Source organism: Zingiber officinale, chromosome 7A (genome assembly GCF_018446385.1).
Source record: "Zingiber officinale cultivar Zhangliang chromosome 7A, Zo_v1.1, whole genome shotgun sequence".
Taxonomy (NCBI): Eukaryota; Viridiplantae; Streptophyta; class Magnoliopsida; order Zingiberales; family Zingiberaceae; genus Zingiber; species Zingiber officinale.
This window is the reverse complement of record NC_055998.1, coordinates 99,446,103-99,590,281: the sequence shown is the minus strand read 5'-3', so window position 1 is coordinate 99,590,281 and position 144,179 is coordinate 99,446,103. Positions and strand designations below refer to the sequence as shown.

Sequence of the window (144,179 nt, the reverse complement as noted above, 5' to 3'; positions counted from 1 at the left end):
CAAGGGTTGTTGTTGATTAAGAACTAGCTAAGTTCGTAAAGTAAGTTATCTAAAAAGTTGAGTTTGTGTGTGGGATTGAGAGATTGAAGGAGGAAGAGAGAGAGGGAGTAGAGAGAAAGACAAAAAGGTTTGAGAGAGAGCCTAGAGCAGAGGTGGTCAAGGGAAGGCAAGTGGTAAAAAAAAAAGTTGGAATTGAGGAGAATGATTCTAGAACTTTGATTTCACCACAAGAATTATAAACACTTAATCTATGTTTGGTTTTCTATCTTCAATGGTTATTTATGTAAGTAGACTATCCTATAATATCTGATGTGATCTTTTGGGACTACACCGATGTATCCATTCCAATTCGTCATCTATTTTCAGAGTGACAGAACTGAGGGATTGCTTTCTTAATAAGATCCCTATCACATAATCCCACAATCCCCAAATTGCCTTCTCCTACTATGTAGCGATGAATTGGAACCAATCCATTAAGATTTATAATAACTTATTGCTCCTCATGGCATGCTGATCTACTTTCGTAGACAACTCTCCACGTCTCATGTTTCTATAGGTCAGAGGATTGGATTCTCCTTTCGGTTCATCCCACATCTCATGAGATACAAATCTTATGCTTTTGGCATCAATATCGTGTGTATATAGTAGGCCCGGACCATAAATATACATGTCATTGAATAAGAAACATGCAAGCTCAATATATTTAACAAATAGTGTTTACAATCACAAGGGCTAATCTCTAATCCTAGAATCTAAAAATCTAAGAGACAAAGAAAATAACAATTTACAATTCAATACACAAGATAGAGAGAAGATAATGCTTAATAATACATTGTTAGTTTTTTCAGATAAAATCCTTGCTCCCGAGGTTGATAGATTATCGAGATGGATGAAGATGGTTGCTCTAGGGTTTCCCCTAGAGAGGAAAACCCTCTCCAAAGGCGGAGCCCTCTAATTGGAGATGATCTCAAGAAGGATTTCCTTTACCATTTTATATCTCCCCCAAGCTGTCCAAATACGCAGATTTGTTAGGCTCCGCCAAAATGAGTTTACCAACCCTTAAACTAGTTTACTCAAGTTGAACTTTGAATCAAAGTTTTAGATCTTGAAATTATCTAACATTTGATAGGTTAGACGACCTGTCGATCAAACTGAGCTAAAAGTTATGGTCATTCAAAATTTGGTCAACAGTGTAGTCTAGGATACTGACATGGCCATGGGCACTGGCATGTCCTACCGTGTTCATCTTTGGAAAATATTCAGATTTGACATGGTCATGTCCGCTGGCACGACCAGGCCATATTGGAGGATGTTGGCTCCATTTTAGTATTGTTTTACGCTCGATTTCTTTCGTACGAATACACTCGTATCATGGGGCATGGTCGAAGCATGTTCCTTGATTAAAACTTCATTTTAATGGTCTTTTGAATCCATTTTTCTTCCTGAATGCTTCATGTGTTGTCTCAAAGATGAGGCATGACTAGTCAGTGTTGAGCCTTTTTTCACTTTATTCTTTATTTTCTTGGCCATAGGAGCACGCCCATGTCATGGGACATGAGACATGGTCAAAGCATGCTCTTGCTCTAATTTCATGTCGAAGGGATTTATGCTCCATTTTTACTTTGAAATTATGTTTTATTAATAAAATAAGCAAAGAAAAGTTATCCAAACTAAAAGAGTAAAAGAAACGAAATCATATAGAAATAGGATGTGTGAATGCAAATCATGCTTATAAAATACTACTAGATATATGCTAAATGATACTTAAAAATAAATATAATCTACATATATCAACCCACGAGAGTGAGTCCTATATAGAAGTACTCCTGACAAAATGTCATATCAATATTAAAGAATGTGTCATATCGAAGGGGTCAGAGGGTCATGTTGTCCATGTCTTATACTATAGGAAATCTAGTGGGATCACGCTACGTCAACCAAGTTATTCCACATGCTACGGTACCATATGTTATCCCATGTGCTATTGACCAGCTGGGATTTTGACAATCCATGTGTCATCCCACGTGATGTTTATGATAGCTGAGTATGAAAGACGAGGATATAACTAGACAAGCATCGGCTCGGTCGAGAAGAATGGCAAGTCAGCTTGGTAGGAATGACGAGTGGGTCGGCTTAATCAAGATGACTAGTGAGTCAGTTCGGTTGGAATGACTAGCGAGTCAGTTCGACTAGAATGACTAGCAGATCGGCTCAGCCAGTATGACTGGCTGGTGTATCTGTGATAATTTTTATCTCCAGCGTCAATATATATTAAATTGATGAATGTATTTTATTTTAGTTATAATTGCTTGTGATGTGCTAACAATTCTATAACTTTCATCAGTAATTGAGCCTGATCATTTGGTTAAATCCTTTTGAGTCCATTAATATAATTAATCTAATCAATTGTCTAGTTTTGGGTCGCAATTAATCTAATCAATTTTGTTTAACTGATAAAAAGGCCCTTTTATACACGATTATTGACGCTGTAAATATAGAGTTAGCTTCCTCATTGGTCTCTGCCTGTTTCAAGCTCGCTAGGGATGCTTCATGAAGATGGCCAACTCTGGAGCTTCATCTCCTTCCACTGCTCTGATTATCAACCAAGTCGAAGCTCCAAATCCAACTCCTCCCCGCCTTCTTTGCTAACGCCGTCACTGCACAAGGTTGACTCCGACGACCTCCTTCCAGCTCCGGAGAAGTAACTCGGAGGCGAAGCCAAGGCGATCGGGTAGAGGAGAAACACACCTCCGGGCGCCACTAACTCTGGCTGCGGCTGTGTCGGTATCACCACTGAGTAAGGCGGTGAGGCAGTGGCCGCAGACGGGCACGACTCCGGCCTCTGCCGGCGGAGCAGAGCGCGATCGCGCCGGTGCACGTTCATGTGCCCGCCTAGTGCCTGCGCCGACTTGAACCCGCGCCGGCAGAACGCGCACGGGTAAGAGCGGGGCGGCCACGTGGTGGCCTCCAGCAAGTTGATTCCTTCCCCCTCCGGCGAGGAGATGGTGCAACTGGAATACGATCCACTTTTCATGTTGCAAATTAAGCTAGCTGAAATGTACGTGCAATAGCAACAGCCTTTATATAGCAATCTGTGGATTGCTCTGCTGCAGAGCAGCAGCGGACAAAAGAAGGCCACATCATGCAATACATCACCAACCATGGCTGCTACGTTAATGGAGCTATTAGTTAAGCTTAATTCAATTGTGGATCATTTACAAGTGTAACACATGAAGCCAAACACAATGCATTGTCTTTGCCAACTTCATGGAGCATGGATTCCCTTGTTTGCACCGCTGCCTGCACTATCAAACACAGACAAGCTTTTCTCAGCTACTTCGACTGCCAGAACCTAGCTGTTAAGATGTATAAAGTATTTAACTGAAGTATATATAATTTATGGTTTCTCAGATAAAGTGCAGGGTATATTAGTTTGTTCTTGTTGTCGTCGTTGTTTCTATAATGTTTTGGAAAAACTTTTTTATTTCTGTGTTGCAGACTATTTTATCCTGTATTCAATGTGGTTAATTTAGTGTTCACGGTACCATTTAAAAATGTTGAATCATTGTTGTCGAATAGGTATACTTAGTGTTCATCTAGTTTATTCGAGGTATTGTCAATTGAGTGAAGGAATGTTGGTATAAAAAGCATACGATCGAATTTGAATTTTAATGTTGGTAAAGATTCAAAATTAAGTCATGTTGTATTCTAATGAGTTCACTAAATGTGTAGGAAGTTAGTCAAAAGGAAAGCCTTACTATGTGAAGCTGATCGGATGTCAGGTAGCTGAAAGTCCTAGTAGGTTAGCTGGACGACTACTAGATAAGAAAATATTGACAGACCAAGAACACCATACAAAAGTCTAGATGAGTAAGTGGATCGGAAGTCTACCAGGACGGTGGGTCAGCCAAGACCATCGAAGGAAGTTCTGAGATAATCAGATCGAAAGTTGAGCAAAACTCCAAACAAATCAGGAGGAACGAATGCTTGACATCAAGTAAGCTCTTCTGAGTGGAAAGACTCTTCTAAAAAGAAGAATATGTAAGGATGAGTTCTCTTTAAGAGAACAATCAATTAAAAATTTTCACTAGTTGAGATTGAATAGTTATAATATTCTCTAACTTAATTATACTATTATTGTGCTAACTCTGTGGTGCAGATACCTAAAATCAGAAGGTTAGTTAGAGTTAGTTGACTCTGGGCGACTGAATCGATCGACATAGTCAGATCGGATGACGCCGAGCTGGGGCAGCGGGGGGCTAGCCTAGGCACCCTAAGAGACTATAAAAAGTCTATCGAACTGAAACTTTGGAACTAACTTTCTGATCATAATCTTCCAATGTCTTCATAATCATGCCTTGCTCCAAAACTTTATTGCGATGCTAAACTGTTGCTCTGACAATCACACTCAACTCTGGATCATTATTCTCGATATAATTGTATTTAGTTTTCACTTATCATCTTTTCGTACCCGATTTTTGGAAAGGAATGGTAAACTTGTTACTGTTCCTTATATTTTGTAAAAAGATGAATCTCCGTCTCTGAGTTATTATTTAGATAAATAGATTTATTAATTAATTACTCATCAAAAACGGTCAACTACTGCATGCCTTGGACTAACAACCAGTTGTTTTTAGACTAACAACCACTTGTTGTGAACCAAGTAAAAAAGAAAGACGTTTTGTGCTTGAATCTTCTTTGGATTTTCCGCTACTTACTTCCAAAAGATAAAATGAGTTTTAAAAAATATGAAAAAATAGCACATGCTATTCACCCCTCTTCTAGTGTACTTTTAACGATCATAATTTCTAGTTGACTAGACCGTTATTAGATAAACATTTATAAAAACTCTTGAAAAGTTTTGAGTGCAAGAGGTTTCATGAATAATTCTTTTACTTCTATATTATTATGCTACAATGCTCAAAAGTTTTTAAGGGTATGATAAGGTTGAAGGCATCAACTCAAATTTTTTTTATTAACATTGGGTTAATCTTGGTTAACTATTAATAATCACAGTTTATTCCATAAAAACTTATTATCATAAAATATTTTAACGCACTTATGGAAAAAATAAGAATGATAGTGTCAAAATCACCAAATTAAAACAGAGTTTTTGGATTAACATTAGCTTTTCAGCGTTCCCAATTAAATAAAACTAGGTACTTAACTAAAAGAAAACAAGAAAATTATGCAATCATATTATCCAAAAGATTTAGATGTAAACTATATTGTTCAAGGCGAACCTCTATGGTTAGAAGTAAACATGTTCTTAGTTAATTTTAAAAATGCTCTTCATTATTTGCTAGCTTTCCAAAACGCCATCCAAATTACTCTCTAGAAAATATTTTGACAATAAAATAGAAACCTTAGGATGCTTTAACATTGATAAATTTCAAGAATATTTTTTAAAAGTTTCTCCTAGATTGACTTTGACTTTAATGTCTACCAATCTGCAAGCACAAAGACTTCCAACCATGGAAAAATCAATGCGCCGAGTCTTCCTTCCAAGGCAAGTCAACGGCTGCTCAGTTTGACTCGTCTAAGAAAGGGACTCGAGGTTGAAAAATTCTTGCTGGAAAACCAGGTCTTCTTCCATGGCGAAGGAGATCTCCACAGTCCATACACTAGATCTTGTCGTCCAAATAATAAAGATTTACCAGGGTTATCGAGCAAAAAGGCACCAAGAACAAGAACAACTGAAAAATTTGTGGTAATGGAGGAGGTATCCAGACACAGTGTGTGCCACTGGTCGCATAAGCTTCCACTCACCTTTTCTTCTTCTTCCTCTTCTCCTCTGTTGCATGGCGCTGCGTTCTGCACCACATGAAGGTGAAGTTGTCTTCCCTTTCTTAACACGAAGCTTACGAAACTGAAGAACAGATATTGGCAAACATAACAGAGTATTAAAATTTAGTTTTTGGATTATATTACACCTGCTCCATCTAAAGTAACTGCAACTCAACATTAATGGTGAATTGGTGATCCGATTATTCGTCTTCTCTGTTTTCTTGGAGTTGTCGTTCCCAGCGCCGGCCTCTCCTGTCGAGAAGCACTGGGTGCTGAGAATTTGGAAAAGGTCCATGTGTGGGAGGTTAGAATCCCAGCATTAGGCTTCCAAAGGGAGCTCGGTGGGGAATGCCCTTCCGTCTCTTGGCGCTCGACGGCGGCGGAGTCGACGGGGAGAAGCTGTGGGTGGCGTTGCTTGTCTCGCTGCTGATCGATCGCTCCGAGTCCGATCCTCCTCTCGATTTGTTCTTGTCGTCGTCATTGTCGGAGGTGCAAGCGAGCTGGAACGCACATTTCATCGAACAGTTGGTGGGGGGTTTTGGTGGAAAAGAGGAAAAACAATGGAGATTCGTGGGGGAGATTGGAGGAGGACCTTGCATCCGAGGGAGCAGAAACGGAAGGAATCGACGAGGCTGCGGTAGCAGACCTCGCAGGTTCTGGCGACGCCCTTGCTGGGCCGCGGCTGGGGGCGCTGGTTGAGGAAGACGACGCGGGCGCTGTTGATGATGTATGTTTGCACGCCGGTGATGTCGAGCACCTTTTGGATCTCCGACACTCTGATCACGTCGTGGTACGACGACCGCCTTATCTGCACGCGGAGCAACCATTTCATCACCATCGGAATGAATCAAACTCGAAGCCTTTTGCGAACCGATCGGTACTTGAACGGCGTGGTGGTCGCGGTGAGCGAGAACGCAGAGAGGGCAAAGCGCGCCGTTCGTGCAGTCGAGGCAGTACATGTTGCACTCTCTCCGGTGAGAATGAGCTGCGTGCTGCTTGCATTGCACGAAGAAGCTCGTCGACAGTAGCGGCCGCAACCACATCGGCCACTGGTGCTCCTCCCGCCTTTCGCCGCCGTCACCGACCTGTTCCACGACCGATCAATCTCTCTCCTCGCATAGGAAAAGAAAAAATAACAGAGTGGAAAATTCACCATGACTCCTCTGTTCTTGATCTCAAGCTATCTGAACGGATAATCTTGTTACGACCACCTAAATCATCGAGACGAGAGGAGAAGAGTGGAAGCAAGCCGTTTAAAGATGAGGTCGAGAGGCGTTAAAGATGTGTTGCAGGCAAGGCCGCCTCCCTTTTCCTCGCCGTCCGTCGCGTCGCCATCGCCATGTCGTTTTCTTCCATTCTCGCCCTCTACTTTTTTTGTCTACCTTCATTTTTTTTTCACGAAGATTTTGAGAATCAAAAGGGAAAACGTTGCCTCCATTTTGGACTTCCTCTGCAAGCTGACAATGAGCATTTGATCAAAGCACAGACACAGGCTAATGGCGGAGACCTCGTCGACGACTTTGATTAATCTTTCCTCCATTAGCCAACAAACCTGCTCACCCGGGGGCGCCCTGCAGTTTTGTAAACATTAATGGTTTGATTTTCAATTTCTACACGCTGCTGGATATTTTTTCTTGTATAATAAATTTGGGATGTTGGAATATTACCAGTACTCCAGGATTTAGCTTATGATAGGTGAAATCATCATTTCCTAATTAATTGGGGACCGGATAGATGATGTTAATTTTTTAAAAAAATTAAAAAAGACATTATAAAGAGGGTGTTAAATCGCAAAGAAATTGTTCTATCCAGTCGCTGCTCTTGGATGACCTTGTCATCCGTCCGAATTAAATATGCTGTGGCGTTGACGATGAACAGTTTGGTTGTGGATGGAGAAAATGGCGCAAACCAACAGAATATATGAAAATATTAATATTTACATTCGAACTTGAAATATATATATATAATATTTAAAAATCAATTCAAAACTTAAAATTATAAATAATTTTGACTACACTTATTCAAATAATCCTTTTACAATATTAGGGCATTCACAATGCTATAATATTATAACACTCACTATCTCATCAAAAAACATGAGATCCACTACCACATACTCATTATAACAACATCCTTCTTTCACCCGCATCCCTTTTAACATTAACACTCATTATTTATGGGTCCCACAATCCACTCAACCATCTTAAAATTATATCATATTAAATAAATATATTTTAAATATGTTTTAAAATATTTAAATTATTATTATTATTTTTAATAATAACATTACTTTTAAAAATATAATTTTATTATTTTTCAAAAAAAAATATTATTTTTTTAAATATATTTATTAAATAAAATAGATGATTGTGATGAAACGAAATTACAATGTTATAAAAACGAAATTATAAAGTTGGGAAAACAAAATTACAATTGAGCGCCTAAAATTATAAAGTTGGGAAAATGAAATTACAACTGAGCGACTAAATTTACAAAGTTGGGAAAACAAAATTTATTTTAAATTACCATGTAATCATGAAATTGAAATATAACAATCACTTAAATAAACCATACAATTATGAAATTAAAAATAATATATGAAATACTAATTCACAGATTGTTGTTGTATTGCCCCCAGATATGCTCAACTAAGTCGGCGCGAAGTTGGTGATGAACTTGAGTGTCACGTAGCTCAGAATTTGTTCGAAGATAATCCTGAAATCCTCGGTTTGAGCCATGGATAGGTTGTGCGGGTTCGTCACCTTTATCGTTGTACCAATTTATCATGTGACCTCCCTCGTCCTCAACAATCATATTATGCAAAATAATGCATACTAGCATGATTTGTTTTAACTTTTTCCTATACCAATAATGAGCTGGACCTCTGACAATTGCCCATCGAGATTGAAGCACCCCAAATGCCCATTCAACATCTTTTCTTGTAGACTCCTGTCTTTCCTTAAACAACTTCCTCTTGGGATCCTCCGGGCAAGGAAAAGTCTTAACAAAAGTAGCCCACTCGGGATATATTCCATCTGTTAGATAATAGCCCTTCGTATATGTAGTGTCGTTCACCGTGAAATTAATCTCCAGCATATTTCCTTGCAAGACGTTGTTGAATATGGGATATTCATATAACACGATAATATCGTTACGTGAACTGGCGACCCCAAAAAATACATGTCATATCCACAAGTCATGAGACACGACCACTTCAAGTACGATTGTTGGTGACCCATGTCCCCTTATAAATTGACCTTTCCAAGCAACTGGACAATTTTTCCATTTCTAGTGCATACAATCAAGGCTATCTAACATGCCAGGGAAGTCATGTCTTTCATCATGCATTTGAAGAAGACGTTGAACATCATCAGCATTTTGCCTTCTCAAGTACCTATCACCAAATATTTCAACCACATATTCGCGAAACTTGAAAATACACCTGATGGCAGTTGATTCACTCATACGTAGGTACTCGTCAAGATGATAGGCAGGGACTTCGTAAGCAGTTGACGAATCGCGGCGGTGCATTTTTATAGTGGTGACAACCCTTTTCTTCGTACAGCATCGTCCCTATGTTGAAAAAATGATGAATGATTCTCTAATGCATTCACTATGCGGAGGAATAACTCTCTTCGCATTCGAAATCGTCTTCGAAATATTTCATCATGATACACCGAGGTTATAGAGAAATAATCATTGACGAGCCTCTCATGCCCGACTTCACGATTTCTTTGGACGAACCTTCTTCTGCGCATGCCCCTCCTTTGATATGCTTCCATAAGTTGTTGGTGTTGTTGAAGAACCAATAACATCAATTCTTCACCCGAATCATAAGCTTGCTCATCGATTTCAACATGGACTTCGTCTTCGCTTGTCGAGCTGGAACTTGAGCTAGAGCTGCTTGTAGAATAAAACATTTTTGGAGGAAACATGTTTTAGTATATGTGTTTAAGAAATGGTATGATAGTCGAATGAAAATCTTGTAGCACAATGTATATATTGTTTTTCTCATGCAACGGCTAGTTTGCAATGACTAATTTGCAACAGTTAGTTTGCAACGGTAAGTTTGCAACGGCTAATTTGTAATGGTTAGTTTGCAACGGTAAGTTTGTAACTCCTAGTTTCCAACGGCTAGTTGTAATAGCTAGTTTCCAAGGCTTGTTTATAACGACTATTTTGTAAAATTATAATAATTAAAAATCACATTAATCGAAATGAGAAATACAATAATTAAAAATTACAATCACTCGAAAATATAATAATACTAGAAAATGAACGTTGAGTAAATAATTTAGATATTCCATCTCGACCTAATATCCTGGCATAGGCATTCATGTATGATAAGCTGCTCCTTTGTCATCTGCGAGGTGTCTTTGTTCAATATTTCATACTCTTTCAACTTCAAGCGACGATTCTTAGCTTCAGATTTGGACAATGCAACTTTTGCCTTAATCTCCTCTACTTTGAGTTGTTTTTGTTTCAAATCGACTTCGGACTTCTTCACGCTTGTGTACTCAGTGAACTTTGTGATAATATTGTTGTAGTTTACTGTCAAATCCTCCATGGTCTATTTTAATTTGTCTTTTCTCTTTCTTTTTGCTGTCTTTTGTCCCATTGGACGAGTATCTTCATAATCCAGGTCTATACTCACATCTTGGTTGGAGGAGGTGTTGCTTGCTCCCGACTCTGAGGTCCTCGTCTTCTTTGTGGCCACAAAGTGATCAGCGAAGTATGGAGTAAATATTGGACGGTCTTTGACAATTCTCCACACATGTTCGAGATTGAATGCAACACTATTGTTTTCGGATCGATATTTTTCATACGCAAACCTCAATATATTTTCATCACTGTGACCACTTCGATATGAACTATAAACACTATTGTAATTTGCGTTGAATCGATATACCTTCTTTTGGATTGTATTGTGCCAATGTGACCGTATAACATTTGCACTTCTGGTGTTTGAACCTAGGGGAAGATTCTCATTGTAGTAGTTTGCAACCCGTCCCCAAAAAGCATCCACCTTTTGATCATTGCAGATTATTGGATCATCACTGATAGTGACAAAACTTCTCGCTAAGACCTCGTCTTCAACCTTTGTCCAACTTGAACGCTTTCTTATACCCTCAGTATTTGAAACCGCCTTTTCTAAATTAACCACCTCAATTGGGGATTCACGGTCGGAAAGTTGAGTCTCCGAGACAAAAGTCGGAGTTGCAGGTTCATTCGACATCAAAGGAGTAAAAGACATACCAGTTATGTGTGGGGTACCATATCCATGAATAACCGACGACATGAAATACGGATGGCTCATGTTTTGCCAATATTCGGCTGGAAGCGGTTGATATGGACCTCGAGGGGCATAATTCAGATGATTCATAGAATTTCCAAAACCTTGGAAATTTTGAAGATTTTGTGGAGGAAACGACATATTGGGAAATGGATGTGAGTATTGATAATTTGGTGGAATTTATGGATTTTGGGAAGATGAATATTCTTGCGAGTTGTTTGTAGAATTCAAGAAATTTATAAAAAATGCCCTATTATTTTCATCCATTTCGAATAGAAAATAAGATTGTAGGAACTTGAAAAAAATAGATGGGGAGAGAATTTAGAGAGTAGAATTGGAAGAGTAATGAGTTGGAATGAAAATATGTGCACATATGAGTGGATATTTATAGATAAAATTTTGAACTAGCCGTTAAAAAATAGTCGTTAAAAAACTAATCGTTTTATTTAATTTTTAATTTTATAATTTACATTTATACACATGGGGTGGGCCAGGGCTGTCCCACCCCATGCAAAGTTTGAATGCGTTCAAAACCTTGAATGCGTTCAAGCAATTTAATATTAACACCGCATCTGCAACGCGACGTTAATTAAACAATGGTGTTATAATGCGGCATTAACACCGCGTTGGATATGCTCCTCATGATTAGATTTATTATTAATTTAGATAAGACCATCGGATTTATTAATATTTATACTAATTAATTTTTTTTTCTGTTGATTTGATATTGTTGTATCGTTATATAATCTCTCGAACACAAGCAATTAAATGATTTAATTAAATAATTAACTTTTCCGTAGAAATTGCCAATGGATGGATGTCATGCCTCACCTCTTAAATGCTCCCTAATTTCTTCCACTAACTTGCGAGTGTGTTTCTTTGTTTGGAAGCTTCTAATTTGTTGTCTTTTATGACATTTTATTTTCGGAAGCTTCGCATATTATCTTGGCCTCTTTTAGATTTAGAATCTCAATTATTTTATTTCAATATTTAGGTGATGAGTAATTAGAGAAGGAATAATCGATTCTAAAGAATAATTTAATTTATTAAAAAAACTTTATTCGACTTCTATTAAATATGATTAATGATATCCGAATTATTTTCTGAGTGGTTGGTTTCAATTCTCGATCGCCAAATCTTTTTCCTGAACACTCTCAACTCGTTGTTGTTTTTCCCCAAGCACTTAAACATTTAGACTTGGGAAGTTAACTCGGGAGCGGCATTCTCGACCACTAAAGATCGATCTACCTGAGCATTGAATGTAATATTTGTTGGTGCAATATTCCTTAGATCAATATTGACCTGGTTAACTAAGCTTGAGTTGACTTAAGCTTAAGTCTTGATGTTTGAATTTCGATGTTTGACAATACATTGAGACAATATATGGAGACCGACAGGTCGTGGAGATTGCAGGTGCAATCGTCCGTATGGGAAGTCTTGGTGAGTGAAGCCAGGCAGATGAAAATCCTAGTGAGTGAAGCTAGGTGCAAGTCCCGGTGAGTGAAGCCGGGCAGTTGAGAAATCCTAGTGAGTGAAGCTAGGTGAAAGTCCCGATGAGTAAAGCCGGGCAGTTGGGAAAGTCCTGGTGAGTGAAGCCAAGCAGGTAGAAGTCCTGGTGAGTGAAGCCAGGCAAGTGAAAGTCCTGGTGAGTGAAGCCAGGCAAGTGAAAGTCCCGGTGAGTGAAGCTGGACAATGGAAAGACCTAGTGAGTGAAGCTAGACACGAGGAAATCCAGATGGGTCAAGGGTGACCGGACATCTGGTAGAAGGAAGTCCAAGTGGGTCATGGAGGACCGGACATTTGGCACGAGATGATAAGTCCAAGTGGGTCAAGGTTGACCAAACACTTGACACAAGGAGAAAGTCTAGATGGGTCAAAAGTTGATCGAACTCTTAGCGGTCGTAAGTCCAATAGGGAGTTGGCATGAAATTAGGAAGTTCGGACGTAGTGAACTTCCGAAGGCCATAACTTTTGACTCGGATATCAGAATGAGGTGATCTCGGATGCGAAACGAAGCTAATTTCAAGCTCTATCCAGTTTTCTGCTTTCCAATAGATTGGGGGGGTTCAATCGATTGGTCAATCGATTGGGCGACGTGATTTTGTGCAGAAATGGGTTGAATCGATTGGGTAATCGATTGAAACTTCCCCAATCGATCTGTCAATCGATTGGGAGAGTTTTTGAGCGAACAGTGAGCTTCTGAATCGATCAGTTGATTGATTGAAACCTCCAATCGATCGGTCGATTGATTGGAGCGCTGGAAATCGCTCGAGAAGCCTTGAATCAATCGGGTAATCAATTCAGAGCGATTCCAAGAGCACAGAGGCGCTCTGGATTGATCAACCGATCGATTCAAAGCCTCCCCAATCGATTGGGAGCAATCCAATCGATTGGGATTCGACCGTTGGCGCGGATAAAGCCGTTGGCGAGCGTTTTTCTGCGCACTTCTTCCTCTCTTCTATACAGGCGATCACAGAACTTCTCCACAGCGATCTTTTCTTCCTCACCGCCAGTTCTTGAAGGTTCTTGGTGGCTCATCCAAGTCAAGAGGTGAGTTGCAACAACAAGAAGAAGAAGTTAGGGTTTTCATTGTAATTTTGTAAGATTCATTTGTATTTTGCTTCTTTCTTTCTCATTGTTGTATTGTGAGGTTGTAAGGCTTCTCCGCCTTCGGTAGTTATCGAGAAGGAGTGTTTTTATAGTGGAGGGTGTGTGAGTGTGTGGATCCTTGGACTAGTCACCTCTTCTTGAGGTGGATACCAAGTAAATCCTAGAGTTAGCGTTGTGTGTTTGTTTCTTTGTATTTTCCGCTGCATATCTTTGAAGAAACAAGCAACGACGAGCACGAGATTGCGCCGAGCTATTCACCCCCCCTCTAGCTCCATTTTCGGTCCCAACAAGTGGTATCAGAGCGAGGTCGCTCTTCACCGGAATCATCGCCGGAAGGGGCAAAAAACTAGAGGGTGAAGAGGTTGGAGCAATTCTACAAGTCGAAAACTTCATCAAAAAGGCTCAACTTCAAGATGGAATTCCGAGATGGACTCGGATTCGACACAAGGGTGCCTCCACCATATGTATCCACGAGTTTCGATTCTTGGAAATCAAGAATTGAAAATTTTCTTATGATGGAGATAGAGAAATGGTTTGCTCTAATGGAAGACTTCGAAGCTTCAAAGAATTCAAAGGGAAAAATTCTCAAGAGGAGTAAGTGGAGCCAAGAACAAATCCAAAGGTGTGAGGCCAATGACAAAGTGACCAAGCTTTTGGTCAATCTATTGCTGAGCAACATCTTGGAGAAAATTGGAGAATTTGAAGATGCCAAAGAGCTATGGAGCAAATTGGCAAAACTTCATGAAGAACCCTCCACTGTACCAATCCAAGAAAATTCAAATGAGGGTGATTCATTGAATCAAGACAAAAAAGAAGAAGAAGAGGACTCCGAGGTTGAGAGGTGCTCAACGCCGGAGGAAGAAGAAGAAAGTCCATCCTCAATAGAGCACGAAGGTAAAGACAAAGGAGTTTACTCCTTATTTCATGTGCATGACGATTCGGAAGTTGAGAGATGTTCAACATCCAAGGATGAAAAGGAAGAAGCCTCCACCTCTAGGATTGAGGGGGAGCGTGGATCATTATTGTCGGATCAAGAAGAAGCCTCTACATCCGGATCAAAAGGAGAAGATATCATCCCTACACATGAAGGTATAAATGTTTCAATTAAGAATAAAAATCATATTATATGTTTTGAGTGTAGGGAACATGCGCACTACAAGAGCAAGTGCCCCAAATTGGCCAAGAAGAAGGGTCAAGTGGTACTAAAGGGCAAGGTGAAGCCCAAGGAAACCATCCCCACAACAAAGAAGAGCAAGGAGCACATTGTGTGCTTCTCTTGCAATCAAAAAGGACATTACCGGAGCCAATGTTCTAAGGGGAAGAAAGCGGTCAAAGCTAAAGGAGGAAGCATGGATCAAGGGGGAGCCTCCAAGGTAAAACGAAAGGTATCATTTATTGAGTCTATCCCCTTAAATAATGGTAAAATGTATGCTAATTCCAATTTTTATCATTTTAATGCTATTTACCATAAAAATAGGAAACATGATAGCATTAAGGAAAAATATGTAACTTTTCATACTAAAACTACCACACCTAGGTCTAGGAAGGTAGATAAAAATTTAGACAAGAATTCTAAAGATTTTAGTTACAAGCCTAAAAATAAAAATGCTCAAGGATTAAATGAAAAACTAAAAACTAAGGATTTAATGAGAGAAAATCAAGTCTTGAGGTCAAGACTTGATAAATTAGAAAAGACCCTAAAAAGGATGGAAAATATCCTAAAAGGGCAAAATGAGCAAAATCTAGGTTTAGGACAACAAGGGTCATCCAAGGGTAATAGAGGTTTGAGATACAAACCTAAAATCAAAAAGGATGTGTCTTCTTATCATAGGGTTCCATATAGCTATGGAATTAACCCTAGGCCTAGTGGTCAAGTCAAAAATACAAGGAAAGTTATCCCTAAGAGTATTTTTGCAACAAATGTGACTAAGACTTTTAAGAAGTCTAAGAAAGTCACTAAGAAGGTCACAAAGGAAGAAATCCTTAGAGTTGACCTAGAAAAGGTGACCAAGGCTTCTAAGAAGACAAACAAGGTCACTAGGAAGGTGTCTAGAGAAGTTATCCCTAGTGAGTACCTAGAGCATCCAAGGAGCGCCAATAGATTTTGGGTTCCTAGGAGCATTTTCTCTACCCCTTAGATGGGTTAGAGAGTGTCAACTCAAATTGGGAGGGTAGTTAACCCAACTTTGATGAAGTTGACACTCGGAAAACATTTTCAAGGTTATTATCAACTTTTGAAAATGAAGTGGAGTTTCATTTACTCTTTGGAAGAGTAAATGTGCCATAATTTGAAATGTCAATTTTAAATTAAATCGGCACAATTGAGAAAATCATAAAGAACTACCAAGTTGGGATTTTGGTATGTTCTTAAGGAGTAAGGGCAAAAATTTAGAACTTGATCTCGATGATTACTCCTTGAAGGAGAAAATTGTGCCAAAATTTGAGGAATATGCTTAATTTGAATTGACACAAATTAAGAAAAGCAAAAGAAATGTCAAAATTAGACTTTGGCATTCTCTTGGGAAATAGTGGGTAATCTAGGGTTCAAATTTGTTAAAATTAGCTAAGGTTAAAGATACTTAGATAGGTAATCTAGGTATTGTATGTGTGCTAATTTGTCATGTCTTGTTTGCCCATCATATGTCATGACATCATATTTATTTATTTATTTATTTTTGCATTCATTTTTTATTATGAAAAATATAAAAATACCATGTCATGTCATACATACATCATGTAGTTATAGGAAATTTTCTTTTGAAAATTATTCATCTTTGATGTATGCCATAACATTTTCATGCATCAGATTATTTCTTATAATTAAGGACTAATGACATTCACTAACAAGTAACATCCTGGGTGGATGTTCATAGTTTCAAAAATGCCTAGGTAGATATGTATAATCCCTAGTTTAGGGCAAAATCAAGATTTTACATCTCACCAAAGAACTATAAGGTGACTTGTATGTGGTTTCGTACATATTAAATACAAGTGAGATGTTAGAATGATGAACAAAACTCAAGATGTTGGTTTAGTGCATTCTTTTGAGTTTTAAGTTCATCAAAACACATAGTTATGTGTTTTCCAATCATTAGGAAAACTAATGTGCAAGTCATGTGCTTTAAGCCCAAAGAACATGGTTGGATATTGGTTTTGAAAATCATTTTAAAATGCTTTTAGAAAACCTTGATGGAGAATATCTTTTGATAGTAATTATCATTGAAATGTTAGACACAAACTAGAAGAAAACACTAAAGTTATTACACGTTTTCAAGTTTATGTCAATCTTAGAAAATAGAAAGTATTTTCACAGAAAACTATTTTTCCTTGATAATATATCCCTTAAGTAGTGTCTACATGAATTTTCATGATTTTTAGAATTTCGTAGAATTTTTGGGGAGTTTCTGAAGTTGACTGAAATGAAATTTCAGCAATTTCAGAGCTTCAATAGATCACCTGATCGATTGGAGTGCCTCAATCGATCAAGCGATCGATTGAGAAGGCATTTCTCGCGAGCAGAAGCTCGCTAGATCGATCCACCGATTGATCTACACTAGCTGAATCGATCAGTGGATTGATTCAGGCAGATTCAATCGATTAGGACCCAACTCTAATCAATTGGGGATGCTGATTTTGGCTGGAAAAGCTTATTTTCAGTATTCTAAACCATTTTTAGTCTATAAAACCACTCCTAACCCCTCAAAACACATTTGTATATATTTAGGGGGAGTTTTCATGATGAAAACAAGGATGGATTAGTTAAGGAAGACTAAGTAGAGGTTTAGGTTGAGGTTTGGTTTCAATATTGAATTTTTGAACCTCAAAACTTCTAAATTTGGATTTTCTATATGTTTAGGGATTCCAAGTCATTGTTGGTGCAATGATAGAAGTTACGTGCATGTCTTTAGGGGGAGTTACTCTTTAAGGACATAAAAATTTATTTTTCATACACCTTGGAAGGTGGTTAACCTTCTTTCGGAAAAGCTCAAGGTTGGGCATTTGAATACAATGAAGAGTGGATATCTTCATTATTCAAGTGGTATATGCTCAAGGATGAGCATTTGATGAAAATGAAGGGTATGAGACCTTTATTTGAATCGTGTGTGAACATACCAAGTGGTATATGCTCAAGGATGAGCATTAAGAGTAATGAAGGGTATGTGACCTTCATTATTGAGTTGTGAACAACGTTGGGTAACTCTTCAGGGGGAGAGTTTTTGATGTATGCCAATAGGGGGAGAATGTGTGATTAAGTTAGACCTTCATTACCTAAAGAGGAAGTTTGTGCCCTCTAGGAAAGGGGAAGAATGAAGGGAACCCTCATTCATACATTGGCATGAGATTAGCCTAACTTAAAGGTATTGTCAAACATCAAAAAGGGGGAGATTGTTGGTGTAATATTCGCTAGATCAAGGTTGACCTGGTTGACTAAGCTTGAGTTGGCTTAAGCTTAAGTCTTGATGTTTGGGTTTCGATGTTTGACAATACATTGGGATAATACATGGAGACTGACAGGTCGTGGAGATTGCAGGTGCAATCGTCCATGTGGGAAGTCCTGGTGAGTGAAGCCAGGCAGATGAAAATCCTAGTGAGTGAAGCTAGATGCAAGTCCCGGTGAGTGAAACCGGGCAGTTGAGAAATCCTAGTGAGTAAAGTTAGGTGAAAGACCTGATGGGTAAAGCCGGGCAGTTGGGAAAGTCCTGGTGAGTGAAGCCAGGCAAGTAGAAGTCCTGGTGAGTGAAGCCAGGCAAGTGAAAGTCCTGGTGAGTGAAGCCAGGCAGGGGAAAGTCCCGATGAGTGAAGTTGGGCAATGGAAAGACCTGGTGAGTGAAGCTAGACACGAGGAAATCCAGATGGGTCAAGGGTGACCGGACATCTGGTAGAAGGAAGTCCAAGTGGATCATGGAGGACCAGACATTTAACACGAGATGATAAGTCCAAGTGGGTCAAGGTTGACCGAACACTTGACACAAGGAGAAAGTCTAGATGGGTCAAAAGTTGATCGAACTCTTAGCGGTCGTAAGTCCAATAGGGAGTTGGCATGGAACTAGGAAGTTCGGACGTAGTGAGCTTCCGAAGGCCATAACTTTTGACTCGGATATCAGAATGAGGTGATCTCAGATGTGAAACGAAGCTAATTTCAAGCTCTATCAATTTTTTTGCTTTCCAATCGATTGGCCAATCGATTGGGGGGGGGGGTTCAATCGATTGGTCAATCGATTGGGCGACATGATTTTGTGCAGAAATGGGTTGAATCGATTGGGTAATCGATTGAAACTTCCCCAATTGATCGGTCAATCGATTGGGAGAGTTTTTGAGAAAATAGTGAGCTTCTGAATCGATCAGTTGATCGATTGAAATCTCCAATCGATCGGCCGATCGATTGGAGCGCTGGAAATCGCTCGAGAAGCCTTGAATCGATCGGGTAATCGATTCAGAGCGATTCCAAGAGCATAGAGGCACTCTGGATCGATCAACCGATCGATCCAAAGCCTCCCCAATCGATTGGGAGCAATCCAATCGATTGGGATTCAACCGTTGGCGCGGATAAAGCCGTTGGCGAGCATTTTTCTGCGCACTTCTTCCTCTCTTCTATACAGGCGATCACAGAACTTCTCCACAGCGATCTTTTCTTCCTCACCGCCAGTTCTTGAAGGTTCTTGGTGGCTCATCCAAGTCAAGAGACGAGTTGCAACAAGAAGAAGAAGAAGTTAGGGTTTTCATTGTAATTTTGTAAGATTCATTTGTATTTTGCTTCTTTCTTTCTCATTGTTGTATTGTGAGGTTGTAAGGCTTCTTCGCCTTCGGTAGTTACCGAGAAGGAGTATTTTTATAGTGGAGGGTGCGTGAGTGTTTGGATCCTTGGACTAGTCACCTCTTCTTGAGGTGGATACCAAGTAAATCCTAGAGTTAGCGTTGTGTGTTTGTTTCTTTGTATTTTCCGCTGCATATCTTTGAAGAAACAAGCAACGACGAGCACGAGATTGTGGCGAGCTATTCACCCCCCCCCTCTAGCTCCATTTTCGGTCTCGACAATCTTAAGATCAACCACCCCAAGCACTAAATATCCGTCTCCAATCTCTTTCCCCCAGCACTAAATGTCCATCTCCAATCTCCTTCCCCAAGCACTTAATCGCCACTTGGGATTTGATCCTAAATGTCCATCTCCAGTCTCCTTCCCCGAGCACTTAATCGTCACTTGGGATTTGATCCTAAGTTCTCTACGTCCTCAAGAGTTCAACATTGTCCAATGAAGACTCATTCACACTTGGGAATGCATCCTGAAATTATGTGCTTGGCCAAACAGAAACTCGACTTCAATTTCCGACGGTTTAACGTGCATGCGTTATCCACGTGGAAATTCTCTTCAATGCCTATGCCCTAAGCCTCTCAGGGCTAATGATTGTCCCTTAACATCCTCTCAGAACTACGATTATACCCTAATAGTCTCTCAAGAGAACAGTTGGTGGACACGTGGCATCGTACTTGGAGTTCAATCAGAGTACAGTCCAACGACTATTCCCTAACAACCTATTAGGGTTAACTGTTGTCTCTTAACAATCTCTCAGGACTAACTGTTGTCCCCTAGCCTTACAGGGAATGACTGCCAGTCAACCACTGACTTTCTTTGCTCCGCAGGCCCTCGGATCTCTGATAGTTAGGAGACAAATGTAATTTTCACTCAAAAGGAGTTTGAGAGAGGCACAGGTGGAGTCAAGTTAACGCCTACCCGGACTCTAGCTTGATGGCTCAATGGCCGTGAGTAAAAGAGAGTCATTCACTAGACCAAGATTGACTGGATCAAGTCACATGATCAAATCAAATTAGTATTAGGATTTAATCATTATTAAAATAATTCTTTTATAATTATTAGAATAATTCTATTATTTATTAATTGATAAATTGACCAACTATTTCTTATACATTATATATTGTACCATCCTTAGGACAAATATCAATGAGCAATAAGATTTATTATTATTCTCATATTCTTTCCTGCTCTCTTCCTATTCTTCTTCTTTCATGGTGGCAGAGCCAAAACTCTTCTTCTTTTGAGACACTCATCGAAGCCTTTGTAGGGATCTTTTGCATAAAATAACACATATATGTAGTGGAAAAATGATCCCTCCAAAGATTTAAGCTAATACAATATACACATTTTTCTACTCTATCAAAAATAGAATACTTACCTTTGTTGTGTGAACGGTACAATTCTAACAACAACTTTGATTCAGTAGATCTCAGCATGATTAGAATGGCGACATCCATATGAGCACGTTCCTGTGAATTGTCTCACAAACACCAGAATTGGAGAATCTCACCCTCCTCCTTTCTTGCTACTCACTAATTCAAGAAGAAGAAGGAGGAGGAGGAGGAGGAGGAGGAGGAGGAGGGAGGGGGGGGGGGGGACAAAGAGACTCACACACCTTCTCATCTTGCTGAGATGATTACTTAAGGTGGCAACGAATAGACAACCCAACTGTTCACCTTCTCCTTCTTAAAGACTCTCTTTAAGAGATGACTATTAAGGTGTCATATAGAAACCACTAACTCTTCATCTTCTCTACCATCTAAGAAGAGATGACTATTAGTGTTTCTCTTGTTAGGCTCTTAGTTGGGGTGGACTTTAAGGTTTGAACTCATTTCGGGCTTAAGGTTCAAACCCATACTATTTTAGTCAAACTGAAATAAATCAATCTCCAAGTTCACATGCTATTTGTGTGTGATCCAATAGGTTATCGTAACTTTTGCAATGTTTCTAAAATAATATTTTAGATACATAAGGAATGAATGACATCTAGAAATGCATCATTGTTGCCCAAGTGACGAAAATGTTGAGATCTGATCTAACCTTTCTGTGTCTATTATCTTGTATGACTTGGTCATTTTATCTGCGATATCTAGATTGATCGATGAGACATAAATCGTGTTATTCTCTTATCAATTTTTGTATTTCTAGATCTCTAAGTAGACTCACTTAACCAAATGAGTTCAATATTTTATATTAACTTATTTAAGCAAAACCATACATTTTAGTAGTCTTATTTAATTAAGGGGCCCACGGATATCATTTCCATCATATGGAAGGGATAGATCTTATCTACATCACTTACATACCTCCACATAACTTATTGCATACACAATGATTGATTTTATAGTTCATCTTGTTATGGGTGACATTTGCCGATATCAAAGTACACAACTCCTTGTGTAGGGAATCTTAGTGATTTCAAGTCTAAGGATTATTTATACCAATAGTTATTATGAAAATATTTATGACACTCATATAAGATTCATAAAATATTCTCATGGCGGGCCAATTCACTACATATTCTCTAATATATATCCATGTGTCAACTTAATTTTTTATATCCATGACTTGTGAGATTAAGTCATCAATTGACCTACATTCTAGTCTCAACACATTAATATTGCCCTTGTATATTAATGTTTGACTACACACATACACTATTAATTCAACCAATTGATATGTTATAGACTAGAACCTACTACCCTAGGATATTATTATACTTATTCATCTGACACATATCTGAAGTAAATATAATATCCATAATCTTTCTCTTTTATTAATGAAATATGATACAAAAGTTTCCTTGTCAATTCTCTCATAATTGGCTCTAAGGGATAATACTAACAACCTTTTCTATTGGTTTTTTCATGTTCTGCAAATCTCGCACACATGAATTGTTGAAATTTTAAATTTCTTGAAACGGTTTAAACTTTAGTTGTTGCAGTTTGCTTCATTACTAAAATTTGTCGCCACCTTCTCTCTCTCTCTCTCAACCTCCTTCACTCAGTTGTCGCCCAGATACCCATGGTTTGATTCCTAGCTACAGCGTATTTATACGATTTTTTTCTTTAAATGAGACTTGCAATTAAGGGATGCTAGACTTTTGAACTGCCCGCCGCATGTGCTTCCTGATTTACCCTGGTAGTTAGTGGGAAACTTCCGTGAGGTCAAACCGATAACCCTAAGCTCTACGTTACCTACTCTGATTAATCATTTTTTTACCAGCTAAGTTATCCCTCTTTCTCTTTTTTTAATAGCTCCATATTCCCTTCTTTCCTTCTTCCACCTTGTCGTCAAAACCCATTATTGTAGAACCCCACTATCCTAACCCCTTTTCTTTTTCTTTATTTTTCGAAAAATCATTTTCTTTTTCTTTTTTTACTTTTTTTTCCCGCAAGTAAAAAAAAAATCTCTTCATTTTCTTTTTCTTTTCGCTTCCTTTTCCAACAAGCAAAAATCTTTTTTCCCTCTTCATTTTTTTCTTTTTTTTTCTTTCTTTTCCAAAAAAAAAAATATTTTCTCCCTCTTCGTTTTCTTTTCCTTTTTTGCTTTCTTTTTCAACAAGTAAAAAAAAATCCCACTCTTTATTTTCCTATTCTTTTTTTCTTTCTTTTCTAGTTAAAAAAAACTAAGGAAGACTTCATCTTTTTAATCTCATCTCAAAATCGTCCCTTTCCTCCGCTAGATGCGCTCATTCCCACGCCTTTGTTTATTTTCTTATTTTATTTACGATGTTAAATAATCAACAACATTATGGCCAAAGGCAAAGTTCAGAACAATATCAAATATGTCATATCATTGGACATACTAGAAATCAATGCTCTAGAAGATTTGATTGGTAATATACTCGAAGTAAATGCCAAATTTGTATCGGAATTGGACATATTGATATTCAATGTCTTAGACGATTTTACTAAAATTTCAATGGTGGTCATGCAACTTCAAGACAATGAACTACTTCATAAGTCTATTCCAAAGTTCTCTCGTCTGTGCATACTCATGGTAAACTCTTAGAGTTTTCATCTAAGGAATGATATATTGACACTAGAGCAATACATCACGCCACATCAGATTATAATATCCTTATAGATGTAATATTATATTATGGCTCAGATACGGTTCAAGTAGGTAATGATTCAGGCATATAAATTGCTAATCTTGGAAACACATACATTCATTTATCTAATCATACTTTTCACATGCGCAACATTTTTCATGTTCCATCTATTACTAAAAATTTACTTTTCACACATCAATTTTATTTTGATAATAATGTCGTGTTTGAATTTCATCACAATCATTATTTTATAAAAGATATAGGAATACATACTATCTTATTTCATAGTGGTATAAAAAATGGTCTATACTATCTTCAAAGTTTTCCCATCAAAGTTTTTATTGGTGAACACACAAATAAACCAGATTGACATGATCAACTTGGTCATCCTTTTCTTCGCATTATTCAGATGATCATCAATAAATATGATTTACCTATTTTCTTCACCCCCTCTCTATTTCATTCATGTAGGAGATGCATGAAAACTAAAAGTCATAATTTACCTTTTTATTCTTCCCATCATGTTTCTAGTTTTCTACTTGAAATAATTTGTTATTATATTTGGGGCCCTACACCTATCTTGTCTAACCAAGGTTTCTTTTATTATGTTTCCTTCATCGATCATTTTAGTAAATATACTTGGCTTTATCCTATGGGAAGAAAATATGTTTTATTTGACATATTTTGTTATTTTCAAAAATAAGTTGAAAGGTGTTTTAATTATAAGATAATTTTTTTTCATTCTGATCGGAAGGCAAATATCAAGTTCTCTATCGTTATTTTGTCTCTTATGGAATTGTTCATCAAATCTCTTATCCTTACACTCTGAAACTAAATGGCTATGTTAAGAGAAAACATAGATATATAGTTGAGACTGCTTTAGCACTTGTCCATCATGCATCAATTCTGTATAAATTTTAGGATGAAGATGTTAGCACTACCGTATATCTTATAAATCGATTTCCTATTACATTGCTCAATCATAAGTGTTCTCTTGAAAAACTTTATAATCAAACTCATGATTATACTTTACTTCAAATTTTTTGTTGCATATGTTATCCGTGGTTACGCCTTTACTCTAAACATAAACTTAACTCTCGTTCAGTGAGAAGGAGATTTACGGTGGGAGAAAGGGAAAAAAGCGAGGGAAAGAGGAAGGTAGCCCAGGATGATAATATCGATGTTGGCATTCAAGGCCCACATCCTAAGATTAGCCCGGATAAATCATTTGGGTTGACTTCGCCATTGGAGAGAGGAGCCCAAACAAAAGGAAAAGGACCAAAATCAATAATATTTAATAATAAATTATTATTTAAAGATTATAATTGAAAGAAATAGAATAATTAAATTGAGCTAACTTAGCAAGTTAGTTGGTTTAGATTAGTCGATTAAGTTGGGTGGCTAATTCAAGCTAGATGAGTTTAGGTGGATTGGATGGATTAAATTAGTCGAGTTGTATAAATTGATGTGAGTTATTTTTAAATGATTTTCTAATATTTTTAAATTTAACTTATTTATATTTTAAAATTTGGAAGAGGTTATCAATTTTTTAGTCATGATAATTTTTTTAACATTATAAATTCTCAAACTTATGTTATTGTATATATGTCTTATCAGGTGATAAATGGTTGAGTTAAAATTTATATTTTAGAAATTAATTTCGCTTCAGATTTTTAGACAACTAATAAAATTAAAATAAATTTAATAAATATTAAAGTAGTTTTAATTAACATAAAAATAATTTTTACTAAAATTATTTAGAACAATTTAGGATTTGTATATTATAATATTTTAATCAAAATTACTATAATACTTAGATATATATATTTGTAAATAAAAAATAAATTATTTTTAATATAATAGAAAAAATAATAAATTTTTTTTTAATATAGAGCACACTTTTGGTATAACGATAAAAAAAAAATAAAAAGTCGTTTCTACTTTTCCGAAGTATTATTTTATGTGTGTTTTTGTTAGTTTCATTCAAAGCTTAACCTTTAAACAATCGGTAATTTATCAAAACACATAGGTGATTTTTTTTCCATTTCAATACCCTAGTTTTAGAATTGTTCAAATAACATAGTCTCGTAGAATTTATTTTTCAAAATTTAAGTTAACAATAAATTATAGCTAATTTTTTAAAATTAGTAACACTATATTATTGATTTCTAAAAATTAATAACACAACACTAATTTTCAAAAATCAACAGCCCTGTGTTGTTGATTTTTGAAAATCAGCAACATAGTATTGTTGATTTAAAGTTTAAGAGATAATAATTTTTTATTGGAATTAAATCACGGGACACATAATAAATCAAATCGAAGATCACTCTGAGATTTTCTATTTGATATATTGTATTATCTCATAGTTCAATTCGAGTCAAAAGTTACTGTATCTCAAAATTTTAGTCAGTTACATGTTGTTGCTGATTTTATGCTGCTGAAAAATTAGCAACACAATATATTGTATTGTTTGTTTTACTATTGATATTTAAAATACTAACTTTTGATTGAGATTAAACCACGGGATATATAATATATCAAATCGAAGCTCATTCAGAGATTTTCAATTTGATATATTATGTATCTCGTGATTCAATCTCAGTTAAAAGTTATGGTCTCTTAAAGTTTAAGTCAACAACAACTGCTGCTGGTCTTTTGAAGATTAGTAACACATTGTAGCAGGTATGAATCAAATTGAAGATCTCTGAACGAACTTTAATTTGATATATTATACTTCCCATGGTTTAATTTTAGTCAAAAGTTATGGTTTTAGAATATCAATAATAAAATCAACAACATAATATATTGTATTACTGATTTTTCGAAATCACCAACACAACATAACTTTTTACTGAGATTGAAACATGAGATCATAATATATCAAATCGAAGATCTCTAAATAAGCTTTGATTTGATATATTGTATATCCCGTGATTTAATCTTAGTCAAAAGTTATGATCTTTTAAAGATAAATAGTAAAATCATCAACACAATGTTGTGTTGCTGATTTTAAAAAATTAGCAACACAATGTATTGCATTATTGATTTCAGAAAATTAGCAACACAATATATTGTGTCGCTAATTTTACTGTTGAAAAATCAACAACACAATATTTTGTGTTGCTGATTTTATGCTGTTGAAAAATCAGTAACATAATATATCGTGTTGTTGATTTTTCTAAATCAGCAACACAACATTCTGCCACTGATGTTTGAACAACACAATGCTAATCTTCAAAAAATCATAATTTTTTAATGAGATTAAACCATAGGATGGACAATATATAAAATCAAAACCTGTTTATAGATCTTTGATTTGATATATTATATATCTCGTGATTCAATCAGAGTCAAAAGTTATGATATCCCAAAGTTTAAGTCAGTAACACGTTGCTGATTTCAAAAAATCAGCAACACAAATATTGTGTTGTTGATTTTACTGCTGATATTTAAAAGATCATAACTTTTGACTAGGATTAAATCACGGGGCACAAAATCATCAAATCGAAGCTTGTTCAAAGATCTTTGATTTGATATATTATACGGTTTATGATTTAATCTTAGTCAAAAGTTATGTTTTCTCAAATTTTAAATGAGCAACAATGTTGTGGCTAATCTTTCAAAGATCAATAACACGTTGTAGCAGCTATAAAATCATAGCTACTATAATTAAGAAATTATAACTGTTACAACTACAAGTTATAATGTTGAGATAATATAACATTTGATTCAGAATGAACTAGATGACGCATAATATATCAAATCGAAACTCATTTAAAAATCTTTAATTGTTTCTATAACTTTTTTGAATATCAAATTATTTTATACTATTAATTATTACTTTGTCTAAATTATTGTACTCTTCTTGTGTATTATTGTTGTAAAACTCAATAAAGCTATTATTTTAATTTTATGGTATGACCGTCAAACATCACCTTTAATTGTTCAGAGATCTTCGATTTGATATATTATATATCAAATGATTTATGCATCTAATGGTTAAGTCAGCAATAATGTGTTGTTGATCTTCATAGGACCAAAAACTCTTCGTGTTATTGATCTTAATAAACCAGCAACACATTGTGGCAACAATGAAATTATAGCTGCTATAACTATAAGATATAATTTTGTGAGACCATAACTTTTGATTTGGGTTAAAATACGAGACCCACAATATATGAAATCGAATATCATTCAAAGATCTATGATTTGATATAATGTGCATCTAATGGTTTAATCTGAATCAAAAGTTATTTCCTCTTAAAATTAAATTTATAGTTATACAGCTACATTTTTGCAGTTGCTATAATGTGTATGTTGAATAAATTTTGAGAGGTTATAATTTTTAGCTCAAATTGAATCATGAGATGCACAATATATCTCTGAATGAGCTTTGATTTGATATATTGTGCATACCATAGTTCATTGTCAGTCAAAAGTTATAATATCTCAAAGTTTAAGTCAACAATAATATGTTGTTGATCTTCATAAGACCATTAGACTCTTTGTTTTGCAATAATCTTAAGAACCTAGCAACACATTGTAGTAGCTATAATTTCGTAGCTGCTACAAGGTGTTGCTGGTTTCTTAAGATCAGCAACACGAAGAGTTTTTGGTCTCTTAAAGATTAGCAACACATTATTGATGACTTAACCATTGGACGCATAAACCATTGAATGCATAATCTATCAGATTGAAGATCTTTGAACAATTTGAGATGGTGTTTGATGACCATAACATAATGTTGGAACCCCAAGGTTGTTTTGGTGTGATCAACAAGTTAAGTTAGGTCCTGTGCGTATTTAACCTTGTGTCTAAGTGTGTAGGAGCTTAGGAGCACAGGTACTCGAGAGGAAGATGCAGCTAGCGAGAAGGACGGCACGCTGTGCGTCCGAGGGACGATGCGCTGCGGAAGAGTACACTGGCGGACGAGAAGGAAGCGCGCGGTGGTTCCGAGGGACGAAAGCCGGAGCGGAAGATTGCTCGGGGAGCAAGAGACGCAGCTAGCGAGAAGGTCGACGACCGAGGGACGAAGACTGCGGATGAGTACGCTGGCGGACGAGAAGGAAACACGCAGCAATTCCGAGGGACGAGAAGCCGGAGGGAAGCACGCTCGAGAAGACCGGAAGTTGGGTTCGGGTGAGCCCTATTCCGGATGGCAGAGATCACCTAAGCGAGCGGATCCAGAGGAGAAGAACCGGACCGAGGCGGGACTGAACCAGAGAAGAAGTCCCGGATGAAAAAGTCAACAACTGTTGACTTTGGGCTCCGGGGCACCCGGAGCAGTCCGGGGCGCCCGGAACCCTCCAGGGCGCCCTGAGTAGTAAAATTGATCAGATCGAGTTTTGACTCGATCTGAACGTTGGGGGATAAGTTTTATCCCCCCTAGGGCGCCAGAACCCTTCCAGGCGCCCCGACCAAGGCTATAAATATAGCCTTGGTCCAGAAGCTTCAAATCAACTCAGAGATTTACATTCCAAACACTTGTGCGATTCTGTTCTAGTTTAGCTTCTGTCTTTTGTGCTTTTACTGCTGTAAGAGGCTTCTCCGCCTGAAGGAGATATTTTAGTGCACGTTCATTCCTTGGATTAACAACCTCCTTGGTTGTAACCAAGTCAAGTTGTGAGCCTCTTCTTTCTGCTTTTTAATTTACTGCCAATTTACTTTATGCAAGTGTTCTGTTGAAAGTTCGAGAAGGGTTTTTGTTGTTTTTTTTGACAGGCTATTCAACCCCCCTTCTAGCCGGCTCAACGGTCCTACAAGTGGTATCAGAGCCGAGACGCTTTAGGAGAACTAACCGCCGAACGAAGCAACGAGATGGCCAGATCTAACATCCACCCGCCAAAATTCGAGGGAGACTTTGCAAGCTGGAAGAAGCACATGGAGGTATTTTTCAGTACCGATTTTGATTTATTACTAACAATGGAACTCGGTTTTGAAGCTCCCGAGGGCAAAGCAAAAAGTCAATGGACAAAGAAATAGCAGGCCGAGTACGTGGCAAATAAGAAAGCAGAATTCCATCTGCTAACCGTACTTCCGCCACAAGAAGTCAACCGTGTCGGCACCTACAATTCGGCAAAGGAGCTTTGGGAGAAGTTCCTTGAATTACACGAAGGAACATCCGAAGGCAAGCTTACGAGACGGGACTTACTTCGCAACCAGCTCACCAACCTCCGTCTTGAAGAAGGTGAAACAATTGCACATCTACACTCGAGGATACAGGAGCTCATCACCAGACTTTCGAATCTCGGAGAAGAGGTAAGTAATCGAGATTCGCTCAGGTACGCTTTAAATTCCTTCCCTAGAAATTCAAAATGGGCATCATTAGTAGATGCCTTTTACATTTCGAAGGACTTAGAAAAAATTTCATCAGAAGAATTTTTTTCAACATTTGAAGTGCATGAGTCAAGATGTGCAGGAATGAGGGAGCCAAAGAACAACGTTGCCCTCAAAGCTTCGAGAGACGAACCTGAATCGGAATCTTCTCTCGACGACGAGGAAATGGGTAGAAAGAAAAGAACGATCCGCTGCTACCATTGCGACGAAGAAGGGCATGTCAAGGACAACTGCCCCAAGCTGAAGAACAAAGACAAGGAAAAGGGTAAGAAGCCTATCCAAAAACGAAAGGTCCTGAAGGCGACGTGGGACGATACGTCGTCCGAATCTGAAGTCGAAGCATTCTCCGGACTCGCACTGATGGCGAGTCATCAAGACGACGACTGCGATTCAAGCTCTTCCGAAATGAGTATCGAGAGCATCGATGAAGGGGGAGACACGTCGGAAGAAAGCAGCAGCTCAGGGGGAGAAACGGACAACGATCGACAAGGTAAGTCAGGTACGATCTCTTCCTCCCGATAAAATGTTTAAGTTCGTTAATCTTTTAACAAAAGATTGCTGCAAATTAGAAAGTGAAAATAAAAATTTAAAAGTAATTCTAGCTAAGTCTTATCCCTTAGAAGAATTAGATAAATTAAAAATAGCAAATGAAAAATTGAAACTTGAAAATGATGATTTGAAAATTCAAGTAGATAACTTGAAAAACTATGCATGTTCATCTAAAACCAATTTTAGAAGATTTAATAATTTAAATTGGTACTTTAAATATCACCCGGGACAAATTAGGAACATTTCAAGAAAATATGTCCCTAAAAGCTTTTTAATTAATCCAGTAGGGTGAAACCTATATTGGGTTCCTAAATCATGCCTAAACTAAATTGTAAAATTAGCGCTTTAAGTGAGAAAATTAAACAAAGAATTTCCTTATAAGGCTTTGTCAAGGAAGTGGTTGTTGCTCCAATAACCAAGAAGGCCTAGTGCCTCGCCACGACCTGGAAGCCAAAATATTGAAATAAATGTTTAATTAACTTACTAATAAAGCATTAATAAAAAAATTAATTAGTGCTTTAAAAAGGTTATTCAAAACATTTTATTTTAGAAATTTACTTACTTAGAATTTTTTTCCCTAAGTCATTTTTTTTGTGATTAAAAATTCTCAAAAATTTAAGTTAGGATTTTTTTAAGGATTTTTCTTAGAAAAATTCTCAAAAATCATTTCTTCCTAAGTTAAAATTTTTTTCCTGAAACTAGAAATCTCAGAAATTTTTTCTAATTTTCTTAAAAATCTAGAAATTTTTTCTAAGTTTTTAAACCCTTAGATTGTTTTTTCTTGGAACCCCATTTTTTTTGTGATCAAAGGGGGAGAAGGGAAAGTATAAGTCTAGGGGGAGGTAGATAGATTTAATTTTTTTATCTTTTCTATCTTTTTGCACTTAAATTGCAAATTAAGTTAATTTACTTAATTTTATTTTATGTTTATTTTAACCCTAGCTTAACTTAGGTTGATCACACCAAAAAGGGGGAGATTGTTGGAACCCTAAGGTTGTTTTGGTGTGATCAACAAGTTAAGTTAGGTCCTGTGTGTATTTAACCTTGTGTCTAAGTGTGCAGGAGCTTAGGAGCACAGGTACTCGAGCGGAAGTCGCAGCTAGCGAGAAGGACGGCACGCTGTGCGTCCGAGGGACGAGGTGTCATGGAAGAGTACACCGGTGGACGAGAAGCGCGCGATGGTTCCGAGGGACGAAAGCGAGCGGAAGATTGCTCGGGAGCAAGAGACGCAATAAGTAGAAGGTCGACGCACCGAGGGACTAAGATCATGGATGAGTACGTTGCGGATGAGAAGGAAACACGCAGCACCCGAGGGACGAGAAGCCGGAGGGAAGCACGCTCGAGAAGACCGGAAGTTGGGTTCGGGTGAGCCCTATTCTGGATGGCAGAGATCACCCAAGCGAGCCGATCCGGAGGAGAAGAACCGGACCGAGGCGGGACTGAACCAAAGAATAAGTCCCGGACGAAAAAGTCCCCTCCGGGGCGCCCGGAGCCCTCCGGGGCGCCCTGAGCAGTAAAATTGACCAGATCGAGTTTTGACTCGATCTGAACGTTGGGGGATAAATTTTATCCCCCCCAGGGCGCCCGGAACCCTTCCAGGCGCCCCGACCAAGGCTAGAAATATAGCCTTGGTCCAGAAGCTTCAAATCAACTCAGAGATTTACATTCCAAACACTTGTGCGATTCTGTTCTAGTTTAGCTTCTGTCTTTTGTGCTTTCACTCTGTAAGAGGCTTCTCCGCCTGAAGGAGATATTTTAGTGCACGTTCATTCCTTGGATTAACAACCTCCTTGGTTGTAACCAAGTCAAGTTGTGAGCCTCTTCTTTCTGCTTTTTAATTTACTGCCAATTTACTTTATGCAAGTGTTCTGTTGAAAGTTCGAGAAGGGTCTTTGTTGTTTTTTTTGACAGGCTATTCAGCCGGCCCAACGGTCCTACACATAAAATTACAATAATAGTTTTATTGAGTTTTACAACAATAATACACTAAAAGAGGACAATAATTTAAACAAAGTAATAATTAGCAATATACAATAATTTGATATTAAAAAAAAAATAAAAAATTTGATATCTTCGAAAAAAGGATGTCCAAGAAACTCATTTATGATGTCAGTAAGTGAGTATGATTGTCACGATCCTTATAATGTACTTTTGACATCATTTATCATACTTGAATCAAGTTGAAAAAAAATTACTACTCTCACTAATGTATCACAATAGTGTTTGATGGCATTAGCATAATAAGGAGACTAAACCGAGCACATAGGACTTTATTTAGAGTGAATCTGACATCTCTAGATCCATCAACCACTTTTGAGACAAAATTGGCTGGTGGTTGTTGATTTACAGAAGACTGTGTTGCTAGTCTCAGAAGATCAACAACATGTTATAGCAGCTATGAAATCGTAGCTGCTACAACTATAAGTTATAATTTTTAGAGGTCATAATCTTTGATTAGGGTTGAATTATGGGGCACACAATACATCAAATTGAATCTCATTCAAAGATCTTTGATTTGATATATTGTGTGTGTCACGACCCGGGGGAATCCTTGCTCAAGGAAATTTCGACAACATCTCTCCTGTACTGATAATAATCTGAAACTTTACTACAAGCCCTCCGGCCACACAAACCTCGGTCCACACGGTCAGAACAATAACAATAAAAGTAAACAGACAATCCACGCAATTTATATTTACTCAGCCTCTAGCTGACACAACCACGAAGTTTATATTTAATAAGCCTTACTCCACTACAACAACGACAAACTAAACCCACAACAGAAACCTAACACAGCGAAAAATAATGACAGTAGACCAAAACTCGATAAAAATCCTCGAGTACAATCCTACATCACAAGTATATAGAAAATACATAACAAGTAAACCAAATATTCAAAAATGAAAACCTGTCGCAACAGGTGGCGGGGAACTAGTGACTGGAACCTCCTGACAGCATCAACCTGAAATGGTAATAAATCAACAGGGTGAGTCCAAGAACTCATCGGATACCGGGCTGACATGTATAGTAAATAATAACTAACAATAACAAATATGTGTACAGTCTCCTGAAGTAATGAAAAATGCATAACTGAATGAAAAGGGAGAAGTTGTACTTACCAGGACCTCCTATCAGGATAATAAGGTCGTCAGACCGTAAATAACATGCCCCTGTATGCATGTCAATCATATGTATCCATCCAATATGCAACAAATAAAGTGCAGCAAACACAAGCAATAAATACAATAATGCATATGATACAAATGACATGTCCTGGTCACCCCTGACGCCAGTCAGCCATCTCACACATGATGGTGAGACCGAGTGGGTAGGACAATGACAACTGTGCACTCTGCCATCACTGCTCATGATGAGTGACCGAGTGGACAGGATGCTGTCGGAGTACACCTATCCTTCTACCCCAAATCATAAGTGGGGGAGCTCAATGCTCTCATCTCCCTGAGACAATCCAAAGGAGGGATCCCTGTCCTGCTAACACGTTGCAGTCATACTACCCATGGGCGGACCAGCGGAGCATCGACAGAGCAACCTGCTGCAACACACCCCGCCTGAATAAAAACCACTAACCCATGAGTGGTTGTGTGTGCAGATCCATGTAACTAGCGATGTGCTCAACAATAATATAGCCGATAATCGCACAACATGCAATTATGCGAGATGGTGCATGACACTAAGCATGAAGATCCTGACCACATCTACCTCCATAAAATATGTACCAAAAATAAATAGCTCAAATAAAAAGATCTAGGTACACGTATCAGATATGGTAACTGTCTAGTCCGGTATATCATAAGATATGGTATGTCACTTCCCCTATGAGCATAAAATATCAAGAGGGTAATGAATACAAAATAGGTAAGCAAAATAGCATACAACAGGTAACAAGTAGTGACATACCGATGCAGATATGAACATAATCATTACTACTCGTTAAAATCTACTATGCTTATCAAATGACAATATCTAAAGATAAGTCAAGGTACCCGCCTCCAATAAAGTGCATGCCAAAGGTAATCCCACGTAAGGCAGCTCATTGCAAATCAGAGTCTTGTAACAACACCTTTAATTTAGCTACTGCCACAAATATCAAATAGCTAAATCCAATTCTTATTTACTAGGAGCCCTAATTCATTTATTAAATTTCGGTTAGCTTACATAACTTGAGTCTAATCCGAAGCTTAGATTAAATCTATTATTTAATCCCTAACTAAATATAACTCACAAGTTAATTGGGGTTAGCTCCATTAACCCTAACCCTTCCACTATTCAATTTGATCAAAATCTATACATAATCAACCTAAACTTAAATAAATTTGAGTACATTTCATTCTTAACCTTTCCTAGCTTCAAACCTGTGTACGCTATAGCAAATGAAACAATTCCTCTACTTCTTACCTCAACACCGAACCTCTACTGCTGAACTTACAGCCAGATATCGCAGCTGCTACCAAGGGCACCTGCTGTCGTTCCAAACCAAATAGCCCAAGTCAACCTCGAGTATGGATCGTTAATCAGGAAGTACACCGGGATAAACTGATTACCTTAAATATGGCTGTCGAAAACCCAAGATCAGTGATGGAGGAATCGGAACGAAACAAGACTCTACACCTGTAGTGATTGGTAGCAGACAGACCGTGTGATTGTGGTCAACCGATGGATGACCGACCAGAGAGCTACCAGACACGGATGGTGACAAGCCAATGTTGATGTCACGTCAAGTGGTAGGCAGTGGCTAGGGCACCAGCGACAGATCAACTCGGATGCTCGGCTTCTGTACACGACCCGAAGAGGAAAGATCAGGTGGCGCTTGGCACTGTGGCTGGCTGCGAGAAGGAAAACTAGGGCATTGGCGACTGCGGTTAGGGCACAGCAAGAACGACAACACCACTGCTCCGACGAAGGGTTGCATAACACGGATGTTGATCGGCACAAGGAGGAGATGGCGCGATCGGAATCTAGGGAGAGGAGGAGGCTTCGGTGCCGCGTAGAGGAGAGGAGGAGACTTTGGGTTGGGAGAAGGTGATCGGGTGGGGGGAAGAAGAAGAGAAGAGGGGAGAAGAAATGGGCGACGTGGAGAAGTAGGGCATGGCGTCGGGTGAGGGGAGAAGAAAAAGAAAATGAAAAGAAAAACAAAAAATCAAACTTTTCCTCGTTTAAATGGGGTAGTTGAACAGACTTTCCCGTGGCCCAATAATTTATCCCCGTAACCTAAGCCATACGGGTTTCGAAAAAATCCCAGAAAATTGTTGAAAATTCATAAAAATTCCCTCATGGTTATTCGCCCTTTTTCGGTATTTTACAGTGTGTCCCATAATTCAACTTGAGTCAAAATTTATTATCTTGCAAAGTTTACCTATCATACACGTTATAGCAATTACAAAATTGTAGTTGCTATAACTATAAGTTCAACTTTAAGAGATCTTAACTTTTAACTAGAGTTGAATCATAATATATTAAATCAAAGCTTATGCAGAGATCTTCGATTTGATATATTATGTGTTTCGTAATTCAACCTGAATAAAAAATTATGACTTCTCGAAATAATAACTTATAATTGTAGCAGCTACGATTTCGTAGCTGCTATAATGTATTGCTGGTCTTTAGAAATTCAGCAACAAAGACAAGTAACAATATGTTGAATTGAAAACTTTGAGAGGTCATAACTTTTGACTGGAATTGAATAATGAGACTCGCAATATATCAAATCAAAGCTTGTTTAGAGATCTTTAATTTGATATATTACGCATTCTATAATTTAATCTGAATCAAAAGTTATGGACTCTCAAAGTTATAACTTGTAGTTGTAGCGATTATAATTTTGCGATGAGTTTTTGACCTTATGAAGATCAACAACACATTATTATTGATTAACCATTAGACACATAAACCATTAGATGCATAATATAACAAATCGACCATCTCTAAATAATTTGAGATGGTGTTTGATGGTCATACCATAAAATTACAATAATAGTTTTATCGATTTTTACAACAATAATACACTAAAAGAGCACAATAATTTAGACACAACAAAAATTAACAGTATAAAACAATTTGATATTCTAAAAAGTTACAACAACAATTAAAGATCTTTGAATGAGTTTAGATTTGATATATTATGTATCCTATAGTTCAATCTGAATAAAAATTTACAGCATCTCAAATTTATAACTTATAGTTGTAGCAGTTACAATTTTATAGCTGTTACAATGTGTTGTTGATCTTTGAAAGACTAGCAACAACATTGTTGGTAACTTAAACTTTGAGAGACTATAACTTTTGACTGAGATTGAATCACGAGACATAATATATTAAATTAAAGATCTCTAAATAAGCTTCAATTTGATATATTGCGTCCCATGGTTTTATCTAAGTCAAAAGTTATGGTCTTTTGAAGATCATTAGTAAAATCTGTAACATAATACATTATGTTATTGACTTAAAAGAGATTTGATTTGGTATATTGTGCATTCCGTGATTTAATCTCAGTTAAAAGTTATAGTATTTTGAAGATCAACAATAAAATCAACAACACAATACAATGTGTTGTTGATTTTTTAAAATCAACAGCACAACATTTTGTTGTTGAAAAATCAGCAGCACAATGTTGCATTGCTAATTTCATAAAATTAGTAGCAGTATTGTCTAATTTCATAAAATTAGCAACACTGTTGTATTGCTGACTTTTAAGCAGCATAAAATCAACAATACAAAATTTTGTATTGCTGATTTGCAATACAATATATCGTGTTGCTAATTTTACTACTAATTTTCAAAAGATCATAACTTTTGATTGAGATTAAATCACAAGATGCATAATATATCAAATTAAAGCTCATTTAGAGATCTTCAATTTGGTATATTGATTTCGTAGCTGATACAACGTGTTGTTGATCTTCGAAAATCTAGCAATAATACTATTACTAACTTAAACTTTGAGATATCATAACTTTTGATTGAAATTGAATCACGAGACGTATAATATATTAAATTGAAGATCTCTGAACAAGTTTTGATTTAATTTATTATGCATCCCATTGTTTAATCTCAGTAAACCGTTATGGTCTTTTGAAAATCAATAGGGAAATTAGCAACACAATGTATTGTGTTGCTAATTTTCAGCAGTATAAAATCAACAACAACTTGCTGCTGGCTTAAACTTTGAGAGACCATAACCTTTGACTCAGATTAAACCATAAGATGATATATTGTGCGTCCATGATTTAATCTCAGTCAAAAGTTAGTTTCTTAAATTTTAATTCAACGACACTGTGTTGCTTATTTTCGAAAATCAGTATTGTGTTGTTGATTTTCATAAATATGTACATAGTATTGTTGATTTTAAAAATTAGCTATAATATGTTGCTGACTTAAATTTTGAGAAACCGTAAATTTCAATTTCCAAAGCTGATTTAAATTTTGAGAAATCATAACTTTTAGTTTCCAGAACTGATATAAATTTTGAGAAACCATAACTTTTAGTTTCCAGAAATCAACAACACGGGGCTAATTTTCGAAAACCAACAACACAGGTAGTTGCTAATTTTTGGAAATCAGCAACACCATGCTGCTGATGATTTTTAGACATCAGTAACATGGTGTTGCTGATTTTCCATGTTGCTAATTTCAAGACACCAACAACACAAGTATTGCTGATTTAGTATTTATGGCTCTGTTTATGTTTATTATTTTCGATATGTGTAAATTGAAACTTTATATAATATATGAAAATAATCTAGTTCGTAATTTAACTTTTCAATCAATAATCTTCAGCATTGTCTGCGAGCTCCTTAAGCTAAACAAATAAGCTGTTCGAAAGATAATACAACCAATCTTCTTTCGATAAATAGATAAAAAGACGCATAACATTGATTACTGATGTCAAACACAGACCAACATCAACAATAAGACTAAACAATACAAGGAAGACTGATAATGCACAAGCATGAAGCATAGTGACAAAGAAAATGAGTTTCTTAGAACATTCTTGAAAAGTTAGCTGCTCAGGGTGTCTGGATGAGCTCCATAACTAATAGGAAAAATCATCTCATGTCTTGTTGGAGCCAACTTTCCCTGAGCGAAGTTGTGAAACGTGTCACTAAGGGTTAGAGCTGACCATGAGGTCAATCCACTAGCAAACAGTTGAGATTTTAGAATCCAAAGGCGCCTCATGACCGAGAATGCTTCATTGAGACGCACTGTTTGGGTCTTCAACTGAGACTGGAGTGACTTCTGTGGAGAGGAACAAGTATTAAAAGAGAGATTTTGACATTCTATCTAACATTTGTTTAGCAATGAACTCTAATAGTAAATGAAATAACTTCAAGGAAAAAAACACAATTGATAGATAATAATTTGCAAAGCATAGAATTTTAGAAGCTTAAACAAGAGCTTCCACTAAGCCATCACTTTCTTATCTCGTCTTTTAACCAAATCATTCTACAAGTCAATGTCCTCAATCTCCACATGTTCTTCACACCCTTTTTCCTTGTGCTTCTCAATTCTCATTTTCTGTGTACCTACTACTTTTTCACCCTCCTCATCTTCATGTATCTTCTCGACAATTTTCGGTGCTTTAACACCACCAAGCTTATCCTTTTGGCTACCAAGATGCGATCTATTCTCCTCCTTCGACTCATCTAACCCACATCCATCCAAATCAGTACTTATCTCCAGAAAATCGATATCCTTCCCCTTCGTGTTGGGGTCGACCCAACTAGGGTTTTTCGAATCACCCATCACTGCCACCTAAGTCGTCTCTTCATCGTGGCTGATCTGGTGGTCAAGGCAGGGGACCCCATTGCAAGAGGTCAGCGCCACGTGGAGATTAAAGGGCCGGGGGGTCCACCGGAGGAGGATGAGCCGACCGGACTCGGAAGAAAAGGATAGACCGATCGGCTAACCGAGGAGCATCCAACAGTAAAAGGTGCCCTGACAGGGGTCAGGGTTCCGACGCTCAGTTGAAACAATGTCTAAGGGCCGAGCGGAAGGCACTCGCCCGGAAGTCTCCCCAGCATATCAATGCACGACGGTCTCCGGCCAGCCGGCCGGACGTACGTCCCGACCGGCGGTGGGTAAAAGGGGGACAGGAACAGCTTCTGACAGCCGTCAAGTCCTATGAATAGGCCATACTCCAAGTCTAACAACGAGGTATTCTGTTGTCCCATCGAAGACGTGATTGGACTGTAGCAGTATGGCGTCAGGTAAGCTTTCTGACACACACTTATCGAAGTATGGGCTTCGGACATGTATGTGCCTCGGTGGACGCACAGGATCCCTTTCACCGTTCTATATAAAGAGCCTCAGACTTCGCCGAAGGTATGCGTTCTACAAGTTTTGGAGCTACTTTTTCCACCACTTGCTTACCTGACTTGAGCGTCGGAGGGTCGCCGCCGGGAACCCCTTCCCGGCCCGACTTATGTGCAGGTTCGCCGGAGCTTCGTGCCACCAGTCGAAGATCCACGTCAGCAGTCGAAGAGCGCCCCGTGCCCAGCGTCCGTTGATTCAGCATTCGGACAGGATCAATTTGGCGCCGTCTGTGGGAACGCTCCTGCATCCGAACAGAAACAATGGACGAGGCTGGACGACAACACACGGTGACGCTTTCGACGGAGGAACTCGACGCTCTGATCGAGATAAGGGCCGCCAAGCTTGGAGAGCAAAAACAGAAAGCAACAGCCGAGCGGCCGGAGAAGCAAGCAACGTCAGCGTCTGGTGGTCGAGCGGAAACACCACCGGCTACTGTTCTATTCCGTCGGGCCCTATTCCGGACGCCTCCTGGGCGGTAGCAGTGAATCGCAATCGGGGATCTTCGTCAGATGAAATACCAATACGGGACAACAGAAAAGGCAAGGCCCTCCGAGCGGAAGGCCGTCGAGCTCCGACGTTAAATATCGAGAGACGAGCCAGTGTCTATAAACGTCCGAGCGGAAGACCGTCGAGCTCCGACGTTAAATATCGAGAGACGAGCCGGCGTCTATAAACGTCCGAGCGGAAGACCGTCGAGCTCCGACGTTAAATATCGAGAGACGAGCCGGCGTCTATAAATGTCCGAGCGGAAGGCCGTCGAGCTCCGACGTTAAATATCGAGACGAGCCGGCTTTATAAACGCTCCGAGCGGAAGACCGCCGAGCTCGACGTTAAATATCGAGACGAGCCGCGTCTATAAACGTCCGAGCGGCCGCCGAGCTCGACGTTAAATATCAAGAGACGAGCCGTCTATAAACGCCCGGGGAAGGCCGCCGAGCTCGACGTTAAATATCGAGACGAGCGGCGTTTATAAACGCGTCGAGCGGAAGACCGCCGAGCTCGACGTTAAATATCGAGACGAGCCGGCGTCTATAAACGCCCGAACGGAAGGTCGTCGAGCTCCGACGAAATATCGAGACGAGTCGGCATCTATAAACGCCCGAGCGGAAGGCCGCCGAGCTCCGACGTTAAATATCGAGACGATCCGGCGCTATAAACGCTCCGGCGGAAGACCGTCGAGCTCCGACGTTAAATATCGAGACGAGCCGACGCGCTATAAACGTCCGAAGGAAGACCGTCGAGCCGACGTTAAATATCGAGACGAGCGGCGCCTATAAACGTCCGAGCGGAAGACCGCCGAGCTTAAATATCGAGACGAGCCGGCGTCTATAAACGTCCGAGCGGAAGACCGTCGAGCTCCGACGTTAAATATCGAGAGACGAGTCGACGTCTATAAACGTCCGAGCGGAAGACCGTCGAGCTTCCACGTTAAATATCGAGAGACGAGCCGGCGTCTATAAACGTCCGAGCGGAAGACCGTCGAGCTCCGACGTTAAATATCGAGAGACGAGCCGGCGTCTATAAACGTCCAAGCGGAAGACTGTCGAGCTCCGACGTTAAATATCGAGAGACGAGCCGGCGTCTATAAATGTCCGAGCAAATATCCATCCACGTAATACAATTCGACGGTTCCTTAAGGCCAACACCCGGCCGAGCGGCTCGCCTAGCAAAATCCCGTTGAGGTAGGGTTTAAATCGAAGGATGGTTAAGAAGAATTAAAGAAGTAAGCGCGTGGACGAGTGACGTTCGCGTGCAGAGCGGCTGCGCAGTTGCATGGCGAAAGACTTTTTGAAGACAATCGGTTTGAGTCCATGTTAAAGTATGAAGCGAGCGGAGGAGTTTTAAAGAACACTTAAATGTGACGAAAGAAAAATTTCTTGTCGAAACAAATGCTGCAAGAACGGAAAGACGATCCATTTACACTAAACGCTGGGCGAGCAAGGGTTACAGCGAAAATAAGTTGCGCCGAACGGCGAGGATACAAAAAAGGTTGGTAAAAAACACTCCTCACGCATCAAAGTCAAAAAGAGCATCGGGAATGGCGCCCATCACTGTAGACAGATCCTCTGGGGGGATGGTCAGCTCGGCGGGAAGGTGGCCTTTAGTCTTCAAGTAATCTATCACTGCCTTAATCGCTTCTTCAAAAGTGAGGGAAATCTTGTCGGTGAACTTCTCTCCGAAATCGTCCGAGCGGACGAACGCCTTCCTCACTTCGTCAGAACGAGCTGACTCCCCCTCCTGATACTCTTTGAGCGCGGCTTGGGAGGCATCGTTGGCAGCACGGAGAGCCGGAACGCAAGGTCGCCGGAGAAGAAAGGAGCAGCGAGACGTCGGGAGGAGATGAGGCCGAAATGCGGCGGAAAGCGGAAGTCGGAGCTTTATAATGGCGGCCGCTGTCAATTTTAGCCGTCCGATCCAGGTCGTCGATATCGAGGTCATCATCCAGCCGTTCATTTCAAACGGCGGCTGTCCCATCGGAAGTGACGCCACCGCCATACCCTGACAAGAGAAAGGTAGCCACATGTCAGCAAGTTACGGGTTAACGCACGTGGTTGACAGACACCTCGACATAATTTCCAAGGCACGGGCAAGATATCGCCGAACGGCCGAGCAACCCTTAGCCTGTCCGAGCGGACTAAGGTATCGGTCGCCACTCGATCAGATCGACAGTCCAGTCAGTTGGACTTCGCCTCCTTCGACTAGACTTGAGGGGAAGGCAAGTGATCCGGTGGTCAAGGCAGGGGACCCCATTGCAAGAGGTCAGCGCCACGTGGAGATTAAAGGGCCGGGGGGTCCACCGGAGGAGGATGAGCCGACCGGACTCGGAAGAAAAGGATGGTTCCGACGCTCAGTTGAAACAATGTCTAAGGGCCGAGCGGAAGGCACTCGCCCGGAAGTCTCCCCAGCATATCAATGCAGGCGACAGGCGAGATGTGAGGGGCGTGCCGCCCGGCCGGCGCAGGGGATGAGGGCCGTCCGGACGACGGTCTCCGGCCAGCCGGCCGGACGTACGTCCCGGCCGGCGGTGGGTAAAAGGGGGACAGGAACAGCTTCTGACAGCCGTCAAGTCCTATGGATAGGCCATACTCCAAGTCTGACAACGAGGTGTTCTGTTGTCCTATCGAAGACGTGATTGGACTGTAGAAGTATGACGTCAGGTAAGCTTTCTGACACACACTTACAGAAGTATGGCATTCGGACATGTATGTGCCTCGGTGGACGCACAGGATCCCTTTCACCGCTCTATATAAAGAGCCTCAGACTTCGCCTGAGGTACGCGTTCTACAAGTTTTGGAGCTACTTTTTCCACCACTTGCTTACCTGACTTGAGCGTCGGAGGGTCGCCGCCGGGAACCCCTTCCCGGCCCGACTTCTGTGCAGGTTCGCCGGAGCTTCGTGCCACCAGTCAAAGATCCACGTCAGCAGTCGAAGAGCGCCCCGTGCCCAGCGTCCGTTGATTCAGCATTCGGACAGGATCAGTGGCCATTTCCATCAAAGGAGGCTCCTTTACGACGCTCCTTGCGTGAATCCTACGTGAATCGAATATGAAGTAGTCGAGCACGATGACTCTGTCGTCGGAGTCGTGCTCCTGCGAGGGTTTTTAATCATCCTTATCGACATCGAAGCCAGGATCTCCTAGTCGTAGAATTTGAGATGACCTTCCATGGCAGACATGACACTCGAGAGCAAAAAGACATGGAGACAAAGAGGGAGGAGATCGAGAGAGGAGAATGAGGATAATATGGTGTTGCATTACTGATTTCCAGATGAATAATAATCTTATTATTATTTTATTAAAAATCGTCCCCCTTTACTAACTAATTTTGGTGAAGCCTAAAATTAATTTATGTTAATATCTTTTTTTCTATTCACACTAAAAATAATTCCAAGGTTTATTAGTAATTCTATAAGCGAAACAATAAGTGATTTTAAGTTCGAGACTCAGCTGCGACATATTATTATGAATTTTTCTCATCATTAAGTTTTTCTGATTGTTTTATATAAAAAAATATAATTCTTTTTAGTCCCACATCTTAGAATTGACAACACTATAATCAAAGAAGCTTCTATAAATATTTTAGACCGACAGTGTTAAAAAATATAATTTTCTTAGTTTTTTTACTAAGATAAGTAAAATATTAAATTAAATTAATTATTTTCATAGGTAAGGGTGACACTCGAAAATCCAAACAATTCAGATTTTCAAAGATCCAAATAATTCAGATTTTTAAAAGTCAGGTACTTTATCCTAATGATTCTACTTTAAATTAATATAATTTCATTATAAAGTTTTGATTACTTTAATTAATATAATTTCATTATAAAGGATTGATTTCAATGTATTATATTACACACACGACCCGTGTACACGATCACTAGTAATAATAAAGGAGGATCACTAGTAATAATAAAGGAGGAAGGAGGGTAAAATAGAAAATGAATTAAGTAAAATTAAATTATTTAAACAATTCTAAAATCAATATTGAAATGGAGATAATACAAAATCATCTATGATAAATTGATGATAAATCATTATTTAGATATTTTCAATAAAGAGCATTTGAATGGGCCATTAAGAGTTTTTATTGGCCTTAATTTAGTGGGTCCTGTTACTTTACTCACGTCTCCACCAGGCAATGCATGAGAGATCGAGGCGGCGGCCCCTCCGTTTTCCACCCAACCACCAACTTGGTACTTTTCAGCTCAATAGACATTAGTTCTGGCGGTCCCTCTTAAAAACAAATAGATTCTCTATTTTGATGACCCTTAATATCGGAATGGAAGAAGTAAATATATATCCACAGACACGTCTGGTTGGGTAACCCCGGCCCCTATTAAAGGCAGACGTCATGTTGTTCCACCACAAACAACCAGTGTCGTCCTTGATCGTCCGAGAGGCAGAGCCCTCCGTATCTCGGTCCACGTGCCTTGTTCCTCCTCTCCCGCCCCTTTTCGCTTCGGATCTCCGAAACCCTAATCGATCCAGCCATGGGCGCCGAGGGAGTGATGGATGGGCACTTCGTCTTCACCTACGGCACGCTCAAGCGCGGCTTCTCCAACCACAGCCTCATCCAGGAGCTGGTCTGCGCCGGGGACGCCTCGTTCGTCGGCGAGGCCCGCACGACCTGCCGCCTCCCGCTCGTCTGCGGCCCCTACCGCGTGCCCTTCCTCCTCAACTTTCCCGGCGCCGGCGAGCACGTCGCGGGCGAGCTCTACGCCGTCTCGCCGCGCGGGATCGCCCGGATGGACGAGCTCGAGGGCACCCGCCGCGGCCACTACGAGCGCCTCCCGATCTCCGTCGCCCTCCTTGGCCATCCTGTAAGCCCCAAAGTGGAAGTGGCTGCGGAGGCGTACTACGCGCACCCGAGCTACGCCGGCGAGCTGTGGCGGCGCAGCGAGGAGAGGGGATACGCCGGTTACTCGGAGAAGGAGGCGATGGGGTACGTGAAGCGGAAGGATCGCCCCCAAGACATCACCTTCCTCGAGCAGATCCGTCTCTTCGTCTCCTCGCCCTCCCCCCAGACTCAGACTTAGATCTGAACGCGTACGGTCTTTCTCCTCCTCCTCCCTCATTAAACTCGTGCTTTTGTCGTGTTTGCGTTCCCCTTTCCCGATCGGCGGCTGCCGAGATTGGTGCCTCTTTTTTCGTGATGGCAATCACCAATCCGTGGAGCGTAATTGTTCTGTAAACTACCCCCTTTCTTATTACGTAAAGCAATTTGCTTTCCTGTGATTCTATCTTCTTTCAAACAGAAATTGAAGAAACTGTGTATTGATTTGGATTGCTGGATTCAGGAATCCCTTTGCGTGTTCCTCATCATTGGATTCCACTAATTTGTCCGATCCTTCTAATAATCTAATATTTTTTATTCTATCAAGCTTTTGTCCAATTTGCAGTTGTGAAAACAGTTTAATCAGATTCATGCAAATGAAAAGGATTTCTGGTGTCAACTTGCAGGATGGTGTGAAATCGTAAGACCTGAGGTCATATCAAGCCTTTGGCGCCATATGTCTATGGGTTACGTGTCTGTTCTGCTCTTTTATCTTTGCCTCTCAATCTACTCCGGCCGATGTCAATTGTCTATTGAAGGATTTACATTCTGGAACCAAATTCTCTGTTGATTATTGGTGTTGAATTGAGTTTATTATCGAGTTTTTCATTCTCCCGACCCTTGGTCATGAATTGAGTTTTATCATGGCCTTTGGTTCCGGATTAACTTATCATTCTCTCTTGATCTGCAATCGGGTTTATTATTTTCTCTTGACTTTTGGTTTTCGGATTGAGCTTATCATTCTATCCTTATTATTCTCATCTGACTCAATCATTGATCAATTCTGTGTAAAAAACAAAGTAAAATTCATTGCCCTGGCGAATCCCCACGATTGAGCCATATTATTCGAGGGAGTAAATTAGAAAATCAAAACTAGTCATTACATGTGAAGGTAATTTCTCGATCTTTGTCGGGATTCGATTTATAGATCAAGTTTATACTTTAGGTCGTAGGTCGATTTTATTATTCTCTCTTGATTCTTAGTTGTAGATGGAACTTATTATTCTCTTTCAACCCTTGATCGTGGATTGAGCTTATCATTGTATCTCAATTCGAGGTTGCAAATCAAATTTATTATTCTCTTATGACTTAGTATCATGAATCAAGTTTATTATTCTCCCGAACATATTCATTCCCAAATTTTGTGTTTGGTTGACGGGAATGAAATTAAAATTTTGGAATGAAATCCAAAAATTTGGGGTTTGATGAAATCCATTTCTTCTTTTAGGTTTTGATGAGAATGAGAATGAAAATTAAGTTTTAGACGAAAATATTCTTAATATATTTATTAATTTTTCTTTCATATCAATTTTTTTCTTCTTATTCTTTCTCATTATACTTTTTCTCTCTTCAATTTCTCCCATCACACACTCTCTTCTCATTTTTCTACTACACTTTCTCTCTTCATTCTCTTCTATCATAGGTTTTTCCTTATCATAATTTCTCTCTCTTATCCTCTCTCGTTATTCTCTTTTTCTCCCATTACATTTTCTTTCATCATTTTTTCTCATCACACTTTCTTTCTCATCGTGCTTTCTCTCTCATCATACTTCTCTCTTTCTCAATTTCTCTCATTATACACTTTCTCTCCTTAATTTCTCTTATTATATTTTCTTTCTCCTTATTCTCTCTCACCATGCTTTCTCTCCCATTACACTTTCTCTGTTCATTTTTTCTTATCATATTTTCTCTCTTCATCTTCTCTTCTCATACTCTCTCATCATGCTTTCTCTCCCATCACACTCTCTTTCATTTTTTTTCATCACACTTTCTCTCTCATGACACTTTCTCTCTCATCATATTTTCTCTCCTTAATTTCTTCATCATACACTCTCTTTTTATTTTCTTTCATCACACTTTTTATCTCTTCATTCTCTCCTATCACACTTTTTCTTTCCTCATCTTCTCTCACCATGCTCTTTTCCATCGCACTCTCTTTCCTCATTTTCTTTTATCATACTTTCTCTCTTTTCATTCTTTCATATCATATTTTCTCTTTCATCACACTTTCTCTTTCATTATTCTCTCTCATCATATTTTTCTCTTATATTCAACTTTCTCTCATATCTATTTTTTTCTCTTATTTTCCTCTAAGGATAAAAAAAGGAATTTAGGTTCATTCTGATAGAAAAAATTCAACTAACCAAAAATTATTTTTAAGAATGATACCCATGCTCATACCATTCCCATTCCACAATACTATGATTCTCATTTCCATTCCCATTTCAATTCCTAAGAAAGAATCAAACGTCACCTTAGCTTATCATTCTCTTTCGACCATTAGTTGTGGACAAACTCAAACGTCACCATAGCTTATCATTCTCTTTCGACCATTAGTTGTGGACAAACGTATCATTCTCTCTTGACACTTGATCGTGAATTGAGCTTGTCATTTTCTCCCAAACTTGGGTTGTGAATCGAGTTTATCATTCTCCTAAACTTACTATTTTCTATTGATCTTCGGTTGTGAATTGAGCTTATTATTCTCTTTCGACCTTGTCATGGGTTGAACATACTATTCTCTTATGACCCTAAGTCATGGATCGAGCTCGTGTTCACCTCGAACTTGGCCAAAGGATTATTTGCTTTTTTCTTATCCTTTGTGAGTCGAGCTTTTGTTTTAGTCAGAACACAGGAAGAACGTTGGGCGAATACTCGACGATTGACTTAGCTCCAGCCTCTCCATGTCTTGGAAACTTGCAATTGTAGGACTCGAAAGTACAACAAGGGGGGTGGTGGCGGCAGAGGAGGGGGAGTGAATATTGCCAATTTACTTTCTTTTCTTAATTTTATTTTTCTTAATTTTTCCCTCTTACCCCATAGCTTTCATTCTATGCTTCGTACCTTCATCTTCCTCTATCCACCGTCGAAACCCTAATTCTCTGTTTCATTTGAGGTGCGGACAGAGGAGGGAACATATACTTTGTAGAAATAAAATCATTTGAACGAAGGAAGAGAAGAAAAGGTAAAGAGGAGGAGAGAAACAAATCCCGCAGAAAGCTTGTGAAAGGAAGAGGGAAAAAGAAGAAGAAAAAAATGATGAAAATAAGGAAAAGAAAAAAAAAAGACAAAGGGAGGTGTCGTAAAGGATCAACACACCCACTGAAGGGAGGTGTGGTAAAGGATCGACACACCCCGTGGAGGCAGGTGAAGCCCTTTGCGCATGCCAATTCCTTATGTGTCTTCATCCATATCAAGCAAGATGTAGTGGGAGAAGCAAATCAAGGTGTCAGTAATCCCTCGTAGGTCTGGCGGCAAGTCAATCCAATCTTCTTCCCAAGCTTTAAGATCCACTTGTTAGATTTTATAAATCCTATATGAATTGTAAAAATATACAAGAATCTAGGAAATACAAGAATTTTAAAAATATAGGAAATACAAAACAAGGATCTAGTTTCATCAAGAATTATCATAGAAAATAAATACATAAATTGAAAGTTACGAAGAACCTCAATTTAGCAGAATTGCTATTGTTTTTTGTGTAGTACTTTTGATTCCGAAATCTTGCGAAAAAAGAAGAAGAAGAGAACTAGTCTTCTAGAGGAATTAGGGTGACGACTCCTAAATCTCTTCACAAATGCCAAGCAAAGAGAATGGTCAGGATTCCCTAATCCAAAGGGGACTAAATCCATATATACTATGGACTCGTAACTGTTATTAACTCATCAATAATAATAGAGCAGACTAGTGAGTTCTACACATCTAAATCCACATCCATGAATTTAAACCCGCTATAATAATAATTAGATCGCTTAATTAGTTTGGATTCTTAATAGCATGAATATTTATGTTAACAAATTACCTATTAACCCACCAAATGAAAATTAAATCTAACACCATTCCAAATACACCAACAAAAATTAAAGAACAAATCTCAAGATCTCTCAAATAATCAAATAAACAAAACTACTATTTCCAAGCACAAAACACCAGCATTCGTCCCACCTTGAAAATCAGAAGGCCACTAGTGCAACTGCTTTCCGGTAACAAATTGAATCAATCTACAAATATCCCACACAAGCAAAATCTTTCCAGTATTGATTAAGAAAATCTACCATCGAAAATCCTTTGATTCTACAATCATATCTCATACCTTGTTAGAGGAACCGAAAGTTCCCATAAAAGACCCAATTCAATTGAATGCTTATTCTGTTATATTTGAGAGATGTCCTAAGACAATCGTCTTATGGAATGTACTATTTATTAGATAAATAAAGATTCACTATTTGAGTGTACATTCTTTATGTATATGATTAAATCTTAAACTCTTTTACTGAATGTTTGCAATATGATTCATAGCATGAGAGAACTTGTAATTAGATCACAACTAGTGACTATCTCTACATGTGCAAATATAAATGTATTAAAATAGTTTTTAGTCAATGAATTGATGAGTTCAAATATCATTGATTTTGAAAGACTAGTATATGTTATACTCCTTGATTTACCCAAACAGTTACTCCTCATTGGCTAGAGACATTGGGATGTCGAGAATTAAACATGGATGTTAACTAATTCATTGGAGTGACCTGTCATGAGACTTTATATGATTCTATACATATATGAATATGTCAATGAAGATCTCATTGCAGCTTAAGCGCGGCTTTGCTTCGACTTGAGATATTCAAGTCATCTTAGTTATGTAGAGTTATACTTTGACATCTTAGTTAATACATCCCCACGCAAGTATGGATATGTGGTGATTGTGTTGGTACAAAATTTAAAGTTTAGGTATTGTATTTCTACACCCTTATGCGCAACAGAAGTATAAAATTTATTTTATAATTTAACAATTAAATTAAAGGAGTGTTCATATGATTTTTTTTTAAAAACAAATAAACATGAGTATGATCTTTAATTTAAGTATGCATTATAATCTAACCATTCAAGTAATATTCTTAAAGCACAACAAAGATAAACTATCAATTAATTAATTTATCTAATGTCAATTTAATCTTTTTATTTAGGCATACAAAACTATCTAATTTAAACATACTAGATCATTTGAGTATAATCTAAATAAAACTATTAAGACATGTAGTAATATACAAATGAATCAAAACATAAGCTAAAACATACCTCCCAAATAACTTTTGTTTGGGGATGACTCCAACTATTTCAGGTTTAGTGAAATAGCTCTTCTTTGTTAGTCTTGAACTTGTGCTTCCTCCGTCTAATCTGGTCCACGATTGAAGTCCCCTTTCCAATGCTCGATCACACTAGAGATCAAGTATCATTTTTTATCAAGACGGTCGTAATAACTTCTTCAAAGATGAGGAAATTGTTGCCCAACCACCCCTTCACAAGGGGCTTCCAAATAGCCTTCATCAAGGGGTTGTAAAATACAAAAATTCTGCAAGTTGATGGGAGGCAACACCATTTTTTGAAGAGGAGAAGACATGAAAAGTAGATGAGATTCTTTTGATGGAACATAAGGAAGAAGATTACTGAAATAGGGAAACCAATGATTGTGTGACCCTCAATGGTTTAAAGATATAGCTAGCCATAGGTTCACAACTCTTTGTGATCCAGGACTACTATACTCATCCTTTTTACGGGTATACCCTTAGTAGCCCTATCCTATGATCAACGGCTTGATTATAGGAAATCAGAACTAATTTTGATTAGTACCCAATGAATCATGATAAAAGTATCTAGCAACACCACCCCATCATTCCCTAGGTATCACTGAATAGTGCTTGTAAGAATCAGTTGATTATGATTAACGTACAGTCTGGTCCCTTCATCTCATATATCTCAGTCGTATCTACAACTATTGGTACATCGAGGGTTATATATTGATTCAACAACCATGTGATGTATATTATAGTGACATCACATGTGCAACTAGGAAATTCCTTTCCTAAAGCACATCTCCAATCAGAGACTTCATACACTATATAATAATATATTACATAGGATATCCACATCCGCGGGTATATGGTGAATCTCCAACTATAATGCACTAACTTCTATATGTTTCGTTACTGTTGGTGTAATTAGCACTAATGGTTAAACTCGGGTTTTAATGAATGACATATGAATTAAAGTTAGATGTTGTATTTTCTAATCCGTTTACCAAGTGTGTAGGGATAAAATACTTGATGGGATTTGACACCAGACTGAAGTCTAGTTGGGTCAGGGAGGACCAGACGATTGATAGGAAGTCCAGCTGAGTCAAGGAGGACTAGACAGCTGGCAGAAAGTCCAGTCGGGTCAGGGAGGACTAGAAGACTGATTAAAGTCCAGATGGAGCATCTAGAAAGAAGACATGGTGGGTCAAGAGTCAAGTAAGTTTGTAATGGTAAGTGAGGTAAGCAACTGGAGGAGAGATCCAATGAGGATGCGTTCTCGGTTGAGGGAACAATATGCATGAGTCTGATCTAGGGTTTCAGTGAAACCCGAAGTTAGGACCAGACAGTCTTGAAACTGTCAAAATACTTATTTTATATATTATGTCCTATTTTGGTAACTTAGTAGTGCAGGAAATCAAAGCTAAAAGTTACCTAGAAAAAGGGGGTCTGAGCGCCCCGAAAGGCTTCAGGCGCCCAGAGGTTCGACACCCCAAGTGGGTCGAGGCGCCCAGAGGTCCGGACACCTCGAGTGGGTCTAGGCGCTTGGATGGGGTCGAACCTAGCCACACGAGCAACTTAGTTGGTATGCTCTGGTTGGACGACACACGTAAGGGTTCAGGTGCTTAGAGTTGGATCAACTTTCCTAGATAAAGCTTTATCGAGGTGCAGTCACATCAGTGGTCCAAGCGCTCGGGGGTGGTCTAGGCGCCTAGCCGTGGATAATCTAGTGATGAACCAGGATCGGATAGGCCTAAGGCAGGCGCTCAAGGGTTGTCTAGATAGTTATAAAGGGTTATAAAGTAAGCTTTGACCAGCAGCATCAGAACAACATTTGCTCCAACTTTCTTACTCACGCGTTGCTCTAAGAAGATTTCTATGACACTGAAATGCTACTCCGACAACCAATACTCAAGATACTACTCTTCTTGTTGTTGGTATATTTTACTTATTTGCTTTGTACTTAAAATTTATATAATTATTCGAGCTTATAGTGATTGCCCAATGAAAGCACTCATCAAGTATAGGCCTTAGAGTAAGAGTCGTCGAAGCCTCCGAACTAAGTAAAACAAACTCGTGTTAGCATTTAGTTTTCTCTTTATATTTTCTGCTACATTCTTGAGTTTTCAAAAAACATGAAAAAGTGACTCGTGCTATTCACCTCCTCTTGCACTTTATAATCCTTGAATTAGTATTAGAGTAGGGTCGCTCTAAATTGATGAAACCACTATATACCTTTTTTTGAGTTTTGATTTTTTATTTTTTTCACCATTAGTCAGAATTGATGTAATCATCTCTTCTGATATATTTCTTATTTTCTATTATTTTTCTCGAAATTGGTACAATACAATTTGAGCCATTTTTATATTTATTCTCCCATACTACTAATCCCAAGATAAAGTCTTAGAAATTACTTCTTGTCTATATCTCTTGCAAATATATCAATGTCTCATCAAGAAGGACAAAGTATCCACGATCCATCACCATACGATCATGAAGATTTTAACTATTGTGGCAAGCAATGGAATGGATCTTACGAAGTATAAATTTTGACAATTTATTGATATTAAAAAAGCCTTCTCGAGACTCAGAGTTTAACAAAAAGAAAAAATTGAGTTAATTTATAATATTTTACCTAACGATGTTATATGCTCATTGGAAAAATACAAGAATGCATACAAGCTTTAGACTTAGTTGATCAAGCGCTTGGGGTTTACCCCACATGCGTCTAACGCTTGTATACCTATATGTACCTCCCTCCATATCCATGAGGCTGGCACTAGTGGGTCGTTAATATAGCGAATCTACATTTTTTTAGACTTAGTTGATCAAGTTTCATGAGAAGTCAATATAGACAATTACAACTTATCTAAATTCACTAGGAATACTAGATTCATCGAGTCCATGAAAACATCTAGGGCACTGGTAAGCCTAAATGGCAATACCAAGGACTCATAATGTCCATACAATAGGCGCATTTAATCATAAAATCACTGACAACGAGTTTGTAATCTGATCACCAACTGCAAATCACCAATTCCATAAGTATCACAGACATGCTACTCCCCATGTCACTATCAACAATAAATACCAAATAATAGACTATCAAGTCAAATATCTACTAATAGATCATCTGAGAACTACATATCACAACATCTGATGTCACAATATCCACGAATCTCAAATCATCCCCAACGTTAATCAAACCTGATAGCTTCCAACACAATGGTAGCGAAAAAGGAAGGCATTAAACCTTCAACACCCACTGCCAACAAATTTAAATATATCCATCAAGGTTCAACATTGTATGTCCAAGTTGTACCAACCAAAGGGATCATACCATACGGGTAAATTTGTGGCAGCATATAAATTTTCAGTGAGACAAACTTATCATATGCTCACAAATCCAACTTCCAATGATCGTTTTTTATCATGGGATACTATCAAGATGTAGAAATATATCACCATCCTACTAGAGACGTATGACTATTGAAGTCCAAGGGGCATCCCTTGACTTCCTGATCGATGATCAACAACTCTTCAAATGGTAGAGATATAGCCAATCCATGCAATATGCGTATAAAAACTCCATTAATTTTACCCAGAAATGTCCTCCAACATAGATAGTAACTGCTTGACTTATATTGACGAAACAGAATACTCTTTAGTCATTAGTCTCGACGAATTCTAAAGATGGTTGGTCCAAGTCCTGCATGGTTACTATCCTTACTCGATCATTTGAGTACAACACAATAAGTGACCAATCAGTATATGTCTAAAAGTTTGTCAAATCTTATTATTTTAGGTACTCAAATATCCATAATAAGGAAATGATAATCCAAAGTCTAAAGGGTCACTTAACTTCTTTATTGAGAGTCTACCCATTAAGAGGATATTACCACAACTCTCAACATTGTGCTCATAAATGTCCTCCAACAAGTGTTGATAAAAGATCAAACACTCTGATAGAGTAAAAGATCATGTAATCAAGATCTTGAGCTACTTGATAGAGACAATGTTAGTTAAGTCAACTAACCATTATCTTGTAACCCATCATACTATGATTACTCTACTTGAGATTTAGGAACCTCTAATGATGAGCCATGCACACAATGGTAAGGAGCACTATCACTAGATAGCTGGTAGAAATGACTGCCAATCGACACTTTACCCCTCGAAAATTATCATATGATCTTTCCATTTAGCAATAGTTGGATTTCATAGGTGTTAATCAACTAACACCACCTTCTCCATATCATTATGGGTCATATATCTATGTATTGCCGATGATTTCACTCATATCTGATCGGTCCATGAGTTAGGATCTCCCATGGAACTGCGTTAGGTGAGTCGACTGACCATTCTCTTATAAACCATTATACTACCAAAGGAGGTAGAGAAGTACTCTCTCTTAAAACACCTCAAATTAATCATCAAGTGATGCATTGTTCTAAAAAAACATCTTTTCCATCTTCCTTTACATGGTGCCTGGTAACATAAAGGATAAGTAACTAACTTCATCTATCCCACATTAGTACAAGCCATATATCCGAATGCACTCTCCAAGTTATACACCCTAGTAACGGTTGTATGCCATAAGTGTTAAGCAGCTTGTTTTATACGTTTCCATATCAATGGAGGTTAGCTACCCGAATGTACCTTCTAGGTTATTCTACCAGGTATATACAATCTATGGTCAAAGTTCTCATGGAATAGGATACATCGATCCTCTATAGATTGGTCAAGCCAACAATGGTATGCAACTAATTCAGTCCTTTCTATGTCTGTATAAGTCATGCACTCAAATATATCTTTCAGGTTATCCAACCAAGTATAAATATCTCAAGGGTTAGATTCTCCATGAAATAGAGAAAGTCAGTCCCCTTCTGACCGAACCAAAAAAAGTAAATCGATCCTCTACTGACCAAACCAACAAGAGTAAATCAGTCCTCTACTAACTGAACCAATAAGAGTAAATCAATCCTATACTAACCAAGTGGTAAATTAGTCCTCTGCTGACTGAGCCAACAAGAATATATAACTCTATCCACTACCCAACTAGTAATAGCAGGGGTTAGTATGTGACTCTAACTCTCACCCAACTGGTTGTAGTAGAAGTTAATACTACTGGTGGTAGGGTAGAAGGAATCCCTTGAGACTGTAATCTCTGATCTCTAGTAGGGTTTGATGGACCTAAACAGTGGCTGAGCCACACATGTCATACATATCACAAATAACTAGACAAGTATCAATAGAAGTGTGTGATAACATTTATACAAGCTTACCACCTATAGCTTGGAGATGTCTTACCGCTGCCTGGTCCCAAAACTCGAAAAGTCACATCAAGAAAATAAATCTCATAAACTTGTGTCTCTGATATCAATAAATTGTCCTTGCCCGACAAACGGATATCATCTCCCCTGTAACAGTGACAAATGAAACCTGGATACATAGCCACTCGACCATACAAGTATAATAACCTACATCCCACATGACTGTAAATAAAACACAACCATGTAGTTTAATATGCAACCCATAAGGCTGGATCAACAACACACAGTTGTATACACAACCCATATAGTTGGAATATAAAACACAGCGGAACACATATGAAAGCCACACAATCCAAAATGATACAATGCGTGTCAGCATGACTTAAACACAACAAATACTGAAAATGGTAAAGTAGTCACAAGGCTAAATACCAAATCCAAATCTAATTACTACAATACCAAAACTATAAGGAAAACATGCAAGAAAGCAAAAGAGAAGGAAAGTCCATGCTCAGATGTGACGTGGGACCAACATACAGGATATTCCAAGTGACTCCACAATATTCTACCTGCTACTTGAGGAAAAAAATAATACACAAATGGGGCGGTGAGTGAAGGTGACTCAATGGGCAATAAATAAGATAGTGCATGATCAATATAAAACATATAGATCAAAGTATACACTGTCAGTAGGGAAATGAGAATATGATCATATACAACAAAATCAATGCACATAACCATAACTGACATAATAAATGCATATACTCAATCTAGAACCAACATATTGTTGGGTTCTTCGAGCCGCGAAAACCGCTTTTTCGCGTCGCGGAAACCCCAAAGGACCCAAAGCCGTAGATCAGTGCAAAGATTCGTATAAAAATTCGAAAAAATATTTCTTGTACGAGTTCAAAAACTGATCTACTACTTAGATCTATGAGGAAAAAGTGTTTACCCTTGATGCGATGCCCTTCGCGTTCCCGCTCGTCCAAATGATGCCGGATCTCAAGACCGTCAAGCGCCGGTCCTCTAGAAGTATCCACACGGACACACTAGATGGAGATGACCAAAAACCAAGGTGTGCTAGCACCTATGTGGTTCGGCCAAGGGAGGAGAGGGAGAGGGAGAGCTTGAGAGGGAGAAGGAGGAAGATGCACACACGTGAATGAAAAATGAATTTTTTCCACCCAAAAACCAAGTGGCCGGCCACATTTCAAAATTCACATTAATTGCATTAATTGCAATTAATATGAAACCATAAAATCACATTAATTGCATTAATTGCAATTAATATGAAACCATTAAGAGAGTGGCTTTGTTACTTCCATGAGGTGGCACCCATGATGATGTGGAACATCATTATTGGTCCACCTAATGCCAACTCACCAATGAGGTGGCAAAAAGGTCAAGTCAAAATTGACCTTTGGTCTTCCTTCTCAAGTCAAGTCAAACTTGACTCAATCTCTACCATGGTGGATCTAATCCAACCATTTGATTCGAGCCAACTTAATATAATGAATCTAATTCATTAAATTAAATTGATTCAATGAGTCAAAATCTAAATTAGACTCATTGAACACATGAATCAACTTGAGTCGAACTCAAGTTAGCCCAATTAGGATTACTCTTAATCCAATTTGATTCATCAAATGAATCTAATCCTCTTGGTTCATCATATGAACCTAATCTCCATCTAATTGTCCTAAGTGTGTGACCCTATAGGTTCTTGTAACGTTGGCAATGCCCTAAACCCATTTAGGAGCATAAGTAATGAGCGGTATCTAGCAACACATCATTACTACCCAAGTTACAAGAATGTCGAGATCCGACATCACCTTGTGACTACCAATTGTGACTACTTACAAAATAATGACAAGTGTCCTTCTATCCTAGACATCTAGATTGATCAATGTGAGGCATAGACCGTGTCATCCTCTAATCAATCTAAATCTTGAACTCCAAGTAGACTCACTCGATCAAATGAGCTCAACATCTAATGTTGACTCATTTGGGCATGGCCATGCGCTTAGTGGTCTCACTCTATCATGAATAGCGATGTCGCTCCCGTCATATGGGAGGGATAGATCCCATCTACATCACTCACATCCCTCTGCATAATTCGTTACATACCCAGTAATCACCTTTATAGTCCACCCAGTTACGGGTGACGTTTGACGAAACTAAAGTACATAACTCCTTATGTAGGGATCCATGGTGACTTCAGGTCTAAGGACTAATAGTCATACTAATAGCCACATGAGAAAGTATATGACACTCATATAACGATCCATGATACTTTCTCATGGCGGGTCATTCAGTATACATTCTCTAATGCATACCCATGTGTCAGCTTGATATCTCTATATCCATGACTTGTGAGATCAAGTCATCGAGCTGACCTACATGCTAGTCTTATTGTATTAACATTGTCCCTGAATGCTAATACTCGACTAGGAATGATTTAGAGTAGTATTCCCTATATCATCTCACTATCGATTCAACTAATCGATTGATATAGGTATGAACCTTCTACTCAAGGACGCTATTATACTTAGTCTATTTGGCACTAATATAAATAAGTATAATAACCAAACAAATGCCTTTATTAATATACAAGAATATGATATACATGAGTCCGTACAATCATCAAATGATTGGCTCTAGGGCTCTAACTAACACATATATTGTATAGTGATTAGTAAACTCACTAGGGATCAGCAACAAATCTGCTCGTAACACTTGAGCAATATAACTGACAACATATATACGTATGATTAATGAACATGTCTGAAGCATGACAACTATATGCAACAATCATATCTCAAGCAAATGCAAAAATCACAAGCAAATACAAATATATCTCTAAAAGATGCACTGCGCATCATATGAATATTCATTCATGCATCATGGTCACTCCTAACCACCTCTCAAGACACTTTGACCCCCTGTGTTCCAAGAGACCGAATTTGTGACAACTGTACTACCCTCTGGACACCACTATAGAGCCACCAAGGCAGATAGTTCGCTAAGTAGTTATCTAACTACATAGCAACAGGGTCCCTAACTGCTTGTAGCTCTCTCCCCTAACAACTGTACTACCCTTCAAATTGGGATATGCCTGATACGGTGTGTGCTAAAAATATGTTTCATAAATATGCATAGTGGAAGACTTAACGATAAATAAACTAATTTATTGTATCGCACACACCACATGCATGCAAGATATAATTAAGCAGACATGATCATAAAATAAAATGCAATCAAATAACAATGATTCTTGGTATACCTTACGGATGACCTGTAATGAGAAGGGTATCAACCTTTGCAACATTATCGAACCTCGCCTCTATTTGTATCCACGTTGAGCTCTTCAAGACAACTCCAAGAGAACAAGCTTCACCTTTGGAAGGTACAAGCCACGAGCGAAGGAGGAGAATCAAGAAGAGGAAGAAGAAGTAAAAGTAAGATCTTCTTCTTTTGGATGGTTCACGGCAACAAGAGGAGACCCTCTTGTTGTGGTCGGAGACAAGAGAGAGGGGGAGGGAGAGAGAGGTATTGAGTTTAGGTTTTTAAAATCTAATCAAGACAATAATGAATTATGTCTTAATTCTCTCTTAACCAAATCAATATATAGTCCTCTTTAATGAGTTGGATTAGAAAGCCCAAATCTAGTCCATTATGCCTTAACTAAAAATTAGCCCATTAACCCCTTGGTTTAGTTCACAACTAAATCAAGTTGGTTCATGGCTAAACCAAATTGGCTTATAACTAAATCAAATAGGGTCCAACTCTTTCATAAGAGATGTGGCTCATCGGCGCTTTCGTTTTGACAAATATTTTCATATTTGTTTTATGTATGGTCCAACCAAACATTTATCTCTTGATTTGAGAATCATATTCTCTATATTATTTTAAGTCTTTTAGAGACTCGTAGTATGTGTGACTCAATAGGTTCTTAGTTTATCTTGTTCGTTCATAATTAACTACTTAATTATGGAACAATCATGAGTGACACCTAGTAGTACATCATGATCCCCAATTAATCAAAAAATTACAGTTGATCTTAGAACTAATTCTGAACCCTTCAGTAGCTATAATGAGTCGTGCCTCATTCCTTTCACTCATTTTATACCCACTTGGTTTAGGACATGATCTATATGTCTACCCCCACTAGGCTGACTACATCACACCTAGCTCAAGTAATACTTCCTTGGTTTGCAGATTCAAATTACTCGTATATGTGTACAAGAATCCCATACTCTTAACATATGATGCTTTGGCCAAACACTTTGAATAATAATCCTAACGAGTGACCATAAGGTATACGTCTTCTCGGAAGGAGTTGTGAATTCTCTGTGGGCTATCCAAACACCTTTGGGTACTTTGACTTATACCCAATTATCTCAGGGCCACACCTCCAAGAGATGTTTGCCTAAGATGTCAAAGTATAAGTCTCTATGACCAAGATAAATTGTATACCTCAAGTCGAAGAAAATTTGCACTCAAATTATAGTAAGAACTTCACAGACATATCCATATATGTAGAGAATCATATGAAGTCTTGCAACAAGTCACTTCAATAAACTAGTTACCATAACTAGCATTAACGTTTAACTCTCGACATCTCAATATCTCCAGCTAGTGAGAAATGACTGCTTTGCCAAACCAAGGAGTATAACCCGTGCTAGTCTTATAGAATTGATGATGCCTGAATGTACCAATTTGACGACTAGAAAAAATCTAATACGTTCATAATTGCACATGTAGAGATAATCATAAGTTGTGATCCAATCACAAATTCTCTCATGCTATGAATTGTATTGTAGACATTCAATAAATGAGTTTAAGACTATTCAAACATATAATATGCACTCAAATAGAGAATATATATTTATCAAATAAATAGTAAAATCATAAGGCGATTGCATTAGGACATCCCTCAAAATCTATTATAGATACCAATACTCATGAGTAGCTGAGGCGGGTAGTGTATATTACTGAGTGACCAAGTGAACACAACATGATTAGCTCCACTCCAAACTACCACTCTCCCACAATGGCTGAATGTGCAGCTAAAAATGACTGATAACTCCCTCAACCATAAGGAAGACTTTGGTTGTCAGCATGCAGTGTAATGATGGACATAATGTAAATAATCATGATATAGACATAGTCATCATCAATACATCAACACAATCAACATAAGTACCTCCACTACATGATCCATCAAACACCTATATCTATAGGTATGGATAGATCCAACCGGTGTCTACTAAATAACAAATATAGTAAGTAGCATTAACTATAGTATACACTAGACACGTATGCACTCTATAACATAGATATAATCATCACGATATCTCTAATAATCACACTAGACATGTGTGCTCACCCAACATAGGTATAATCGATATGATTCCTATGATAGTACATACTAGACATGTGTGCACACACAACATAAGTGTAATCAATATGATTCCTCCAATAATATCCACTAGACACGTGTACACACACAACATACAAATGGACAGTCAATAAGGTAACTCCTACAACATATATCAATCATTTGTGCATACAATATCATATGCATAATCAGCATGTTTACTCAGTAAGCATGATATACCCTATAGTACATACTCTACATGTGTATATACAATAGAGTATAGATATCCAAAGACAAGATTGCACATGAAATAACTAGATCATCTCTAAGATTAAGTAGATTGTAGGTGCAGTAGAGGCCGGCAAGAGTGGGGTGAATTACTTGAAAAAAATAAAGTATACTCTCCTCGTCTTTCAACTGAAAAAGATAGCAATAATTAAAAATTAAAATTAATAGAAATAAAGAAAAAGAACTCAGCAATTTACTTGGTTACAACCAAGACGGTTGTTAATCCAAGGCAGAAGAAAAGGACTTTGAAAAAATCTCCTTCTCTGAAGGCGGAGAAGCCTTTTACACAATGGAAAACTCAGACAAGTTGCTAGGAATGACTACAGAGTTGAAATAACAATTGATTAATAATTCCTAGCTCCAGGGGTCTTTTTATAGCCCCTAGAAAATCTATCCCGAAGGTCCAAGGCGCCTCCAATAGAGGTCCAAGGTGCCTCCAAGTGAGTGATCGGATAGAACTCTATCCGAATCTAAACGGTTAGTTTGACCTGGTTGAAGGCGCCTTCAACAAGGACTGAAAGCGCCTTCAAGCTGGAGGCGCCTCCAATGCCTGATGGAGGCACCTCCAAGCTGGCAGCTTTTCCAGCTTGCTTCTTTGCTTCGACTTCCGAAGTTCCGTTCTTTTGGGTGATTCCAGCCAACCGAAATAGGGCTCACCCGAACCCAATTTCTGACCTTCTCCTCGAGCAGTCTTCCGTCCCAGCTTTACATCCCTCGAACGCCGCACACGTTATTCTCGCCCACCGGTGTACTCTTCTGCAGCTCTCTCGTCCTTCAGACACACTGAGCCTGTCGGCTCCCTTCCTATGTCGTCCTTCTCGCTAGATGCATCTTCCACTTGACTTCCTGCGCTCCTAAGCTCCTGCACACTCAGACACAGGGATCAAACACAAAGCAGGACCTAACCACCTTAGTTGATCACATCAAAACAACCACGGGATTTAATAATCTCCCCCTTTTTGATGTGCATCAACCCAAGTTCAAGTTAGGGTAAAAATAGACAACTAGTAATTTTAAAGAAAATTACTTAAACTAACATGTTAAGCATAAATTTGCAATCAATAAAATTGTAACTATTTAATTTAGAATTAAATAGAATATTTCAGAAAAAAATTTTAAAACTCAAAGTTTTGAAAAAATTCTCTCCCCCTAAACTTGTACCTTTTCTCTCCCCCTTTGATCATAGCAAAAATAGGGTAATAATAAGAGAGTATGAATTTCTGAGCAAAATGAATTTTTAGAATTTTCTAAAAAAAATTCTAAGTAAAATGAATTTTTAGAATTTTAAAAATAATTTCAAAAAAAAAATGACCTTAAAAAAATTCTAAGTAAAATTTTTGAAGATTTTCAAAGACAATATTTGAAAAACTTTCAAAGTATTATTTAATTATTGTTTAATGCTTTTTCAGAAAGTTAATTAAATATTTTATTTCAATATTTCAGCTTCCAGGTCATGGCGAGGCACTAGGCCTTCTTGGTTATTGGAGCAACAACCACTTCCTTAGACAAAACCTCATAGAGAAATTTTAACGTTTAATTTTCTTGCTGGAAACTTTAATAAAAAAAGAAATTTAGTCTAATAAAGCTTTTGGAACCTAATAGAGGTTCCTTCCTATTGGATTAACCAGAAACTTAGGGGGTATATAATTCTTGAGTATTTTCCTAAGCTGATCTTGATGATGTTTAACATACCAGTTTAATTTTTCATAAATCCTAAGTTTTGACTTTTGAAAATGATCTTGTTCGAGAGTTGAGTCGATAGAAGCTGGGGGCGTGGCGCTCTCAGCTGACTCTGCGTAGACTCCGGGATGACGTGGTCTTCGGTGAACCTGCAACAAGACCGAGCCGGGAAGGGGATCTCGGCGACGACCCTCCGACGCTTAAGTCAGGCGAGAGGAAATCGAAACAGCGTAACGCGGCCAAGAGCTACAGTATATGAGAATGCATACCTCCGTCGAAAATTGGGGGCCCTTATATAGGGCCCTAGGAGGCGCGTGCACGCTCTTCGAGGCGTGCACGCTCCTCAAAGCATACCTAGAAATAGTCATGTCAGAAAAGTGCGCCTGACGCCATACCTCAATCGTCTGAGCATATATCTGACATGACAGTGGAAACTTCCACCATACGATTCTCTGTCCGGTCCGGCCGCCAACCATGCTATTTGTCGGCGACACATGTCTCGAGAAGGATATCACCGGTTGTCCCCTTTGTCCTCTTCTGCTCCTTTTGTCTATTACTAGCCTGACCAGGAGAGATGCAGGGACCCACTGCCATTCGGGAGGGGACGTGTATTGGTCCGAGCGGGAAGGCCGCTCGGCCACATACTCGGACGGGAGTGTCTTCGTTGATTCACAACTCGTCCGAGCGAACAGGCCGCCCGACGCCTCAACTTTCCTAGGCGGACTCATGAGCGTCGGAAACTCGGCCCACGGCTGAGCTGTTTCTACGCCGCATAGGGCGCGGTTGTGGCCGATTAGTCAGGTGGCCTTCCGATCGGCCACACCTTTAGGTCGACTATCTTGGTTTTGACCTCCACGTGTCATTGACCGCTATCCCGCACGGGACACCACTCTTACTACCGGATCACGTGCCTTCTCCTCAATTCTAGTCGAAGGAGGCTGATAGTCCGACTGACTAGACTGCTAGTTTGGTGGTGTAGCGGCCGTTCGGCTACTGAAGTGAGTGCTTCTCCGTTCGGGCACTGTGGGGGCTCCATGCAGCCGCCCGGCGGCCTACCTGCTAGGCCTTCGGCAGTTTTGCTTGCCGCTGATTGCATTGCCGATCCGAGGATGATTAATGCTGACGTCTACCAGATCTCCTCGGAATTCATGTCAATCCTTGCCATTAAGGTTGAGCACGCACCCACGTCCGAGTAATGACGTTCATTAAATGTCGCCCCCTAACTTGCCGCCATGTGGCGCCACGCCGCCGTTATCGTATGGCGAGGGCGTCAGCTCCGATGGGACAGGCGGCGGTTTAAATTCGACGGTCAGATGCCAACTTTGCTTCCGATGACCTAGATCGGACTGCTAAGGTTGACCGAGCCCCAGGTTTATAAAGCATCGGCGCCGACTCCTATTCCATCGTCTCTGCCTCCGCATGCTTCTTCGACTTCCCTGGCCTCAGTGCTCCGGCGATCTTTTACCTCCCTCTAGGTTCTTTTGTAAGTTTTCTGACCCTCTCTTGTGTTCATGTTTACTTCCCTGTGTTTTCCTCGGCGTCTCCTCTATTGTTGCTCTTTCAGTTAACCTTTTCGACAAACCTTTTGTGTTTTCATTATCCGATTATGGCCAGTTCGTCTGCCCCCTCTCCCAACCTTTGGTATCAAACCATGGAGAGTTGGTTTGATTCAGGGGATGCCTTTAAACTGATCAATGCATAAGACATCCCTGCTGACCACAAACTCACTCTGGCCGAGTCATCCAACCGGCCGCATGACCCGCCGGCTGACACTGTTACCTTCTTCCGCGACTAATTCATAGGTGGCCTTAGGTTTCCAATCCACCCATTCATCATAAAAGTTTGCAACTACTTTCGTATTCCGCTCGGCCAGCTCGTGCCCAACTCCTTTAGGCTGCTGTGCTGCGTAGTTGTGCTCTCCCGAGTGCATAACATTCCCCTTAAGCCTTAAATTTTTCATTATTTTTACTATCCCAAGCAGTCCGAGCTGGGCACCTTCTTATTTCAAGCTCGGATCGGCTTAGTTTTCTTTGATAAAATGTCTACCTCCAACAAGCATTGGAAGGATTATTTCTTCTTTTTGAGTTTTCCCGAGCCGTCACCCTTCCGAACCCAATGGTAAACTTCGCTGCCGACTCCCCCCGACCTGAAAAGGTACAGGATCAAGCCCACTTGTCTACACGCGGCTAACCTGTTGGTCGGGTTGAAGCTGGACATCCATAAGCTGCTGCCCGAAGGGATGATGTATCTATTCGGTTTAAGCCCGATCTGAACGAGGCTTCCGAACGGTCCTGGTAAGAAATAACTTTCTCTCCTTTTCTTTGAGTCTAACTGATTTCTTTTCTCTTTCTTGTAGCCAAGACCATGATGAAATCGGTGGTGTTCAGCATGTTGAAACGCAAGTTCGCCGAGATAGAGGCGGCCGCAGCGCAGGAGGCAGAGAGACTGGGCATCACCCTGATCGGCCCACATGAAGGAGAGAGTGAAGAGGTGCAGACGACGGGCAATGCATCTGCCGCTCGGACGGTCACTATTGATGCAGCCGAGGAGACCGCTCCATCAACTACTCAACTGGCCACTCGGCCCGAGGAAGCTGAGTCTACTGATGGCGAACTCCCGTTGGTTGGGCATAAACGCCGCCGAACGGGCACACCCATGAGGTCGACCACCTCAGCTGTTCATGTGTCCGAGCAGATGGACAATCCTCCTCCATTGGCTCCAGCGACTGTGGAAGCGATGTCTTCTGACCAGACCCTATCTCAAGGAGATTGGCCTTCCGACCTCGTCGCTGCTCGGCCTCTCAGCTCAGCTCCCTCCGGCTCCAAGGGTAATCAAGCGATCTCTTATTCGCTCTGAGCCGGTCGGACAATCTTCTGCCCCTTCCACGTCCACTCAGTCTACTCCGATCTGGTGCAGGACTATCAAAGCCTTGCTCCACCTACAGACAGAGGAATATATGCAGGCGGTCGAACAACCGACGAGCCCCAAACACTTAATAACCGTCCGGGGACCCCTTGCGAAAGTCTGGGAGGACGCCCGAGCGCGCGTGGGTGTGATGCCCCCTGGGCTGCTCGGCAACAGCTATTTGCAACAAACCACCGGGGTAACTTTTATTGTAAGCCTTCATTTCTTCTCCTCCGTTCGGTACTAACTGTTTTTCTTTTGACCGGGTTGCAACATTGGGTGGAAAGTATAGCGGTATGCCACCGCTTGGCTTTCCGTGAAGAGGAGTTCAAAAAGCTCAAGGTTTCTGGTGGGGCTCCTCTTCACGGCCCTTCTTACGCCGAGATGAAGGCCGACTTGGATAAGACTAATAAACTGCTAGAGGCCAAGTGACACAAATCTTCGGGCTTGCAAACTATGGTGGACCGGCTCGAGACCCAGGTCAAAACATACGACAAGAAGATCACTTTGGCCACCAACAGGAAGAATCAGGCCATCACCGACCTGGAGACGAAAAATGCCGAGGCCCGGGCCCTCGAGATGAAAATCAACGAGTTGACCGACCTACTCACTACCGAGAAGAATGGTCATTCGGCGGAGGTGGCCGCTCTTCAGAGTGATTTGAAGACCTTTCAAGACGCACTGGAGGCCTCCCGAGCCGCCTTCAAAGAATACCAGGAGGCCAAACCTGGTCGAGTCACGGTCATGCAACAGAATTACATCCACTCAGAGAAATTTGTTGAAAAAGCTTGCGCTCGGCTCGTCCATGCATTCGAGTTGGCCATCTCCGCCATGACTGACTATCTGAAGAAAAAGGCCGGCTTCCTGAAGATTTCACTATTCCCGTCCGCGATCACGCTGATCTTCTGACCACGATTCCGGATGAGATTTTTAATTATCTAGAGTGAAGTCGTGGATATGTATTGGCCGTTCAGCCTATTTCACTTTGTGTACTCGCTGTTCGGCTTACTTTGCTTTGTGAATCCTTTTTTGGCCTTGTCTGATTGTCCAATTGACGTGTGTTTTCGAGAGGTCTGTCTGATTCGTGCGAGCCTTCGCCTCTTGATCTTCTAGCTACCGCTCGGCAGTCGAGTACAAAACCATCTTCCGTAAGTCCCATTAGGTCTACACGGTGCCAAGGCTGAACCTTATGATGGCCGCTCGGCGGTCTACGAGTCAGGGGGTTTACAGTCGCCGGTTCGACTCTAGAGTTTAACGTCGCCGCTTGACGGTCTTCAGGCCGGGGGTTTATAGTCGCCGGTTCGACTCTAGAATTTAACATCGCCGCTCGACGGTCTTCCGGTCGGGGGGTTTATAGTCGCCGGTTCGACTCTAGAGTTTAACGTCGCCGCTTGACGGTCTTCCGGCCGGGGGTTTATAGTCGCCGGTCCGACTCTAGAGTTTAACGGCGCCGCTCGACGGTCTTCCGGCCGGGGGGTTTATAGTCGTCGGTTTGACTCTAGAGTTTAACATCGCCACTCGACGGTGTTCAGGCCGGGGGGGGTTTAAAGTTGCCAGTCCGACTCTAGATTTTAATGTCGCCACTCGACAGTCTTCCGGCCGGGGGGTTTATAGTCGCTGGTTCGACTCTAGAGTTTAACGTCGCCGCTCGACGGTCTTCAGGCCGAGGGTTTATAGTCATCGGTCTGACTCTAGAGTTTAACGTCGCCGCTCAATGGTCTTCATGCCGGGGGGTTTATAGTTGTCAGTCTGACTCTAGAGTTTAACGTCGCCGCTCGACGGTCTTCCGGCCGGGGGGGTTTATAGTCGCTGGTTCGACTCTAGAGTTTAATGTCACCGCTCGACGGTCTTCCGGCCGGGGGGTTTATAGTCGCCGGTTCGACTCTAGAGTTTAACGTCATCACTCGACATTCTTCTGGCCGGGGGGTTTATAGTCGTCAGTTCGATTCCAGAGTTTAACATCGCCGCTCGACGGTCTTCATGGAGCCTAGCCGTTCAACGTATTCTTTTCTTTTTGATATCATTCCTGCATTGAAAGGGAGCCGAGGAACGGAAAGTACATATAAGGAATTACATGGGCACACCTTTCATCCGACTCGGTACGGCTAGAGATGTTTAGCGTTCCATGGTTGTTCTAGCTGTCGTCCATCTTCATCTTTGAGGTAATAGGCGCCCGATCAGAGCTTCTAAATAACCTTGAAGGGCCCAGCCCAGGGTGCCTCCAGCTTGCTCACATTTCCGACCGACTTCACCTTTTTCCATACAAAGTCGCCGACTTGGAATGCCCTGGGAATCACTCGCCTGTTGTAATTATGCTTCATTCTTTGCCGATACGCCATTAACCGAACGACTGCTTTGGCTCGCGCCTCATCTGCCATGTCCAGCTCCAGCTGCCTCTGCTCGGCGTTACTCGCGTCGTACTGTTGTACCCGATCAGATTCTACTCTGGCCTCCACGGGAACGACAACCTCCCCTCCGTACACCAAGTGAAAAGGCGTGACTCCCGTTCCCTCCTTAGGGGTAGTGCGAATCGCCCATAACATGCCCGGGAGCTCATCCACCCAGCTGCCACCAATATGGTCGAGCCGAACTCGAAGAATCCGAAGGATCTCCCGATTAGCGACCTCAGCTTGTCCGTTGCTCCGTGGATAAGCCACGGAGGTGAAGTGTTGCTGAATGCCATACCCCTCGCACCATTCTCTGAGCTGCTGTCTGACGAATTGCTGCCCATTATCGGACACGAGCCGTTGTGGAATGCCAAACCGGCATATTATGTGCTGCCAGATGAACTTCTTGACCATCTGCTCTGTTATTTTTGCGAGCGGCTCGGCTTACACCCATTTTGAGAAATAGTCTACCGCTACTAGTAAAAACTTCCGCTGTCTGGTCGCCATTGGAAATGGTCCTACAATGTCCATGCCCCATTGATCGAAAGGGCAGGACACTGTGGATGTCTTTAACTCCTCCGTGGGGCGATGTGAGAAATTATGGTATTTCTGGCAAGATAAGCACGTGGCGACTGTCCGAGCGGCGTCCTCCTGTAAAGTTGGCCAAAAGAATCTTTCTTGATAACGAGCGGCCGCCCGGATGCCCGCTGCATGAGCCTTGGTGTACCTCTTGCAGAATATAGTCCACATCCTCCGGACCAACACATTTGAGCAGAGGCCTGGAGAACACTTTTTTGTAGAGCTAGTCGCCAATGAGGACGAACCGACCAGCTCTCTTCCTGAGCAGATGCGCTTCCTCCCGATCGGAAGGCGTTGCCCCTAACTTCAGAAATTCTGCTATAGCTGTCCGCCAGTCATTTAGGAATGTGAGCCCCTCCATCCGGTCGATGTGGGCGACCAGAGATACCTGATCGATTGACTGTTGGATGACAATTGGTGATATCGAGCTGGCTAGCTTAGCCAGCTCATGTACAACCTGATTCTCCGCTCGGGGGATCTTTTGGATGAGCACCTCTCGAAAACTGGCCTTCAGTTTTTCGAAGGCTCCCGCATAAAGCTTGAGCCTGACGTTTCGAATGCTCCCGAGAGTTGCTGAGTAGCCAACTATGAATCTGAATGAATCAAGACCTTGTTGGCTCCCACATGCCGAGCGGCCTATAGGCCCGCTATCAATGCCTCAGACTCTGCTTCATTATTGGTCGCTCGATAATCTAGCCGTACGGACAAATGCATCCATTCCCCGTGGGGGGAGATTAACAGTACACCGATCCCACTTCCTTGCCGAGTGGACGATCTGTCCACGTACACCCTCCAGGTGGCTTCGGGCTTGGGATCTGGTACCTCAGTGACAAAATCTGCTAACGACTGCGCCTTGATGGCCGTCCGGGGATGATACCGTATGTCGAATTCACTAAGTTATGTGGTCGATTTGATTAGCTGACCGGACGCCTCTGGATTGAGAAGGACCCTCCCTAGGCGGCTATTCATCATCACAAGGATCGGGTGCGCCAGAAAATAAGGGCGGAGCCTTCGAGCGGTGAGTACCAGCGCAAAGGCTAACTTCTCGAGACCAGTGTAGCGGGACTCAACATCCTTTAGTATGTGGCTTAAGAAGTACACAGGCTGTTCTTCACCATCCGGCCTCACAAGAGCCGACCCGACAACATATTCAGTCGAGGACAAGTAAACTCTAAGGGCTTCCTCGACAACCGGCTTGGCTAGCACAGGTAAGGAATTTAAGTATACTTTGAGCTCTTTGAAGGCTTTGTCGCACTCTGCGTCCCATTGGAACTTAGTGGCTCGACGCAGAATCTTAAAAAAGGGCAAGCTCCGGTCGGCAGTCTTCGAGATGAATCTGTACAGCGCGGTTATTCATCCTGTAAGGGGTTGAGCTTCCTTCAGATTTCTGGGAGGCGGCATGTCCGCTTAGTCACGATGTACCCCAGGAAGCACCCACTTTTTGCTCCAAATAGACACTTTTGGGGATTTAGCTTGACTCCGTATGTCCTCAGTGTCCCAAAGGTTTCCTCTATATCTGCACAAAGGTTGACCGCTCGGATTGATTTAATAAGTATGTCATCAACGTATACCTCCAGGTTTCGCCCGATCTGTTTCTGGGACATTTTGTTCATGAGTCGCTGATATGTAGCACCTGTGTTCTTCAATCCGAACGACATTACGTTGTAGCACTAAGTGTCGTCCGTAGTTATGAAGCTTACTTTCTCCTGATCGTCATGGGCGAGCGGCACTTGATGGTACCCTTGATATGCATCCAGCATGCATATCAGCTCGCACCCAGCCGTTGAATCCACCATTTGATCAATCCGGGGCAAAGGGTAAAAGTCCTTCGGGCATGCCTTGTTCAGATCCCAGAAGTCGATGCAGACTCTCCACTTGTTACCCGGCTTGGAGACCAGCACCACATTCGCGAGCCAGCTCGTGAATTGCACTTCCCGTATATGGCCGGCTTCTAGAAGGTTCTCGACTTCCACTCGGATGATGACATTCTGTTCCGCGCTGAAGTCCCTCTTCCTCTGCTTTACGGGTCGAGCGTCCGGTCGGACATGAAGCTCGTGCTGTGCAACACTCGGCGAGATGCTTGGTAGCTCGTGTGTTGACCACGCGAAGACGTCATTGTTGCGCTGTAGGCACCTGATCAGCTCCTCCTTCGGGTTGGCTTCCAGGGCGGATGCAACGAAGGTGGTGGCCTCCGGTCGACCATCCTGGATCTGCACTTCTTCTTTTTCTTCATAAACTAAGGTGGGAGGCTTTTCAGTTATAGCATTTACCTCGATCCGGGGGGCCTTCTGAGCGGACCTCGACTCGGCTCGGACCATTTCCACATAACAGCGCCGCGCTGCCAACTGATCACCTCTGACCTCTCCCACTTGGTCATCGAAAGGGAACTTGATCTTCTAATAGAATGTTGAGACGACAACCCGGAATTCACTGAGGGTTGGTCGGCCCAAAATGACGTTGTACGCCGAGGGCGCGTCCACTGCGATGAAGTTAGTGGTCCGCGTCCTTCTGAGCGGCTCTTCACCGAGCGAAATGGCCAATTTCATCTGGCCGTCCGGCTGAACCTTGTTACCAATGAATCCGAACAGGGGCGTTGTCATAGGCAGCAGCTCAGCCCTGTCGATTTGAAGCTGGTCGAACGTCCTCTTGAAGATGATGTTGATCGAGCTCCCTGTGTCAATAAAGTAGTGATGAATAGTATAGTTTGCTATTACTGCTCGGATAATGAGGGTGTCGTCGTGAGGCATTTCAACTCCGTCGAGGTCACCAGGGCCGAAGCTGATCTCAGGCTCGTACGCCTTCTCTCGGTTGCATCCTACGGCATGGATCTCCAATCGTCGGGCGTACGACTTGTGGGCTCGGTTGGAGTCTCCGCTGGTTGGCCCTCCAGCGATGATGTTGATTTCCCCCCCGAGCGGTATTACTTCTATTTTCTTCCTCCCGAGTAGACGGTCTGGCTCGCTCTTGGGAGGCTCGGGGGTTACTTCTTGGTTGGTGCGGATGTTGCTTCTCGGGTGACTGTTTGGCTGTTCGTCATCCAACGTTTTAATGATTATGATGTCGGTTAGGTAAAGGCGATCGGCGGCGATAGTTCCTTGGCTTAGTGACCGGGGCGAGACTCCGACAGTCACGGGTGTTGTGGGTTGCCGACTGATAAAGTGAACAAAACATGAGAGTCCATACCTTTCCTCTCGGCTTAGGCCGTTCGACCTCCACGTGTTAGACAGTGTGCAACCTTGATTCCTGATGCAGCGTCATCCCCTTGACCCGGGGTCCTCTGGGTGGTTGATGAATGGCTTGAGGCCTCCGCTCGGCCGGTGCTGCTAACTCTGCCGGTGTTTCCTTTTTACGGGCTGCTTGCGCCTCCTCCACGTTGATGTATTTGTTCGCCTTTTTCAACATATGGTCATAATCACGTGGCGGCTTCCTGATGAGCGAGTGGAAGAAGTCGCCATCCATCAGCCCTTGGGTGAAGGCGTGTATCATGGTCTCAGATGAGATTGCGGGAATGTCCAGAGCGGCCTGGTTGAATCGCTGGATGTACGCTCGGAGAGTCTCTCTAGCCTCCTGCTTCATGGAGAACAGACTGACGCTGTTCTTTTGGTAGCACCTGCTGCTCGCAAAGTGGTGGAGGAAAATCGTTCGGAAATCCTTGAAACTCCGAATCGATCCGTTCGACAGCCTCCGAAACCAACGTTGTGCGGAGCCGAACAGGGTGGTGAAGAAGACCTTGCATTTTACTCCGTCGGTGTATTGATGAAGAGTGGTGGCGTTGTCAAACTTACTGAGGTGGTCGTCCGGGTCGATTGTCCCATTATACTCTCCGATCACTAGCGGAGCATAATGCTTTGGGAGCGGGTCTTGTAGAATCGCCTCAGAGAACTGGCGATTGATCCGCTCGGGGGATGACTCAGTTCGAGGTGCCTTTCCTTTCCTAGCATCCCGCACGGGCGCTTCATCGGATGCTCCCTGGTTAGCTTGGGTCAACTCGGACGGAGTCTGGAATAGAGCCCGATGGAAGGGAATAGGGGCAGCGGGTGCCTCCCCTGGCGTGCCGGTCTGTCCTCTATTCTGTGCTCACATAGAAAATTGCTCCGGTCGGTCTTCTAGTGCCGCTCGGCCCCCTGATGCTGAGGTGGCGTGTTGTGCCAACTGCTCGGCGTGAGTCTTTTGTTGCTACTCCACTATCTTCGCTGCTCGTGCCTAGATGAGCGCGTTGAGCTCTTCTTGGGAGAGCGTCACGGTATGTTGACGTCCAGCTTTTTTCATCTTCTCTGCTCGGATTCAGGTGCGTTCCCATAGACGACGCCAATTTGATCCTGTCCAAGAGTTGAGTCGATGGACGCTGGGGGCATGACGCTCTCTGCTGACTCTACGTAGACTTCGGGATGACGTGGTCTCCGGTGAACCTGCAACAAGACCGAGCCGGGAAGGGGATCCCGGCGACAACCCTCCGATGCTCAAGTCAGGTTAGAGGAAATCGAAATAGCGTAACGAGGCCAAGAGCTACAGTAGATGAGAATGCATACCTCCGTCGAAGATTGGGGGCCCTTATATAGGGCTCCCAAGAGGCGTGTGCACGCTCTTCGAGGCATGCACGCTCCTCAAGGCATACCTAGAAATGGTCGTATCATAAAAGTGCACCTGATGTCATACCTCAACCGTCTGAGCATATCTCTGACATGATAGTGGAAACTTCCACCGTACGATTCTCTGTCCGGTCCGGCCGCCAACCATGCTGTTTGTCGGTGACACATGTCTCGAGAAGGATATCATCGGTTGTCCCCTTTGTCCTCTTCTGCTCCTTTTGTCTGTTACTAGCCTGACCGGGAGAGATGCAGGGACCCACTGCCGTTCGGGAGGGGACGTGTATTGGTCCAAGCGGGAAGGCCGCTCGGCCACATGCTCGGACGGGAGTGTCTTCGTTGATTCGCAACTCGTCCGAGCGAACAGGCCGCCCGACGCCTCAAGTTTCCTAGGCGGACTCATGAGCGTCGGAAACCCGACCCGCGGTCGAGCTGTTTCTAAGCCGCAACGGGTGCGGTCGTGGCCGATCAGTCAGGTGGCCTTCCGATCGGCCACACCTTTAGGTTGACTATCTTAGTTTTGACCTCCACGTGTCATTAACCGCTATCCCGCACGGGACTCCACTCTTACTACCGGATTAGAAAAACATTTGTTTTAAACATGCATCAGTTTTCAAATTTTCAATTTTTAATTTTAAATTATCATTTTCTGATTTTAATTTATCTAAAATTCTATTTAAGTCAGCATTCTCTTTTTCTAATTTGAATAAATCTTTAGAAAGAGACTTAATAAATTGAAAGGACTGAGTCGGGGTTAGATTACGTACCTTACTTACCTGACTTGGTGATCCTCCCCCTTCACAGCAGCTTTCTTCCTCTGATGTTCCTTCCCCTTCATCTATGCTCATCTCTGAGCTTGACTCTTCTTCCAGCTGATGGTTAGCTATTAGCGCTAACCCCGAGAAGACTTCGATGTCTGATTTGGAAGAAGACGAATCTGACCAAGTGGCATTCAGATTCTTCTGTTTGGAGGAAGATTGTCGCTTTTCCTTTACTTTTCCCTTTTTCTTCAATTTTGGGCAGTCAGCTTTGATGTGCCCTTCTTCGTTGCAGTTGTAGCAATGAACCGTTCTTCTCTTTCACTCATGCCTCTTTGTCTGCGATCTAAATTTATTAGAATTGAAAACTTATTGAAACGCTTTACCAGTAGTGTCGCTTCCGATTGGTCGATTGAGGCTTCAAAGTCATAATCGTTTGTTCTTGTCTTTAAGGCAATGTTCTGACTTGTTTTCTCTACTTCATTGGGCTCTGCAATCCGAGATTCGTGAAGTTCAAAAGTTGAAAATAAATTTTCTAAAGTACTTACCTCGAAGTCTTTAGAGATGTAGTACACATCTACTAAGGAGACCCACTCTGGAGTTCTGGGGAAGGCGTTGAGCGCATACCGGATCGAGTCTCGGTTCGTTACTTCTTCTCCAAGGTTGCTTAGTTGAGTTATTAGCTCCTTAATTCTTGCTTGGAGTTGCGCTACCTTCTCGCCATTGTTCATCCAGAGGTTCGTAAGCTGAGTCCGGAGGATGTCGCATCATGCAAGCTTCGCTTCGGAGGTACCTTCGTGATGTTCCAAGAATTTTTCCCAAAGGTCTTTCGTGGAGTCATAGCTTCCGATCCGACTTACCTCCTGAGGCGGCAGAACGATGAGCAGGTGGAACTCAGCCTTTCCGTTGTCGACGAAGTCGGCTTGCTCCTTCTTGCTCCACTGATGCTCTTCTTTGTCTTTTGGAGCTTCAAAACCATATTTCATAGTTAGTAAAATATCGAAGTCAATTTTAAAAAATACCTCCATCTGGCATTTCCACGTTGCGAAGTCTCTGTCGAACTTCGGGGGATGAATGCTTGTTCCGGCCATCTTCTTGATCTTCATGTTTCAGTCGACGGTTAGTCCTTCTGAGGCGGTCTGGCTCTGATACCAATTGTAGGTGCAGCGGAGGTCGACAAGAGGGGGGTGAATTGCCTGAAAAAATAAAGTATACCCTCCTCGTCTTTCAACTCAAAAAGATAGCACTAATTAAAAATTAAACTTAACAGAAATAAAGAAAAAGAATTCAGCAATTTACTTGGTTACAACCACGACGGTTGTTAATCCAAGGCAGAAGAAAAGCTCTCTGAAAAGATCTCCTTCTCTGAAGGCGAAGAAGCCTTTTACACAATGGAAATCTCAGACAAGTTGCTAGGAATGACTACAGAGTTGAAAGAACAATTGATTAATAATTCCTAGCTCTAGGGGTCTTTTTATAGCCCCTGGAAAGTCAATCCCAAAGGTCCAAGGCACCTCCAATAGAGGTCCAAGGCGCCTCCAATTGAGTGATTGGATAGAACTCTATCCGAATGCAAAAGGTCAGTTTGACCTGGTTGAAGGCGCCTTCAACAAGGACTGAAGGCACCTTCAAGCTGGAGGCGCCTCCATCAGGCATTGGAGGCGCCTCCAAGCTGGCAGCTTTTCCAGCTTGCTTCTTTGCTTCGACTTCCGAAGTTTCGTTCTTTTGGGCGATTCTGGCCAACCGAAATAGGGTTCACACGGACCCAATTTTTGGCCTTCTCCTCGAGCAGTCTTCCCTCCCGGCTTTACGTCCCTCGAACGCCGAGCACGTTCTTCTCGTCCACCAGTGTACTATTCCGCAGCTCTCTCATCCTTCGAACACACCGAGCTCGTCGACTCCCTTCCCGTGTCGTCCTTCTCGCTTGCTGCGTCTTCCGCTCGACTTCCTGCGCTCCTAAGCTCTTGCACACTCAGACACAAGGATCAAACACAAAGCAGGACCTAACAAACTTGGTTGATCACATCAAAACAACCATGGGGTCTAACACAGATAAGTATCAAGTAAGATAAAAATGAACAGATTTAAGGCAAAGCAATCTACTCCATCAATTAAAAATAATTATGCACTAAGTTCAATGAACTAAAGATGCCAAGGAAGAAGTATCCACCTTTATATTACTCATGTCGAAAATAACCCCAACATCATGCTGCTCGATGCAAATCAAGGTCTTGCATCACATGTGTATAATTTACCTTAATTACATATGTTACAAATAGCTAAAACACATTCAAAATGAATAGCCACCCCTAAGTCATTAATTATCCTTGGTTAATTTCCCTTTATTGATCAAATCAGGTCCAACAAACTGTTAGTTTAATCCCTCCCAATGATTAGGTTATTTCAGCTCAATTAACCTTAATCATGCCATAAACTAACTAGATTAGGGTCTTCCAATCATGAATTAGTCCTTGAATAAGAAATGAACTAGTTCTAAGTTAATTTATAACAATCCTTTTGAAAGGAAGCTATCCCTTCAACCCACTGTTAATAGCCAATCCAATCCACACCGCTATCCCTTCCATTTTTTTTTTCAAATTCTTACATGAATTAGAACCCTAAACAGAAATCTAGTATTCAAAAATTTGTATCCTATAGATTGTTACCTCTATGGCATGTAGCTTGATTCCTTCTATAGAAATGATGAATCTGTCCAACTGCTCTTACCACCACAGGGATCGTCGGCCTACTGTGGTAGCCGGGATACAATATGGGATGGGGTTGCCGTAAGTACGTATTTGCAATATAGAATGTGCCGATCCGGTGACATACTATGGTGGCAGTTAGATAGGAAAGGGGAAACAAAAAAAAAACGACACATCATGCCTTCTTGTGGCTGGAAGAATGATGACTGTCGGCTATGCCATAACTATTGCTAGTGATCGACAACATTGATGCTGTGGGTTGCGATGCCCCATGGCTGAGAGGGGGAAAGAGATGCTACCCCTACTACCTATTAGTAGAGGCACTGATCGGGTCTGCAAGTGAGAGGGAGAGTTAGTCATAGCCCCCCTTTGTGTCGATCCTTCCTTCGGCGATAACAACACCCGGTGGTGAAGCAGCTTCAGCGGAGATCTAGTGGAAAGAGGGTGTGGCAGTGACCAAGGCTGCTTCGATGATGATCGAGTGGAAGAAGAAGCGACGATGAGGCAGAGTTGCTTCGGTGGTGATCGATCGAAAGGAGCAGCGATGAGGCAGAGTAAAGAATTAGGATTTGGGGAAAAATCAACGTTAAATAAGTTAGGGTACTATAGCGATACCTTTATACTTAGGGCTAAGTTGATTAAACCCTAAGTTAACTACTTAATCAACTCCTATTTTATGATTATTCCAAACATACCTCCTTTGAGCCTAATCACTTCATCCCATTGAACGTGTCATACGGGCTTTGTTTAAATCCTATTTTTTTTTAAAAAAAAATTCTCAGAAAATTCTATAAGATTATTTCTCCAATAACACCAATTATTTATTTACCATATCTTACATAAGTTTATATAATTCAAATGATAAAAATGACTAAATTAATTTAAATAAATTAATTTTAGATTTTGATCGAGTCAATCAAAACATTGATGAAGTCAATCAAAACTTTGATCAAGTCAATATCAATTTTGATTTGGTCAAATAATACATTGACCAAATCAATTTAAATAACTTAATTAATTCCGAAAATATGAATATTAATAAAAATTTATGTAATAAAAAAATAAAATTTAAATAATTCTAAAAATTCAAATATTAATTTGAAATGAGAAATTATTAAAAATTTAAATCTTGAGGAAAATTCTATATATTTAATTGAATCAACTAATGATATAAACTTAAAAGACAAATACAATATAAATATACATACAAATTCAAACACTAGGGTAAAATCAAAACTAAATCATACAAATTCAAATTTTAAAATTAATAAGAATTTAAATACTTAAGATAATATTTTAAATAAAGATAATTTAATCAACTTAATTAATTCAAAATTAAAAACTTAGATTAAAACTTAAACACTTAAATTAAACTTAATTAAATCTAAATTAAATTTAATTAAACTTAAACTTAACAAAACAAAAAATGGATTCCGAAAGCTTATCTATCCATGTAAGTAAGACAAAATAAATATTATGTATCTAAAATTGAAAATCATTACTTAAACACAAAAATAAAATTCTATGATTCAGGGGGAGACTCAAAATTAGTTGAAATCTTAAGATCATAACCTATCCACTTGGGTAATTAGGACTATACTAGAAAAAGATAATTTAACTCTTGTCCAATATAGTACTAGGGTGGGGCGAGATGATAGTACATTAGAAAAACTTGGTTTAGAAAGTCAAGCAGGGTATGATGTATGCTACTTGGTCTACTTAGCTAAGTGGAACTAATTGAAGCTACATTGGCACATTCTAGACTAGTTAGACCAAGGTTTTTCAATAGGAAGGTTAAATATCCAATTTATTAAAAGGACTTTTCTAGAAGTGGTTGTTACTTCAATATACAAGAAGACCCCTGTGTCTCACCACAAATTGAAAGCTAATTTTTAAAATATATATTTAAATAACTGATGGTTGAACCTGAATCTAACAAAAGGTCAAACTATCTTCAAATACAATTTTAACTAACTCATCTCATAAAACTATAGAAATACCTTTGTTGAAAAATTAGACCCGTTGAAATAATTTAGATTTTAAAAACCTAAATTGTCATTCCCCAAAGGAGTCCTTGTCCGACAAATGGACAACATCTCCCATGTAACAATGACAAATAAAATCGGGATGCATAGTCACATGACTGTACAATAATAATATCTACATCCCACACGGCTAAAAAATAAACGCAACCACATAGTTGTATATGCAGCCTACATGGCTGGAAATAATTACAACCACATAATTATATAAGCACCCCACATGGCTGTACTAAAAACATAGCAGAAGACAAAAGAAAAACCCATAAACCAAAAATAATAGACTGCTAACCGACTAGGCTTTACACAACCACAACAAAATAAATACAAGACACCACATAGCTAAACTCTAAAACAAAGTCGAATTATACAATGTTAGGTCCACGAATCGTAATGCAAGTAAAGTAGGAAACAAAACCAGAAACTCTCCTTAGATGTGATGTGGGAACGACATACAGGATACTCCAAGCAACTCCACAACCATTTACACGCTACCTGAAAACATAAAAGTACAAATAAGGTGGTGAGTCAGGGTGACTCAACGGACAATAGACATAGACAGTGCATAGTCAATATAAAACATGGAGATCAAAGTATACAACCTCAGTAGGGAAATAAGAACATGATCATATATGACACAATCAATGCACATAACCATAACTGACATAATGAATTCACATACCTAATTCGGAACTAACACATATAGTATAGTGATCAGTAAACTCACTAGGGATTACAAATAGATCTACTCATAACACCTGAATAATATAACTGACAGCGTATACATGTATGATAAACGAACATGTATGAAACATGTCAATCATATACAACAATCATATATTAATTATTTGTAATAATCACAACTAAATGCAGATACATCTATGAAAGATGTACCGTGTATCATATGCATATGCATGTGCATGCAACATGGTCAGTCGCGCCCACCTCTCAAGACACCATGATCCTTGTGTGGCCAAGAGGTTGGGATAATGACAATTGTACTACCCTCTAAATACTACTATAAAGCAGTCGAGGTGGATAATTCGCTAAGTAGTTATCTAACTACATAGCATCGAGGTCCTTGACTACTCACAACGCTGAATATCACTACCCTTGAGTGGTCGGGTGACACAATAGGACAAGAAGCAACTGCTCTAGTTACCACTACCCATGAGTGGCCGAGTGTACAGTGCTGGCTGATGACTCTCTCACATCACAAGGGAGATAATGGTCATCAGCATGTAATGCAATGATGAACATGATATGAATAATCATAATACATACACAATCATCATCAATGCAACCTCCTAATCCACATAAGTACCTCTAGTACATGATATATCAATCACCTAAGTCTATAGGTTTGAATAGATCTAATAGGTGTCTATTAATCAACACATAATAAGTAGCAACCCCAGACATGTACGCACTAGACACATATGCACCCTATAACAATGTAGGTATAATCAACACAATACCTCCAATATCACACCAGACACATATACACACAATATAGGTACAATCAACATGATTTCTCTAGTAGTACTTATCAGACACATGTGCACACACAATATGTACATGCACGGCCAACATGATAACTCCTATAACATATACCAAATATGTGCACACTCAACATCATATGCATAATCAGCATGTTAATTCAGTCAATAAGATATGCCCCATACTACATACTCTATATGAGTATACATAATAGAGTATAGATATCCAAAGACAAGACTGTATATGAAATAACTAGACCATCTCTAAGATGAAGTAGATAAGTATCAAATAGGATAACAAACAAACAAATTTAAGGTAAAACAACCTAATCCATCAATCAAAACAATCATGCACTAAATTCAATGCACTAAAGAGGCCAAGAAAGAAGTATCCACCTTTATCTATCGATCGTGATAAACCAATCCCACGTCGAGACGTTTGTCTCGAATCAAAGTCGTACAATTACATGATGTACAGGTTTAGATAATTACATATAAATTAAATAGCTAAGCTAATTACATATGAATTAAATAGCTAAATCAAATCCCCAAGCCTATTTAGGATAACTCCAATCAAAATACGATCATTGATTAACCACCTAAACTAGAGTTAAACTAGTTTAACCCTAATTAATGATTAATTTCAACTAATATCAATTCCTTGATTGAATTAGGTTTAACCCAACATTATCAACTCCTTAATTAATCCATGTAGCAATCCACTTACTAACAAATCAACCCAACATAAATCCAACATACCTAATCATCCAATTGATTAGTGTAGGATTAATCATTTCATCCAACAAATCCAATAATCCTCAATCAACCAATCATTTCTTCTTCCATTTCACATTCATATTTAGTAATTCATATACAACCAAACCTAACACCACCATCAATTAACAAACCAAATCCAATGTAGAATTGAAATTTAACCCTATGTAAATTTGATACACAATTTACCCTAATTTGATCCACAACTGCTTGAAGGAGAAATCCAATTGCAGTAGCATTAGAAGTGAAACTCTCTTCTCAGATCCCATGAGCAGATGGTGTCACAGTAGCAAGTCAACCTCCCCAAAAATGAATCCGACTGACAACTTAGGCGAGCAAGGAAACTGCTCCCATCATTCACGCGACATGACAATGAACTTAGAGGATGGATCTGCCGCAGGTAGAAGGATGATAGCTTACAGTGAGGGAAAGAAAAAATCTCGATCATAGATGGTAAAGTAATAACAATGGAGGATGAGCTATAGACAGAGATCTAGGGCACAACTGTGTGTTCTTGATCATACCTGTGAGTTGTTGGTTCAGAGTAGATGTAAGATACCGTAAAATTTAATAATTAATATTATTAGATGGAAAATCTTATTGGATTTTTCTGGAATTTTTAAAAATTTTCTGAGAATTTTTTGGAGCTCGTATAACGGGTTTGAGGGGATGAATCGGCGGCGCGGATAAAGCCTGTTTGGGTTACCCCGTTTATGTGAGAATATGTTTTAATTATAAAATCCTTTTTCTTTTATTTTCCCCGATCCATCGCCGTTTCCCCCAAACCACCGCTATCCCGATCCCGATCCCAAACCCTTCCTCGCACGCGCAATGATGCCACCACGCTGATCGCCGTGAGCTCACCGCCGGCAGTGGCCTCCTCCAGCGTGCCTTGGCCGAGTCTCTCTCCTCCCCCCCCCCTCGTGCGTCTCTCATCCCTTTCCCTCATGCGTTTTTGCTTGATATCGCCGACGTCGAGCCTTCTCATCCACCTTCGACCCCATGACGCCACCGGATCATCGTGAGCACCAGCGGGGTTGTTCCTTTGCCTCTGGCCGACCGTCGTTGTCCCTCTTCAGTTCTTGATCGTGCCCTAGATTCATCGGCAACGACCATTCTTTTCCTCACCCGATGATCTTCTCTCACAATCTCTGCTCTGATCATCACTGTTATTTGTGGCCTCTTGCCGAACACCCCTGGCGACACCATCTTTCCACCACCAGCCTGCTATCGTCGGGAATTCACTACTGTTGGTGGATATGAGCAGAGTTGTGACGTTTCAGTACCCTTTTCATCTTTGGACAGATCTGGTTACCTTCTGTGTTGTAGCTACCTTGTCTTCTTGGAGGTAAGAAATTAGGTCTAGTTGTGGATTTTGGGCATTTGATTTACGTAGTGTTGATTAGGGCAGTGGTATTTCTTGTGCATAACAGGTGTTTGAAGAAATGCCTTGAGTCTTCTTGTCTCCTCTGTTCGCGCTGGCAGCATCATTGGCGGGCACAAATTGTTGTGTGTTGCTGTTAGAACAGTGGGCATTCACTATAAGGAGTTGTGAGATGATAATAGCTCTGCCTAGCACTACTCACCCTTTCCGGCAGCAAGTATATTTTCAGCTATGGATCACCACTTGATCTTCCGGGTCTAGGTGAGTTTTGAAGATCAATTTCATATCTATATTTGTTTAGATTAGTGGAGATGGATTGTAGAAATTGATTAATGTATTGAATTAATAGTGATTTATGGATTTAGAAAAGTTTATGATGGATTGATATTTAAGAGATGGATTTGTTATTGGATTAAATGATGCGTTGATTTGGCGGATTAATCAGAGATCGGATATGATTGGAGTGATCCTATTGGGTTAGGGATTTTATTTAGCTATTTAATTCATATGAATTTAGCTAAATAAAATATAAATATATTGATTTCTGTAGGACTTTGATATGGGATGATCATCACGACGTGGGATTTAATCTGTACACGATCTACGTATCAAGGCAGATATTTCTTCCTTGGCTCTATGTAGATTTTTATTGAGCTTAGTGCATGGTTTTATGTGATGGATTAGGTTGCTTTTCCTTATATCGTATTTGTTGGTTGTCTTCCTGCTTGATACTTATGTTTGATCTTTGAGATGTCCTAGTTATATCATATACAGTCTCTACTCTTGATTTCTACTCTGTTGTGATTACGCGTGTGGAGTATGTATTGTAGAGATTGTCGAGTGGTTGGATTTACCATGCTGATTTTCCATATAATGTGGACTGTACGTAGCTTGGTATGTGTTTTAGGAGACATCATGTTGACCGTACATTTGCATGTTGTATGTACACACGTATTTGTTATGTACTTTTGGAGGAGTTGTGTTGATTATATGTTTGTTGTTTATACACATATCTGACGTGTTTACTACTGGAGGATACATGTTGATTGTATTTATGTACATGTGTCTTGTGGGATTATTGGAGATTTTTAGTTGATTATACATGTGTAGTTGTGTACATGTGTTTGGTGGGATATATGGAGGTATCATGATGATTATATTCTCGTTGTGAAGTGCTTATGTGGTTTAGAGGTTGCATGGATGATGACGGTGTTTGTATCATGATTATATATATATCATGTTCATCATTCATTGCATCTGACGACTAGTCTCCCTTGTGGTTGAGAGGGTCGTCAGTCTTTTATAGTTGTCCACTCTGCCACTGATGGAGAGTGGTAGCTGGGAGTGGAGCTATGTCCTGTCGCACTTACTCAGCTGCTCAGTGTTTTTACTCTGTCAGCCTCGACCACTCTGGAGTAGTGGATCTTGAGGGCACAATAGTCAGGGGGCTTGAGTTGTGAGTGGTCAGGGACCCTTAGCTATGTAGTTAGATAACTACATAGTATACTGTCGTCTCAGTCGCTTTATAGCGGTTACGTGCGTGAGACTTGTATGGTTTGTCACGGACCCAAGCCTCTCGGCCATATCAGGGTTGTGGTGTCTGGAGAGGTGGCAGGGGTGACCATGGAGCATGCATACACATTTGCATATGATGCGCGGTGCATCTGTGGATATATATTTGCATAGATGCCTAGTAGATATTAGTTGCATGTGATTGTGGTTGTTGCACTTGTTTGAGATATGCTTGTTGCATATTGTTGTCATGCTGCATACATGTCATTTATTTTACATGTACATGCAGTCATATTTATATTGCACAGGTGTCATGTGTATGTCTGTTGCAGATCCGGTGAGTTTACTGATCATTGTACCATGTGTCGATTCTAGATTGGGTATGTATCTGTCATTATGTTAGTTGTGATTTGTACAGTTTATATGTCAGGATATTATGTCAAATATGTTTAGGCGCATTGATTATGATAGTATGATCATATTTTTTATTCCCTATTGAGACTGTAAACTTTTGATCTCCATGTTTTATTTGTAGACTGTGCACTGTCTTTTCTATTACCCGCTGAGTTACCTATACTCACCACCGCATGTATACATTTATGTTTTCAGATAGCTTGTAGATGGTTGGTATGTCTCTTGGAGTATCCTGTCTGCCAGGTCCTACGTCACATCCGAAGACGGTTTCATCTCGTGTTTGTTTTCTGTTTGTATATCCTTTTATTATTTTTGGCATGGTATTTGTGTGTAGCCATGTGGTTATCTTATGGTTTTGGTGTTGTATTTGTGTTTAAGCCGTGCCGACACGCATTGTATTTATTTGGTTTGTATGGGCTTTCCTTTGTTTTTCCGCTGTGTTTTTAGTACAGCCGTGTGGGCTGCTTTATATATAACTATGTGGTTGTGATTGTTTCATTCCAGCCGAGTGGGCTGTGATTATAACTGCGTGGTTGTGTATATATATTCCAGCCGCATGTGGCTGATGTATATTTTGTATGTATTGAGGCTTCATATTGTCACCGGTACATGGGAGATGTTGCCGGATTTTTGTCTGGCAGGGACTCCTTTAGGGGCATGACAATTTGGTGGTATCAGAGCGGGTACGATACCTGTTTTGCTTTGTGTTCTATTTTTGAGTTAATCTGATACCAATTTTTGGTATCAAAGCAGGTATACGATACTTGCTATGTGTTCTAGATTTTCGAGATTTATCTGATACTAATTTAGTGGTATCAGAGCAGGTACGATGCCTGTTATTCGTGTTTTTAGATTTCATGTTTCGATTTTCTTGATGTGACTTTCGGGCTTTGGGACCAGGCAGCAGCAGGACATCTCCAGGTTATAGGAGGTATGTTTGCATATTGTTATTGTACATTTCTGTTAGTACATGCATTGTTGTTCTGATAGTGATGACATGTGTTAGCATTCTCTTGTTAGTGCCTGCCTATTTGTTTGTAGCATGCATTGCATGTGTTGGGTCAATCACTGATCACGGTTGACCTACTGAAGATCAAGGATTACAGTCTCAGGGGATTCGTCATATCATACTACTAGTTGTTTTAGTGTCTACTACGACTAGTTGGTTGAGTGTTAGAGTCACATATCAACCTCTGTTATTATTAGCTGCGGAGTGGATGATATCAGTATACTCATATTGACTCAGTTAGTAGAGTATTGGTTTACTCTTGTTGGCTCGGTCAATTTAGGATTGATTTACCTTATCGACTTATGCAGTTTTGGTTTGATTTATCTTAGTTGGTTTCGTACTTCTGTTGTTTTGATTAGTAGAGTATTGATTTACTCTTGTTGGTTAGGTTAGTAGATTACCCTCGTTGACTTGGGTAGTGGTGGATCGATTTCACCTTAGTTGCTTTGACGAGGATTGATTTACTCTTATTAGATCAGTTAGTTGACGATCGATTTATTTTGTTGGTCCGATCAGTAGGGGACTGACTTACTCTATTTTTAAAGATTCCTATCTTTGGGGTTATCTCGTGCTTGGTTAGATATTTTGAGAGACTCATTTGAGTACATGACTTGTACCGTCATGGAAAGGACTGAATTAGCAGTATACCATTGTCAGCTAGGTCAGCCTATAGAGGATTGTCGTATCCTATTTCATGGGGACTTTGACCATGGACTGTCTGTACCTGGTTGATTGACTTAGAAGGTACATTCAGATAGGATACCTCCACTGATGTGGAAAAGTGTAAAGCTACCTGCTTAACACTTATGAGATACACCCGTTATTAGGGTGTATGAGTTGGAGAGTACATGCAAACATATGATTTGTTCTGGCGTGAAAAAGTTGAAGTTAGCTGCTTAACCTTTACGTGACCCGGTACCACGTGAAGGAGGAAGCAGAGAATGCTTTTTGGAGATTAGGACATCACTTAGTGATTTCTTTGACGTTTTTGGAGAGAGAGTACTTCTTTACCTCTTTCAGTAGCGTGATGGTTTATAAGACGATGATCAGTCAACTCATCTAACGTTGTTTCATGGGAGGTCCTGACTCATGGAACTATTGGATATGAGTAGATATCCATGAGGTACTTAGGGATATATACCCCGCAATTGTGCGGAGGAAGTGGTGTTAGTTGAGTAATACCTTAGAGGTCCGGACATATATGGGATGATTATGAGAGTCGTGGAGATACTCTCTTGATGGGTAGACTCTTAGTTAGCAGGTTGTGTGACCCTTTGACTTTGGATTGACATTCTTTTACTGTGGATATTTGATTATCGGAAAGGATGAGATGATGGGATTTGGTGGACCTTTTGGATACGTTTAGTTTGTTGGTAGTGGGTGTTGAAGGTTGGATGCTTTCCTTTTACTCTATCTTTGTTTAGGAGACTATCTGGTATGATTGATTGATGTTGAGGATGATTTTGATGGATGGATATTAGGAGATAAGGTGTGGTGATATGTTGGCTTTTGATGATTTATTAGTGGATATTTGACTTGATGATATACTATTTGATACTTGAGGTTGATAATGACATGGAGTGTGGTATGTCTGTGATATATATGGATTTGGTAATTTGTAGTTGGTGATCTGATCACAGACTTGTTGTTGGAGATCCTACGGTTGAGTGAGCCTATTGTACGTACATTATGAGTCCTTGGTGTTACCATTTAGGCATACCGTGCCCTAGAAGTTTTTATGGACTTGATGTATTCGATATTCCTAGGGCGTTTGGATTATATTTCATTATCTTCATTGACGATGTTGTGATCTATTCCCGATCCGAGGTGTTTTTGTACACTATCTTCGCATAATTCTAGAGATGTTTCGACGAGGACATCTATATGCGAAGTTCAGTCGTGCATATTGTGATTGTCTTCTGCAAGATTTCTGGGACGCGTTGTCTTTAGTAGAGAGATATTAGTGGATCCATGGGAGTTAGAGGTTGTTACTAGTTGGGAGTAACAAGTAGCTATGGACGACGAGTACCTGGCAGAGCGACGAAAAGAATAAGCGTCGACCGAGTGACAAAAGACATATCGAGCGACTGTCAAAAGAGCGATCTAACAGATGTTGAACGATATCGAGTAGACGATCGAGAGATGCTAAGTAAAATGATCGAGCGATAATCAGGTAACCGAAAAGTGTCGACCGAGTGATTGAGAATGCCGAGCGAGTGGTGTCGAGCGTGCGATCGAGTGACAATAAATCATGACCGATCCCTAGAGAGAAAGATGGGCGAGCAGATCCGTGAGCACGACCGAGAAAAGTTCTGACCAAGCCATGAGCGCGACCGAGAAAAGTACTTACCGAGCGTCAATAGATCGCGACCGGGCCATAGAGGGAATGATCGACGAGCAGAGCCATGAGCGCGACCAAGAAAATACCTACCAAGCGTCAATAAATCGCGACCGGGCAATACAGAGAGTGACGAACGAGTGAAGCCATGATGCGACCAAGAAAGTGCTGACCGAGTGACCGTAAATCATAACCGGGCAATAAAGAAAATGATGGTCACACAAAGTCGTGAGCGCGACTGAGAAAAATGTCGACCGAGCGACAGTAAACCGCGACCAAGACGAGTAAATCCGTAAGCGCGATTGAAAGAATATCGTCTGAGTAATAGAGAAAATGTGGGTCGGGTGGAATAAGAACAGGCGAGCGATGTCGAGCGCGCGACCGAGAAAATACCGACCTAACGACAGTAAAATCGCGACCGGGCAATCGAACAATGCCGATCTGACAATCGAAAAATGCTGAGCTGGTCGAAAGACAATGGGTGAGCGATATCAAACGAGTGATCGATAAGATGTAGACCGAGCGACAATAAATCACGACCGGGCAATCGAACAATGCCGAGCGGTGCAAAGCGAACGCCTGAACAGATGGCCGAGCCATATTGGTCGGTCGACTAAGAGAAGGTCGGTCGTGTGATCGGAAGAATGTCGAGTGAGTGTGAAGCCTGTGCTCTGGGTAGTCACGGAGCCTGACACCAAATGAGAACAGGAGAAGAGCTGGTGGATTGAGTGCGAATGGGAATGAAGGCTCTGTGAGCCAAGCCAAGCGTATATCCTGAGAGACCGAAAGCGACCGAGAGCAAAACATGTGAGTTAGGCGTAAGTGCGAGTAAAGCCTGTGGATGGAGCGCGAATTGGAGTAGAACAATCAAGCGGTTATGCGAATTCCAACCAAGGAGGAAAGTAGATATCGACCGAGCAGCAGCTAACAACAACAGTAATCGAAATATGACTGATGAGTGCCAGGCAGAGCGACAAGTGAGTATGATGAGTGCCGGGCAGAGCGGTAAGTGAGGCGGTGAGCACCGACCAGGCAACAACGATGACCAAAACACGAATGATAAGTGCCGAGCAGAGCGACGAGTGAAGCGGTGAGTGTCGATCGGGCAATAGTGATGAGAGAAACGCGAATGATATGATGGATCGAAACGCGCTAGAGGGGGGGGGGGTGAATAGCGCTCGTGGCTATTTTTAACGATATAAAACACAGAATGGAAACGCAGCAGAAAGTAAAATAAAACACACAGAGACGCAGGTGTTTTACTTCGTTCGGAGCCTATGGCGACTCCTACTCGAAGGCCCACGGTCCTTGACCGCTTTCGGTGGGCAACAACTATATATCCGAGAAGATTACAATTTGAATTACAATCAGTGTAATAAAAGAATTAATACCGACAACACAAGATTGAAGAATCTGAGCTTTGGGTTGTCGACGTCGAGTAGTCGCACTTCAAAATCGTCTCGTTGGCAGCACTTCACAGAAGACAGCTTAGCAATTGATTGTTGTTTTGAAGCTGCACCTCAACCCTCTTTTTATATGACATTCAGGGCGCCTGGAGTGTGACGTGGCCAACCAACCAGGATGCTCCACGTGGCGAAGTCGCGGCAGGGATAAAATTTGATCCCGGGCGCTCGGACCTCCGGGCGCCTGGATCCATTCCGGGCGCCCGGACCTCCGGGCGCCTGGATCCATTCCGGGCGCCCGGACCACCTTTTTCTAGCAGGTTCCTCACCTGCAAACAAAGGTTAGTCCGAGCAAAATACCCTGCAAGACAGTGTTAGAATCTGATAAAATAAAGTAAGGAATAACTGACAGTCTTCGGACTGTCCGAGTTTGACTTCGGATTTCCAACCGGAAACCCTAGGTCGACCCGACGCCTACTGTTCCCTCTACGGGGAACGCGTCCTCACCTACTCCCCTCAGGAGAGAATACCTGATGCCAGTCCAGTCCTCCAGACCGACTGGACTTTCAGCCTAGGGTTACCACCCCCTAGGACCTAAGGTTACCGCCCCTTAGGGTTTTTCTCCACCTAGGGTTACCACCCCCTAGGACCTAAGGTTACCACCCCTTAGGGTTTTCCTCCACCTAGGGTTACCACCCCCTAGGACCTAAGGTTACCGCCCCTTAGGGTTTTCCTCCACCTAGGGTTACCGCCCCCAAGGACCTAAGGTTACCACCCCTTAGGGTTTTTCACCTGCCTAACCGCAGCTAGGACTTTCCTGAAACACCCATTCAAACATGTTAGATCACACACTAACTTAACTTTGAATCCTTTGTCATTATCAAAACCAAGGTTCGATCGTCGGATGCTTCCCGCACCAACAATCTCCCCCTTTTTGATAATGGCAACCGAAATTCAATGTTAAGTAAAAGATATGTATAAGCACAAGAAACAGGATAAGCATGATAGCAAGATAAACATCGCTCCCCCTTAATACAAGCTCCCTTTTAAAATATTTTCTTTGAATTTCTCTGCTCTTTCTTTGAATTGAATTGAATTTCTCTACTCTACCCCTTTGCCATATATCAAAAATGAGCTAGTTTTTGAAAAAATTTTCAAAGCACAATTTTCAACTTTAGAAATTGTCAAACAAAATTTTTCAATTTCAGAATTTTTCAAACAAGATTTTCAACTTCAAAAATTTTCAAACAAGATTTTCATCTTCAGAAATTTTTAAACAAGATTTTCAACTCTAGGAATTTTCAAACAAGATTTTCAACTTCAGAAATTTTCAAACAAGATTTTCAACTTCAGAAATTTTCAAACAAGATTTTCAACTTCAGAAATTTTCAAACAAAATTTTCAACTCTAGAAATTTTCAAACAAGATTTTCAACTCTAGAAATTTTCAAACAAGATTTTCAACTTCAGAAATATTCAGATGTTTAAAGAAAATTTCCAAGGAAAAAAAATTTTAACTTAAAAATTTCAAAGTTTTAAATAATACTGCTTTAACTTAAAAGTTTTTAAAAGTTTTAAAGAGAATAGTACTTTGAAAAAGTCTTAAAGTTTTAAAGTAGAGAATACTTGAAAGTTTTAAATTTGGAGAAAGTTTTTGAGAAAGCTGCTTAAGGCATGTTTTTGAAATGTATTTCAAGAATACTTAAGGCAAAGGAGAAGCGATGACCTTATTTTTTAAATAGCTTGCCGTTTGTTTTAGTAAGGTATCAGAGCCCTAAAGTCCAAGCATGAGTCAAGATTTGTTTTGATCAGGTATCAGATCTTTTAAGTACAGACATGCTTAAACTTATTATTTCCTTTACCAACTGTCTAACCGTTTAGCTACTTGCTGATTGCCTAGAGGGCAACAGTGTTCACTTGGTTAGTCAAGTCAAGTCAATAGATCCAGTTAGATTTGATTGAGGCTGGAAGACTTGATTCGATTACTTTTAATCACGTATTTAACGCTCAAACTCATATTGATGCACAGAAATAAGCATTCTCGAGTCCAGGCTGTACCCTATGCATCTCACACCGTTCTATGTTTTACAAACACAATCAAGGTAAACCTAGATGTTTGTGAGATGCTCTGGCTGAGTCCTGGGGGAACATGATTTCTAGGGGGAAATCCTAGGCTAAATCCAACTTTTGAAAATCTAGTAAAGTAGGGATTTTGAAAAACCAAGTTTTGCCTAAAAGTTATAAAAACAAAAACATTAAAAGATGTGATAAAAAGACTAAACTATTAGATTAGGATATAATCAATCAAGTCTGAAGTAAAAAGTCGACATAGATAAAGGAGTCATAATAGAGCTGCAACATGCTGCTACATGCTGTACTAGAGTCATAATGGAGCTACAGTCGGAGCTACTGAGATGATGAGGGAGGTGGTCCGGAACCCAGCGACCGGAGTAGTGTCAGGAGCTCAGTATGACGAGCTCGATCGTCCTCTCGTAGATCTCGGCGCAGGTCGGAGAGCTCCTTCCGTACGTCTCGTCGTAAGTCGGAGACCTCCTGTAGGACCTCTCGTCGAAGATCGGAGACCTCTCGCCGCATGGACTGATGAAACTCGGAGCTCTCGTGCTGGAGACTCGACATAGCCCTCTCAAGTCCGGAAACTCGATCAGCTAGAGTTCGAGGAGCTGGGTGTGGTGCTCGAGGTGGTGGTGGGGCAGGAGCAGCCTCCTCAGGAAATAGTGCTAACATGAACTCATCATGCTCTGCCTCCTCCGCCTGCTGGTGCTGTGCCCCCCTACGCCAGGACATGGTACCCTCATCGTCTATATGGATATTTGCTAGGGAAAAGTTCCTTGCTCCTATGATGTCAAACTCGGTCATGTGACGGATGTCACCTTCGATGACATCAATGTGCAATGAGGACATGTAAGCTGTCAGGATGTGACAGTAAGGCATATGTACCCGTCTGCTGGTCACGTATCTAGATGCGTAAATAATAGTGGAAAAGATGTGTAGGCTGATGTCTATGTCTAACCTCTGACACATGGCATAGAGAAGAAAGGAGTGAAATGGACGCATCACCGCAATGTCGTGAGTGGTCAGCGGTAAAATACAAAGTACTAGAACCCTATAAAGGGCGTAGTCCTGAATTCTAAGGTTAAGGGACCTAAACTGGGTCTCAGTGGGATCACGTTGGTCCTCAAAGAAATACGAATAGATCGTATCGAGGGTAATATGTGAGTAGGGATCTCCAAAAGGTAGCTCCCTAGGAGGATAGCATAAAAAGGTGCAGGGTGACTCTCGTAACCCTAGAAACTCACGAATGGTAGTGGGAGATAATGTGATATCTGTGCCAGCTGCCCTAGTGGTATAGGAGTAGTCGTCTACTTTCACTAGGTTGTTGTAAAATTCGGCACATAAACTTATGTTTACCGGGCTAGTGCACTCAACTAGATTTCGCAACCTATAGTGGTTTATAGCCTCGGAGACTGGAATACAAGAGCGTAGAAAAAACGATCTATCTATACATTTGGTTCTAATGGCCATGTAATTTGTTGACATAAACTTAATCCTAAGTTCGTCGGTGGGAAACCTAGGGTCAATGCTAGGTGTAGAGGGCCCAGCACCAGATTTGGAACGCTTCCTAAATTTCAAATTAATATTACACTAGGAAATAAACAAGCATTATAAGAAATAAAGTTTAGGAGGGGAGAAAAATTTTACCGAGGAGCCATTGTAATAAATTTTAGAACTGACGACCTCGGTTGAGTCACGACTCTGTATCAACCGCGGAAAATTTTAATTTTGAAAGTCTTCACAAGTAAGCTAAGAAGCTTTAAGGAGAAGGACTTTGGTGCAAGGGTAGGGGGCGCCTCCTGCCCCCTATATATAAGGGAGTCTGGGCGCCCGGACCTGTTCCGGGCGCCCGGGGTCGTGTGAGGCGGGGCGCCCGGGTTCGCTGCGGGCGCCCGGGATGTGAGTACCGGGGGCGTCCGCCCTCGGTTTTTGACTTCTGTTCGTTTTATTTTTATTTTTATTTTTATTTTTTTTGTGTTTTAATTAACTTAAAGATGTTTAAGTAAACTTGATGTTAAACATGTTTAATTGAGAATTATTTTAAATTAATTCAATTTTGAAATTGTTTAAGTTAATTTGCTTTGAAATTTAGTTTAAGTAATTTTGGAGGAATATTTAAATTTTAATTTAAGTATTTTGGAGGGATATTTAAATTTTCTTAGTCATCTCACCCGATGTATGTTTTCAATCAGGGGCTCCTATTATTTTGTGAGATGAATTAACTCAATTTATAGGGTTATGTTTAACTTTATGTTAGATTCGGGTTTAGCTTTGGGTTCAACAAGTAAGCGTTCTTTGGATAAACTTCTGGGCTATGGTGAGTCACAAGGAGCTCATTAAAGTAACCATGCCTTCGAGGTTTCCCAAATAGTCCTACCCATTGAGCTTAATACTAAACCTTTGTCTAACTAGTTAGGATCCATTAAGGGTAGTTTCGGTTAGTTCCACTTGGCCAAATGCACCAGGTCGATGCCATATCTTCCTAGACATGCGATGCCCAAGTTTTCCCAACGTACTATCATCCAAAAACTTCACCAGTACTATGCTTTAAGTTAAAATTTAACCCTTTTTAATCTATCCTTATTTACCCATCCGGGTAATCTACTCTTATTTACCCATTTCGGGTAGTTTAAGTTCGATTACCCTGTCGGGTAAATAGTTTTCGGAGTTGCCAGCTATTATGGACCCTCTAAATTTTAATTCCGAATTCCGAATTTTGAATTTTTAATTAGAATTTTGAATTTTGAATTTTAGAATTTAGAATTTTGAAATTTAGAATTTTGAATTTTAGAATTTTGAATTTTGAAATATTGAATTTTGAATTTTAGAATTTTGAATTTTAGGATTTTAGAATTTTGAGTTTTAGAATTTAGAATTTTAGGATTTTAGAATTTTGAGTTTTAGAATTTTGAGTTTTAAAATTTTGAATTTTGAATTTTAGAATTTTGAATTTTGAATTTTGAATTTAATTTCGAATTTTTATTGTTTTAGCTCCCCCTGGATCATAGCCTCGATAAGGTTTATTGAGGTAATGTATTTGATCCTTAGGAACCCAATAATGTCCAAGTCCAACTCGATTGATCAGGTTAGACTTGGCAACCCATGCTTGGACCATTTTTCTATTTGGTTTTATTAAGGATAGGTAAGATTTATTCTTCTTCTTATATCCTAGTCCAGTTCGATTGTAGATTGTCCTTTGAGTTCCAAGAATTAAGTCAAGATTCTTGGATCCCAAGGAAAATCTCTCTAGAGTTATTTTCAAATCCTTGACTTGACTTTTCAGATTGGAATTCTCTTCCTCAAGTTTTGAACTTGAGTTGAGGTTCCAGTCTGAACTTGATCAGTTAAGGATTCGTTATTAGGCGTTTCTTTAAGGAGTGTTACCTCCTTTAGAAGCGCTTTAATTCGAATCTTAGACTTAGCTACTTTATGCATTAAATAATTAATTAAACTATATAACCGACTTTTACTTACAGAGGGGTTCGGCCCTTCGGAAACGGATGCGGATCCGTGGCTTCTCTCGGACTCGGCTTCCGATTCGTCCTCACTTCCGGATCCGTTGGTGAAGTCCCGGGCTGTCAAGGCAAGAAAGTTCGTCTGTTCTTGTTCTTCGTCGTTGGATTCTTCGGAAGAAGACTCGTCCCATGTTGCCTTCAATGCCTTCTTTCTTTTGGGTTTCTTTGGATCCTTCTGGTTCGGGCAATTCACCTTGATGTGACCCTTCTGATTGCACCCGTAGCAGGTCACTTCGAATTTGACCTTCGAGCTCGGCTGGGCTTCTTTAGACTGAATGGCCTTTCTGAGATCCTTTTTGTTGAAGCCCTTCTTTTTGCAGAGCTTCTTTACTAAGCTGACTATTTCGATTGTGAGTTCATCGTCGTCTTCTGAGTCTGGTTCGTCTTCTGACTCAGGTTCGGTTCTTCGCTTGACCTTTGACTCACACGATCTCCCTGTTCCTGCAACCAAAGCCAATCCTTTCTCGGTCGGGCGTGCATTAGTCTGTTCGTGAAGTTCGAATTCTGCAAACAGTTCATCTAATTTAATGGTAGACAAGTCCTTGGAGACCTTGTAGGCATCTACCATGGATGCCCACAAGGTGTTCCTTGGAAAGGCGTTTAGAGAATACCTTATGATGTCCCGGTTGTCTACCTTTTGTCCAATCGCATGAAGACCATTGAGCAGATCTTGAATCCGGGCATGGAGTTGGGCGGCTGTTTCACCTTCCTGCAATTTGATGTTAAATAATTTATTAAAAATTAAGTCTCTTTTACTTATTTTGGTGTCGGATGTCCCTTCGTGAAGTTCAATTAGCTTCTCCCACAATTCTTTGGCGCTGTTGAAGGGGCCGACGCGGTTGAGTTCTTCTTTTGATAGGCCACACTGGAGGGTGCAGGTTGCCTTGGCATTAGCTTCCACTTTCTTGATCGAAGATGCATCCCAGTCCTCGTACGGTAGTGGTTTGCCGGCGCTGTCAGATGGTAGTTTGAATCCGGTTTTGACAATCATCCAGACTTCAAAGTGAGTCTGGAGATATGCCTCCATCCGATTTTTCCAGTACCCGAAGTCGTCTCCGGTGAATAGCGGAGGGCGGGCAGTACTATAGCCTTCTTGAAGGGCCATTTCAGTTTTACCTAAAGCAAAAAAAACAACAAAAAAATGTCCCAGGACTTGGTCCTGGCTTAGTAGTGCGGTAAGAAAAAAATGGACCACGAACTCGGGTGGTGTTGCACCAATTCCGAGAAGAAAAAATGATTCGAGCGAAAAAGATTTAGAATTTAGCTATGAGGCTAAATTCTAATCGACTCCGAAAATAAAAATACCACGAAAAATTATTTTGAATGGTGGTTGCACCAATTCAAAATGACCCCGCTCTGATACCAATTGATGGATCGAAACGCTAGAGGGGGGTGAATAGCGCTCGTGGCTATTTTTAACGATATAAAACACAGAATGGAAACGCAGCGGAAAGTAAAATAAAACACACAGAGACGCAGGTGTTTTACTTCGTTCGGAGCCTATGGCGACTCCTACTCGAAGGCCCACAGTCCTTGACCGCTTTCGGTGGGCAACAACTATATATCCGAAAAGATTACAATTTGAATTACAATCAGTGTAATAAAAGAATTAATACCGACAACACAAGATTGAAGAATCTGAGCTTTGGGTTGTCGACGTCGAGTAGTCGCACTTCAAAATCGTCTCGTTGGCAGCACTTCACAGAAGACAGCTTAGCAATTGATTGTTGTCTTGAAGCTGCACCTCAACCCTCTTTTTATATGACATTCAGGGCGCCTGGATCCTTTCCGGGCGCCAGAAGTGTGACGTGGCCAACCAACCAGCATGCTCCATGTGGCGAGGTCGCGGCAGGGATAAAATTTGATCCGGGCGCGGACTGTTCGGCGCCCCCCAGCAGGTTCCTCACCTGCAAACAAAGGTTAGTCCGAGCAAAATACCTGCAAGACATTAGAATCGATAAAATAAAGTAAGGAATAAGCGGCGGTCTTGGATTGTCAGTCTGACTTTCCAGCGGAAACCCTAGGTGACCAGCGCCTCTCCCTCTACGGGAGCGTCCTCACCTACTCCTCGGGAGATTACGATGTCGATCAGGTCCTCCGGACCGACTGGACTTTCAGCCTAGGGTTACCACCCCCTAGGACCTAAGGTTACCGCCCCTTAGGGTTTTTCTCCACCTAGGGTTACCACCCCCTAGGACCTAAGGTTACCGCCCCTTAGGGTTTTCCTCCACCTAGGGTTACCACCCCCTAGGACCTAAGGTTACCGCCCCTTAGGGTTTTCCTCCACCTATGGTTACCGCCCCCTAGGACCTAAGGTTACCACCCCTTATGGTTTTTCACCTGCCTAACCGCAGCTAGGACTTTCCTGAAACACTCATTCAAACATGTTAGATCACACACTAACTTAACTTTGAATTCTTTGCCATTATCAAAACCAAGGTTCGATCGTCGGATGCTTCCTGCACCAACATGATAAGTGCCGAGCAGAGCGGCGAGTGAGGAGTGAGTGCCGACCGAGCAACAGCAGTGAGTGAAAACGTGAGCTGAGAGTGTCGGGCAGAGCGGCAAGTGAATCAAGTGTGATGAGTGTCGGATAGAACGGCGAGTGAGTCAGTGCCGACCGAGAGGTCGTTGGGCGTGAGAGCATGCTCACTTATAACTCGCACTGGGGCGAGAGTCTGGGACGACCGACCTAGAGAGGTCGTTGGGCGTGAGAGCATGCTCACTTATAACTCGCACTGAGTCGAGAGTCTGGAGGCATGAGAGCATGCTCACTTATAACTCGCACTGGGGCAAGAGTCTGGGACCCGACCTGCCGGTCGTTGGGCGTGAGAGCATGCTCACTTATAACTCGCACTGGGGCGAGAGTCTGGGACGACCGACCTAGCGAGGTCGTTGGGCGTGAGAGCATGCTCACTAATAGCTCGCACTGAGGCGAGAGTCTGGAGGTGTGATAGCATGCTCACTTATAACTCCCATTGGGGCGAGAGTCTGGAGGTGTGAGAGCATGTTTACTTATAACTCGCACTGGGGCGAGAGTCTGGGACCCGACCTGCCGGTCGTTGGGCGTGAGAGCATGCTCACTTATAACTCGCACTGAGGCGAGAGTCTGGAAGCGTGAGAGCATGCTCACTTATAACTCGCACTGAGGCGAGAGTCTGGAAGCGTGAGAGCAGTGCTCACTTATAACTCACACTAGGGCAAGAGTCTGGAGGCGTGAGAGCAATGCTCACTTATAACTCGCACTGGGGCGAGAGTCTGGTACCCAACAGGGAAGGTCGTTGGGCGTGAGAGCAGTGCTCACCTATAACTCGCACTGGGGTGAAAGTCTGGAATCCCGACCGGGAGGTGATCCGAAAGCCTGACCAGTACTTGATTTGGAGACCTGACCAAGAATTGATCTGGATGTCTGACCAGGACTTGATCTGGAGACCTGATCAGGAATTGCTCTGGAAGTCTGACCAGGAATTGATCTGGAGACCTGACCAGAAAACAATCTAAAGGCCTGACAAAGGAGCAATCTAGAAGTCTGACCAGAAACCAATCTAAAGGCCTGACAAAGAAGAAATCTGGAAGTTTTACCAGGCATTGAGCTGGAGGTCTGACCAGGCATTGATCTGGAGGTCTGACCAGGAATTGATCTGGAGGTCTGACCAGGAATTGATCTGGATGTCTGACCAGGAATTGATCTAGAAGCCCAACCGAGAATTGGTCTAGAAGTCCGACCGAGAGATCCTTAGCGATACTCTGATCCGGGACTGGTGGTGACACTCTGGTCCGAGACCAGTGGCGATAGCTCGACCCCGAACGGGGGAGGATAAGCCTTGAAGTCCATAAAAATGGAGCTCGTAGCAATATGAGGGAATAAAGCCTTTATCATACCTGATAACGAAGTGGTGTCAACCGACTGAGGATCTGTCTCGGTCCCTCAACTCCCAAATACCCATGGAGCGAGGGGAGAAGATAAAGAACGTGAAGTCGATATAAGGGAGCAGAGCCCATAACCATAGAAGGAAGCAGAGCACCGTGGGTGAAGGGAGCAACACCTGTAGATGTAAGAGGTTGCACAACAAATGAAGGATGCAAAGCATATAATAATAATAGAGTGAAGCGCCTATAGCAGCAAGAGAATGTTGAGCCCCATAGTGAAGGGTACAGAGCCGGTAACAATAAGAGGATGCAGAGCCTCATAGTGAAGGGTGCAGAGCCTGTAGCAGTAAGAGGATGCAGAGCCTTATGGTGAAGGGTGCAGAGCCTATAATACACCTGATCGGGGATCTGAAACCCTAGTCCCTGATCGGAGAGTAAGGCCCCTAGCCTGTAATCAGAGAGCGAGACCCCTAGATCCTGATCGGGAAGTGGTACTGCGAGTCAATGATCGGGGAGCTGTGTCCCTAGTGTATGAGCGGGGAGCTGTGTCCCAAGTGTATGCGCGGGGAGCTGGGCTCCTAGTGTCCGATCAAAAATCGAAGGCCCTACTCTTTGATCAAGGAACTAGGATTTTACTCTCTTATCAGGGAGCTATATCAGTTCCTATAATCATAAAAAGGGAGCAGAGCTTGTAGCGTACCTGATCGGGAAGTCGTGCCAACCGGCTAAGGGTTTGTCTTGGTCCCTTAACTCCCGAATACCCGTGGAGTCAGGGAAAAACATAACGGAAAAACTAACCTGTCAGCCAGCTGAAGCTCCACTCAATCCCTCGACTCCCGAATACCGGTGGAGTGAGGATAGAAGATAATATGTGCATCGAGATCCCCCGGGATTGTGATAATAGCATAGAACCTCCCGACGTCGTCCATCTTCACGTTCCAGAATAGGTGAAGGATATTCCCACAGACAGCGCCAAATTGATCCCGTCCGGAATCTGAGTCGGATGGACCGTCGGGTGAGGTGGCGAGAATATTGACTGAGTTGCGGTGTCTCGAAGGAGAGTGTGCTGAGATGGTTTCTGTGTTGACCAAGTCTTCAGAAGTCCCCTGGTCAACGCTATCTGAAGCCAGCGACAGGGTCCCCCCGGTCCCTGGTACCTTGAGGCTCGAGGTGGATCCAACGAATATATAAGTAACCGACTAATAATAAAATAATGAAATGAATATGGGATAATGAATACGAGCACATACGTACCCTAACCCATGGGGGCGCCCTCGGATGGGACGCGGTGCGAGTTGTCGGGACCCGGAAGAGTAGACGACGCCCAATCAGGATGGAGAGTTGGATCTGACGATGAGAAGCTAAACGAGGTACGGACCCGGAAGACGAGTTGCAGGTCGGGATATAATACCGGCGGCACGCAGACCAGGATAAGGCACCGACACATAACCCGGGATACGACATTGGCATGCAGGTCGAGAGGTACTAACGGCACGCAGGTCGGGACACGAAATCGGCACGTAGGCCGGGATACGAGATCGACGTGTAGGCCGGGATAACAACAAAAGCATAATATGATCAAATTAGCGACGCCGAACAATAACAACGGCACGAAGGTCGGGAATGTCATAGTAGCCCATAGGTCGGAAGCATACGACGAAGAGAAATCCAATTCTGAACAGCGTCGGACTCTCAAAGATGGCAACAACCAGCCATCATGTGGAGGGGGCAGCGGCACGAAGGCGTCGACAGTGTCGGAGCGACGAAGGACATCTGTTCGAGTGTGCCTAGCGTCAGTAGCGGCACGAATCCAGCGGCGTTGGCCGGGGAGAGGAGAGAAGGTTGTTGGTGCGCCGAGAGGGAGGAAGGGGGACTGCTCGGGGGCGGCTCCGGCGAGAGGAGAGGAGAGGGGCAGTGTTTTGTTGGCGGTGGCGCAACGAGGAGGAGGAGAGGGGCAGTGTTCTGTCGGCGACGGCGCAGCGAGGAGGAGGAGCCGGCGGCGGCGCAGCGAGGAGGAGGAGAGGGGCAGTGTTCTGCCGACGGCGGGGCAACGAGGAGGAAGAGAGAAGAAGAGGTGGAGGCTGGCGGCCGACGTCTGCACCGGCGAGGAACCGGAGGAGGCGAAGCGGGAGGAGGAGAGGAGGCGGCGATGCCGGTTGCTGGTGGCGATGATGCGAGGAGAAGAGTGGAAAAGAGGCAAAAGGGCGACCTCCGCTCCGGCGAGGAGAAGGAGAGGGAGGAAGAAGCTACTGGGCCCCCCCACAATGCTCCGTTTTCTCCTCAATGGCCTAAACAATCATTTGACCAAATTACTCTCTCCTTTTCCCCTAATTCCTCCTCTGCCCTAACGTATATCCACATCATCTCTCATCTAGCCTTTGAAGTTTGTCATATACGATGGCCGTCAAATAGAAAGCTTCGGCAGCCATTTCATGGTACTGTAAAAGAATGCACTTGTAACAAGTACTAAATCAAATTTGAAATAATTTAAACTGGCAAAAGAAAACATTTCTGAATTCTGATGTAGTGCAACGTGAGAGATATGCTAGCAACCAAAAGGGCAAGTAGGTCTAGAGATGGAGGATCAATGCCCTTTTGGTTAGTTACAATAAAGTTTTCATCGTTGCCTGAACATTCCTGCATTGAAGGAGGAATTTCAGGAAATAGCAATATATGGGAATTTAGATCATGTGAAGAATTCAGAAAATATTAATTTGCCTTGTTTTTCAATCCAATGATCTCCCTTGTTCATCAACTTGACGTCGTTCAGTACAACCATTTGTTCCCTCTGCTCAGCATTAGAGTAAAAGAACCCTGCATTTATTTCACTAAAAAGAGAGCACATCAACCGCATGTACTTAGATATTTTGTTAAACTGATTTTCTGCAAGTAAAGTTCGTGCATTTCGAAGACCAACCTCTGTCTTAAGGTCCCTTGCATTTCAAATACCTAGGTGCACAATTTAGTAAGTATTTTTTTAACTCCCCTTGGAACAAATAAAAGAATCAGAGAGAAATTATACAAACCTTCAAATTGTCTGCATTTTGAGATTTTAGCATATGGAAATCTTCATTCCCAATTGACAAGAAGGCTATCACTATTTCCATTTAGCTAAGATTTCATAAGACTACTATCTTCATTTCCCCACATAAATTTTAAAAATGAAACTTTCATAGCTTTTTATACTTTAGGATCTAAGGCTTCCATAATATATCATCCGTCATCATAAAATGCAAATAGATGAGTTATTTAAAAATCAAATTCACCCAAAGCTTGTGTGGAACTGATGCAATGAAATCTTGAGAGACATTTAAAAAGAGGTATGGAAGTGATTCTGAAAATGAAAATCCTCAATGCTTTGTGTCATCTTCCTCATAGAACTTTGAGCACTGTTCAGAATCCATCAATGAATTCACTTTTCCATCGTTGCTCAATTTGACCTTTAAGATCCAGCCATCCTCATATGGACTTGCATTAACGTTTTACAAAGACAAATAATAATGTCTCAGTATTATCTAATGAATTAAGTGAATGCTTCACAGTTAAAAGACATGAATGTTAAGAAAAAAGGAGTGTTCATGAAGTTCCAAGTATCAACAAAGTACTTGAGAGTTGGCCTTCACGTAGTGATACTAAGTAAACAATAACAAAGCAACATATAATGCTTAGATTCTTACAAGCCTATAATTATATTCCAACACATGGAATATTCTATTATGATATTAATCGTATAATAGTTACCAATGTGGGTTGGAAGAATTAACTTATGCAAGTACCACCTGTAACTTAACTTGACCAAGACTTTATTACTCATGTCATATTAAGTCGATGCAGCTGAAAGAGATTGAACAAGTAGAGACAAAGATTGAGCATGTTGTCAATGTCCAGGGAACTATTCCCAGAGTAGGAAGCTAAGATCAATACCAAAACCGAACTGGGTGGGTTGAATGAGATTGAAAGTGTGATTTGACCTCGAGCAAAACAATCTTTCAAGCATTCAATAATGCAACAAGTCAACTAAATAGAAAAGCAAAGAACATTTTGGGAGGTCAAAGTACCAAAAATATGGAGATAAACTTGGAGACTTTTCATCAAGTCTGGAAATTCTTCAAAAAAGAAAAGAAAAGATCATGGAAGTAATTGAAATCAAGCGAGACATAGCAAAGATTCAATATCCAGAATACAAACGAACGTGAACAAACCTGGAGACTTATGGTGCATTTTCTATCCATCAGAAAGCTCAGTGAAGAAATCATCTTCTTGAATTTGTCGCAGAGATCAAGTCATGGACAAGATATCAATAGAGAATCAAGAATTGTATCATCTTCATTCATGGTGAATGCGTGCGCGATCAAGTGAGTTGTGGGAATTGCTCACCAAATTCACTCTGCTGGATCACATATCCGGTCCTCTGACTACCATGAGCTCCTTGGTTGCTTCTTCTCCCTACAAGATGCTGACGAATGGAGGTGCATCATCCCTCGGCCCTTCGAGGGACCGGTACAGATACAACTTCTCTACGACATCGTTGTCAAGTTCCTTGGGTGAATCTCTGATCGTCCTCTCGGATGGGTCTAGTGGTTAGCACATGAGGTGTTATCATAATGAGATCTGAGGTTTGAATTTCGATAAAATTGAGATAAATATTTTCCTTATGTGCTAGTCACTATTCAAAGGTTAGTAGCCGTCCGTGATTACCTCCTCTGTATTGATCCTGAGACGGATTGACGGGGGCGCTGGGACGAACGTATTCATCTTTTTAGCACAATTGGATGAATCTCCGGTCACTTCCATCACCACATTATCCTTAATTGCCTCCTTTTAACTTTGCATGCTTGCATGAGGGCATCCACGCAAGAACCTCATGTTGTAGTAATGGTGGATACCTGAGAGAAAGCCTGCATCGCCAAAAGGGTTCTCCCTGATCTCCAGTTTCTGTAGTCCGTGACAGCCTTCGAGCATGTACATTAGGCTCAGATTAGTGTTTCCAGCGAATGCCACCGAGAGGGTTCTAACCAGCTTGCCATAGGTTGCGATGTATTCAAACACTTTGTCGGTGAGTAGGCCAGAGACAGCAAGCCCAGTGAGCTTCTTGCAGTTCATGACAATAATGGCTCTGAAGCCTTCATCCATAGATTCGTCGGTGATGTGGACAAGGTGGCGGCGACCCATGATGCAGAGATGGAACATGACCAAGTCCGGGCAGTTCTTGGACATAGTTATGATGGTAGCATTCGTCATTCACTAGCAGGAGAATAGGATTGATTGGAGATTCCAACATCCATTTGAGATGGCCACAAGGACAGCATCGGAGACGAAGCCCTCTGAGTCCTCGGTGGCCTCGAAGGGAAACACTCTGAGCTCGTGGAGGTTCTTGCAACCCTTGGCCACCGTGAGTAGTCCGTCATCACGATGGTATCAAGAATCTGAAGAATAAGCAGAGTTCCTATAATATGTAAAAAAAATATAGATAAAGATGTAAATAATTAAAATTTGACTTAATTAAATTATTTTAATGAATAATTTATCAGGAATAGAGTTGATATGAATTTATGTAATTTTACTAGATATTTTTAGATTTTAAATAGATCATTTTAGATATGATGAGGATAAACGAACAGCATGTAAAGTCTGTTTAAGAATACCTATTTAAATAAGGAGTTGATAATGTCAATTAGCCTAACTTTATATTTCCTAACCGAAGTTTTGGTTCACCGCCACCCCTCCTCACGCACGCGCTGCTGCCCACGGCCGTCGTCACCGCGCCGGCACCATCATGCTGCTCTTAACCATAGTCGTCGTCAAGTGCTTCAGACCCTACCGTCGGTGCGCTGCCTCCATTGTCATCTTCAGCCCGAGCCCAGCGATGCTGCCATATCCATCCCTCTCCCCCCGTGCGACGTTTTCTTCTACCTTGCCTGATTCTACTACCGCTAGTACCTTCCTCGCCATCGGAGAACAACCCTGGCTATCTTTTGGGGCTCCCGCAGCGAGCAACCGACGATCTCTATGGGTCACTGTCGAGCACGGTCGTGTGCCAACCGCTGTGATTTTTCCATAGTAGATCCGTCGTCACCCCACTCTTCCGCAATTGACACCATCGCCGATTCCACCGGCCACCAAGATCAACTCTATCACCTTGTGAACAACAACAGATGCCCATTACCGCACCAGTCTCCTCGCCGATGTTCCACAGCATGATCCAACGCTGCGGCGCCGTGCGACAATGACGCTGCCGCACACCTCCGCCAATGTCGGTCGCCCTTCTGCTCCTAGTCACCACCTCCTCCCTGCCGTCATTACAGTTCCATGTTGATGAACCACTAGCACCATAGCATCGCCGAGCATCGCAGTGACCTACAATGAGAACAGTACTGAGAATTAGCTTTAATTAATCAATTTTTGGTTAATTAGTTAATCAATTAATTTGTATTAATTGATTTAATTAATGGTTAATGGGTATGTAAGATTGATTTAGGTTGTAGTTAAATGAATTAATGGATTAATTAATTATTGGTGGATTAATTAAATCAATGGGTTGATTAATTGGTTATAGATATTTAGATATTCCCCGTGTCATTATATGTAGGATTAGAGCTTGAGGCAAATCCTTTGACTTAAAGATGGTTATGATGACTCTACATTTGAGATGGGTAGTTTTGATCATATTGCATGATTATTGACTTTCATGTTTTGATGAGGTCGTAGTTACTCATTTACCTTAAATCTATCTTATATTGCTCCTGAGTTTAATACCTTATTGTTTATCCTTATATGTTTACATATTATTGATAGCTAGGTTGTTATGTTTATTATTCATGATTGTATTTATATGTATCCACGATATTACCATATCATAGTGTAGGACGTTAGATACTTTGCTTGACCCCTTGGTAGATGATTTGAGTTTGTAGTTATTGTTAGGATGATCATACCAAAGTATAGGATATCGAGCATCTTACTAAACCTTTGTTTGTTATTTCATACCATAGTGTAAGATATTGAGGATCCTACTAGACCTTTGTTATTTAGGCCTATGACTATACACTAGTGGGGTTGACTAGGGTGTGACTATAGAGTGTTATATTGGATGTGACTATTCATTTTTGGCTTATCTACTGTTGGTATATCCTAACGACCATTGTATCCCATTCGTAGTTTAGAGAGTCATTAATGATCGTTAGTATATCCTGTCAACTATTGTCTTCCATTTATGGTTGAGAGAGTCGTCAAAGATTAGGATACATAGGACTACCTACTAGACCAAATAGTGGTAGCGTGTATTATCATCCACAGTCCATAGCTAGATAGCTACACGTCCTATCTGCCCACTAGACCAGATAGTAGTAGCATGTATTGTCACCCGCAGTTAGTAGCTGAAGAGCTAGATAGTTACCTCACCCTATTTGCCCACTGGATCAGATGGTGGTAGCGTGTCTTGTCACCTGTAGATAGTAGATACCCTAGCTGCCCACGAGACCCATTCATGGTAGCATGTTATTGCGTGTAGTGAGGATTTTGTTATATGTTTGTTATATGTTAGTTATACTTGTTATGTGCTGAGTTTATGTAGGTGGTTTTGGATGTACGGTATATATTTCCACTTTCTTGGTTATACTTAGTTAAGCAGGTTAGTGTAGTGTTATGTTATTGGTTATTCTTCTAGTTAGCAGGTGATTATGTTGGGATATGTACATTGGTTAGTAGGCACTTTACTTGAGACTGTATCCTTTGATCTCCTGACAGTATATTATTCATGCTCTATTTTCTCCTACCCACTGAGTTATTGTACTCACTACCCTTTTGCTTTTCCTTTGACTTTTAGGTTAGCAGATAGAGGAGGTGTTGTGTCACTCAGAGGTCCTGACTGCCAGTTCCACTCGAATTAGATTTCTGTTTTAGTTGTTTGAGTTGTTTTATTCTTCTATTCTGCTGCCACTATTTATGTTTTCTTTACTTTGTTGAATCGATGAAGATTTATTAAAATGGTATAACTGTTTTGGTTAGTTTAATATGATCACATGTTCAAACATACATACACGCATTGTCATTCATGACTTAGTGTTATTATATTACATTGGTATTTTATGTTGACTTAAATTGGTTCAATATCGCATTTCCTATATTGTTACTAAAGGGTACCGCCTGATTTGGCAGACAAGTATACCCTCATGGTGTGCCAGTTCCAACTTCAAAAAGCAAGATTTTGATTAAGCAATAGAACACATTGGGTGGAAGAATAGGGGATCACCCAGAAGGTGCGGAGGTTGTGGCATTCGAGCATCACAAGCTTGAGCTATTCAGCGGTGATCACAGCTAGCTTAAGTTAAGCAAGAAAAGGTTGGCACAGATAGGGAGGATGGTCAGGAGGTACTCCAGCACCACCTCACGATACCCTGAAAGACAAATAAGCTACTTAGAAGTGAGAAAGGCTTGCTCGAGGTCAGCAACATTGAGATCTTCAGCGAAGCTAGGACGAAAGGAACCGAGGTGGGTCAGATGCGGCATCCGAATCATGAGGCGGCGAAGCTAGCCAAGAGAGACATTCTAGTTCACCTGCAGCCGCCCAAGGGAGGGTGAATGAGCAACCAGGGCCTCTAGGGTGGAGAAGTTCACTAGGTAATTCACACACTTGAACGAGAGTGACTCCAAAGAGATGGTTGTCTCCAGGAACCTTGAGATCTAGTCGACAAGCTCCTCGTCCTAGTCCTCCACATCATTCTCGATCAGATCCAAGACCCTTAGATTCCTACAAGTAGATCAGAATAATCAATCGAAGGAATTCTGATCCAAATCGAGAAATTTTAGGGGTGGATGAGCAAAGTTAGATCTTGAAGTTTCGAATCAGCTCAAGGAGGGAATGTGTCAGAGAGGATAACCTACATAGCTCAGCGATGATGGTGAGACCAAGGGTGTCAAACCCATCGCAGCATATGAGCGTGAGATCGCGAAAGGAGGGGAAGGAGTGGGAGAGGAGGGTGAGGTCAGCGTCAAAGATAGTCATTCGCTTGAGGCAAATGTTCTCAAGACAAGGGCTGGTGAAGGCCATAGCGGAGAGCCAAGGGGAGAAGCGGGCACCCCAACCAAGTGGAGCCAGGTTGAAATTGGAGAAACAGGGGCACCCCTTGAGCACTAGTGCCCGGGCGCCGCGAAATCGCCATAGCATGCGTACCGGTGATGTAGTAGTTCCCGACATAGAGCTCGTGCCGAATCTGCGCCTCGACGAGGTCCCAAGACTGACAAACCAGCAATGCTGTGCTTCTATCCCTCCGATAGACCAAGATCTGAAGCATGTTCTCTAGAACATTCTCCAACACTTGGTCCGAGTAGGGTGGCGGTGGCAACGTATCAGGTCGCCCTCCATCACCATCTACACCTCCTCATATCAGTCAATCTATCACCTTTGCACGAGGGGTGAAGGAGGCAAAGAGATCAACTGTTTGATGAAGGAGGTGAAGGAACAATGAGGTAGGCAATGGGGAAATTTTGGGCATGGTCCAAATAAAATAAGTCACAAGGGTGAGGAAATTTGAGCACGATCTCAGTAAAAAAAAAATTAACGGTGCATAAAATGTGCATTGCTAAACTTTCTAGCTAGAATTCTGAGGTAGAAAAAACACAACAGATTTTATTTTTATTGATAACAGTTTATAACCGTTGGTCTCACTTGAAACAATAGCACTGAACTCACAAAACACAGTGAGCAATCATCACATAGCACATGGATATAGGAGATATAAAATATCAAGGCACTCAACCAATTTTTATATTAATTTTTATAAAAATAAATACAAAATTTAAAATCCAGAAGGAAAGTGCATAATGAAAATAAGAAAGAAAATACAAAATGTAAAAGAAAAAGAAAACTATTTTGAGTAACTTATATGTTAATCAACTAATGTTAATGTGAACAGTCTTGGACAACGGCGCCAAAAACTTAATGTGTATAATCTGCAAGTGCACGGTTGTTGTCAATGTTAGTTGGTCCTAGGAAGATCGTACCGGTTCCACTGTACAAAAATTTTGTACAAGTGTCGAACCTTTCCTAACAACCTATTGTGTTCTTTAGAAATTAAATTCAGAATCGTAAATGGAACTTAACATTATTGATTCCAAATTTAACTTATCTGTTCTTAATGGTTTAGACTTGGATCGCAAGCGAAACTTAACACTATTGATCCAAATCTACCTATGTTACAAATTCAATTAAATATTTATTTCGAAAATTGGCTCCCAGGTCAAACATGGCGAGGCACATGACCTTCTTGGGTATAGGAGCATCCACCATTGTCTCGACAAAGCCTCTTAACGAAATTCAATATTTAATTTCCTAAAATAACATTAGGTTTAACCAAAAAAAAATAATCGAATCAAAAGATCGAAAAAATAAAAAAAAACACAACTTCGAATATCTAATCCGAAAATCTAGAATCATATGCCTCTTGTGTTTGGAATTCATACAAAGAAAAACTAGTATGATGCAGAAAATAATTACTAGTTATACCTTTATTTGTACGCAACGACCTCTTGATCTTCTACCGTATTTCTCTTCTTATCTCGGACGTTGTGTGGGCAACGATCTACTGAGATGAGAACCACCCAAGCCCTTCTTCTTCCTCACCAAGTTTCGGCCACCAAAAACTCCTCCAAGGATGTAGAGGTTTGGCCACCACCACCAACCTCCAAAAGATGCAAGAAACAAAGCCTCATTTCTCTCCTTCTTCTCCAAGCAATATCCGGCCACCTTCCAAGCTCCAAAGGATGAAGAGTTTCGACCAAGGAGAAGAAAGAAAAAGGAGAAGGGAGAACTAGAAGGGTCGGCCACACCACCAAGGAAAAGAGGAGAAGAATAGAATAGAGTTCTTAGCCATGAAGGCACCCCTACTTCCTCTTTTATAATTCTTGGTCTTGGCAAATAAGGAAAATTTAAATAAAAACTTCCTTATTACTTTGCCATGAAAAGGAAAATTTAATTAATTAAAACTTATTTCCTTTTCTTAAAACAATATGGCCGGCCACCTCATAATCCCAAACAAAAAAAGTTTTAACAAAAATTAAAACTTCTTAATTTGTTTCCGAAAATTTTAAAATAAAAATTTCTCTAATAATTTATCCCTTCATGGTTGGTTATAAAAGGAAATATATAAATGAAAATTTCTCTATTAAAACATGTGGATGATTTCCAAAGAGGAAAGTTATCTTTAAAATTAAAATCTCCTTACAATCTACAAATAAGGAAAGATATCAAATCTTTTCTTAATCCTTTGTAGAAACTTATAAAAGGAAAAATTTATAATTTTAAACTCTCTTTTAAATCATGAACATGGTTACAAAAAAGGAAAGTTTTCTCAAAATTAAAATCTTCCTTTCAATCTACAAATAAGGAAAGATATCATATTTTTTTCTTAATCTTTTGTAGAAAGCTATAAAAAGAAAAGATCTAAATTTTAAACTCTCTTTTAAAACCATGGAATCCACATAAGAAAATTTTTAAAAATTAAAACCCTTTTAATTTGATTAGGGTCGACCACTTATGCTTGGTCTACAAGCATTGGTCGGCCACGTACTTGGCTCATCCTATTGGTCTTGGCCGGCCCCTAGCTTGGGTTCCAATCTAGCTTGGCCGGCCCCATTAGGATGGGTATAAAGGTGGGTATAGGTGGGTATAATACTTTATAAATAAGAGGCTACGATAGGGACCGAGAGGAGAAATTGGTTTTGGTCTCCCGATGAAATTAAGCTTCCCGTGTTCGCCCCGAACACCCAACTTAATTTCATCAATAATAATTCATACCACTAAAGAATTATTATTGAACTACCGCACCAATCCCAAATTACATTTTGGGCTCCTTATTATGAGTGTGTTAATCTCCATGTGTTTAAGATATTGAATGTCCACTAATTAAATGAGTTACTGACAACTCACTTTAATTAATTTCTTAGTCCAAGAGTAGTACCACTCAACCTTATCGTCATGTCGGACAAAGTCCACCTGCAGGATTTAACATGGCAATCCTTATGAGCTCCTCTTGGGGACATTCTCAACCTAGATAACTATGACACAAATTCCTTCTATAATCAACAACACACACTATAAGTAATATCATTTCCCAACTTATCGGGCATATTGATTTATCAAGCTAAACCTCACCCTTTGAAAAGTTAAAGAAATAAATATTAAATATATGTGCTTGTTATTATATTAGGATTAAGAGCACACACTTCCATAATAACTAATGTCTTGTTCTTTTATTAAGTCAGTATAAAAAGAACTTACCTTAAATGGTCTTACTCAATACATTTATAGTGTACTAGTATAATTTATTAGTCAAGATAAACTAATACCTAATTACACTATGACTATTCCAACGGTTTGTTCCTTTCCATCTTAGTCGTGAACTACTGTTTATAATTCATAAAGAACCGATAACATAATCTTCTGTATGTGACACCACACACCATGTTATCTACAATATAAATTAATTGAACAACTACATTTAGCATATAAATGTAAATATTAACCAATATGATTCTTATTTCTAAGTAAATGTTTATACAAAAAACTAGGCTTTTAGTATACATTCCAACAGTCAAGTAATAAAATATCAATCCCACGAGAACTGTTGATTAAGCATTATTTAACTTTGCATAGTAAATTATCTAGACGTTCGAATTGTTGGTTGAAAGGTTGAGAGAGAAGAGATAGAGAAGGAAGAAGAAGGTGAAGTTGGATTTGGGATAGAGAGATGCTTGGATTTTGATTTCACTATGATGCTAGTTAATGCCCCTATGCATTGTTCGTATCCTTAACTCCATGTATACATTCTTATAGGGATTCTAATCAAAGTCCAGCATGACCTCACGAAGATCACACCAAAGAGTCTACTCTAAGTCCCAACGCTATTAAGTAAAAAGTAACTCTAAAAAGTCTAGTTAAAAGGATTTCCTTTTTCACTAGGGCTCCTCGATCATACAATCATTAGAATTATCTAATATACCTCCTAATGGTAGCACTAGAGTATCAACTCCAATTAGAATGCCCTAACAAGGATTATCCCCTATGTTAAAATCTTTTAACTCTAGAAAGTGGGTAACTATTGATGCCCTTTATCACTAAGGGCATAATATGTCCAGTTGAATGGGTATCCTCTGTCACTAAGGATCTTTTGGTTATCCAGTCTAATAGCAACCTTAATATATAGACAAATCCCTCACATCTACATATTTACACCATTCACATATTTCATCAAACACTTACAAGGCATAAGACACATAGAACATATCATAAACACTTCATTGAATAAGAAAATATCCAAATACATAGTTCATATATCACATCACATCATAGTTACTTTCTAATCCTAAATCTAGAGATCTACTCTATAGAAAAGGAAATACAACCAAGACACAAGAAGTAAAGCAATCTACAACTCAAATCATAAAGAGAAGAGTAGAGAAGGCTTATCCAGCTTAGATGCAATCCTTACTCCGGAGGTGGATGGATCGGGGAAGATGAACTTCTAGGGTTCCCCCAATAGGGGAGAACTCTTATCCAAGGAATGGGACGAAGCCCTAAGCTAAAGATGACTGACAATGGGAGAAAGCTCCCTTTTATAGCAAGGGGCACACGACCCCTCGTGCTCTCCACCACGACCATACCTCTTGGCATGGCCTGGGTGTGAATGGCCTCAGCCAAGGAGGCACAACCTTGCCAATTGGCACGACCATGGCTCGAATGCCACAAGTGAGGGGGGCATGGTCGTGCCATTTGGAATGGCCAAGCCTTGAATTAGCTCTGAAAAATTGACATGGCCATGTGAAACCACATGACTTTCCCTTGATTGTGCTTTGGATGGGGAACACATCTGTGTGAAATCACACGTCCATATCTCATGGTCTTGGGAATAAACTTGACCCTGACATGGCTCTGGCATGACCCAAGCATGGTCGTATTTTATGGAAGCATCTTTTAGACTATCTAGATGTGGTTTTCTCATGTTAAAGTCTTCATTAAAGTTCTAGATCTTGAAGTTATCTACATTTTGATATCTAGAACATTCCATAATTCCAATCGAGTAAAAAGTTATGACTATTTTAATTTCAATCAAATGTAGAAAATTTCACACAGCGTACCTTTTTTCAGGCACGCCCATATCTAAGAGGCAAAGGTCAGAGCTTGGAAAAAACTTGATTGTCACATGTCCATGTCTCATAGGCACAACCTAGACCTTTTAGAGGCTCTAGACTTCATTTAAGCTCAGTTTTTCATCAAATTTCTTCCATATGATTATGCACATATTAAGGAACATGGCTAGAGTATATTTCTTGATTAAATATCTAATTTGATAATATTTTTAAAGCCTTTTCCTTTATGTATGTTTTGAATGAGCATGCTCCTTCCTTCAACTTCACATTTTAAGACTTTTTACTCTATTGTTACTAAATGTGTCCTATCAATTAAAATAAGAAAAAAGTAGATCTCCGAACAAAATAAGTAGAAATATAATATTATAATGAAATAGAGTATAATAAATATAAATTATGCTTATGAAATATATAGAAATGCATTAAAGTATGACAAAAAATCTATAAAATCTACTCAAATCACTAAGCACATTATACAGATATTAGGGGATCTGCTAATAGTGTGCGTTATGAATTACGGAGGTAATCAATTTATCCACAGTTGGCTAGGCAGCAATGTAGAATTAGCAAAAACATGGTGAACTCATAACCCACAGAGTCATTACTATCTATCTACTTGGAAGTAGATCATCTTTGATATGCGTAGATCTTATACTCTTTTATACATGTTTTAATGCACAATCACATACTTTACACATGATTGATTTATGTATTCTTATACTCCTTGTTATATTTTCAGCAATATTACTCTTCTTTGTCAGAGATCTACTCTTTGTGTGTATTTATGTTGACAGGAATCACTTTCGGAGTGAAAATGTGATCATCAACCAATCGGAGAGAAAAGCAAAAGGCTACTGGCACCGGCCGTGTGACCTTACATGGTCGTGTGGCCAGTCCAAAAGAGGAGCAATCGCACGGCCTTGTGAACCCACACGGTCGTGCAACACATCCAGAGTCGAAGAAGTGCATGACCTTGTGATCCCACACAGTCGTGGAACATTTCCAGAGCTAGAGATGAACACGGCCATGTGATCCCACATGACCGTGTCACTTGACCCAAAGCCAAGGCGACACTGGCCGTGTGGATTTCACATAGCCATGGCACAGGCCATGCCAGGCCCGTGCCCTAAAAGGGGTTCTTTACCCCTTCTCGGGGAGGGGGAAGCCGCTAGCCTTAGGAGAATTATCCTGGTGCCGTTCTATGACATCCTCAACTGTCGTTCGATGATACAAGACAGATTCCTCCATTCCATCAACTCTGGAAGTGAAGTATTGGATCCAAGGATTACTCGACGTCATTCGATAAGCTTTCTTTTCCCTGCTTCTGTTTGTTGGGTTTTGATTGCTTTATTTCTCGATGTCTTTGGATTCTTTTCTTTCCTCTATGGAGTAGATTCATTGTTCTAGGACAAAGGAGTAGTTGTAGTTGTGTTACGATGTAAAAACTCATGGTTAGGCCTTTTATCTATCTACATGATATTAACTTGCTTTGTATCTATTCATTCTAATGTGAATGAGATGTGTTTGCATTCTATTTCCATGTTAGATCGAATGTTTGTGTAGGGATTACTGATCTTGTAGAAAGAGTGCCCTAGATCGTATACTCGAGGGGTCATAGTGATAGGGGTAACCCGCTTATGGACGTCTAAGACATTCCCTTGAAAGGAGAAGCAATTCCTCCATAAGGAAGTAGGAAATTGTACCTAATTTCTATATTTATCTTTACTATTATTTACTAGATATATATTCCTGTGATCTATAAACAAGGTACCCTAGTGATAGGGGTTAATCGTTTTCGGATTTCATATGAATCATCTCTATTAAATACTTAGGGATAATAAATCTAACTTCCTACAAGTGCATGCTAATTAAAGGTAGGAAATTAGTAGACCATGATACATTAGTAAGCACCACAATGAAACCAAACTCCTAGAACATTCCCCAACTCGATATATTCAATACTTACTCTAATTCTCTTTTCCTACATCTAAGTATCTCCCTTCTTTATAATTAGTTGACTTCCAACAATCGATAGTTTAGCTAATTCTATGTGAGCGATCGCTAGTGCTTATAATCAGTCCTGTGGTTCAATATTTTTTATTACTGACAACATATCCGTGCACTTGCAGAAACATAATAAGTTTTTAGTGTCATTGTCGAGGACTGCGCTTATAACATTAGTCATAATCATTTGACTTAGACTAAATTTTTGTTTTCTTTATAGTTTAAATAATTCTTACAAACTTTATTTTAAAGTTACATCTTTCATTTGCTTACTTAAATTTCTACATTTTTATTTTTGCATTTTGAATCTCTTGCATTCTCTTTTTACCTTTGAAAATTTTAAAAACTTTGTTCTCTTGTTGCATTTGGATTGTTTGATACCCCGCTCTTACATGTAAAGATCTAATCTTGTAGGAGAGCTACTGACATTCGACCCAGAGATCGATAAAACTTTTCAAAGGAGAAGAATCCTACAAAGACTCCAAGTAAACGAGAAGCGTCGAAAATGGCTGACAAACCTTTGAAAGACTACACAACACCTTATGCACGTGGGCTTCGGTTTAACATCACCAGGCCACCAATTGAAGCTAATAACTTTGAGATAAAGCCAGCGACAATCCACATGGTTCAGCAAAATCAATTTGGAAGAGGACCAATTGATGATCCAAACCAGCACTTGGAATTATTTTATGAGATCTGTAGCACGATGAAGGACAATGGAGTTCCACCAGAAACAGTGAGACTACTACTATTTGGATTTTCTTTAAGAGATATAGTCAAGCAGTGGCTTAACTCCTTACCAACAAACAATATAACATCCTGGTTGCAATGTGAGCAACAATTTTTAGGTAAATTTTATCCACCAAGCAAAACAACTCACATGAGGAATCTAATAGAAATCTTCAGACAGACAAACTCAGAATCATTATTTGAAGCATGAGACAGATTCAAGAGTATCCTCAAACAGTGCCCTCATCATGGGCTTGAGAAATGGTTAGTCCTACATATATTTTATAATGACATCAACTATCACACAAAGGTGTCCCTCGATTCTGCAGTGGGATGGACATTAATGAACAAGAGCTTAGATGAAGCCAAAGACATCATTGAAAATGTAGCCCTGAACTATCATCAGTGGGCGTCTAAAAGATCTGGAGTCTCCTTTTTTGGGAATCAAATCAAGGCCTCAGGAAAATTTCATGTAGATGCAGTCACACTTATGGCTGCAAAGTTGGATTCTCTGACCAAAAAGTTTGAGACTATGGGAAATAGCACTGCCAATGCAATTGTGTGTGTGTGCGAGACTTGCAGAAGTACGGACCATGCTCATGATACTTGCCCCCTAAGGCTAATCTCTGCACAAATAAATCAACTTGAATAATGTGATGCAATAGTCAGTTACAATCAACGACAGAATAATCCGTACTCCAACACTTACAATCCTGGGTGGAGGAGTCATCCGAATTTTTCTTACCGGAATAATCAGGACCAGGTACCATCTGCAAGAGCAAAGCCAAGCTACCAACCTGGGAAACAAACTTATCAACAACAATCATCACAAGGCTATCAATTATAAAGAATAGAGAAGATGCTTGAGGAAATTCTTGCTGAACAAAGGGAAATGAAGAATGAGATCAAGCAATTAAATCAAAAAATGGATAACTCTAAAAAACACCAAAAGATGCAAGATTAACCAGATAGTTAAATCTTCTTCAAGAGCACCAGGCACATTCCCAGGAAAACCTAATATTAACCCAATGGAACATTGTAACCGTATTGAATTAAGGAGCGGACGAACCTTGGGAGACCCCCAAGTAACTACACCAAAAGGGATTTATGTTCAAGAAGGATCCTCTCCTCCTATGCCAAATTTCGCCCATAACAAGGACAAGGAGGAGATTACCAGGAAGGTTGATGAGACTTTTCTGTTTCTGTCACAAAGTTAAATAGTTCCTTTTCCTCAAAGATTAGTAATGCCCTAAAAAGATAAAGAATTCTACAACTTTCTAAAAAAAATTAAGGAGATTTACATTGAGGTCCCTCTTATAGACGCCCTTCACCAAATGCCAAAATTTGCAAAGTTTTTGAAGGGAATCATATCAAACAGAAGGCAAAAAGGCGAATTCGAGATCGTAGCATTGACGGAAAAGAGCAGTGCTTTGCTCATGACAATCGCTCCCCCAAAGCTCCAAGATCCAGGAAGTTTTTCCATACCTTGCAAAATAGGATCTGAATTCATAGATGAGACTTTTTGTGATTTAGAGGCAAGTGTTAGCCTCATTCCATATTCAATATGTAACAAGCTAGGTCTTGGGAACATTAAACTTACTACTATTGCTCTACAATTAACTGATCATTCATGTAGGTACCCTATGGGTATATGTTACGCTACCGCAAGTGTATGATTTCGTCATCAGTAATAAAAAGATATCGAATCCACAGGGATTGGTTATAAGCATTAGAGATGTCTCACAACGAATTAGTTAAACAATCGACAAAGGAAGCGAATGTACATTAGCAACTAAAAATAGAAATAGAAAAGCAAATGTATGAACTTGGGTTTTATTAGAGTTCTAGGATTTCAGTTTCATTATGATATTTATCAATGTAAGGTGATCTACCAATTCTTATCCTCAATTGCCATGCATTTGCAAGAAGTTGCTGGTTTTCTCCTACAGAAGTCAACCGACAAGGAACTTTTATCTATACCACTAGTAATTTAATAGTCATGATCCCTATGAAGTCCGTTAGCGGGGCAGCCTGTCACCAACGCCCCTCGGTCATACGACATAGAAACACATCACCATTCAATCCACATAAAGGCATAGGGGATAAATGCACTCAACTATTCCACCTCCTTGTAGAGACTAGCTTCACCTTTCAAGGTGATCCCCTAGATGTCCGTTAGCGCGACAGCCTGTCACTAGCATCCCTTGGTTATACGATCTAAGAGATCCCTCTACAAGATCCACAAGTATCACAAACATCCAATCGAGCATGGTAATTAAATCCAAACACAACAATCCACACAAGATCAAATAGATACAAAATATAACAACATCATTGAGATAGGAAAGGCATATCCATGAGATTCTTACATCAAATCATACTATAAATACTCCTTTAGTCCTAGAACAATCAATCTACTCCATAATATAAAGATAGAGATCTGAATCACAAACATTTCAATCCCAATCAAGAGAAGAGATAAGAAATGCTTATCTAGTGATGAGGAGTGATCTTCGGAATCAATCCCTCGCTTCTGGAGTTGAATCAGAGATGGAAATGGCTTTGGAATGCTGGATCAAGGCTGTAGAAGGTGAAGGTTGGCCCCAAATTTGATCTCCCCAAAATGGAGAGCCCTCCTCCCTCTTAAAAGAGGGAAAAGCTCTTTATATAAGGCAGGGCACACACACCACACGGCCCGTGCCACGGCCGTGTGGCACACACGGCCCTGGCTATTTTGCTCTCGGCCAAGGTCACACGACCGTGTGGCCTTCATACGATAGTATATTGTTCTTTCTCTAGTTTGTTTACACGATCGTGTGGCTCACACGACCATGCCAATCTTGGCCCCTGGATCCCTTGCATGGCCATGTGGGACACACGGCCTGGCCTTGCCTCTTCTCTGGAAATGATGCACGGCCGTGTAGAGATGTTACTTGGGTTGTGTAGATGCTTGCTAAGGTGACATGGCCGTGTCGATCCACACGACCGTGTCGATCCACATGGTCGTGTCATTCTCCTTCTCTGGTGAAGATACATGGCCTGCCTGCTCCACACGACCAAGGTCATTTTCCTCCCTGCTCCTTTAGTATGGTCATGTGGCTCACATGGCCAGTGTCATCTTCCTTTGCTTGTTACTTAGATCGATCACAAACATCATTTCTTCTCCAAATTCAACTCATGTAGACATAAAATACACATGAACAAATCTCCGAACAAAGAAAAGTATTTATACTGAAAGTAAGACAAAGAGTATAAAAGTGTATAGACAAAGCATGCATAAAATATGTGAATGCACGTCAAAACATGCTTAACAAGTGTATATAATCTACACACATCAGTATAGTGGAAGATGTACTAGTAGAGGTCGGTGGATGCATCATACCCAAAGATTTTGTTGTTTTGGACATGGAAGAGGATCCTAAGATCCCAATTATCTTTGAACGACTTTTCCTTACTGTTAGGACCTTCGGACGCGGCTAGAGAGGGGGGGGGGTGTGAATAATCGACCTCAAATTCACGTTTCTTCCTACAATTTTAGTTAGCGCAGTGGAAATAAAAGATAGAAACGAAAAAGGAGAATATCAAACCTCAAACGCGACGATATAACGAGGTTCAGAGATGATACTCCTACTCCTCGGCGTGTCCGTAAGGTGGATGAATCCTATCAATCCGTCGGTAGATGAGACCCCGAAAAACCGGCTAATAAAAACTCCTTCTGGGTGGAGAAACCTCGCCACAATCTCTCTTGCAACAGCAAGATCGGAGTACAAAGATAAAGCAAGAAGCCAAGAACAATATGAATGTAAAAACACTAGTTTGCTTGCCTTCTCGTCGACTGGTGATGAAGCAACCACTTCACGGATGCCAACAACAGCAGCAACTGATTAATTGGAGTCCAGCCGAGGGAAGCTCACACGAAGCTTCAGCAGTGGAGAGCTCAACAAAGCTCAGATCACAGGAGCAAGAAGAAGTCAACCTACCTATAGAGGCCCTCCACCTCTTGATTTATATGAACCTGCGAAGAAGAAGACACAGACACATAAATCTAGCCGTTGTGACTCAATGGCTAGACCTGGACCGATCAGGCTCCACCCTGATCGATCCAGGACGGATCTGATCGGTCAGGGGACCGATCAGGCCCTAGGCTGATCGGTCCCCAGACCGATCCCAACTCTCACAGAGAGTTGGTTGCAGAACCCTGATCGGTCTCTGGATCGATCAGGCCATAGGTGGATCGGTCCACAGACCGATCCCTCCTATTCCTTCTCCCAATCTGTTTGGTTACTGATCGGTCACCAGACCGATCAGACGACCCACAGTGAGAATCAGTGTATCACTGGATCGGTCAGCAAATCGATCCAGATACCCTTAGTATCACTGGATCGATCAGCAGACCGATCCAATTTCCCAGCCTTAAACCCTAAAGCCTTCCTGATCTAGAGAACGAGCTACCGAGCCCTCTCTGACCTAGTCCAGAGAATGAGCTACCGAGCCCTCTCCGACTTCCATGTATGGTCCAGAGAACGAGCTACTGAGCCCTCTCTGACCAAGTCCAGAGAACGAGCTACCGAGCCCTCTCCGACTTCCACGTCTGGTCCAGAGAATGAGCTACCGAGCCCTCTCTGACTTCCACGTCCGGTCCAGAGAACGAGCTACCGAGCCCTCTCGGACCTAGTCCGGAGAACGAGCTACCGAGCCCTCTCCGACTTCGTCCGGTCCAGAGAACGAGCTACCGAGCCCTCTCTGACCTAGTCCAGAGAACGAGCTACCGAGCCCTCTCCGACTTCCACGTCTGGTCCAGAGAATGAGCTACCGAGCCCTCTCTGACTTCCACGTCCGGTCTAGAGAACGAGCTACCGAGCCCTCTCGGACCTAGTCCGAAGAACGAGCTACCGAGCCCTCTCCGACTTCCACGTCGAGAACCCAGCCCTGAGCCCTACCTGGTCCGGAGAACGAGCTACCGAGCCCTCTCTGACTCCATCCAGTCCAGAGAACGAGCTACCGAGCCCTCTCTGACTTCCACGTCCGGTCCAGATAACGAGCTACCGAGCCCTCTCGGACCTAGTCCGGAGAACGAGCTACCGAGCCCTCTTCGACTTCGTCCGGTCCAGAGAACGAGCTACCGAGCCCTCTCTAACCTAGTCCGGAGAACGAGCTACCGAGCCCTCTCCGACTCCATCCAGTCCAGAGAACGAGCTACCGAGCCCTCTCTGACCTAGTCCGGAGAACAAACTACCGAGCCCTCTCTGACCTAGTCTGGAGAACGAGCTACCGAGCCCTCTCCGACTCCATCCAGTCTAGAGAACGAGCTATCGAGCCCTCCCCGACCTCCCATGCCAAACTTCCATACTTGGACTTTTCCTCGTGCCAAGCTCCCTACTTGGACTTTTCCCGCGCCAAGCTCCCTGCTTGGACTTTTCCGTGCCAAGTCTCCATACTTGGACTTTTCCCGTGCCAAGCTTCCTGCTTGGACCTTTCCGTGCCAAGTCTCCATAGTTGGACTTTTCCCGAATCCGGTCAACTCAAGTCGGGTCAACCAGGTCAATCTTAACCAAAGGTTGCACCCACAATCTCCCAAGTTCCTATTCTTGTCAAACATCAAAATACAACTTCTCTATTCTTGTCAAACATCAAAATATACCTCGAGTCAGGTCAACTCGAGTCGGGTCACCCAGGTCAACCTTGACCTAAAATTGCACCAACAATCTCCCCCTTTTGATGTTTGACAAAAACCATAATCAAGTTAGGTTAACCCGATAACCTAACTTAGGTTTTTCAATAGTTCTCCAATGTTCTTCCTCGAACATTCTCTGAACATTCTCCCCAAACTCTAATGTTCTTCCTTGAACATTCTCTGGACATTCTCCCCCTTTTTGACACACATCAAAAAGAGTGAATCAAGGTCAAGAGTTTCTTCCTAATGAAAGTCCCATACCTTTCATTGAAACCCTTAATTTCCCCCTTGATACTAAAATCCACAATCAACTTAGTGATAATCACTTATAAAAAAAACTTGACGAGCTAAAATTCCCCCTAAAAGTCAACTCCCCCTTGACCATTGCACCAACAATGTCTTGGAGAGTTTAAACCCTTTAGAAATCTAAAGCACCAACTTCCATAGCTGAAATTTCAGACAACAATCGAAAATCAGCATTTTGGCACGCTCTGATCGGTCACCAGACCGATCAGAATCTTCTCTGATCGGTCCACAATTCTCTGATAAGAATTTCTGATTTTTCTCTCAAAATTCAGAAACCCCTAAAAAATTACAAAAAATTCCAAAAATTATAAAATTTTGAGGATACATTCCTCATAACATATATTATCATGGAAAAATAGTTTTCTATGAAAATAACTCTCATTTTTTAATCTTGATACAAAGTTCGAAAGACTTTGAAATAGCTCAAGATTAATCCATCTTTGTATCAACTTGCTCAATGATGAATGCTATCACTAGAAAATCTTCATCAAGGTTTTTCAAATCAATTTTGAAATGATCTTAAACCATTCAATTTAGGACCACAATCTTAGGGCTAAATATACATGACTTGTACACAAGTTTTCCCTATGATCCTCAAATTCGAATTAGGCTCATCTAGGTACAAGAACTATGCACCTTGATCCTAACTCATAATCCTAATATCTCACACACATCTAAGGTGTATCAAACACATCCAAGTCAATTTTGATGTGAGATATGGGTTTAGGTCATCTTAAGCTAAGTTCTCATGCATTTTCTAAACAACAATTTGATCTCCATATCAAATTGTGTTTCTATCCTTAAATCAAATTAATTGATCATAAATGCAAGAGATGATGACATGACATAAAATAATATCATAAGTGGAAACATGTGCCAATGTCATGATGTCATGTCATCAAGTATGAAACTTAAATAAGGCATGACATATAACTAACCTAAGCATTATCATGACATTTCAAATGATAATAAAATAAATATGATATCATGACATGACATATGACAAACAATGTATGGCAAATAACATATAAAGGTATAGAAAATACCTAATTCTAGCCTTAGTTGCCATTTTTTATAATTTTGATCATTTTACCATAAATTATATATTCCTAAGTGTAATAGACCTAAAATCATATACTAAAGATTTTTATATCACTATGTTCCAATTAGATTGACCCTAGAAAACTCCTCAAATGTGATTGGCACATCCTAATCACCTTAGGAATAATTTTTAATTTCATTTTCAAGGCTTGATTACACCTTGAAAATTCCTAAAATGCCACCTTTTGCCATGAGTAGGTTAACTACCTATCCAATTAAGGTTGGCACACCCTAAACCATCTAGCGTGAAGGAATCACCCTCCTAGGAACCCAATACCTATTTGAACTCATTGGGTTCACTAAATATTCACTAGGGATGACTTCCCTAGCAGCCCTCCTAATGACCCTCCTAGGCTTTAACGCCTTGGTCATTTGGGACTCATCAAGATCAACTCTAGGGACCCTTGTGACCTTGGTGATGGTCTTCCTAGCCCTAGGTCTTGTTCCATAATCGAATGAAACATTATGATAAGTGGGTTTGACCACTTGAGACTTAGGTTTGTGACCTAAACCTCTCATGTCCTTGGGCTTTGGTTTTTGACCCTTAGACCCTAGAGTTGACTTCTCCAAATTCTTAAGAGCCTTTTCTAAAGTGTCAAGTCTTGACCTCAAGACTTGATTTTCCTTCTTTAATACCTCAAGCTTTAATTTGTCATTTTTCTTTGAGGTATTCCTAAGCATATGTCTAGTTGTTTTGGGATTCCTATCTAGGTTTTCCTTAACCTTAGATGAGTTAACTCTAGGGTTGGCATTTCTAGCATTGTCCTTATCTAGGCTAACATGTTTGGCACCTAAGCACATGTATCAGTTTCTATGGTTATCATGCTTATCATTATTGACAATTGCAATAAAACTACTAGCATGTGTCTTATTAGAATTGCAAGAATATGCCTTAAAGGATACCTTAGGGTTTGCCTTAGCTCCCCCCATAGATGTGCTTGGTCTCTTGTCCTTGTGAGGTTGCCTCCCCCTTGGACATTGACTCCTATAATGTCCCCTTTGCTTGCATTGGAAGCACACCACGTGCTCCTTGCCCTTGCGTATCGGGACTCCGACTTCCTTGACTTTTGGTGCCGGTGGAGTCTTCCTAATCCTCTTTGGACATTTACTTTTGTAATGCCCATATTCCCTACACTCAAAGCACATTATATGTAATTTACTTGAAATTAAGTTGCTTGAGTTACCTAGGGTTGAGGATGGATATAAGCTCTCTCCTTCATCCCTTCTGGAGGTAGAGGCTTCTTCTTCTTGCTCCAGTCTTGAAGAAGAACTCTCCTCCTCTTCTTCCTTAGATGTTGAGTAGCCCTCAACTTCTAATTCCATACCTCCATGATGTGAGCTACTTGGCTCATTCATGACTTGAATTGGAGCTCTCCTCATGGAACTTAGCCAAGTTGTTCCACAACTCCTTGGCATTGTTGTATCCACCTATCTTACACAAGATATCATTAGGTAATGAAAATTCAAAGATTTTTGTTACCTCGTCGTTGATTATGGATTGGTGGATTTGTTCCTTCGTCCACTTCTTCTTCTCAAGAGGTTCTCCTTCTTTATCCACCAGAGGAATAAAACCTACTTGTACACAATTCCAATTTACTAGGTTAGTCATAAGAAAATACTTCATTCTTACCTTCCAATACGCGAAGTCGTCGCGATCGTAGAAGGGTGGAATCGTGACGTCTTCTCCAAGTTGATCCATTCTCTAGCTCGTGCTCTCCCGGGTGTTAATCCGACGAAGAGCGACCTTGCTCTGATACCACTTGTTAGGACCTTCGGACGGGGCTAGAGAGGGGGGTGTAAATAGTCGACCCCAAATTCACGTTTCTTCCTACAATTTTAGTTAGCGCAACGGAAATAAAAGATAGAAACGAAACAGGAGAATATCAAACCTCAAACGCGACGATATAACGAGGTTCGGAGATGATACTCCTACTCCTCGGCGTGTCCGTAAGGTGGACGAATCCTATCAATCCGTCGGTGGATGAGACCCCGGAAAACTGGCTAATAAAAACTCCTTCTGGGTGGAGAAACCTCGCCACAATCTCTCTTGCAACAGTAAGATCGGAGTACAAAGATAAAGCAAGAAGCCAAGAACAATATGAATGTAAAAACACTAGTTTGCTTGCCTTCTCGTCGACTGGTGATGAAGCAACCACTTCACGGATGCCAACAACAGCAGCAACTGATCAGTTGGAGTCCAGCCGAGGGAAGCTCACACGAAGCTTCAGCAGTGGAGAGCTCAACAAAGCTCAGATCACAGGAGCAAGAAGAAGTCAACCTACCTATAGAGGCCCTCCACCTCTTGATTTATATAAACCTGCGAAGAAGAAGACACAGACACAGAAATCTAGCCGTTGTGACTCAACGACTAGACCTGGACCGATCAGGCTCCACCCTGATCGATCCAGGACGGATCTGATCGGTCAGGGGACCGATCAGGCCCTAGGCTGATCGGTGTTGGTTGCAGAGCCCTGATCGGTCTGTGGACTGATCAGGCCATAGGTGGATCGGTCCACAGATCGATCCCTCCTATTCCTTCTCCCAATCTGTTTGGTTACTGATCGGTCACCAGACCGATCAGATGACCCACAGTGAGAATTAGTGTATCACTGGATCGGTCAGCAGATCGATCCAGATACCCATAGTATCACTAGATCGGTCAGCAGACCGATCCAATTTCCCAGCCTTAAACCCTAAAGCCTTCCTGATCTAGAGAACGAGCTACCGAGCCCTCTCTGACCTAGTCCGGAGAACGAGCTACCGAGCCCTCTCCGACTTCCACGTCTGGTCCAGAGAACGAGCTACCGAGCCCTATCTGACCTAGTCCAGAGAACGAGCTACCGAGCCCTCTCCGACTTCCACGTCTGGTCCAGAGAACGAGCTACCGAGCCCTCTCTGACTTCCACGTCCGGTCCAGAAAATGAGCTACCGAGCCCTCTCGGACCTAGTCCGGAGAACGAGCTACCGAGCCCTCTCCGACTTCGTCCGGTCCAGAGAACGAGCTACCGAGCCCTCTCTAACCTAGTCCGGAGAATGAGCTACCGAGCCCTCTCCGACTCCATCCAGTCCAGAGAACGAGCTACGGAGCCCTCTCTGACTTCCACGTCCGGTCCAGAGAACGAGCTACCGAGCCCTCTCCAACCTTGTCCGGAGAACGAGCTACCGAGCCCTCTCTGACTTCGTCCGGTCCAGAGAACGAGCTACCGAGCCCTCTCTGACCTAGTCCGGAGAACGAGCTACCGAGCCCTCTCCGACTCCATCCAGTCCAGAGAACGAGCTACCGAGTCCTCTCTGACCTAGTCCGGAGAACGAACTACCGAGCCCTCTCTGACCTAGTCCGGAGAACGAGCTACCGAGCCCTCTCCGACTCCATCCAATCCAGAGAACGAGCTACCGAGCCCTCTCCGACCTCCCATGCAAAGCTTCCATACTTGGACTTTTCCACGTGCCAAGCTCTCTGCTTGGACTTTTCCCGTGCCAAGCTCCCTGCTTGGACTTTTCCGTGCCAAGTCTCCATACTTGGACTTTTCCCGTGCCAAGCTCCCTGCTTGGACCTTTCCGTGCCAAGTCTCCATATTTGGACTTTTCTCGAATCCGGTCAACTCAAGTCGGGTCAACTAGGTCAATCTTGACCAAAGGTTGCACCCACAGTCCCCCAAGTTCCTATTCTTGTCAAACATCAAAATACAACTTCTCTATTCTTGTCAAACATCAAAATACAACTTCTCTATTCTTGTCAAACATCAAAATATACCTCGAGTTAGGTCAACTCGAGTCGGGTCATCCAGGTCAACCTTGACCTAAGATTGCACCAACACTTACAACTGCCGAAGCCATCATATAGATGTGAAGAACCACAAGCTATCTCTGGTTATTAGTAAGGATAGGTTAAAATTTGATTTATCTGATTTTCCTAACCATGTCTCTTCTTTTTAAAGGAATACTAGCGGGACGGATGTCAACAAAATTGAGGAATGGAACCTCCATCCTCATGGAAGGCCGCAAGAAGCAATGCATGATCCAGGAAAACTTGGAAAATTGCCCCAACCAGCAACAAGAAGTACATCTGCCTCACACAGGCAAGAATGATGGAAAAAACTGAAGCATCGACCCTAAGAGGAAAGGCAGTGCCTCCATGGGATAATTCATAATAATTGAGGCAGGGTCAAGCTAAAGACCTAAAACAAGATCTTCATGGGAGGCAACCCAATGACTTTTCCTTATTTAGTTTTCAATTTGTTATTTTGCTTTCTTGATTAATTTATTCAAAAATTTTATTCTTTTGAACCTTTCTTTTCAGGTTGTGCACAACCTCTATGATGCGGCCATAATCGTTTCATGGGCGTAGAAGTATATGAGTCAAAGACGAGAAAATATAGTCACTACACAAGTCAAGAAGTAGGTCGTGTGAACTCACACAGCCGTGTGGGATTGGCAGAGAAGAAGTTGAAGCTGGCTGTGTGACTTCACACGACCGTATGAAGCTACCCAAGCAGAAGGAGATATGGGTCATGTCGATTGACACGGCCATGTGACCCCAGCTAAGAAGGGGAGGAAGGGGGTCGTGTAAAATCGACGAACGAGAGGTCGTGTGGACCCACACGACCCAACCCAATCATACCCTCTTTTAGGGCACGGGTGTGCAGAACCTCGCATGGTCGTGCCCGTCGATTTTCCTCTCTTCATCCCTCTCTCACCTCTCTTCCTCCCTAAAGCTCTCAAGGTGCTACCTTCCATCCTCACAACCCATTCCATTGAAGTTTCAACCTTCCCATCATCCATAATGTCAAAACTCATCAAAGAAAATGATCACACTAGCAAAGGAAAGGAGAAGATGATTCTTTCAAATAAGGGAAACTCATGCTTCAAAGGTACATCTAATAACTTTGGCATTGTTTTCTCTAGTAATAAACAAATGTATCATTATAATTATGTCTAAATGTTCCATTTTGAGCACTAGATTTATGGACCAAGAGACCTTAGAAGTGTTAGGATTTAGAGATGATGTTGATGGGCTACTTGAAAGAATAGGGTGAACTTATTCAACATTTATAATCATCATTAAACAAATGAAATTTCAATTTTCTCCCTCCTTGGACATTATCGACAGTGATTGAGCTTAAAAATTTCAAAACAATTCTAGGGTAAGTTGGATACTTCATATTCCCCAAATTGATATATTCAATGCTTACTCTAGTTCTCTTCTCCTTCATCTAAGTTTCTCCCTTCTTTCTAAATAGCTGACTTCCAACAATCGATAGTTTAGCTAATTTTACGTGAGCAATCGTTAGTGCTTATAACCAGTCCCTGTGGTTCGATATCTTTTATTACTAACCACATATTCGTGCACTTGCAGAAATTTAACAATCTTATAGTTTAATAAGGGAACCATAATCCCTCAGGGTTGGAGATTTATTTATGATACTAAAATGGAGTAGTATATAGGTATGCTGCTTAATTGTTATCCTTAGATAAGGATCCCAGAGTTTGAGTAGTAATTTAAGAATCAGATTTATATTAGTGGAGGAGAATATAAGATATGACAATTAAATAATAAGTGTTATTGGATTAATAACCTTGTAGAATTTTCTTAGAATTTTTAGAAATTAATTGAGATTTAAATACTCTGTATGATGTGTTTTAAGAGGATAGAGCTATTAAACTTGGAGAAAGCCTGTTTGAAATATCAATTAAGTAGGAGTTGATTGATTTCATTAAAATATCAATTAAGTTTCCTTTTCCTTTTTTATTCCACCCAATTCCCCTCTCTTCGCTTCTTCATCGCATCGCCCGCGCTGCCCCTTTCTCCTATCACATGTTTCTCTGGCCATTGCAGCTAACGTCGCCCAACCACGAGATACCGGCACCCCACTCTTGTGTATTGCTGCATCCTCTCTTTCCCAACACCGCTGTGCATCCTCTGCTGTGACGCCACCAAGATCCTGATTGTGTCAGTGTCATCCAACCCACCGTCAGCCAAGCTACGCTTCACCTCCACTGATCGCCTAGATCTGTCCGACGGTTGTCCTTCTCCCCAAGTCACTGCCATGTGCGGGTAGATCTTCAGCTAAGAGGGGGAAAGTTGAGATCTTCGGGAGTGGCGTAACCCTAGATCCATTGCGGTTATTCCTTGGACCGTGCCCTGGTCTTTTATCGACAACCACCACTAGCTCCTCCCTATTTTGTCCATCCACGGTGAGGTTTCACAGCTCTTTCTATATTCTATGCTCTAAGCTTTCTACCCTAATTGGGACCGAAGTGAGTCATCTATGTTGGGACTTTCGGGCCGTAAAAAATACTTTTTCCGTTGCGGAAACCCCGAAGTTCCATGCCACCGGATCCGTGCGAAGAATAAAATTTTCATGTACATGTTTTCTAATCCTAGATCTACATGGTAGAGAAGTTATACCTTTGATGCAAAGCCTTTCGCTTATCCCGCTCGTCCAAAATTTACCGGATCTCAAGGGTGTCAAGTGAACACCCCTCTATGTGTATCCACACGAGCAAAAAAATGGAGAAGAAACCTTAGAGTGTGCTAGCACTCTTGAAGGTTTCGGCCAAGGTGGAGGAGAGGGAGAGAAGAAGATGAGAGGAGGAAGAAGAAGGAGTGAATGAGCACACAAAAACATTCAATACCACTTCAAGTGGTCGGCCACTTCAAGAGGGGTTTTTAAACTCCATGGAATACCAAGAGTCACAACTCTTGATCTCCCTCATGAGGTGGCACACACATATACTATCCTTGATGATGTGGAACATCATCATTGGCCCACTCTATGACAACTCACAAATGAGGTGGCATTGGTCAAGTCAAACTTGATCTTTCATCTTCCCTTCTCAAGTCAAGTGAAACTTGACCTCTTCTCTCCCATAGTTGATCAAATCTAACCATTTGATTCAAAACAATTTAATTTAATGAATCTATATCTATTGAATTAAATTGACTCAATAAATCCAAATCTAATTCGACTCATTTAACACATGAACCAAATTGAGTCCAACTTAATTAGTTTAATTAGGATTACTCTTAATCCAATTTGGTTCATCACATGAATCTAATCCTCTTGGTTCATCATATGAACCTAATCTCCATCTGATTACCCTTTGTGGGTGCCCCTATAGGTTCTTATAATGTTGGCAATGCTCCTAAACCCATTTAGAAGCATAAGTAATGAGTGGTATCTAGCAACACATCATTACTACCCAAGTTACAAGAATGTTGAGATCGAACATCGCCTTGTGACTACTAATTGTGACTCTTCATAATATATGACAATGTCCTTCTATCATTGACATCTAGATTGATCAATTTGAGGCATAGACGGTGTCATCCTCTGATCTATCTAAATCTTGAACTCCAAGTAGACTCACTAAAATCAAATGAGCTCAATATCTCATATTGACTCATTTGGGCATGGTCATGCACTTAGTGGTCTCACTCTATCAAGAATAACGACGCCACTCTCGTTATATAGGAGAGATAGATCTCATCTACATCACTTACATCCCTCCGCATAATTTGTTACATACACAGTAATCGCCTTTATAGTCCACCCAGTTACGGGTGACGTTTGACGAAGCCAAAGTATGCAACTCCTTATGTAGGGAACCATGGTGACTTCAGGTCTAAGGACTAATAGTCATACTAGTAGCCACATGAGAAAGTATATGCCACTCATATAACGATCCATGATACTTTCTCATAGCGGGTCATTCAGTATACATTCTCCAATGCATATCCATGTGTCAACTTGATATCTCTATATCCATGACTTGTGAGATCAAGTCATCGAGTTGACCTACATGCTAGTCTCGTCACATTAACATTGTCCCTGAATGTTAATACTTGACTAGGAATGATTAAGAGTAGTGTTCTCTATATCATCTCACTATCGATTCAACCAATCGATTGATATAGATAAGAACCTTCTACTCAAGGACGCTATTATACTTAGTTATTTGGCACCAATACAAGTAAGTATAATAACCAAAATAAATGCCTTTATATACATAGGAATATGATACAATGAGTCCATACAACAATCATCATATGATTGGCTCTAGGGCTCTAACTAACAATCTCCCACTAACACTAGTGTCAATCAGTGTAGGCTCTAAGGCCCAATGACCTAGTGTAACCATCATGCTTTCTCAGTGCCAAAACATTGGTCAAGGGATCAGCGATATTAGCCTCTGTGGGTACTCTGCAAATACTAGGACACAGTTTCCTTCTATATTCAACAACACACCATATAAATAATATTATTTCCCAACTTATCGGGCATATTGATTTAACGAATAAATCTCACCCATTGATAAATCAAAGAAATAAATACTAAGTATATATGCTTGTTATTATATCGGGATTAAGAGTACGCACATCCATAATAACAGAGGCTATGTTCTTTTATACAGTCAGTATAAAAGGAACAACCTCAAATGGTCCTGCTCAATACACACATAGTGTACTAGTATAATTTTACAGTCAAGATAAACTAGTACCAAATTACACTATAATCATTCCAATGGTTTGTCCCAATCCATCTTAGTTGTGAGCTACTATTTATAATTTATAAGGAACTGATAACATGATCTTCTGTGTGACACCACACACCATGTTATCTACAATATCAATTAAATGGATAACTGCATTTTACTAAATGCAGACATTTGACCAATGTGATTCTCATTTCAAAATAAATGTTCATTCAAAAAGCTAAGCTTTTAGTATACATCTTAATACTAGCTTTACTCACCAGGATTTCCAACTGTCTAACCTCCAGTTAGGATTTTTCCAGTCAAGTATCTGTTCAACCTTGACCTACTTGACTCTTCTTCACATCAAATTGGTCAAACCTTGACCAGAGGAGAATTGCACCAACCATATCCCCAATCGGGCGATTGCTCATGCAATCTCCATATATTGTCAACATCGAAACCCAAACATAAAGACTCAAACTTGAGCCCACTCAATCTTAGTCAACCTTTGGAAATAAGTACAAACACTTTGCTTGACTCGTATTCGAACTCATCGTCTTGATCCCCCCTCTCTTTCTGATTTTGGTACGGATATCATCAACGCGAGGTAGTTCTGATGCTTCGATTCGTTGTTGTCTGATTCTTCCAAAGATGACTTGTTCCAAGTTGCTTTGAGTGCCTTCTTTTTTCTGGTTGTCTTAGGCTTGCCCTCTTTCATTTTTGGACACTCGTGCTTGTAGTGTCCTTTCTTGTTACACTCGTAGCATGTGACGTTGGCCTTGTTGTTGTTAGAAGTAGACTTTATCTTTTGCATATCCTTCTTGGTAAAGTTTTTCTTTTCCAAGTGAACACTTTTCTTACCAAGTTCACTAGGCGTTTTTTTGTCGTTTGAGTCTGAGTTAGACTCAATTTCTATTTCAGGTTGATTCTTAACTTTCCTTATTTGAAGGAACCTACAAGGAGAGCAATACCTTTCTCGACTTGTTTGCCATTAGTTTGTTTGTGTAGTTCTAATTCACAAAATAATTCATCTAATTTCAATTTGGAAAGGTTCCTGGAAATTTTATAAGCATCCACAATAGATACCCATAGAGCATTCCGAGGAAACGAGTTTAGAGCATACCTGATGATGTCTCAGTTTACCATCTGGTGGTCGATCGTGTGGAGTCCGTTGAGAATGTCCTTGATCGTCGCGTGTAGTTGGTTAGCCATCTCTCCTTGTATTTTGATATTAAATAATTTATTTAACAAAAGGTCACATTTCATTACCTTGGCGTCAGTTATTCCTTTGTGTAACTCGATGATTTTGTCCTACATTAGCTTTGCATTCTCGTGTGGGCTGACGCGATTCAATTCTTCCTTCGTGAATCCACACTGAAGTGTGTTTACGACTTTGAATTCCATTTGCGCCTTCTTTTTCATTTCGGGGTTCTAATTTTCGGGGTTGAGTGGTGCTTTTGTAGCTTCGTCCATTAGCGCCTTGTATCCTCGTCGAATTGAGAGTCACTCGTTGATGTCAGTCTTGAGGTACACCTCCATTTGCTTCTTCCAGTATGAGGAGTCATCTCCGTTGAACAGCGGAGGACGAGCGGTACTGTATCCTTCGATTTAGGCCATGTGATTGCTGAAAATAGAAAAGGCTAAACAGATATCAAGACTTGGTCTTGGAGTAAGTAGTGTGGTAGAAAGAAAGGAATAAAATGAAAAAACTCAAGTGGTAACTTGAGCAAAACCGAAACGAAAAGGATTTATTCGAAGAGGTAATTATACCAATTCAAATAGATTTGAAAAACTAAAATTTGAAAAAAAAAATCATAAAAGAAATAAATAAGTAAACTCTCTGCTTGATTGGTGGTTGCACTAATTCAGAGTTTACAGAGCTCTAATGGCACTTGTGTCAGATCAGTCAAGTCTTGCATATTTGGTAAAAAGTTTAGATCACAATACATCTGACTTTAATCCACTTGTCATTCATTAAAACTTAGGTTTAATCATTGGTGCCAACTATACCAATAATATTTGTAAAGATTTTTCTCCAAGTGAGACTTGTAACTGAGAGATGCTGGATTTCTGGGTCATTCGCTGCAAGTGCTTCCTGATTTATCACGGTGGCTGATAGAAAATTTTTATAAGATCGGACTGATCACCTCATGCTCAACATTATCCAATTTAATTAATTATTTTATTTTATTTTCTACTGTACTGATCAAATGACCCCGGACACAATGGTAAGAGGTAAGTAGGCTATGTCCGTAGTACGAGAACCATTTGTAATATTTGAGATCCGTCTTTCAAAATGCATCTGTGCTTCTGGGATTGGATGGAAAATTTTTGTGGAATAACATCCCTCATCTCCAAAATTAATCAATACTAGAAGTTAGATATCCGAACCGGATGATTTCAGTGAGTACTAGTTTTTCCAGTTGAACCAATCATATTTTACCCGATTAATAATTTTCCATGCAATAAATTGAATGATTCTCCAGTTTTAAGCAATTAATTAGCTAGAGAATCGCTCCATTCCTATCATCATCTTTCTCCTCTTCTTCCTCCCATGAGAGAATGGGAGTAGCCTTTCAGTGCATGCAACCTCGTCTCCTAGCTCTGCTCCATCTTTGATTTTCTGCTCGATTTGAGCGGTGCCGGAGAGAAATAGAGTTGAGAGATGTGTGACTACTTCCTGCAAAGGATGGACGACGACCACGGCGGTTACCTGGCGGACATCGTCCACACCGGCGGCCATTTCTCGTGCGACGGCGACCTCGATCCCCTCCTCGACGACTCCAGCTGGCAGCTCGACGATCATCTTCTCTCGGTCTCCGCCAACGGCGACTGCGGTGACCCCTTCGCCGTCCCCCTGGTGAACCCCTTCTCCCACTTCGGAGGCGCCGACCACGACGGAGAAGACGGAACGTCACAGCTTCCACCACCACCGCCACCGCGGAAGGCTGCGGAGCAGGATTTCGTCAAGGCAAGCACTGCTGCTGCTAGTTGCAGCATATTACCGAAGGTGCACCAGATCTCGCCGCTGCTGACCAGTCCGGCGCCGGCAGAGGCTGAGGAGATGATGATGATGAAGGCAATCAGCGCCGGCTGTCCGATGGCCGGTGGCGCAGGGGATCACTACGGCGGGGTGCAGATCCCCCCTCACATGGCTACTCCGGGGATCAAACGAAGGTATATACTCTCAGAAGTCAACAGATGATCTCCCTAGACAACATAATTACCATTTATATATCTCCAGAAAAAGCCAGGCGAGGAAGGTGGTGTACATTCCTGCTCCGGCGGCGGCCAGCAACAGGCCGAGCGGGGAGGTTGTTCCATCGGATCGATGGGCATGGAGGAAGTACGGCCAGAAACCGATCAAGGGTTCCCCTTATCCAAGGCAATTAATTAATCACTGCAATTGATCTGATCGATTTGTCTTTCCTGATCCGTAATGTGTTCATCGTCATTCCACGCAAAGTGTAAGTTAACTTGCATGGCTTGAAGCAGGGGATACTACAGATGCAGCAGCTCCAAAGGCTGCTCCGCCCGGAAACAGGTGGAGCGCAGCCGCACCGACCCTAACATGCTCGTCATCACCTACACCTCCGAGCACAACCACCCCTGGCCCACCCAGCGCAACGCCCTCGCCGGTTCCGTCCGCTCCCACTCTTCCAAATCCACCACCAACAGTACCAAATCGCCGACCTCCGCCGCCTCCGCCAATGATTCAATCAACCCCGACGGGGAGCCTCTGCCGAACTCCACCACCTCTCCCCCAGTCAACGAGCCCGGCGGCGCTCACTACAAGCCGATGATTCCCGGATCCGACGGCCAGGCCGAGGACTTCTTCTCCGACCTTGCCGAGCTCGAGTCCGACCCGATGAGTCTCATCTTCTCCAAAGGGTTCGCGGACGGCAAATTAGCCGACGAGGCCGCGGTGGATCCCTTGCTCTCCATGTTTGACTGGGCTGAGAGCTCGTCGTGAAGCCAGCCAAATTGGGAGAGGTTTATAACGAGACCTCGGAGCAGCAAAACAGCTTGATTAATTGTTCGTCATGTTTGTCCACTGCACATTGATTGAGTTCTTGTTCAAGGTCTAGCTATAAACCTTCTTAATTTGAATTCACAAAAGTTGTTTCTCGTTTGTTTAAATGAATGGAATCATGCGAGGGTTTGAAGACCTTTAACTGTCCCGGGCGTCCTTGCACGCCGTCTCTAAATAAATCACAATAATCAAGTAGGGACTAGGGAGGGGTTTTATTGGATCGTGGTAACTCGGTTACGTCGGTGGTAGCGGATTTGAAGACCTTCACGTTTGCAGGATTGGAGATGGGACAGAAAGCTGATGAGTAACACAACGTCAAACAGTTATATAGGAGTAGTTTTGTCCATCTTTTTTAAAGGTGGTGGGCGAAATAGTGCCCATTTATTTATTTTTTTAAATTAAGTTGAAAGTAAATCGACCTTTCTCCAAATTTATTTATCAGATAAAATCATAATGTACACAACGCACTTAGAAATCGACCTTTCAGATTAAAACTCTCATTCACTTATTATGATTATTATTTTTTTAATACTTTACAACTATATTATGTTAGTGCATGACCCTAAAGATTAACTAAGTTAATCAAGCTAAAGTTAATTCAAATTGAAATTTTAATACGTGTCAATATATTAGTTGGTCGAGATGTTAAGTAGATCAAAATTAATTAGATACTTAATAGTCGATCAATATGTTATGTTAGTTGAACGAAAAATCCAGTATATCAAGGTTGATTGGACACTTGATAAGATATTAAAATTTCAAGTGGGTCACGTAGTTGGAAGTTCAACATAGAGTTAACATGAAACGAAATTTCAAGTGGATCACGGTTGACCTGATACTTGGTGATCGAAAGTCCAACATATAGTTGACAAGAGAAAAGTCCAAGTACATCATGTTTGACTGGATGCTTAATAGTTGGAAGTCCAATATGGAGTTAATACGAAACAAAAAGTCTAAGTGGGTCATGATTAACTGACACTTGGTGATCAGAACTCCAACAGATAATTAATTTACAAGAGAAAATTATAGTCCAAGTGGGTCACATTTCACCAGATAATTAGCAGTCGGAAGTCCAACAAGGAGTTAACATGAAGTGCAAAGTCCTCGTAGATCAAAATTGATTAGATGCCAAGTAAAAATGAAGTACTGACAGGTTAAGGTTAATTGAATGCTAGACAACGAGGAAGTCCCTATTGGTGCAGGGAGCACCAGAATCAAACCTATATTTTGATATTTTCAAAGGTTCAAAGTTAAGTCCTATTGTGATCTAATATATTTTTCAAGTGTGCAAACTGAAGGAATTGATGAGTCAAGAGGACCAAACACTAGGAAGAAAGTCCACTTAGGTCAGGAGGATCAAATAATTGGTAGGAAGCCCAAATATCTCATAGAGGACCAGATATATGGCATGAGTCTAGTCGGGTTAGCAGTACAAGATGACTGACTAAAGTCCAGATGGGTACCTATCAGGATGTCCTAGTGGGTCAGGAGATCAAACGTTAAGTAGAGTAATTCTGTAAATGGTAAGTCAAACAAACAACTGGAAGAGAGATCTTGTGAGATCGACTTAAGCAGTGATCTAATACTTTTTCATACATTTGTATTTCTAACTTGATGTTATAGGGACATATTGATTTTACAGCTTTTTATCGAATCATGTAGTTAAGTTTCTTAAATACTCAAATCACATACCCAACTTTCAAATGACCAAATCACTTACCCAATACCTTTTTTATCTCTCTCATTTACACTAGTCGACTGCTATAGTATAGCAGTTGACTAATGTATTTTTTTTTAAATAAACAAATTTTTTAAAAGATCTATTTATATTCAAAAAAATATTTTTCTCAATATATTATGATAAATTGATGTTTGAGGACATGAATATCATCAGGTAAACTAGACGAATACATAAAACTTGATTTTATGTCATTCCGAGCTCTTTAGATCCATCATCCGAACTTGACTGAAACTGACTGATAGACTTAGAGAGTCAGAATTATATGAAACCAAGTTCTATATATTTGTCTAAGTCTATTGATTATATTTATATCCTCAAATATCAATTTGGAACAATATATTAAGAGCAGTGATTGTTTAGACATGAATATGTCCAAAAAATCTAATTCATATTTAAGAAAAAAAATCATTGCTCTCAATATATTATGTCAAATTGATGTTTGAGGGCATGAATATAATTAAGAAAACTAGAGAAACACATAAAACATGATTTCATATCATTCCGAGCTCTTTAGGTCTATCAACCAATTTTGACCGAACTTTATGTCATTCTAAACTCTCTAAGTCCTTCAGTTGGCTTTGACCAAGTTTGGTTAAAACTAGCTGATGGACTAAAGAGCTTAGAATGATATTAAATTAGGTCCTATGTGTTGGCCTATTTCTCCTGATTATATCCATGCCCTTAAATATCAATTTGATATAATATATTGAGAATAATAATTTTTTAAATATGAATAGATCTTTTAAAAAAAAATTGTTCATTAAAAAAAATTACACTAGTTGACTGCTGTACTATAGTAGTCGACTATGTAAATGAGAGGGGTAAAATTGGTATAGGGTATGTGATTTGGTCATTTTGAAAGTTGGATACGTGATTTAGGTATTTAGGAAACTTAGTTGCGTTGTTCGATAAAAAAAATATTATTTTTAAGCAAAAACATGTAGGAAAATTCACTCCATGCATCTCAGTTGGTTAGAAGAGCCTCGAGTGAACAAAGGCACCTCAGGTGAATAGAGATACCTTGGGTGAATAGAGGCGCCTTGGGTAAATAGAGGTGCATTGGGTGGGTAGAGGTGCCTCGGGTGAACAGAGACACCTCATGCTGGATAAGCTGTGAGGATAGATGTCAGCGCATCAGAAGTGCCTCGGGACACTAAAAGCACCTTGAATAGGATAAATGTCGATGTCATTGAATTAGATAAGCACTAATGGATGCACCCCAGATGAACCGAGGTGCCCCCAATGCCTTATAAAGAAGCTCACCAAAATAGTGTAGAATACCAATTCTAATACAAGCTTTAACTCAATTCTATTGTGCCATCTCCTTGCAACTGTGATGCGACCATACTATGGCGAACTTACACTCGAGCAAACTTCTATAACAAGAACCATAACGTCATCATGCTCCTAGTGTCGGTAAAAATTTAATTGTTAATTATTATTATAATTACATAAGAAAATATAGGTTGTTAGACTTTCTTCATCTTTGTATTCGACATCTCTATCCGAAGATTTTTCGGAGTAGAATTTTAGTGGATTGTCAGTCGAAAATGCACCAAGGGGGCATGAGCCTTAGAGTAGTAGTCGTTGGACTACAAACCAAGTAACCGACCGTGCGTTGCTTCTTTTTTTGTCTTGTCTTATTATATTTTTCTTCTGCTACGCACTCAATTTTTGATAAGTCTTTTTAAAATTAAAAAAAAAAAGAAAGTTTTAAAAATTACTCGTGATTCACCCCTCTCATGTGTAAATGATCCTATAGTCCTGATAGAGCAAACTTCTGAAGATCATAACTTTTAATTCGGATATTAGAGTGAGGTGATCTAAGGTGCAAAATGGAGCTTGTTCAAAGATCTATATTTTTACTCAATATCAATCAAATGATTATGGGTATCAGTCAAGTAATTTCAATTAGAACTGAATAGAAATAAGTTGATTTAATTGTTTGACTTAACTGATGATATCAATCGATTGATGGTTGATATCAATCCACTGATGACTTCATAAATCAAATAGAAATGAGTCAGATTCATTTAATTTAATTCGAATAGAACCGAGTCATCAGTTGAATGATGGTTCACATCAGTCGATTGATGTTAATCAAAATTGAACAGAAGTGAGTCGGATTCACTTGTTCGATTCGATTGATTTGATCAGTCGAATGATGTTTTACATCAGTCGATTGATGTTTAAATTATTGACAAAATTAGATAAATTTCATAAAGTTTAGAGGTCGTTCAATGGCAGGAACAGTGTTGAAGACCATATCAATTGACTAATGGGTAAAATCAGTTGATTGATAGGCAGAAATCAGTCTCAACCTAAAGGCTTTTAAAAGAAGGGTTTCGAGGCGATTTTTATCGTATTCTTGTAGATTCTGAGGTGAAGTACTAGTGCATTTCGAGATCAACAAGAGATATTTCCAAGCAACAAGAAAGTATCCAAAGCAATTTCCTCATTATAAAGTTTTTTTCTATTTCATTTGTCTTTGTATTTGTTTTCTTGTGTTCTTGTAATAATATGTTGTAAGAGACTTCTCCGCTTCTGGAAGGTATCTGAAAAAGAGAAGTTCATAGTAAAGGGAGACACTAGAAGTAGGCCTTGGATTAGTCGCCTAAGAGGCGGATACTATATAAATCCTGGAGTTGTGCATGTGGCGTCAATGTTGATTCAAGTTTCCGCTGTGCATTTAAATGATGAGCACAATATCAAGATGAGAAGCAATAGGAGTTATTCACCCTCCCTCTAACTCGCATGGGTCCTAACACACCACACCTGTTAGAGGGGTTTTAACTTATCTTGTGAGGCTATCAAAAGGATGATTGATGTTTGCCAATAAAAATGAGATTGGTTTTCCCTCCTATCTATTTTTATATCCATATTGAATGTGATGGGCGTAGGAGGCACCTAACTTTAACGTTGCATAACTTTTAACTCGGATATCAGAACAAGACGACTAAGGTATGAATTGAAGCTTATTTAGAGATCTATACTTATTATCAAGTAGAACTCATAACCGGCCAAGTTTTGGGTTAAAAAAATTCATGTAGGACATTTTTGGAGGCTCTAAATATTTTTTATTATGATTTTTGGTAATTTTCTATTTTTTTAGAACTTAGGATATCTTTGGTAAACCAATTAGAATTTTAAATTTATATAAGAGTCTGTTTAGTTAATATTAGAGATTATCTTTTGTTATTGAATCAAACTCTTCTTTATTGACAAAACCTAGAGATGACGGTTTCTCTTTGTTGAATATATGTGAATGGAGAAAAGGTAGAAGAGGATAGAAGCTCCATTATAAATGAGACTTTAGTCCCACATTAGGAGTTTCATGACATGTTGGTTAGTTTATATTGATTCACATACATTAAGGATGTGAACAAATACATGGGGAGAGACTCTCTCTCACGCGTGGGTGCGCAGGGGGGTGCAAATCCAGGGTCTAGATTGCATTGAATCATGTTGACTCATGTGCGGGCACCAACATTTTACCACGTAAACCTTTTGCTGCCGTGTAATGGATAATTAATGCAGAATCAAAATGATCGAGCGATAATGAGTGAAATGGTGAGTAATGGTCATTAATCGACCATTAATGTTGTCATTCATCTGAGCTCCTATATAAGGAGGCTGCGATCACAGACAGAGGATACACAACAACACAAGTAGAAGCTCTCTACCTTCATTCCCTCCTCTGTCGTGCAACTCCTGCTCGGCAGAGTGCCCGTGAGAACAATCGGGTGTCACTCAGTTCACCGTGACCACCTGTGCTCGATGGGAATCACAATCAACTGTTGTATCCTGGGAAACAAACGACCCTAGTGAGTCTCGAAGCGCGGCCAGAGGTGGGTGAATTTGTTTTAAGGAAACTGCGACTCTTGCAGACCTCGGTCCTTTTTCCCGCTCGAGAGGTTGTTCACCCGCTTGGGCTCCTCTGCTTCTTCAGTCGCTCAGCCTGTCTGCTTCTCTCGATCGGCTACTTGCCCGGTCAGCCTCTCCACTCGTCCGGTCGGTCTCTTCGTCTGCTCAACCGGCCTCTTTGACGGCTCGGCCTGTCTACTCGCTCGACCGGCCTCTCGCTCGGCCTGTCTACTTTGCCCGACCGGCCTCTCGCTCGGCCTATCTGCTTTGCTCGATCGACCTCTCGCTTGGCTTGTTTGCTCGGCCTGTCTTCTTGTCCAACCGGCCTCTCGCCTAGTCTTCTCTCTGTCTGGCCGAACTTGCTCGGCCTTACTGCCCAGCCGACCAATCTACTACTTGCCCGCTCGACCATTAAGTCCACTCGGACTTTGCTGCTCGGACTCGAAGTTCGGTCTGCACTCAGCAATTAGCAGAAATCAGCCCCTGCTGGTAGCCTGAGATTATCCACTCAGGTCATCTCGACTGTAAGTTGAATTTAATTCAATGTAGTTTAAATTCAGCTAACACCTTATCAATCTCCGACAATAGATTATTTTTTTCAACACTCTTTGTGTATCGATTTTCTTGTGTCTTATTTTCTCTCAATTCCTCTAAATTTTCCTTGCAGAATAATCATTATTTTACCTGGTGTGAATGTGAGTAAAAAATACCATAACTTAAGTGTATTGTCACACGAACTCCATAACTAATGTGAATATATATAGTTTATGTCCAAGGAGCACAGGAGCAAAGCCAACCTAAAAAGAGCGTTTGAGGATGCTCATCCCAAAGGCCTACAAAAGATGGACACTCCGATTATTCAAGTTGTTTTTAAAGAACATCCCCGATGTTATTTATAGCTTGCCATAATAGTTTTAGATTTTTTAATTCTCCACCTCAACCGATAAAAATGTACCTTAATATAACTTCAACTAAATTTTTGTTCTATTTGGACAAGTTAGAATGCATCATAAACCAACTTATTCATCTTGGCTAAGTTGCCTTAAATTCAGAAAAACTAAATCAAGTCTGAAACTAAAACCACACTCAACTCGCGAGTGAGTTCAACTAATGACCGATTAATTCAATAGAATTTGATCCTTTTTTACACTCGTCTAGCTTCGAGCTATCATTGATTTTGAAGTTGCCATAACAAAGAAAGTCACAATATCTCAAATCAATAATACAAGAATCATAACAAATGAGAAATCATTGCCAAATATGCCTTTTATACATGTGCATGCTCCATCTTCACCAATGGAAATCTTGCGATGCATCAACCCACTCATGACCTCCAACATGGTGCAACTATAGACTGGCTCCACCCATTGTTCCAATTTCATACTCCTTTCTCTCAATAATTGTAGGACTATATAAAACCTTCAAATATCTCCAAAAGTTCATTTTGTTTAGTGCTTCAAGTTCACTTATGTATACTTAAATGCACGGACGCTTCAAGTTTTTTTTTTTTATTTATTATCAAAAGGGCGCCCTATCTCACTACTCGACATTTTATTTTTCAAAATTATTCTTATTTTTTACGTTGTTGTAATAGCTACAAGATCATAACTCTTATGTAATTGTAATACTTATGAATCAAAGTTGTTGCAATATAATAATGATTAATATTATTAGAAATAAATTATCTAGATTGTAGTAGCTATGATTCTTAGCTATTATAACACGATGTTAATCTGTATTGACCAATGTTGATGACTAGAGATGCAATGTTCATATTACAAAAACTATGAACTATAGGTGCTACAATATAATATTATTAGTCCCCGGAACTATGGTACCGTGGTAGGATATCCAGATTGTGTCTCAAGGTATCAATAATTTGATCCCCAACTATGACGTATTTGTAAGAATTTTTTCTCCAAATGGGGCATGCAACCAACGAATGCTGGGCTTCTTAGCTGCCCGCTGCACGCGTTTCTTGATTTACTCTGGTGGTCATGGAAAAATTCTGTAGGATCGAGCCGGTCACCCAGGACTAGTCAATAAGACTAATTGGGGTTATCATTTTTTTATAATATAATATTATTAGTGTTAGAATCAAAGTATTACTATAATATAATGTTAACTAATATTGATTAGAGATAAAATGCCAATAGTGTAGTAATTATAGTTCATAGTTGTTATGATATTGTATTAGTGTTAATTAGTGTTGAAGTATCCATATTATAGCATATATGAATCCATAGATGTTATAACAACCCTAAAAATATGAACAATTTTAGAAATTAAAATGTACAGTGATGAATAAGAAATCTTTTTGATAATAAATAAAAAAGAAACGTTAGTTTGACGATTTCAATAAAAAAAAAAATTCACTTTTGCTCATGATTCTTTTTGCTTCATTGTTCAAGTCACTTCGGGAGATGGAAAGCAAGGCCACATGCTCATGATTGGTGGCAAATATGAGCCATGGTGATGAGTGAAACATTATGCACATGGCAGCTCCTGTAGCCATTATTCTCATGCTGAATAATGAAGGTTCTCCTTTCCTTTGGTAAAGAACAAGACAGTTTGACATTTGGAACACTACAAACTATATATAGTCAACAAGATACATACAAAAGACACTACATACGGTGCTAACCTCCCTAAACCAAAAGTATCTTTAGAAGAGTCAACAGCAAGATTAAACAAATCACGTGTTAAATAAAAATTATCAGAAGAAAAAAAAATCCCACTTAGCTGTTGATGGGTTGGTTTGGTGGTCATTGGCTTCAATTAATTATTGTTATGACTCCATTATATATAGTTTCTATGTGTGATCCAAAGGTACTTGATATTAATTAATATAGTTAAAGGCTAAATGACAAAATGAAGCATAAAATATTAGTGACTAATTAGCTGTTCAGAGAATCAAAATAAATTTGTGTAAAGTACTACAATATATAATAGTTAAACCCTGCCAAATTATTTAAGAAACAATATTATTTTATTTACAAAGAAAATAATATGAATTCTCATATTAAATTATTTAATTTTAATGTGGCATTAGAGCCAAATTAATTCTCAATGCTCGTGTCAATGTAGCTCGTTCGTGGTGCCCTTTCCTCCTCCTGAAGGTTTATTATCACCCTCCTTTTTTCGATATATTCCCGCACATGCTTGTCATGTCTTGAAGAAATCACGTACATGGAATAGTACCTTTGGCATTTGTTCATATGCATAATATGTAAATCATGTTTAGCATCTCTAAAAATGTCTAAATGGCTACACACTCGAGCTTTATTTAGTTGAAAACTGACTTGTCTCTTTCCCCAAGTGTTGATCCCGTTTG

At 40.7% G+C, this 144,179-nt stretch overlaps 7 protein-coding genes, 1 long non-coding RNA gene and 2 pseudogenes across 8 annotated transcripts; 3 read left to right on the top strand and 7 right to left on the bottom strand.

Moving 5' to 3' along the window:
• Positions 1–5,883: 5,883 nt before the first annotated feature.
• Positions 5,884–7,171, bottom strand: LOC122000304 (protein RGF1 INDUCIBLE TRANSCRIPTION FACTOR 1-like). The gene is made up of 4 exons (XM_042554755.1): positions 6,941–7,171; positions 6,669–6,872; positions 6,380–6,595; positions 5,884–6,287 (listed from the first exon to the last, which is right to left on the bottom strand). Exons 1-4 carry the CDS (start codon positions 6,941–6,943, stop codon positions 6,093–6,095), a joined length of 618 nt encoding a protein of 205 aa, XP_042410689.1. The 5' UTR covers positions 6,944–7,171; the 3' UTR covers positions 5,884–6,092.
• A 1,226-nt stretch (positions 7,172–8,397) lies between these two features.
• On the bottom strand, positions 8,398–10,354 carry LOC121999563 (protein ALP1-like). Its single transcript, XM_042554226.1, has 3 exons — positions 10,182–10,354; positions 9,104–9,181; positions 8,398–8,947 (listed from the first exon to the last, which is right to left on the bottom strand). Exons 1-3 carry the CDS (start codon positions 10,352–10,354, stop codon positions 8,398–8,400), a joined length of 801 nt encoding a protein of 266 aa, XP_042410160.1.
• A 3-nt stretch (positions 10,355–10,357) lies between these two features.
• Positions 10,358–11,221, bottom strand: LOC121999562 (glutathione S-transferase T3-like). Its single transcript, XM_042554224.1, has one exon. It carries the CDS (start codon positions 11,219–11,221, stop codon positions 10,358–10,360), a length of 864 nt encoding a protein of 287 aa, XP_042410158.1.
• Positions 11,222–44,535: 33,314 nt separating this feature from the next.
• On the top strand, positions 44,536–45,998 carry LOC122000302 (putative gamma-glutamylcyclotransferase At3g02910). The gene is made up of 2 exons (XM_042554754.1): positions 44,536–45,322; positions 45,737–45,998. Exon 1 carries the CDS (start codon positions 44,767–44,769, stop codon positions 45,310–45,312), a length of 546 nt encoding a protein of 181 aa, XP_042410688.1. The 5' UTR covers positions 44,536–44,766; the 3' UTR covers positions 45,313–45,322; positions 45,737–45,998.
• Positions 45,999–67,946: 21,948 nt separating this feature from the next.
• LOC121999561 (uncharacterized protein K02A2.6-like) lies at positions 67,947–68,727 on the bottom strand. Its single transcript, XM_042554223.1, has 2 exons — positions 68,191–68,727; positions 67,947–67,952 (listed from the first exon to the last, which is right to left on the bottom strand). Exons 1-2 carry the CDS (start codon positions 68,725–68,727, stop codon positions 67,947–67,949), a joined length of 543 nt encoding a protein of 180 aa, XP_042410157.1.
• A 3,384-nt stretch (positions 68,728–72,111) lies between these two features.
• On the bottom strand, positions 72,112–74,326 carry LOC121999560. Its single transcript, XM_042554222.1, has 2 exons — positions 74,255–74,326; positions 72,112–72,891 (listed from the first exon to the last, which is right to left on the bottom strand). Exons 1-2 carry the CDS (start codon positions 74,324–74,326, stop codon positions 72,112–72,114), a joined length of 852 nt encoding a protein of 283 aa, XP_042410156.1.
• Positions 74,327–82,027: 7,701 nt separating this feature from the next.
• On the top strand, positions 82,028–84,975 carry LOC122000301. Its single transcript, XR_006117064.1, has 3 exons — positions 82,028–82,601; positions 82,687–82,898; positions 84,759–84,975. It is a non-coding gene; the product is annotated as an uncharacterized LOC122000301 (long non-coding RNA).
• Positions 84,976–103,216: 18,241 nt separating this feature from the next.
• LOC121999558 lies at positions 103,217–128,778 on the bottom strand (annotated as a pseudogene).
• On the bottom strand, positions 115,832–115,903 carry LOC122003168 (annotated as a pseudogene).
• A 4,948-nt stretch (positions 128,779–133,726) lies between the features above and the next one.
• LOC122000300 (probable WRKY transcription factor 35) lies at positions 133,727–135,331 on the top strand. The gene is made up of 3 exons (XM_042554753.1): positions 133,727–134,384; positions 134,452–134,592; positions 134,703–135,331. The coding sequence occupies exons 1-3, from the start codon at positions 133,873–133,875 to the stop codon at positions 135,178–135,180; spliced, it is 1,131 nt and encodes a 376-aa protein (XP_042410687.1). The 5' UTR covers positions 133,727–133,872; the 3' UTR covers positions 135,181–135,331.
• Positions 135,332–144,179: the final 8,848 nt, after the last annotated feature.

Coding starts and splice junctions, on each gene's coding strand:
- LOC122000304 (XM_042554755.1), bottom strand. Junction 6,596..6,668: donor GCGACCACCACGCCGTTCAA/GTACCGATCGGT, acceptor CTCCGCGTGCAG/ATAAGGCGGTCGTCGTACCA. Junction 6,288..6,379: donor TCTGCTCCCTCGGATGCAAG/GTCCTCCTCCAA, acceptor TGTGCGTTCCAG/CTCGCTTGCACCTCCGACAA.
- LOC121999563 (XM_042554226.1), bottom strand. CDS start 10,354: ATGGAGGATTTGACAGTAAACTACAACAATATTATCACAAAGTTCACT. Junction 9,182..10,181: donor CGTCGCTTGAAGTTGAAAGA/GTATGAAATATT, acceptor ATTTGGTGATAG/GTACTTGAGAAGGCAAAATG. Junction 8,948..9,103: donor AGACATGACTTCCCTGGCAT/GTTAGATAGCCT, acceptor TGGGGTCGCCAG/TTCACGTAACGATATTATCG.
- LOC121999562 (XM_042554224.1), bottom strand. CDS start 11,221: ATGTCGTTTCCTCCACAAAATCTTCAAAATTTCCAAGGTTTTGGAAAT.
- LOC122000302 (XM_042554754.1), top strand. CDS start 44,767: ATGGGCGCCGAGGGAGTGATGGATGGGCACTTCGTCTTCACCTACGGC.
- LOC121999561 (XM_042554223.1), bottom strand. CDS start 68,727: ATGGTCAAGAAGTTCATCTGGCAGCACATAATATGCCGGTTTGGCATT.
- LOC121999560 (XM_042554222.1), bottom strand. CDS start 74,326: ATGAGCATAGATGAAGGGGAAGGAACATCAGAGGAAGAAAGCTGCTGT. Junction 72,892..74,254: donor GGGGAGGATCACCAAGTCAG/GTAAGTAAGGTA, acceptor GCTCTATTCCAG/ACTCCGTCCGAGTTGACCCA.
- LOC122000300 (XM_042554753.1), top strand. CDS start 133,873: ATGTGTGACTACTTCCTGCAAAGGATGGACGACGACCACGGCGGTTAC. Junction 134,385..134,451: donor ACTCCGGGGATCAAACGAAG/GTATATACTCTC, acceptor ATATATCTCCAG/AAAAAGCCAGGCGAGGAAGG. Junction 134,593..134,702: donor AAGGGTTCCCCTTATCCAAG/GCAATTAATTAA, acceptor GGCTTGAAGCAG/GGGATACTACAGATGCAGCA.